The sequence below is a fragment of the Bufo gargarizans genome, chromosome 2, assembly GCF_014858855.1.
Source record: "Bufo gargarizans isolate SCDJY-AF-19 chromosome 2, ASM1485885v1, whole genome shotgun sequence".
Lineage (NCBI taxonomy): Eukaryota > Metazoa > Chordata > Amphibia > Anura > Bufonidae > Bufo > Bufo gargarizans.
This window is the reverse complement of record NC_058081.1, coordinates 475,573,851-475,703,212: the sequence shown is the minus strand read 5'-3', so window position 1 is coordinate 475,703,212 and position 129,362 is coordinate 475,573,851. Positions and strand designations below refer to the sequence as shown.

Sequence of the window (129,362 nt, the reverse complement as noted above, 5' to 3'; positions counted from 1 at the left end):
CCGCAGACCACGTGTGACCACACCAGCCCAGGACCTCCACATCCAGCATGTTCACCTCCATGATCGTCTGAGACCAGCCACCCGGACGGCTGCAGCAACAATCCAAAGAATTTCTGCACAAACTGTCAGAAACCGTCTCGGGGAAGCTCATCTGCTCGTCGTCCTCATCGGGGTCAGGACCTGACTGCAGTTCGTCGTTGTAACCGACTTGAGTGGGCGAATGCTCACATGCGATGGCGTCTGGCGCATTGGAGAGGCGTTCTGTTCACGGATGAGTCCCGGTTTTCACTGTTCAGGGCAGATGGCAGACAGCGTGTGTGGCGTCGTGTGGGTAAGCGGTTTGCTGATGTCAACGTTGTGGATCGAGTGAATGGTGGCGGTGGGGTATGGTATGGGCAGGCGTATGTTATGGACAACGAACACAGGTGCATTTTATTGATGGCATTTTGAATGCACAGAGATCCCGTGAGGAGGTCCTGGGGCCCATTGTTGTGCCATTCATCCACGACCACGACCATGATAATGCACGGCCGAATATTGCAGGATCTGTACACAATTCCTGGAAGCTGAAAACATCCCAGTTCCTGCATGGCCACCATACTCACCGGGCAGGTCACCCATTGAGCATGTTTGGGATGCTCTGGATCGGCGTATACGACAGCGTGTTCCAGTTCCTGCCAATAATCTGCTACTTTGCACAGATATTGGAGAGGAGCGGACCAACATTCCACAGGCCACAATCAACAACCTGATCAACTGTATGCCACGGAGATGTGCTGCACTGCGTGAGGCAAATGGTGGCAACACCGGATACTGACTGAGGCAAAACTGTGCACATTTCTGAGTGGTCTTTTATTGTGGGCAGTCTAAGGCACACCTGTGCAATATTCATGCTGTCTAATCAGCACCTTGATATGCCACACCTGTGAGGTGGGATGGAGTATCTCAGAAAAGGAGAAGTGCTCACTAACACAGATTCAGACAGATTTGTGAACAATATTTGAGAGTAACGGGTCTTTTGTGTATGCAGAAAATGTTTCAGATCTTTGAGTTCAACTCATGCAAAATGGGAGCAAAACCGAAAGTGTTGCGTTTATATTTTTGTGCAGTGTATCTATCTATTATTCATCTATTATCTATTTATTATGTATCCAATGCGATGACGTCATCCTTCTCGCTGTACATTAGATCACATGTAACAATGTATCAGCGGTGATTAATAGGCTATAATAGGTTTAGACCTCATCATCCTGACACATTGTTCCATCATCATCCTGAAGGCCCATTTACAATGTTTCAGTCACTTAACCCTTGCGTGACCTAAAGTGCTTGAGTCCGGGACTACAAGCCTCATCGTGCCCTGCGTCTCCCTCTACCCTGCTCAGATATCCCGTCACTGCAGCTTTGATTCTTTAAGTCACTTATTCATGTCTATCTAGTAATCTCCAGATGAGGCCGTAACACATCTCCCTTTACAGGGGGGTCTTTCTTCCCGTCTCCTTGTGATGAATGGCTTTGAGAAAAAAAATAAAAAAAATCCTAGACAGCAATTTGCCAGTTACAATGATGGCTGTCAATGGTATCGCCCAGGCACCCCCCCCCCCCCCCTTCCTTTCAGGAATGGTACAGACCCAGCCTCATCTGCTTATAGGAAGCGGCTGCATACATTAGTGAGTTCCCGGCTCTGCTCATTGTCCCCATATCACAATGTGGAGGAGCCGCCCTCCGCCGCTCACTTGTGTTCATTGAGCCAAGATCCCTCATTGTCTGCCGCGTCCCCCCTGCCCATCCAGCCGCTGCGATTGGCCCAGCGCGCGAGCCCATGTATTATAGCAGACAGATCCGCCAGCCTCTTCAATCTTAAGCAAGTGGTCAGCATATGCAAGACGGGAGATAAAACCAATAGCCATGGATCCCCTATTGAATACCATCCCGCGCGTTTTCAGCCATTGTTCTATGACGGCTCCATTAGTGTCATAATGGCAGCAATTTATTATCCGTCACCGTCCTGATATCCGCCAGACACCTCCGAGATTGGAAGTTTAGGGCCAAGTCTGAACTTTTAGCTGGGTGACGAGCAATATGGCTGCCGGCGTGGTTGTCACCCAGCTTTCCCAGAGTCCATAATGCCAAATTCGCCCAGTGACGCAGCGATACATATCCTGTTCACATTTAGGCCTCTTTCACACGACCGTATGGCTTTTTCAGTGTTTTGCGGTCCGTTTTAAACGGATCCGTTGTTCCATTTTTTGTTTCAGTTTCCCCGTATGGCATATACAGTATACAGTAATTTCATAGAAAAAATTGGGCTGGGCATAAAATTTTCAATAGATGGCTCCGCAAAAAACGGAATGGATATGGAAGACATACGGATGCATTTCCGTATGTGTTCCGTTTTTTTTGCAGACCCATTGACTTGAATGGAGCCACGGAACGTGATTTGCGGGCAATAATAGGACATGTTCTATCTGTTAGGGTCCATTCACACGTCCGTAATTTGGGTCCGCATTCGTTCCGCAATTTGCGGACCCATTCACTTTCAATGGGGCTGGAACGAATGCAAATCCACATTTCCTGGATCCGCATCCGTTTTTTCGGGATCCGCAATTTCATTCCTGAAAAAAATAGAACATGTCCTATTCTTGTCCGCAATTGCGGACCAGAAAAGGCATTTTCTATTATAGTGTCTGTGAATTGTAGTCCGCAAATTGCGGATCGCACATTGCAGGTGTCCGTGTTTTGCGGATCCGCAAAACTCTTACGGACATGTGAATGGACCCTTAGGCTCCATTCACACGTCCACAATTATCCTTCCGCATCTGTTCCGCAATTTTGCGGAATGGGTGCGGATCCATTCATTTCAATGGGGGAGTAATTGCTGTCCGCATCAGCACTTCTGTGATGCGGTTCCGCAAAAAAAAATGAAGCATGTCCTACTTTTGGCCACAAATTGCGGTCCGCGGCCCCATTGTACTCAATGGGTCCGCAAAAAAGCGGATGACATGCGGAAAGACACCAAATGTCTTCCGCATGTCATCCGCATATCATCCGTATTATGGTATGGTACCCTAGCAGCATGTATTCCTCCTTCCTTTTTTATTTCTACGGAAACACGGAACGGATATGGATGCACTTTTGTAAAAAAACTGAAGGTTTTTACGGAAACACGAATAAGGTTAATTGCGGACATGTGAATGGAGCCTTAACGGAACAGAAAAACGGAAATACGGAAACGGAATGCATTCGGAGTACATTCCGTTTTTTTTGCGGAACCATTGAAATGAATGTTTCCGTATACGGAATGCAAAAAACGGGGAAAAAAAACGGTCGTGTGAAAGAGGCCTTAGGGATCTTGGAAAGCTGGGTGACCAGTAATGGCAGATGTTCTGGTTGTCACTCTGCTTTCCTACTATTGAAGCATTGATATTTGACATCTGGAGGATCTCTGCCGTACAGGGCAGGTTTTATATTCTAGATTTCGGGAAAGTTGGGTGAAAAATCTCTGTGAGATCATATCGTGGACGACTCAGCTTTCCCAGAAACAGATATAACAGCTAAATAAAAATGCTAACTGAACAGAAATAAACTCCTAGATAATACCAAAAATGAAAGGGGTCGCCTCTCCGAGACCTCCTACAGTAAACTGCAATTGTCAAAGAGCATGGGGGGCAGTATCACATATGTAGGTATAAAAATACACAAAAGGGACGAGCATAGAAAATCCCTGAGTGTAATGACCCCCCCCCCCCCAAAAAAAAAACCGAACAAAACCCCCCCCCCCAAAAAACAAACAAACACCACAACCAAAAAGAAGTATGCTAGCAACGCAAACATATACAGAAAGCCACACAGGGGTAACTTTAAGGCTCCGTTCACACGTCCGCAAATGGGTCCGCATTCGTTCCGCAATTTTGCGGAACGGGTGCGGACCCATTCATTTTCTATGGGGACGGAATGGACCGCATTTGCGGAGCGCGTCCCCGATCTTGCGGGTCCGCAGCTCCGCAAAACATAGAACAAGTCCTATTCTTCTCCGCAGCTGTGGACAGGAATAGGCATTTCTATAGGGGTGCCGGGCGGGTGTGTTGCGGATCCGCAACACACCACGGACATGTGAATGGAGCCTAAACTGGACTGCTATATGTAACTGCTGGTTGGGGGCCTAACACATCGGCCGGGTCAGGGTCCATCAGTAGGGTTTCCTAATAACGGTGCATTATGTTTAAAAGTCCCCATCGCCCTCACTGTGATAACACCAACCCTTCGCCAATGTGTTCTGTAACAGACATTGGTATCCAGCTGAAGAGGACATTTGGCAGGTAAAATGTGAGGACAGGTTAACTTGCACTGTCAATCAGCTGCTCTCAGCCAATCAGTATTGCTCAGCACGTTCCAAGCTATGCTCATAAGCTAGTTTTACATCTTAAAACCTATTGGTCTATTGTTCAGCAACATCAGTGACAGAAGGGAATGTAAGGGGGGGGGGGGGTCTCAGCCTACAAAACCCAAGATATGTGGTGTATAGTTAACATTTTAAATACTCCAAAGCTGCAAGCAGTATTCCTCTGGTGGCTCGTGTACTGATCTTGAGTTACATCCTGTATTATACTCCAGAGCTGCACTCACTATTCTGCTGCTGCAGTCAATGTGTACATACATTACATTACTCATCCTGAGTTACATCCTGTATTATACTCCAGAGCTGAACTCACTATTCTGCTGGTGGAGTCACTGTGTACATACACTACATTACTTATCCTGTACTGATCCTGAGTTACATCCTGTATTATACTCCAGAGCTGCACTCACTATTCTGCTGGTGCAGTCACTGTGTACATACATTACTTATCCTGTACTGATCCTGAGTTACATCCAGTATTATACTCCAGAGCTGCACTCACTATTCTGCTGGTGGAGTCACTGTGTACATACATTACTTATCCTGTACTGATCCTGAGTTATATCCTGTATTACACTCCAGAGCTGCACTCACTATTCTGCTGGTGCAGTCACTGTGTACATACATTACTTATCCTGTACTGATCCTGAGTTACATCCTGTATTACACTCCAGAGCTGCACTCACTATTCTGCTGGTGCAGTCACTATGTACATACATTACATTACTTATCCTGTACTGATCCTGAGTTACATCCTGTGTTATACTCCAGAGCTGCACTCACTATTCTGCTGGTGCAGTCACTGTGTACATACATTATATGGTAGGTACGCCAATGTAAGTAGACAGACCACGCAGCTGCTATGGGGCCCGCAGTGGAGGAGAGTCCCCGCCCCCTCTATCTTCCTGTCTCCAGTCTGCTAGCCCCGCCTCCCGCCTGATTCCTCTGGATTGCCACAACCCCGCCAGTAATGAAGTAAGTGACCGTTTGTAGGTGAGGACAGTGCAGAGGTGTGTGTGTGTCACTCAGCTTTCCCAGGCTATTCCTCTGCACATATGCCAATCAGAACAGGAGGAAAGCTGGGTGCTATTATGTAATGTGACTCAGCTTTCCTGATGTCCTGCATGGCACAAGTGCAGAGGCCGGAGAAGATATGAGGGAAGGTGGGAGTTGTGTTACTCAGCTTTCTCATGTCTCTCCACATGTGCCATGCAGGACAGCAGACAAGCTGGGTGCTATTACATCATGCAATGTCACTCAGATTTCCTGCTATCCTGCAAGGCATAAATGCAGATAATAAGAACATGGAAAGGCGGGGGCGGTTCACCCAGCTTTCCCAGAGACTCCTGTCTCTGTACATGCGTCATGCAGGATAGCAAGTAATGTCACTGTCTCCCAGCTGTCCTGCATGACACAGAGGAAGGGGGGCACTCACTTCATCAAACTTTTCTCATGTGCCATGCTGGACAGCAGGAAAGTTGGGTGGTATTACATCATGTATCGCCCCAGATTCTTGTCAATATATGCTGAACACCGCCGGAATCTACCAGATCCCATTCACTATAATGGGTCTGTTGGGTTCCGGCATGAGTAATGCTGCACGAGGTGGGGCAGGGGAGAAGTTAGGGAGGGTAGTGAGAGGTGCCAGGGCGCATAGTGGGAGGGACTAGGAACGGGCATGGGGGCCCGATCTAAATTCTTGCTATGGGGCCCTATGATTTCTGTACTGATCCTGAGTTACATCCTGTATTATACTCCAGAGCTGCACTCACTATTCTGCTGGTGGAGTCACTATGTACATACATTACATTACTTATCCTGTACTGATCCTGAGTTACATCTTGTATTATACTCCAGAGCTGCACTCACTATTCTGCTGGTGGAGTCACTGTGTACATACATTACTTATCCTGTACTGATCCTGAGACATCCTGTATTATACTCCAGAGCTGCACTCACTATTCTGCTGGTGCAGTCACTGTGTACATACATTACTTATCCTGTACTGATCCTTAGTTACATCCTGTATTATACTCCAGAGCTGCACTCACTATTCTGCTGGTGCAGTCACTGTGTACATACATTACTTATCCTGTACTGATCCTGAGTTACATCCTGTATTATACTGCAGAGCTGCACTCACTATTCTGCTGGCGGAGTCACTGTGTACATACATTACTTATCCTGTACTGATCCTGAGTTACATCTTGTATTATACTCCAGAGCTGCACTCACTATTCTGCTGGTGCAGTCACTGTGTACATACATTACATTACTTATCCTGTACTGATCCTTAGTTACATCCTGTATTATACTCCAGAGCTGCACTCACTATTCTGCTGGTGCAGTCACTGTGTACATACATTACTTATCCTGTACTGATCCTGAGTTACATCCAGTATTATACTCCAGAGCTGCACTCACTATTCTGCTGGTGGAGTCACTATGTACATACATTACTTATCCTGTACTGATCCTGAGTTACATCCTGTATTATACTCCAGAGCTGCACTCACTATTCTGCTGCTCACAGTAGTGAACACAATCTCGCTTAGCTGGAAGGAAGGGCGGGGGGGGGGGGGGGGGGGGGGGGGGGGGGGGGGAGTATTTTCTACATCTGATTATTGAACATTGTGTGGTATACAGAGAAACATTTCCAGAATGCAGACACTGAACCAGCAGGGGACGATAGAAGAGTTCAGCTCTTACAGCACACGCTGTAACATAGTGGTCACCACTCCTAGTGTTGGGGTTTATCGTGGGCAAAGCTTTTTATTTGAGGGGAGCCCTCAGGATAAGATGATGGGACTCCTGACAATCCGCCGTAGTCCAAGTCACAGACGGGTCGGATCCTCAATAGACCCTCCATGTGTAGTACTGCTGTGATCAGGAGACCTAAACCAGGGACCCTACATTAACTCAAATGCCCTATTACAGAATCCTAGGGGTTCCCCTTACTTAGAGGACCCCTTTAACTGCAAATACTAAATTAAAGGGACACAGTCACGGCTGAAAGCTTAGGACCGTTATCGATTGATGTATCTGAACGTTCCTGTAAATAATCAATCGTCATTTTTCTTGTTGTTGGCTCCACAGGAAAGCAATAACGCTCTCACTCCACAACGCTTTATCCCGAGGAGGCTTTCTAAACGGAGGCTTAGCTACAGGATTAGGCTTCCGACCGTCCTAGAGAAGTCCTTCGATTTTTTATTTCAGCAAGAAAGATGTCGGACAACACTTCATAGAATTAACCTCCTAAAGACCGCCCATAGGGTTATACAGCGACCATGAAGTGGACCTTATTCTACAGCGGTGCCACCCTGGAACCGGCGAGCGGCTGCTAATGACAAAGTCCTGCTCTATTTTCAATAATATTTTTCATTGGTCTTTATTAAGATGTTCAGCTATTTCTAAGATACAAGAGTTAAAAAAAAAAAAATTAAAAATTAAAAATTAAAAAAAAAAATCGGTCTGTTTGCAAGCTGTCACTGAGTTTTCTTTAAATCCTGTTAGCTGACGGCTCAAGCGTGCCTCTTATCTCAAACATATTCTTATCAGTTTGATAAGAATTGAGCAATAATGAGTGTTTAGGAGGTCAGAGATAAGCGCTGTACATGAGCTGTCAGCTGATGGGATGACTCCTAAACTCTTCCTTTTAATTTGGTGGTCCTGGATTCTAATACTGATGGCCTATGCTCAGGATAGACCATCAACACCAGATCAGCGGGGGGGCTGACACCCCATACCTCCGCCGGTCAACTGGTTCAGAGTAGCTCCTTTGCTGGAACTCCACAGCTCCATCCCATTGTGTACTGGTCACTTCAATAAGAGCAGAGCTGCAGTTACCAGCTCCGTCCACTGCACAATGGATGGGGCTGTGGAGTTCCAGCGTTACGCTGAAACAGATTGGCAAAGGTGCGGGGTGTCGGACCCCCGCCGATCAGATATTGATGGCCTACCCGATTTTGATCCTGGACAATCCTTTGAACGTCCCCAATGAATATGTGGTGAAAGCAGTTGTGGAACAGGAGGTTGTTCAAAATGTACTGTCCCTTTAAGGGAAATAGCTGAGGGTCCCATACGGAATCGGTAATAAAGACGCCAGCCGCTTAGACATTTTAAATCCATTTATTTCAAGTACAGTAAGTGAGAAATAAAATGTAGATGAGCCGGGGTGGGCCAGGGGCCCTGTATGGATCTATATATATGGCGAGTTACATTGGCGGAGTGCAGATGATGCAGATTAGAAGATGCCAGGTTCATGCAGCGACTGCACATCACGAATGGACACAAACGACAAGAACGTTTAACCAAATGCAGCGGAGGAATACGTAAAAAGAAATGTTCATGAGTAATCCACAGACTGATGGGTAATGCAGCATAGAAGTAACACAACCTATGGATGACGGGGCGCAGCTAAACCGGCCGTCACCGCCATCCGTACATCCCAATGAGATGGGGGTGCAACATAATAGGAGGACCTAATGACTATAACAACACATACAGAGGGAGCGAAACAGAGTTCGTCAACCAATGACAACCTTAGCTCTGCTACACCTGCATAACGGGTACTCCAAATAACGATGACACTGGGCGTCCACCTGGTCATCAAAGGATATACCCAACTGATAACGCAAGCGAACTTTGCACATCTTTCCAGGTAGCTTACAGCAGATCGGATTCTGTAGGTTATTCTAGAACGTTTATGCAGCGAGCGGTTCCAGTGATAACGCTACATTAGAAAATCGCTCATAATGCAATTCCCTAGTATTTAAAGGGCATCTGTCAGCAGTTTTGTCCCTATGACACTGGCCGACCTGTTCCATGTGCGCTTGTCAGCTGAAGGCATCTGTGTTGGTCCCATGTTCCTATGTGTCCGCATTGCTGAGAAAAATAAGGTTTTAATATATGCAAATTAGCCTCTAGGGGCAACGGGGGCGTTACCATTACACCTAGAGGCTCTGCTCTCTCTGCAACTGCTGCGCCTTCTGCACTTTCAGGTGCGATTTCATTTATACTGCCAGGTCCTGTCAATCAAAGTAGAGAGGGCAGAGCCTCTAGGTGTAACGGTAACGCCCCCATTGCTCCTAGAGGCTCATTTGCATATATTAAAACATAATTTTTCTCAGCAATGTGGCCACATAGGAACATGGGACCAACACAGATGCCTTCAGCTGCCAAGTGCACATGTAACAGGTCAGCCAGTGTCATAGGTACAAAACTGCTGACAGATGCCCTTTAAGGCTAAATGCACACAATCAGGATTGCGTGCGGAAACTCCGCACCGTAGGTCATGTACATTGTATTCTATAAGAATTAGACAGACAGTCTCATGCACACAATGTAGATTTTTTTCCGTGCGGATTTTGCCATGTGGTGCGGATTTTTAAATCCGCAGCATGTCAATTTATTTTATTTTTCCTGACCGGATTTTCTCCTTTTACTTTAATGGGGAGAGTAAAATCCGCACCAAATCCACATGTAAATCCGCACCAATTGACTTCCCTGCGAATTTCAGTGCGGATCCTCCACACACAAATCCTGAACGTGCGCATTTACCCTAAGGCTGGGTTCACACCTGAGCGTTTTACAGCGCTGTTCCTACGCGCTGTAAAACGCTCAACAAGCAAGAACCAATGATTCCCTATGGGAATGGTTCACACCTGAGCGTTTTACAGCGCGCACGATCGCGCTGTAAAACGCCCGACGCCCAAAGAAGTACATGAGCTTCTTTGGGATGTCTTATCGCGCGTCCGGGTACATCGCTTGTCTCTGTATGCGCGATTGCAAAACGCCCGTACAATCGCGCATACAGAACGTACGTTCAAGTACGCTCAGGTCTGAACCCAGCATAAAGGAGCCTCAGCCTGGAGCGCACCTTCTATGAAGGAAATGCGAAGATACACAACATGGCGACCACAGGACAACGGATCCCTCTTGCTGCTGGCGAGCGTCGGGATAGTCAAGGCTTTTCCAGGGACGCCATTTTTTAATATATATATATATAAAACACAGGAGCTCAAAACTGCAAATCGAAGGCTTGTGATAAAATATCCTGATTAAAAAAATATCATCGTGCAGCTCGGTCAATAAAGCATCTGGTTAATAAAATAGAGAATTATATTTTCAGATTACCAATATCCAGTACAAAGACCCGCCAGACCCCCGCTAACCTGTATTATTCCACATGCTATTAAAATATCTCTGTTTTCATGTTATATGAACCTATAGACAATTCTGGTTACATACGTTTAAAGAATTCTGCATATATGTCACTCCGGGTGTCCGGCAGGCCGGGTGACAACTCCTGTGGGCACCGAAGTCTAAGAGAACTTGTGTATTAAAGGGGTTGTCCCACCATTAAATCTCACGTTCATTGTACAGATTGGGGATGGCCAACCTGAGGCTCTCCAGCTGTCGCAAAACTACAACTCCTAGCATGCCCAGACTGACTACAGCTATCAGCCTACAGCAGGGCATGGTGGGAGCTAGAGAGCCGAGGGGTCGCCATCCCTGGTATAGATCATATAAAATGAAGCATGTCTGCCATTTACATGCTGTTAAAAGAGGATCCAGTGAATATTTAGGGCATTTACTTACACAGAACGGCGCCACCTGGTGTTCATTCACTTATATAATATAGCGCCACTTAGGCCGCTTTCACACGGGCGTTGCGGGAAAATGTGAGGGTGCGTTGTGGGAACACGCGCAATTTTTCCGCGCGAGTGCAAAACATTGTAATGCGTTTTGCACTCGCGTGAGAAAAATCGCGCATGCTTGGTACCCAAACCCAAACTTCTTCACAGAAATTCGGGCTTGGGATCGGTGTTCTGTAGATTGTATTATTTTCCCTTATAACATGGTTATAAGGGAAAATAATAGCATTCTGAATACAGATAGCATAGTACAATAGCGCTGGAGGGGTTAAAAAAAAATAAAAAATAATTTAACTCGCCTTAGTCCACTTGATCGCGCAGCCGGGATCTCCTTCTGACTTAATCTTAGCTGTGTGCAGGAACAGAACCTGTGGTGACGTCACTCCGGTCATCACATGGTCCATCACCATGGTGATGGATCATGTGATGGATCATGTGATGGATCATGTGATGGATCATGTGATGGATCATGTGATGGATCATGTGATGACCGGAGTGACGTCACCACAGGTCCTGTTCCTGCACACAGCTAAGATGAAGACAGAAGAGATGCCGGCTGCGCGATCAAGTGGATTAAGGCGAGTTACTTTTTTTTTTAACCCCTCTAGCGCTTTTGTACTATGCATTCTGTATTCAGAATGCTATTATTTTCCCTTATAACCATGTTATAAGGGAAAATAATAATGATCGGGTCCCGATCATCTCCTAGCAACCGTGCGTGAAAATGGCGCCGCATCCACAGTTGCTTGCGATTTTCACGCAACCCCATTAATTTCTATGTGGCCTGCGTTACGTGAAAAACGCACAATAGAGCATGCTGCGATTTTCATGCAACGCACAAGTGATGCGTGAAAATCACTGCTCGTGTGCACAGCCCCATAGAAATTAATAGGTCGGGATTCAGTGCGGGTGCAATGCGTTCACCTCACGCATCGCATCCGCGCGGAATACTCGCCCGTGTGAAAGGGGCCTTAATGTTTATTCTCTTATGCAGCACCTTGGGTTGATTTAATCACGTAGTCAGGTGCCACCTGGTATTCTTTCACATACATACTATGGAGCAACCTGGTGTTCACTGTTAAGCAATGTGCATGTCCACCAAATGAGCTGCGTGCTGCTGGTCACACATGCTCAGTCACTCTCCCCACAGCCAGGTCTCTGCATAGTAATCCTCTGTTCACTGCACAGGAGCCAATAGAAACAGCTCAGCGCCCTGCTTGTCAGGAGAGGAGCAGAACCTCTGCAGTAAAATGGCAGTATAGGGTATAAGAGTCCTCTGCAGAGAGGTATGAAAGGACTATACAGTCAGCTGCCAGAGGGGGAAGGCGACTGATTCTGTCCAGTAGCACAAAAGGGAAAGGGAGCAATAATAAGCAATAAAAGGATGAAAGGGGTATTTTTTTAAAGCTGGAAAGCTGCAAACCACTTTAAAACAGCCATTTACAGCCTTTCGAGACTTTTGGCATGAAAAGGATTCATGGTATAACCCCTTTACAGAGGGCGTCTCATCTGAGACACTAGGATAAGCCACCAATGTCAGATAGGTGTGAGACCCAGAGGAACGGGACCCTTGAAGTCAGCGGAGAGCAGCCACGTGTGCGCAGCAGCCCTCCATTCGTGCCATTCGGCCATTTCTGCCAGTCCTATAGAAGTAAATGTAGCGGTGGCTGCGCTTGCGCAGTGCGCTCTTCATTTATTTATTTCTGTGAGACTCCTGAAAAATAGCTGAGTGCACTCGCTGGGCTTTTTTCTGGAAATCCCACAGAAATTAATGGAGGGCACGGTGCACTATCCGTCACTTTCGGGGACCCGTTTTAGAGATTGTTGCGGGTCTCAGAGGTGGGACCCGCACCTATCTGATGGCATATGCTAGCGATATGCCACCAATGTCTCAAGTGAGACACCCCCTTACTTACACTTACCAGGTCATTTACAAGTGAAATGCTATTCTGATGTTCTCATCATTACAACTCCCAGCATGCACTGGCGTCCAGAAGTGCGCGGATTAGCCTGAGCTGTTGCCTAGCGACAACCGCTTCCGTCAGCAGGTGACTACAATGAATGTCCTTGCTCCTATGAAGATCGGCATAGTCACCTACTTACCTGCAGAAGCGCGGGCCGCTGGAGAAAGTACTTGTGTGGTTAAGTAAAAGAAATTAAGGATAGGGAACGGGGTAGGGGCTTCTTGCCCTTTTCACCCTAATGTAGTGAATTTCCGAGCTATAAAATGTGTCAACCAAGGTAACAGAATCCCAGGATCTGGACGATCACAGACACGCGTACAGCGAAGACTGATCTCGGACCTCCACTGATTAGGCCTCTATAGAGAGATCAAACCCCTTTGGCACTGTTCAGAGATTTCGGTCACCGAAAGCCGGACTCAGCACTTTAAAGCAACAGAACAGACATCTCTAAGTCATGCCAAAGGGGTTTGGTCTCTGTATACATCCCATTTAGGAGATCAGAGCTGGTGTGAGATAACAGACTTCACCCATTTGACCTCACATGTACTGTATCTATGACAGATCAGAAGATTATTTTAAGTGCATTTCCCCTTTAAGCCCGCTAAGCATTTTCCTTTATAACCAGCGTCAGTAAGGGGCGAATAAAGCCCTGTAATAAAGCCAGTGCAGTTTTCTTCTGTGATGATCCTGCTTCATTTCATTATCTAAACCAGTGTCAAGGTAGACTCGGCGGTGGCGGGCGGTGCCAGGAACCTCCAGAGACGTATCCTGGTGCCGTTTTTTACCGTTACAAATATCTTAACCAATAGATTGAGCGTGTCCTCTGTGAAGCCAGGAGGATCAGAACGGAAAGGACACCTTCAGTTTCCAGTTAAAATTTCACGGACTCGTTATAGAAGGTTGCATTTAGGGTGAGGCCTGAAAAGCATTATGAGAAAAAAAAAAACCTCCAAAATGAATTTCCTTACTTTTCAGTAGCACAGACACCCTGCAGCTATAGCAAAATACCGCGCGCCGCCGGCGCTATGAAGAGGGCGGCTGTAATACCGTAAACAAGCCGAGGTCTCTGCAGACAGATGATCGGCGCAGCTTTGTAAACATTAGTCGCTCCCGGCCGGCGCCCTGTTCACACGCTCTCGGAGGAGATCTGCGGAAATTCCTTGTAGATTTGCTGGATGATCATTTTGTCCATCTGGCAGTGAGGCTCTTCCTCCTCTTCGTCTAGAATGCGCTGCATGATGCTGTGCAGGTCCTGCCGGCGATGCAGGTGCTGCATGTAATCAGTGGAGCGGATAATGGCGTGCATCAGGGAGAGGTACTCCATCCGGAGCTGCAGGGACAGGAGGGAGGTCGGAATAAAGACAGCACAAACTGGAGTCAATTTATTACTCAGCTATGAGGGGTGCGGACTCTGCTTGTGGAGATACAGCTGGTGGAGGGAGCCTTACTGGCAATGCTCACTGGGAAAAGTATGCAAAAATGAGCTCTCCTCCAGAATAAAGAAAACTGTCTCTCTAGTGCCACCTATAGGTAGGTATCCTGTAAGTCAATGTCTGACCCGATACACAGCTTCAGCCACCCAATGGAGGAACTAAATTCACTGAATTCATGGAGTCTCAAGGCCTTATTCTCGGCTTAACCAGCTAAGGCCGGGTTCATATCACGGTTTCATTTTCCATTTTGCGGACCCGATCCGCAAGATTGAGTCTGCACAGCAAAAAAATGTTTTTTTGCAGTGCAGAGCCACGGACCAAAATCCCACGGAAGCGGCCCATTGTGCTTCTGTGGACTTCCACTCCGTGCCTCCAGTCCGCATTTTGCGAATTGTGGACCCATTCAAGTGAATAGGTCCACACCTGTGATATGAAGTGCATACGGCCGGGGCCCATATACTGCGGGCTGCACGAATTTCCATCTGAGATCTGTTATTTTTTTTCCGTCTAAATAAACGGATCTCAGGCAGAAATGGCAAAAACGGATGCAAAATGTGCTTAATGGATGCTTAAAATACAGGATCAGTTTTTTTTTTTCGTGTTCTTCCGACGGACCAAAAGAACGGAAACTGAAACGGTGATATGACCGCCGACCTATGCCCACTTCAAGTCTAAAATTATGGTTCTGTCACTTTAAAATGGTTTTTCAGGATAGGTAATCAATATCAGATCGGTTGGGGATCCGACTTCCGCCAGTCCTGCCAACGAGCTCCGATGACAGCAGTGGCCTCTTCCTCAGCCTGCGATGTTACGTGACGTTTCTGCAGCTCAGTCCCATTCAAGGAAATGGAACGGAGCTGCAATACCAAGCACAGCCACTATACAAAGTACGGCGCTGTGCTTGGTGTACTAAAGTTAGGTCACAGCCCCTTTAAACGGCTGATTGTTGCGGGTACCAGAGGTTGAACCCCACCAATCTGATATTGATTTCCTATACTGAATACTGTGCATTAATATCCAAGTCACACAAAAAAAAAAAATATGTAAATGTAGACTGAGGCCTACCATTAAAATAAATGGAAATTGTAAGAGGAAGAGAGGCTTTCACTGTGCATGTGGGCGGTCACGCGAGCACTTCTACCTCGGTGAATGAGTGCACTTCTCTGAGGACTACGGGAGAAACATCTAGAAGACTGGTGAGAGTCTTCTCCAAAATGGACTGCAACTGCTAACCCCACAGGACGATCTGTTCCTGGACACTTTCAGTGGTCGAAGCCAATATTTAGGACGACTGCGGCACCAGACTGTTCCAGATGACTGATCCCGTTCCAGATGCTGGCACAAGACTCACCTTATCTCCGGGAGAAAGATCCGCGATCTGCCGCACGATGATATCGATCATGACCATCCTGTCCGTGTTGTAGAAGATATTCGCCGTGTCTGAGCTGGCAAACACGTCCTGCAGGATCTTCAGCACAGAGTGCGGGGGCTGGGGCTGATGCTTGAAGATACTGACTGGATCATCTGGTGAGGGGAGAAGAGATGGCGGTAAGTGATCTCTTCATTAAAAGCGCTGGAGGAGGGAAGGAGTCGCACACTTACCTCCTCTGTTGAGAAGCAGAAGCAGCTTTTCTGTAAAGATCTTGACATTGGGACGTTTACACAGAGTTTTCATAATCACATTGTTTGCTGGAACTACAAGAAATAGTGTTATAAAGATAAGCGTGACACAATAAGACGAGCTTATATCCTAGGGGGCAGTATTATAGTAGTTATATTATTGTACATGGGAGCAGTATTATAATAGTTATATTCTTGTACATAGGAGCAGTATTATAGTAGTTATATTATTGTACATAGGAGCAGTATTATAGTAGTTATATTCTTGTACATAGGAGCAGTATTATAGTAGTTATATTCTTGTACATAGGAGGCAGTATTATAGTAGTTATATTCTTGTACATAGGAGCAGAATTATAGGAGTTATATTCTTGTACATAGGAGCAGAATTATAGGAGTTATATTCTTTTACTTTATCTACCATCCAGGGCAACTTTTTTATACAAGTGACAAGTCCCCACCAAAAAACTCCCCATAGCTCCTCATTTCTGCATCATACAATATGACAGGAATGAGATTTGGGGTTAAGTGCAGTGACTCCTGAATGTCTGGGTCATGAGTGGAGTTAGTTCATACCTGCTATGTGCAAGTTAAAGGCCAGCAGCACATTGATGAACAGGTCAGGGAGCTGCTCGGTTGTGTCAGAAGGCAGACCATCCTCAATCACCTCCAGAAGGAATTGGAAAAACTGGGAGTTGAGATGCTCTGTTATAAAGAGAGATACAAGAACGCACTTATTTCCACAGCTGCTGCACATCATATGGCGTAATTCGTGTCTCAGATCATTGATTGTGAGCACCGCTGCTATGAACATATGTCCATGTATGAGGGTGTACAGAGGAAAAACAAATGAGAACCCATGCCAGATCATAAATATGCCTCAAGGAAACCTGACTGCTGATCCAAGGAACTAAATCCCTGCCAGAGGCTAAAGTTCACTGCAGACATCAGCCATCCCCTATCCCCTTAAAATCATCCTGGAAATATAGGGCCATGTTTTAACAGTTACATTCCGGTAACAAGCTTAAAGGAGTTGTCAGTAGGGGATGTCTCCATCCCACACGCCTCAGCCTGCCCGGTCTCCATCCTACACGCCTCAGCCTGCCCGGTCTCCATCCCACACGCCTCAGCCTGCCCGGTCTCCATCCCACACGCCTCAGCCTGCCCGGTCTCCATCCCACACGCCTCAGCCTGCCCGGTCTCCATCCCACACGCCTCAGCCTGCCCGGTCTCCATCCCACACGCCTCAGCCTGCCCGGTCTCCATCCCACACGCCTCAGCCTGCCCGGTCTCCATCCCACACGTCTCAGCCTGCCCGGTCTCCATCCCACACGTCTCAGCCTGCCCGGTCTCCATCCCACACGTCTCAGCCTGCCCGGTCTCCATCCCACACGTCTCAGCCTGCCCGGTCTCCATCCCACACGTCTCAGCCTGCCCGGTCTCCATCCCACACGCCTCAAGGAAACCTGACTGCTGAGCCAAGGAACTAAATCCCTGCCAGAGGCTAAAGTTCACTGCAGACATCAGCCATCCCCTTAAAATCATCCTGGAAATATAGGGCCATGTTTTAACAGTTACATTCCGGTAACAAGCTTAAAGGAGTTGTCAGTAGGGGGATGTCTCCATTCCCAGTGCCTCGGCCAGCCCGGTCTCCATTCCCAGTGCCTCGGCCAGCCCGGTCTCCATTCCCAGTGCCTCGGCCAGCCCGGTCTCCATTCCCAGTGCCTCGGCCAGCCCGGTCTCCATTCCCAGTGCCTCGGCCAGCCCGGTCTCCATTCCCAGTGCCTCGGCCAGCCCGGTCTCCATTCCCAGTGCCTCGGCCAGCCCGGTCTCCATTCCCATAGTCTTAGGCTGAGTTCACACTTCAGATATTTGGTCAGGTATAGATGCAGATCTCTACATTACACCTGATATCCGAGTAGGCTTCACTACTGGTTTTGGTTCACAATAACGGATAGAAATACCTGACAAAATAACTGAAGTGTGAACTTGCCTTTCGCCTGCATTGAATCCACTGCAGACAGAGCAATGAAGTAACCAAGAAATAAATATTTATACACAACTCCGTAGTAGATCACAGACCACGGCGGCGTCCTGAAAGCCACCAGCCGTCTGCTCAGTGATATAAACATGTCCCAGTTTCACACAACGCATGGAAATGTAGTATGACGGCTGCGCTACAGGCCTCCTGTGCAGAGGAGCATTAGTCAAACGCTTACCGTAATGATGGTAGGGAAGAGGCTCTCCCATGGAGAAGATCATAGACAAGACTAATGCAGAGTAACACATCTTCTGGTGCTCTGCAAGAGAAGAGAATGAGGATTTAGCACAGCACCTCCCGATTTATGGAGGGGCATAATAGTCAATTGATCCTGGGCTTATCGGTTATTTGGTTTGATTGACAACCTGTTCACTGTGCAACTAAGTCGCGCGTATGGAGAAAGACTGAACGCTGCAGCATCCCATGCGTTGGTCAGAAGATCTGGAAACGCCTATGACGGTTGTGATCATTAAAAATACTCCTGAGCATAGACCGACTCTCTAGGACTTCCATGAGCAAAGGGGTTGTCCAGATAGGACACCTCCTTTAAATAAATCTTAAAGAGGTGTTCCCATTTGTTGATGGGATATGACCTCTAGGAACCCCACAATGCTGAGAAGGGGGTTCCGTGTTAGTTTAGCGCTGTGCCCCTTGTACAGTCTTTCCCTGCACATGACCACTGCAAGTGAATGGGGTTGGCTGCAGCTTCCTGTACAGTCAGGTGTAAGCACTGATGCCCCCTTTATTCTCAGGATCGGTGGGCGTCCTCGGGGTCGGGCCCCCATTGATCATAAAGTGATGGCACCTCCTAGTCACACACCATCACTTCACAAGATTGAAATCTATACTAAAACACTTGGCAACTTATGGTTTCAGTTTCTCACTATGTAATAGAAACGCTTGCTATTAGTGAATGGAAACTTTCATTTTTTTTTTATAAGAAGCTGGACATGTCGTCTATAAGCTAAACTCGGCAGCGGCACCCGCCTCACTCCGGTCCATGATCTCAGCCCTCATCCAATATTTATACATGGAGGCTGAACTCAGTACCAACCTAGCCCTACGCACACAGCTGAGGATCCGTTACAAAGGCAGTTTCTAGTCACGGACACTGTACGAATGGTGAGGAACTGGAAGACAAAACCTATCGGAAAGTCGCTGTTCATTATACAGCGATTATTCCACAGAACTTCTCCGATGACTTTGTGTCGACCTCGGCCTCCTCTACCCGTAGCAGGAAAACGACTGTATTGGGAATCTGGTGTTTGCGAATCATAAGCCTGGCCCTGATCCAGAAAGCAAAGAATTTAGGGAATTCATTTTACGGATTAGTGTCAAAATATTCACACTCTAATGACGCCCAGATCAGACACAATTAAGATGGTGCCGTTACGGCTTCTCTTGCTTTCATGCACTCTGCCGACACCGCAGTCTTTTTCATCTTAGGACGGGGCGGGCGACGCGCTGCCAACCTGCATGACAATCCGTCCCAGTGGCGAATATCTCACACTTCAAAGACGTTTAACCAGTTGGCGTCAGTCAGATCCTAAGGAGCCCTCGCGGTAGATGTTATATTCCAGCACTGAAGAAGGGCACGGGCGGCTTTACCAAGCGTAAAGGGGATTAAAACCAACAATGCAGCAGCCGTCGGTCCCAAATTTCTAAGCCCCAAAACAGCTTACACTGTCTCCAATTCAAGGTTGTTTCAAGATCTGCACAAAATCGATCAACGTAATTTTATATATACACCAACTTGTGTCTGTAACGAGACGGGCATGGGCCACAGGGTTTAAATAATAAAATGCTAGATTTTTTATTTTATTTAATTTTTTTAAGAGCGAGACACAACATTCATCCATTTTCTGCAATAAGAGAAGCTTCTCTATAGCCCCCCCAGGACCTTTCATACAGTGATCTCACAGTTTAAGCAGTTGAATGTCTCAGGGGTGTAAAGCTGGCCATACACTTTAGATCGCAGACAGCCGAATGCTGGTCCAGCCGACAATTATCTCTCCTGATCAATCCATATACATGCACGCCCGGCCAAGAGTGCACGTGTTCTGAATGGCAGGCAAGGAAGCTGCAGCCAGGCACCTCTGAGATCAAAGCATCAGGCATGTTCAAATTCAACAGTTCAATCGTTTTCTTCCCCGACATCTGCCCTTGGGGAGATGGTTGTCTAGGATGTATAGCTGACATCTAAATTGAGTGGGAGGGTTGGGAGTACTAAGGGTCCAGCAGCCCCAGTCTGCTGTGTGAATGGCGTAGTAGTGCATGTCCGACCACAGCTCCTTTCACTTCACATAGACAGTGCCCCATCAGTCCCATAGAAGTGAATGGAGCGATGGACCGTGCACTACCACTCCCATTCATACACCAGACTCAGGGACCCCTCTTTCTCTGGGTCATTGGGGGTTCTGGTCGTCAACGTGGCCCAAGATCTGATATACATCGCCTATTCCTGAGGATAGGTGATCACTAACTAACTAACCAACCCCTTAAAATTATGGCTGGGGTGTTGTACTAGCTCTTCGGATACAATCAAATGACCCGGTCATGTGGTGTTTTCGGGATGTGGCCGTGCTGAGATCATGAACCACACGGCCATCCCGGGCCCTCATTAAACCACACTCCATAATTGACCATGCATCACTGCAGGGTCCACACAGCTCATTCATGATTCCAGCACAGCCGTGTCACCACCACCATGCGACTGTGCTGTAGAGTCGTAACCTTAGCACTCCCCCCTCTTAAAAAAAGGGGGTTCAGTGTTAGTTTAGCGCTGTGCCCCTTGTACAGTCTTTCCCTGCACATGACCACTGCAAGTGATATGTTCCGTGATGTATTTCCTAGCTCAGTCATGCCCAACCTGCGGCCCAACCTGTTGCAAAACTACAATTCCCAGCATGCCTGGACAGCTTCCAGCTATTAGGGCATGCTGGTAGTTGTCGTTTTGCAACAGCTGGAAGGCCGCAGGTTGAGCGTCCCTGCTCTCTAGCCGATTTCTTCCGTTCTGCGGCTCATTCTATAGTTGTTACATATATGTGGCTGCTTAATAAGAAAACATTAATAAAAACATTTCAATTAAAGAGCGACCCTTTCTTCAGATATGCCAATTTACTACCACCTAGTGGGTGCCCGTCTTCCTTTACATAATGGCATCCATACAATATTAGAACTAGAGAATGCAACGGAGCAAATTACCTTGTCCCCTAACAAACCAATTAGGTAGAAACAATCCCGTCTGCCCCCTACGCCCATCGGTCAGCCATACCGATTCCAGCACTGAATCACAGCCATGTCCTATAATACAGGATTTCTATACGCCATGAACTGACGGCGACCGTTATAAAAGACGACCTGCACACCGTATCGCTATAGGATGAGTGAACAGGTTTATTCCTTCTCATCTCATTTCTGCAGCCCGTCACCAGGAGCGGTTTGCACGCGCCAGGAGCTGCGGATTTGCAATCCTTTATTTCCACGCGGCGCATGTTCTTTTAACGTCTTGCCGTGATTTATAAATGGTTCTGCTTCTTAGCTTCAGCCGGCAAACGCGCGTCACCGAAATACCCTGCCATTCAGCCGGGCGCTTCTGTCGCTTGACTTGCTCCTCTGTTTCGCAGGTGCTTAACACAAAGCGACATTCATTTAGTGAATAATAAATACATAAAAGCAGACGGAGCGAGATCAGAAAGTGCAGGAAAATGACAAAGAGCGAGCAGGAAATAAAACCAGAGAGAAAAGGCCACCCGGGAGGCAGAGCCATTGTCCGGCTCCTCCGTCGATACGCGGCACAGTGCGATTAGCTAATCAGGCCTTACTTTTTATGTATTCAGAAATCCTGTATAGAGAATAAGCCGCCATTAGTCCCAAAAGGAGCCGCCATGGACAGAACTGTTTATGCAGAAATATCATAATGGCGTGGTGCATTAGCAGGGCCTGGTTTAGACGAGAACCTCAGATTATGGCCTACCTCTAGCACTAGTGCTGGTTTGTACTGACTAAACCAAGGCGCGGAGTCTAAGGAACTCCGTCTCCTGACAAATCCAATCACATTCCCAGGTTGTGGACCCCAGAACAGTCACATTGCAAAGGATGTCATTAAAGGGGCTGTTTCAGCATAGACGATCCCTTTCAGAATGCGGCGCCGGCCACGGGAAATATAGTATGAATAGGTTGTAGAGGACCGTCATATTGATGACCTACCCTCAATATCTGATCGGTAGGGGTCCGACTCCCAGCACTCCCTATGCTGCTTAAAGGGCATCTATCAGCAGTTTTGTCCCTATGACACCTGGCTGACCTGTTACATGTGCACTTGGCAGCTGAAGGCATCTGTGTTGGTCCCATGTTCATAAGTGCGGCATTGCTGAGAAAAGTGAGGTTTTATTATATGCAAATGAGCCTCTGGGAGCAACGGGGGCGTTACCATTACACCTAGAGGCTCTCAAGTCAGTGAAAAGGTCATCACAACTGGACCTATCAATCAAAGTGGGGAGTCTTCCAGGTCTAAATTTAGGATGGTAATATAATGAATCACCCCCCAATAAGTTTTTCTTAAAATTCAGGAACTACCTGGAAGGCCAGGAGCAGTCCAAATAGCCTACCTGTGAGGCCATCGGCTACATGGTGGCCAAAAGAGGACAGATGGCTGCTGGTGATTGCAGGTAGGAGAGCGTCAGCAGTGGCTGCCATGACGTGGTGCAGAGGTTTGGGGCTGAATGACCAATGAAAACCCACTGCAAATTGCTTATTTTCATTGCAGGTGTCCACAGCTTCCTGCAGAATATGGTCCATGCCTCTCCGCAATGAATAGAAATCTTGTTAGGCAGGCATACAACGGCGGCTATGCACTGCTGCAGTACCCGGCAGATTTGCTTTGCAGGTGTCTGGGAATTGTGGCTGACAACCCTATAGAACATGTACACATGGCCATATTGGTTGTCACCCAGTTTTCCCAGCAGCAGGTATAACGGAGGTCTTCACTACCAGTCGCATCTGTCGTTTCAGGTTTAATACAAAGTCCTCAGAGTAAAAAATAAAATAAAAATCGGCAACTTAACCCAATGAATAAGAAGTCCATTAAGTCCTGTGCAATTTATCGGCCACTTTGCTGAATACAGCGGAGACAACGCAGTGAACACGGCCGGATTACCCTGAGAATTTCTGCGCATAAATAAAGCAAGACTCAGTTAAACGGTTCATTCTATCAAAGCGTACACTGCTCGCAGGGAAACCTATTAGGCAGAAACCTTTTTAAGTCGGTATTTTGGCGGCTGGAGAACAGATGACATGACGATCATGGGCAAATTGTAATCAAAATGCAAGCAGTTAATGAAGGCAACTAAATGCGAGCGCAATCTTTGGTAAGAATAATTGAATCGGTCATCCTCATGCCGTAAGTACACGAACCAGCCATGACAGCTCCTAACAGATCCTGATGGATCCCAATGACTTATGTGGCTCTAAAGTGTATTCCATCATACTTCCCCGCCCATTTTGCATGTCCGCAATATACGGATTGCATACAGAAGCACATCTCTGTGCAATACGCATTTTCGCGGGACCGCAGACTTGAGTGGGTCTACGGACCGATATTTGCGGACATGTTCTATTTCAGGGGTAGGCAACTACACCGGCACTCCAGCTGTTGTGAAACTACAACTCTCAACATGCATGCCTGCTCTGCTGTTCTCAGAACTCTCATAGAAATGAATGGAGCATGATGGGAATTGTAGTGTCAACAGCTGGGGTGCCGAAGGTTGCTGAACCCTGTCCTATCTTATTACAGAACAGACATATGGAAGCGGATAGAAAACTGAGAGCTATCCGTTAATGTTTCGGCCCCATAGAGATGAACGGGTCCGCATCTTATCCGCAAAAATACGGTCGTCTGAACGGGCCCCAAGTCTGTGGTCGTCAGTACATGCTGGGATTTGTAGTTTTGCAACATCTGGAAAGCCACAACTGGGAGGTCTCTGCTGTAGACAGGTTTTTGGTGAGGGGAGGGGAGGAGGTTTGTGAACATCTGAACAGACTGGTGGAGGGGAAGGGGGGGGATAATATATCATACTGAAGGGTGAAAAAGCAGCCATATATCATTCTTTCACTTAGAACTCTGTTTTGTGCCATTCCCCTGTTATTCCTCCTGGAAAGGGAAATGGTAAGCCATAGCCATCAATTTACCTGAGCATTTCCAAGAGGAATAACAGAGGGATAACACAACACAGTTCTACAAAGAAATGCTCCAGAATTGTTACGCTAAAACAGATATGTCAAGAGAGCCGTTGAGGTGAAACGCGCGTCGAGGTCTTGCGCTTGGGGCTTCTTTACCTCTGCTGGTCAGATCATGTCTTCAGGTATGTCCCGGTTAGATGTGTCTATTAAGATACTGCAATGTCACAGTGTTCATATTAGACCTATCATATATACTTAGGCTGTGAGTCTATTAACTCTTACTTTATCAATATACACTGTTGTTCATGGTTACTGGGGGCTTATGCTGTGGATCTCACATTGTCTGGTGATTATCGTCTAATAAAACTGTGCCATACAAAATATTTCCCTATAGGGAGGGGGAGGGGGTGATATGTACTATCCCCATAGTTGTTGTGCATATACTCTTCTAATTAAGAGACGCATTACCAGTTATTGTGAGACACAGCGTATGGCCTGGAATCCGGAAAGTGCTATTATAGCCCTGCGGAGGTACATGGTTGTCCATTGAGGTGTTGCCCTTTGCTTCTCTGTATATCCTTTTCCAGCTTGCCTTTTTTTCTTCCATATTTTTTTTATATATATTATTACAATAAAGTTGATATTTTTGATAATTAGTTCCACTGGCTTTTTTGTTATGACAATGTCAAGAGAGTAGACAGGACCTCTGACATATATTAGGAAATGGCACAGCGATGTGAATGTCTAACATACTTCTGGTGTGAGACCTGCCATCTTTAAGCTCAGGAGTGACCCGATATCCGGTAATTGCTATAGAAAAGGATAAGAAGTGACAACTGCTCTAATCCCAGTGAGGTTGTCACTACCCCTCCCAAACAATGTGCAAGCGCCTTGATAAAGATGCGAGAATCAAAGTCAATCGGTCAGTGGCAGCTTCTCCACATCCTGACCTGGATTCTATTAGAGGACATGCGGTTCAGAAAACCTGATGCTTTTAACAGGATATCGGTACCATGTTTTGGGAGATGAAGGACACAGCACCTGCATCCTGCTGTAGGGGATCTGATCTCCCTGCAGCTGTTCTCACCGATTAACCCCCTCCGCTAAAGGAAGCGATTAGGGTAACAGAAATATACCAAGGAATTTCTGGGTATAGAGTTTCCTGATCTCACAGTCCAGAATACAGGGACTGCTAGTTTGTGAATGAATTCCTCCGGCATTAGAAGTTATAAAGAACTTACCTTGAGTGTGTGTCTGCATGTCACGGGCCAGCTCCATGGGAAGGACAGAGTTGACGAGAGAGGATATGATGGCGGCATCCAGGTTGCACATTGCTCCGAAACACTTGAGAAGTAACAAGCGCAGCGAGACTCGATGCTCCTAAGACACAAACCACAAGCACCAGTAAGGAACGTAGCATCTAAAAAGTTCCAGAAGCAAGACCCCCACCAATCAGGAGAATGGGTGCTGGAGACTAAGAGAGAGGTGGTTGCACTTGGCTGGAGAGCGCTGTGCACATACTGTATGTGGTCACCAATTCATTAAAGGGGTTGTCTCACCAATATCAGATGGTAGCAGGTCCCACCAATGAGACCTGCACCTATCTCCACAACGGGCACCTGAAAGTGAAGGAGAGTGCATCACGCATGGGCTCTCTATTCATTTCTATGGGAGTTACGAAAACAGCCAAGCGAGAGCATTCGGCTATTTTCAGAAGTCCCATAGAAGTGAATGGAGAGCGCACGGCGCAAGCGCGTCTGCTATCTTTTCATTTCATTACCGTTTTGGAAGGTAGTCGCAGGCCCCAAAGTGGGAGCCACACTTATCTGACACTGGTGACAGGTAACCAATGTCTAAGACGAGACAACCCCTTTAAGTCTCCTCCTGTATGCTGTTATACATTTCAGATGATATTTATGGCATATCACACAAATCTACCATGAATTGCCATCAGTTTATCAGAAGAGCATATCATGCACACAGACCTCTATGGAGGCGCCCTGTGTAGTGCTGTATGGTGCCTCCTTGAGGCGCTGTATGAAAGGGATAATCTCCCTTAGAAGATATACTGCATCTGATGGAGCAGGCCTCTGTCCGAAATCAGATGCCTACAAAGGAATGGTTTGGCCCAGTACACAACTCGAAGGTTATATGGAGCCTTATACAGTCATGCAAAAATTTGAGAGACTCGGAAGTGGCCCTCTCCTACAGCTCAGCCTGTGTAAACATTCCATTAGCGACCCATGATGCTCATGATCGGGGTGGACATATCACCTGTGCACAGGGGTCCCAAGGGGTGGGAGCCGGGCCCTTTCCACCACACCAGGACTATGAAGCAGAGACTAACTTAGTGAGGAGCAAGACTTTTGACAGGATCATGTAGAAAGCAATCTGAAGGAGGTGTGGCTTAAGCGTGGAGCGGGCAGGTGTAGCAATTTGAGGGACGTTCTTTGTTGCAGCCTGTAGGGGGTTAGCAATGGGGGGGGGGGGGGGGGGGGAGACACTCTGAAAATGTGCAACTGATGTGCAGTGCAAGTGGTCAGTGTGTGACGTGTGCGATGTCTGTGAGTGGCGCCTGAGAGTCATGCATGCCGTCTGCGAGGGGCGCCTGAGAGTCATGCATGCCGTCTGCGAGGGGCGCCTGAGAGTCATGCATGCCGTCTGCGAGGGGCGCCTGAGAGTCATGCATGCCGTCTGCGAGGGGCGCCTGAGAGTCATGCATGCCGTCTGCGAGGGGCGCCTGAGAGTCATGCATGCCGTCTGCGAGGGGCGCCTGAGAGTCATGCATGCCGTCTGCGAGGGGCGCCTGAGAGTCATGCATGCCGTCTGTGAGTGGCGCCTGAGAGTCATGCATGCCGTCTGTGAGTGGCGCCTGAGAGTCATGCATGATGTCTGTGAATGGCGCCTGAGAGTCATGCATGCTGTCTGTGAATGGCGCCTGAGAGTCATGCATGCTGTCGGTGAATGGCGCCTGAGAGTCATGCATGCTGTCGGTGAATGGCGCCTGAGAGTCATGCATGCTGTCGGTGAATGGCGCCTGAGAGTCATGCATGCTGTCGGTGAATGGCGCCTGAGAGTCATGCATGCTGTCTGTGAATGGCGTCTGAGAGGCATGCATGCTGTAGTTGGAGTGTCCACGAGTGGCGCCTGTGTTCAGTGCGCATCCAGCATATAGGAGGCATGCATGCAGCATGTAGGTGGTGCTTTTGAGTCACCTGTGCTATCTGAGTGATGCATATGCAGCATATGTCCTGGTTATGTGCGGCACAAGTTTGTCATTGGTCTCGGATACAGGTGGCACTTGTGCTGGGGATGCATGTGCAAAGTCTAGCATGAGTGTTGCATGTGTCCAGGGCATGTACATCTACAGAATAGTACAGCTCATCATTGGTGCATGTTTGGGGTGTGTCCAGCATATGGGCACGTGAGCGGCGCATGTGCGGTTTTGTTGGCAGGGATCGGTGGCCCATACACACTCTTTGCACGGGCGCCCTGCCCTGTTAATGTCCGCCCCTGATCAGCAGGAACAGCTCTATACCTAGTTCAGTTATTCAAGACAGAAAATGAAAAACAAAAAAATTAGTGGCAATTCTGGAGGAGCTGCTCAGCCCATGACACTGTAGCGTGTCTTTAGTTAGGGGAGCAGCCCGACCGCATGTGGACCGCAGTAATCGACTAACCCCAGCAAAATATGCATACAATGGAGGATATCGACGCGGTCCACATGCACCACAAGAGCAAACTACACAGAATGTAGCAATCATAGAGAACACACAGAGAGAATGCACCAAACAGATATAACACTGACTATGCTGGCAAGACATAAGTAAAGGTATTAAAAGCTGAGACTTTCGCCAATATGTTCCAGTCATGGAGATATCGGAGCCCACATGCACCACGTCACGGCTCTCAGCATGGCAAGGGGTCCTAACCACTGCTCTGACTATGGTGTGAACACGGTCTGGGGATGATATAATTCAGCTCACAGCCAAGCTCCCCACAATTGCCCAGCATAAATGCTGTGGTCACGGCCTGGCTTCATCCACATTGTACAACCACAGCATTTATGCTGGGCAATTGTGGGGAGCTTGGCTGTGAGCTGAATTATATCATCCCCAGACCGTGTTCACACCATAGTCAGAGCAGTGGTTAGGACCCCTTGCCATGCTGAGAGCCGTGACGTGGTGCATGTGGGCTCCGATATCTCCATGACTGGAACATATTGGCGAAAGTCTCAGCTTTTAATACCTTTACTTATGTCTTGCCAGCATAGTCAGTGTTATATCTGTTTGGTGCATTCTCTCTGTGTGTTCTCTAGTTCAGTTATTGTGGAGGATAAATTTACCATGTTGCTGCTCATCATCAGTCTAAACACAGTGCTGAACACCAAGGCACCAGCAGATGGAGGAGATCCAGAGGATATTGCTCTTTTCTGGTACCTGCCAGATGCTCATCTTTCACACACACCAATAGGTTTGTGGAATTCACTGCCAGGAATTATGGGAAAGTACTACTTACCATCTGATAATAAGCCACCAGGGACAGGACGGCCTCAAACTGGTTCCTCTTGCACATCTTCTTGCACACCTCGGGATCTGCATCTGTCTGAATGAAAATCGGGGCACGTTACGACGACTTTAGGGGGAGAGAAAGTCGTAGAATATATTTAGGCGGCGTACAAGTCGTAATTAATTTAATGAATTTGAGCCAAGAATCCTCAGTGGATACAAATGCAAAATGCATAAATAAGAGGAGTTACCAGAGACTAAAAGATAGCCTGCTGGGCTGCGTAAAGCTAGCACTACAGGACGTGGACTGGGCAGGGACCCTGGTTATCGAGTGGAGTGCCCCTTTATAGGGGTTGTCCCACCTAAGGCATTAGTGGCATATCGCTAGGCCACCAATGTCAGACATGTGCGGTTCCCACCATTTGGACCTGCACCTCTCTCTAGAACGGAGACCCAAAGTGAAGGAGAGCACACTGCGCATGCGCGGCCACCCTCCCATTTACATCTATGGGAGCTCTGAAAAATAGCCAGCTCAGCTATTTCCAGCAGCCCCATAGAAGGAAATTGAGCGGTGGCCACGCTTGCGTGGTGCTCTTTCCATTCATTTCTGTGGAACGCTCGGCTATTTTCAGAACTCCCATAGAAGGGAATGAAGAGCATGAGCGGTGCGCTCTCGTTCACTGTGAGGACCCCATTCAACCAGAGGTGGGACGCACACCTGACATTGGTGGCATATCCTAGCAATATGCCACCAATAGTGAGAGGCGACACAACCCCTTTAAAAAGCTAATGGTCCTGGTAAGAATGACTCTCAGACATCAATAGAAAGACATTTTACAAATACAGGCATCAGCAGCATCTAGGGGCATTGGCTACCTGGGTATTAAAGTAGATCTGCCCATGCCCGGGGCACTTATTATTAAGAAGGTGGGTAAGTCACGTATTCATGAACGCACCAGAATTAAGAGGAGTTCCTCCAAGTAGCACAGGATGACATTTTCATCTTCGTAGAGGGCCCAGCTGCGCTGCTGAGCATCATCTTTGTGCCGGGCCAGGTCCGTGAAGATGACCTCCAGCCGCTGCTCGTCGTGACAGATCTGTCCAGAAGGTAATCCGGCGCTGGAGTCCTGCCAATCAGACAAGAGACGCACTTTAACATCATGAGACAAGCCTTTAGAGCTACTTCGTGGGGAGGAAATAAAACGGCACGTCCAGAGGTGGACTGAGGCGCGCACATGGGGTGCAGGGCTAACGCAATGCGGCTGTAATGGTGAAATAATCCTATGAACAGGAAAGCAGGGGGCTGCGGATTATAATCATTTATAGCGCATCGGTCGCTACGTAATCCCTTAAATCGCCTCGGAATAGGTTATTTTCTGATTGTATTTTCCGGTCATAATTACGAGGAGGCCATCTTGCCCGAGCAGCTGTTAACAGCATTCAGAGATTTGCTTTACAGCAGTCACATTGACCACAGGGACCTGCAATCTGAAGATGACTCAGTGACCTCTATGACTCTTGTGGGCATGCCCTTTGACCCGCACAGAGGTCATTATGCAGTGGTGGGGGGGAGCTGTGACATCACCCAATTAGGAATGGTGGATCCTGTGTTAGCTATATGTAGGTGTTACCTGTCATTGTAATACTGTCTGTGATGATCAGATGATTGCGAAGAAGTGATCTTTGCAGAAGAGGAAGTGTCAGCCTACTGTGAGGGTCGCAGTAGGGTCATTTTGTAGGGAGGGGGAGGAGGTGACCTGTGACATCACCTATTGTGAATGGTGGATCCTGTGCTATATATTGGCGATACGTGTCATTGTAATCCTGTCTGTGATGATAATGAGATGACTGTAGAGAAGTAATCTCTACAGAACAAGAAGTAGAATGTCTCAGCCTATTGTGATGCCCAATTGCCGGCGTGCGGGGGGGGGAAGTTACGTGAGAGTTATGACATCATGTACTGTGAATGGTAGATCCTAAGCTATCTATATATATATATAGGTGATACTGGTCATAGGAATCCTACATGTGATAGTAATTAGATGACTGCAGAGAAGTGATCTATACAGAACAGGAAGAGTTGGCCTATTCTGAGCGTCAATAGTCATTGTGCAGGGAGGGGGAGGAGGAGAGCTATAACAGCATCTATTTTGAATGATGGATCCTGTGTTATCTATATATGTGTGTTACTTATCAGTGTAATGCTACCTGTGATGATAATGAGTTGACCGAAGAGAAATTCTCTCTACAGAACAAGAAGCATTGGCCTAGTATAAAAGTTCAATGGTCATTGTGCAGGGAGGGGGGTGAGGCGAGCTGTGAAATCTATTGTAAATGGTGGATCCATCTATCTATCTCACCTGTCATTGTCATCCTGCCTTTGCGGATAATGAGATGACTGCTGAGATGTGATCTCTACAAAACAGGAAGTGCCTCTTACTTTGTTAGTATCCCATTGAGCACTATGTCCGCAAATTCTATATGGCTGTGAATCAGTCCATGGGGATTGCCATTCTCGGAGCTGGTAGACGTGGTCAGCGAGGTCTTTCACTGGTTATACTCAGCGTTTTTCGGGAGGCTCTTAGGGAGATCCTGGAGGATCACAATGTCGGGAGTCCAATGCAGAATCACAATAAGAGGAGCAATTCTGCAGTTTTTGCTTTTTTAACCCAGAGAAGTAAAAAATTACGCCCGTACATCAAGCGAAAGAAAAATGTCGCTCATCGCCCGCATCGAACAGGGGAAATAATTTAAAAGGGCTAATGACAACTAGCAGCCATCTCTTGTGCAGTAATTTCACCCATGATTGCTGCACTATTAGCAGTTTTCATTTTAACTGGGGAAGGAACTCGTCCAAGCAAATGAACATATGAGTAAAAGTGTAATCAGACAATCTAATTAGCCGCGTGTGCAAAGTGGTACAAAAATGTCATAATCCGGATTCTAATGTCACGTGCCGAGATGCCTCATGAGCGAAGCTGGACAGAGACATTAGACATTCAGAGAGACCAATGGAGATGAGCGCAGAGCTCCGCCATCTCCGTCAGTCCCCTGGAGAACGAATGGGGCGGCAGTGCGAAAGCTTGACCAGCCGATCCCTTGATTTAAAGGCGTTGTGTCATCTTGGACTTTGATGGCATATCGCGAGGACATGCCACCACACCTATCTCCAAAACGAGCCCCTGAAAGTGAAGGAGCGCTCACGGCGCACGTGCGATATGATCTACATTCATTTCAATGGGAGTTCCGGAAAAAGATTGGCCATTTTCAGACATCCTATAGAAACGAATGGAGAGAGCACCTTGCAAGCATGTCCACCACTCCATTCAATTCTATGGGACTGCCGGAAATGGCCAGGCCAGCACTCCCAAAGAAATAAATGAAGGGGTGGCCACTCATCCACGGCTGCTCTCCACTCAATTCTGGCGTCCCACCTATAGGACATTGGTGGCATATCCTAGCGATATGCCACCAATGTCTCAGTTGAGACAACCCCTGTTCTCGTGATCGTTAGGGGGCACAATGGTTGGACGCCCACCATTCTTATAGTAATCCCCCATCTAGTGGGTAAGGGAAAACCTGGAAAACCCATTTAAGAGCTGATCACATACTGGTTTACAACGTATATATTTGCATGCAGGAGGCTCCCCCTAGTGGTGGCTGCAAGCATGATATCTTCTTATATCTATGTTTAGGAAGGGCATTGGGAGATTTGTACAAAGATATATTAGGAAAATGAACCGGCACATAAATATGGGCCTAAAAACGACAGAATGATAAAAGGCAGAGACGCGCATTAAACAGTGGGTCCCCCCTAACTGGTGCAGACCTAAATGGGCCAAACTTGGACATAGAATGACATTACGATTGTAAAAGAACTCCCGTTATAGAGCCACTTGAAGATCAGAATAATTAACCAGGTCTTAAGTCCAAGACATGTAAAGCGCAGTGAAGACTTCCCCAGGAGACCCGCATTAGGAAGCGGATGTCTGCATTACAGAAAAGAACGTTCATTTATTGAATTGCAATCTCTGGAGACCTCAGCCTCGTATACTGGCGAGTTATACAATTACGGAGGTGGAGGCTAGCCTCCTGTCCTGAAATGGTGGGAGTATAGGGGAGGGTAGGATTACCAATTACCTGGCTTTTATCAAATATACAGAAAGGCCCCCCCCCTCATGGCTTCAGATACAACGGCTCCGAGCTGGGATACTTAGATTAAATAGATTTGTATTTCCGGTAGCATCTAAGGCAAAACACGGAGAGGCCGAATGCAGTAAAGTGCTGTATTCTGGATTACTGGAGAGTCATACAGTACCTTGTATCCCACTGTACGGGAGGTTCGAAGCAGGGGTCTCCCCATCAGAGGCTTTTCAGTCATAATCCATGGATCTGCATTGGCTCAATAAAGATATGGTCTCCCTTGCAGATTACTTTTTCCATTGAAATCTATGGGTTTTAGGGTAAGAGCCTTGCTTGGCCGATTTTGTAACTCCCATACACGTCAACATGGCTGCAATCAGCCAATGAAACAAACGACCGCTCTGCATTTGCAACCCCCCCCCCCCTTAAAGGGGTTCTCCAAGAGTATAAAATGTCCCCTCATGTGCCAGGCACCCCATATGGAATATACTTACCCTGGTCCCGCACCGCCTTGCTGCTTCTCCATGCACATGGATGAAAATATCCGGTGTTTGGGGGGGGAGCAGCCAATGGCAGGCAGGGACGGGACGAGTGCCCCCCAGCATCGAGGGCGACGCTACGGAAGCTCCCCCCGCCTGCCATTGGCTGCTTCCCCCCCCCCCCGACAACGGATGTTTTCATCCATGTGCAGGGAGAAGCAGCAGCGGTGGCGGTGCGGGGACCCGGAGCGGCGCCGGGATAAGTATATTCCACGTGGAGTGCCCAGAACATGAGGGGACATTTTATACTCTTGGAGAACCACTTTAAATACTCCAGGTGGTAATAACCCTTTAATTTCCAATCAAGGCATACAGCCTAGATATTCCATTCGGAGGGCATTTGGGTGAGGGTGAGGTGTGATGACATTTTTACTGCCCGGTCCTTTAAATCAAAGTATAGAGGGCGCGGAAGTTGCAGAGAGAGAGCGGAGCCTCTAGGTGTAATGGTAACGCCCCCGTTGCTCCTAGAGGCTCATTTGCATATATTAAAACATCCTTTTTCTCGGCAATGCGGGCACATGGCACATAGGAACATGGGACCAACACAGATGCCTTCAGCTGCCAAGCGCACATGTAACAGGTCAGCCAGTTCATAGGGACAAAACTGCTGACAGATGCCCTTTAAATTGCTTAGTTGAAACCAACATTTTTTGGGGGAAAAGCAGTGTGAAGACCATTGCAGTCACCATGGACTCTGGCAGAGGTCGTCCATCTTCGTTCCCAGGACTCTGAAAGGTGACAACCTGCCTACACATGAGAGGATTAATGTGTGGTTGTCAGGAGGCTGGGTGACAAACCTTGGGGGGGGGGGGGGTTTTCAGTAGGACGACCGGAGGCCATTCTTTACCTGTGGATTCCATGCACCACCTCCACAATAAAGACAATTCACACTGATCTAAGAGGACGGACAACTTCACAAATCAATAGGGACAAGTGGCGTAATCTCAAGTTTTCCTTTTTCCGTTGTATAATTAGTTTTACGATTATGACAAATCATAAAACAAATGATCGTGGACATTTTCCTTCCGCAGAGGCGGCCGGGGATGGTCAGAATCATGCGATGTCGGGTCATCGCTGATAAAGGGACATATCCAGAGTCGTCAAAAATCAAGTGTCAGCATCAAACCCGACAGGCGGTGTAATTGCAGGCAGCGTTAAAACGTAATTAATGCGACAACAGTATCCAGCGGAGCAATTAAATAATAACGGTAATTATCCGCAACTAGATGAGGAATCGGAAAACTCATTGCAGTATCAATGTATGGAACAAAGTGGCAGACGGGGACTCGTTAAGCGTCCGGTTAGCGGTGACACATCTATACGGAACACAATCACATTATCACTAACCTATGGTGTCTACTGACAAGCAGATGCTGCGGGGGCTGGAAACACGGGGCGTATCAATTTGTACCCAGGAATAGATGTCGCCCTGCTAATTTTACAGCAGACAAACATCCAGAGACCCCGGGTGGGGGTGGGGGGTGGGGAGTGGGGATACAGTCAATTATGAGTCTCTCACTAAATAGGACGAGAAAAACTGAAAATTATGCAGATGAGATATTTAATATCTACAGACGTGGACAAAATTGTTGGTACCCTTTGGTCAATGAAAGAAAAAGTCACAATGGTCACAGAAATAACTTTAATCTGACAAAAGTAATAATAAATTAAAATTCTATAAATGTTAACCAATGAAAGTCAGACATTGTTTTTCAACCATGCTTCAACAGAATTATGTAAAAAAATAAACTCATGAAACAGGCATGGACAAAAATGATGGTACCCCTAACTTAATATTTTGTTGCGCAACCTTTTGAGGCAATCACTGCAATCAAACGCTTCCTGTAACTGTCAATGAGACATCTGCACCTCTCAGCAGGTATTTTGGCCCACTCCTCATGAGCAAACTGCTCCAGTTGTGTCCGGTTTGAAGGGTGCCTTTTCCAGACTGCATGTTTCAGCTCCTTCCAAAGATGCTCAATAGGATTGAGGTCAGGGCTCATAGAAGGCCACTTTAGAATAGTCCAATTTTTTCCTCTTAGCCATTCTTGGGTGTTTTTAGCGGTGTGTTTTGGGTCATTGTCCTGTTGCAAGACCCATGACCTGCGACTGAGACCAAGCTTTCTGACACTGGCTAGTACATTTCTCTCTAGAATTCCTTGATAGTCTTGAGATTTCATTGTACCCTGCACAGATTCAAGACACCCTGTGCCAGACGCAGCAAAGCAGCCCCAGAACATAACAGAGCCTCCTCCATGTTTCACAGTAGGGACAGTGTTCTTTTCTTGATATGCTTCATTTTTTCGTCTGTGAACATACAGCTGATGTGCCTTGGCAAAAACTTCGATTTTTGTCTCATCTGTCCACAGGACATTCTCCCAGAAGCTTTGTGGCTTGTCAACATGTAGTTTGGCATATTCCAGTCTTGCTTTTTTATGATTCGTTTTCAACAATGGTGTCCTCCTTGGTCGTCTCCCATGTAGTCCACTTTGGCTCAAACAACGACGGATGGTGCGATCTGACACTGATGTTCCTTGAGCATGAAGTTCACCTTGAATCTCTTTAGAAGTCTTTCTAGGCTCTTTTGTTACCATTCGGATTATCCGTCTCTTAGATTTGTCATCAATTTTCCTCCTGCGGCCACGTCCAGGGAGGTTGGCTACAGTCCCATGGATCTTAAACTTATGAATAATATGTGCAACTGTACTCACAGGAACATCTAGTTGCTTGGAGATGGTCTTATAGCCTTTACCTTTAACATGCTTGTCTATAATTTTCTTTCTGATCTCTTGAGACAGCTCTTTCCTTTGCTTCCTCTGGTCCATGTCGAGTGTGGTACACACCATATCACCAAACAACACAGTGATTACCTGGAGCCATATATATAGGCCCAATGGCTGATTACAAGGTTGTAGACACCTGTGATGCTAATTAGTGGACACACCTTGAATTAACATGTCCCTTTGGTCACATTATGTTCTGTGTTTTCTAGGGGTACCATCATTTTTGTCCATGCCTGTTTCATGAGTTTATTTTTTTACATAATTCTGTTGAAGCATGGTTGAAAAACAATGTCTGACTTTCATTGGTTAACATTTATAGAATTTTAATTTATTATTACTTTTGTCAGATTAAAGTTATTTCTGTGACCATTGTGACTTTTTCTTTCATTGACCAAAGGGTACCAACAATTTTGTCCACGTCTGTATAATCACGGCTCTGCAGGTCCCATTTACCAATGATGCTCCTACAGCAGCTCCTTGTATACATCACACAGTTATAGTGAAATGTTTTCGGTGCACTTAGGACAGTGCATATGGTTTTTCATATCATCAAGTCCCCAGCACAGAAAGAGTTAAATGATAAAACACCGTCTACCTGCAGTCACCACTAGAGGGAGCTCACTGGACACCATGTCATTGAAATAACTGTAAAGAACGCAGTAAGCTCCCTCTAGTGGCGGCTACAGGAAGCCTAAACGTTATGTTTCCTCTATATGTCGGTGCAAGGGATTTGCAGACCTGTATTAGAAAAGAGCTCTGCAAAGATATTTTAGGAAACTAATTAGTCCAAAAAAACAAAATGGTGTCCTGGGGTCGACATTCATTTCAAAGGGGTTATCAGGGAATTTGATACGGATTACCTATCCTCAGGAAAAGTCATCGATATCAAAATCGGTGGAGATCAGACTCCCAAGACCCCTGCCTGAAGAGGTTGCAGTGCTCACCGGACCTCCGCTGAGCACTGCAGTCTCTTCACAGCGCCATACATTGTATAGTGGCTGTGCTTGGTACCGCAGTTCTCTTGAACGGGAATAAGCTGTGTCTAGGCCATGTGACGGTGACATCACTGGCCTAGGAAGAGCAATTGTGGACAAGAATAGGACATGTTCTATTTTTTTTTCCGGAGCCGTGGACCGGAAGATCAGGGGCGCTCTTTGGAAATGCGGATAGCACACTGTGTGCTGTCCGCATCCATTCCTGCCCCACGGAGAATGAATGGGTCCGCACCTGTTCCGCAATTTGTGCAACGGATGCTGACCCATTCTACGGACGTGTGAATGGACCCTAAAACAGACCTGTCAGGAGAGCGGAGGTCTCTTTAAGCCATGTTTTCTTTCTAATGAAAAGAGCATAGGAGGTAAAAGGATTTCATTTTTCTCATCGTCTTCCATCAAACTGGAAACCAGGTCGGCATCAATATTTATGCAACACTTTTAATAAATCATCATCAATATTTATGCGCCGGCTTCCAATACAATATCATCAATAAATAATGCAGAACAAATGATCCACGAGGCAGGACGTCCATGATTGGTGTCTGTCTGCGTTCAACTCGACTGTAAATGTATGAGTCTGTACTGACAATGTTGGAGTCTGAACAGTTATTTTTTTTAAATCCTTAAAGGGAAACAACAGTAAAAACATGAATTACACCCAAAATCCCAAACTGCTTTCCCTGTTTTACATGCGCCCCTTTAAACTTTCAGTGCTATAGAATATCTGCTAATCTGGTCTAAACTGATGCCGAACTAACAGATTCCTCATAATCATCAAGACCAGCCGGACACCAGCTGCCTGGACCCACGCAGACCCGCCACCATAGATTGGAGGGGGGCAGCATCTCTTCCAACGCCCCTATGACGGCAGGATTGCCCATCAGGATCAGAACTACCACCAATGTCTAGCACATAAGCTCCTGGTGTTGGGACAATGTCAGGAAGTGAAATGGACCCAGAAGCGATGAGTAGGCGTTTGTATATATTTTTAATTTTTTTTTGTCTAGCCAGGGGCCTGATTTATTTTAGGGGTCTTGCATGAGATCTGGTTAATTTAAGTGATCTTTTCTGGGGTCTGGGGAATTTTAACAGTCTGGGGTCTAATTTTAGGGATTTAGTCTGAGATCTGCTGAATATTAGGTGCCCGACTGAATTTCTTTTTAGCAGTCTAGAATGTGATTGCTTTTAGGAGTCTGATATGGGGTCTGAAATGTGCTTAGGGGTCAGATTTGAATTAGTTTAGGGATTCAGCCTGGATTTGACACCAAGAATAATACATTCTGATGTACAGCCAGGTCCATAAATATTGGGACATCGACACACTTGTAACATTTTTGGCTCTATACACCACCACAATGGATTTGAAATGAAACAAACAAGATGTGCTTTACCTGCAGACTGTCAGCTGTAATTTGAGGGCATTTACATCCAAATCATGTGAACGGTGCAGGAATTACAGCAGTTTGCATCTGTGCCTCCCACTTGTTAAGGGACCAAAAGTAATGGGACAATTGGCTTCTCGGCTGTTCCATGGCCGGTGTGTGTTATTCCCTCATTATCCCAATTACAATGAGCAGATAAAAGGTCCAGAGGTCATTTCCAGTCTGCTATCTGCATTTGGAATCTGTTGCTGTCAACTCTCAAGATGAGATCCAGAGAGCTGTCACTATCAGTGAAGCCATCATTAGGCTGAAAAAAACCCAACAAACCCAGCAGAGAGATGGCAAAAACATTAGGCGCAGCCAAAACAACTGTTTGGAACATTCTTAAAAAGAAGGAACGCACCGGTGAGCTCAGCAACACCAAAAGACCCGGAAGACCACGGAAAACAACTGTAGTGGATGACCGAAGAATTCTTTCCCTGGTGAAGAAAACGCCCGTCACAACAGTTGGCCAGATCAAGAACACTCTCCAGGAGGTAGGTGGATGTGTGTCAAAGTCAACCATCAGGAGAAGACTTCACCAGAGTGAATACAGAGGGTTCACCACAAGATGGAAACCATTGGTGAGCCTCAAAAACAGGAAGGCCAGATTAGAGTTTGCCAAACGACATCTAAAAAAGCCTTCACAGTTCTGGAACAACATCCTATGGACAGATGAGACCAAGATCAACTTGTACCAGAGTGATGGGAAGAGAAGAGTATGAAGAAGGAAAGGAACTGCTCATGATCCTAAGCATACCACCTCATCAGTGAAGCATGGTGGTGGTAGTGTCATGGCGTGGGCATGTATGGCTGCCAATGGAACTGCTTCTCTTGTATTTATTGATGATGTGACAAAAGCAGCAGGATGAATTCTGAAGTGTTTCGGGCAATATTATCTGCTCATATTCAGCCAAATGCTTCAGACCTCATTGGACGGCGCTTCACAGTGCAGATGGACAATGACCCAAAGCATACTGCAAAAGCAACCAAAGAGGTTTTTAAGGAAAAGAAGTGGAATGTTCTGTAATGGCCGAGTCAATCACCGGACCTGGATCCGATTGAGCATTTCACTTGCTGAAGACAAAACTGAAGGGAAAATGCCCCAAGAACAAGCAGGAACTGGAGACAGTAGCAGTAGAGGCCGGGCAGAGCATCACCAGGGATGAGACCCAGCGTCTGGTGATGTCGATGCGTTCCAGACTTCAGGCTGTAATTGACTGCAAAGGATTTGCAACCAAGTATTAAAAAGTGAAAGTTTGATGATTATTATTCTGTCCTATTACTTTTGGTCCCTTAACAAGTGGGAGGCACAGATGCAAACTGCTGTAATTCCTGCACCGTTCACCTGATTTGGATGTAAATCCCTCAGATTAAAGATGACGGTCTGCAGGTAAAGCACAACTTGTTTGTTTCATTCCAGATCCATTGTGGTGGTGTATAGAGCCAAAAATGTTAGAATTGGGTCAATGTCCCAATATTTATGGACCTGACTGTATATAATTCTACAACGTCGCAAATGTTTACTGCTGACACTCAGAACGAGGTAAGCAGATCCTTCCTAAAATATCAAACAGAACACATTCTCCATTCCTTTGAATAACTATAGTGCCTGGGTACAAGGTTAAAGGGGTTTACTGGATATTTTATATTGATGACCTGTCCTCAGAATAGGACATCAATATTAGATCGGCTGGGGTCTGACACCCAGCACCCCCGCCGATCAGCCTCCTCGCAGCTTACCAAGCACAGCTCCATCCATTGTATAGTGGATGTGTGGGTTACTGCAGCTCAGTCCCATTCAGTCTAGGCCATGTGATCAATGAAAGTGACGTCACTGGACTAGGCTCTTCAAACAGCTGATGGCCTGAGAGTCGGATATTGATGACCTATCCTGAGGATAGGCCATCAATATCAAAATCTCAGACAAGCCCTTGTGAAGACTAAAGCGTTACCTTGCTTTCCACTAGAGAGATGAGAATCTTCTCCATCACAGGACCTGTAGACGGGACCGATGTCTGAATGTGACCGACGATTACACCAATGGCCACACGAGACAGTTCATAGCTGAGATTTGTGTTCTTTCTAACCAGTTCAATTAACTCGACACCGATGGTTTTCGGAACAGTTGCAGCAGAGTTTTCCGTGGCCATGGACTTTGACGGTGACTTCGTTTTGCTCTCCTGGCTGACCGTGTTGAAGGCTTTTATGCAGGGAGGGGCCGGGGCATTTCTCTTGATTTGTGGGTTCTTGTCAATTTCAGCAGTGCCCTCCTTGTCGGGGGGTGCGGGGGCTGTTTGTTTACTATGGGAATTTAGAGTTCCAGGGACTGAGGTGCAGGCGTCCAGACTCTGGGACACTGTGGTGTGTATACTTCTGCTGGGGACTGGTGGAGGAGTGTGACTGGGACTGGAGGCTCCGGTGAGATGATAAGAGTCTGTAGAAGTGGTGCACAGGGTGTCGAGAGAGGACATGCTGGTAGTGGACATGTTTAATATAGATCTTGAGGTTTTATCGACACCATCTAGGAAAATAGGAAAAACTGAATAAATACACAGACCTTTAAAGGGATCATAAAAAAAAAAAAACAACATCCAAGCAATGTCTGATCAGCCATCCCTCCCCTTTCCTTCTGATACACCTCAATGTCTGTGCCTGGCTGTAAAGCAGCTGGCTGCAGCAGGAGCCCTCCTCCCCTACTCTGCATTCAAAAGGAGACGAGAAACATTTAGTACCCAATTTATGAGGCGGCAAATGTTGGATCGTTGGAGGGGGATCTGACTGACCCTCATGGATAACAAGAACGGCAATACACCAGTCCCCTAAATGAACATAGAGGAACGGTAGTGCGCATGCATGGTCATTGCTCCATTCACTTCTGTGGGATTGCCAAGCACAGCACTCGGCTATCACCGGCAGCCCGACAGAGGTGAATGGAGATGTGGTCACACATGCTCACTACTGCTCCATTCACACAGGGACACCATTCTTGTGATCGGTGGAGGGGTCCCCAGCAAATCAGACCCCTACAAATCATATATTTATCACCTCCCCTGTGGATAGGTGACAAATATTGTTCATGGGCCGATCCCTTTAATCACTGCAAAGGGAAAAACAGATGGACAGACAAGACAACAGACCATCTACATACAAGAATCGATTCTATTTCCAGAGACCAGGGAATTTGTTTCTTCTCGGCTCAACTACATTCATACATTTTTCCAGCCCTTGCATTATGGGCAGAGATTTTTGTGCCTTATCTAGCGGAGCAGAAGTGCAGTGAAACAGTAAGCTCATAAAACCCCCTGACTTGTACGGCCCATCTATCATATCACTTGTGTCTGATGTGCGCATAATCTCCAGTGTATTTCTATAAGAAACGGCTTCACACTGCTCTTCTCGCCTCCTGCCTATAAGAGCTGACAGGGAAAACCCTATCACAAGCAGGAGGCAGGGGAGAGAGGCTGAAGCACAATAGATGCAGAGTCTCATTGTATCCCATCACTGGCTGCCCTTAGCAGAGACAGTGCAGTGTGATCCATCCCTTCATCTCTGCAAAGCCCGAGGCATGATTGGAAATGACAACCATATTAGAGGGGAAGAAGGGAGGGATAGAGAGAAATAAAAAGCTTTTCCACAGGCCCCTTTGGCTTTTATCAAACAGCATTGCCCACCACCAAACAGAACCCCATTCAGCTGTATGGGTCTGCACTGCATCTGGTCAGGAGTGGCGGTGTGAAAGAACACTCAAAATGGGCCACACTGCTTTAGCAAGCAATGTGGCCCCTAGGTTCTCATGGACCTAGCTGGTGACAGCAGAGAATATTCAGAGGACTCACTTTTAGAAGTCTGTGACAGCTGGGCATTTTTCAGTTTTTCCGGAGGAGGAGGTGTAATCGGGGCAGCACGTCGGGGCTGAGGTGGAACCTAAAAAACAGCAGACGTATAAAACAGTAACACATCTCCTCTACCTATTGCCATACAAATCGCACACATTGCTGGTACCTGATACTGGCCGTCCTCCTCAGACTGAATCTCTGAGCTCGGCAAGCTCATGTGCCGATCCAGACCAGTTCTGCACACGCCGTTGGGCTGTCGCCCAGTATCTAAGTGGTAATCACTGGCAGAGGCCGACATGGTATTTGAGCGGCCAGTCGGTGAGTGAGTTTTTCGGGATTGTGTTTCTTTCCTATGATGGATAAGTTTTCTGTATATAAAGAAAGAAGAATGTAAAGGAAGGGGGGGAGGGGAAGACCATCAAGAAAAAAAAAATAATAATAATAATATGACGTGACACACAGGAGGGAGTCTGCAGACCACCATCACAGGAAAAACTATGGGGGAGCTTTATCATGCCCAGCACTCCGGAATTATGGCTTTAATACAATTTAGGCACAAAAGCTTTGCAAATTTTAGTATTTGTACACCACTCACTCCCGTTTTGTACAGTGAGTGAGGAAAGTGGACGTGGTTAGCCTGTCAAGCGGAGTGGAAAGTGTGTATGGTTAGCCTGTCAAGCGGTGTGGAAAGTGGATGTGGTTAGCCTGTCGAGCGGAGGAGAAAGTGGGCGTGGTTAGCCTGTCGAGCGGAGGAGAAAGTGGACGTGGTTAGCCTGTCGAGCGTGGAGAAAGTGGACGTGGTTAGCCTGTCGAGCAGTGGAGAAAGTGGACGTGGTTAGCCTGTCGAGCAGGTGGAGAAAGTGGACGTGGTGCGCCTGTCGAGCGTGGAGAATGGACGTTAGCCTGTCGAGCGGAGGAGAAAGTGGTGGTTAGCCTGTAGCGGAGGAGAAAGTGGACGTGGTTAGCCTGTCGAGCGGAGGAGAAAGTGGACGTGGTTAGCCTGTCGAGCAGTGGAGAAAGTGGACGTGGTTAGCCTGTCGAGCAGTGGAGAAAGTGGACGTAATTAGCCTGTCGAGCAGTGGAGAAAGTGGACGTGGTTAGCCTGTCGAGCAGTGGAGAAAGTGGACGTGGTTAGCCTGTCGAGCAGTGGAGAAAGTGGACGTGGTTAGCCTGTCGAGCAGTGGAGAAAGTGGACGTGGTTAGCCTGTCGAGCAGTGGAGAAAGTGGACGTGGTTAGCCTGTCGAGCGGAGGAGAAAGTGGACGTGGTTAGCCTGTCGAGCGGAGGAGAAAGTGGACGTGGTTAGCCTGTCGAGCGGAGGAGAAAGTGGACGTGGTTAGCCTGTCGAGTGGAGGAAAAAGTGGACGTGGCTATCCTGTCGAGCGGAGTGGAAAGTAGATATGGTTAGCCTGTTGAGTGAAGGGGATAGTGGATGTAGTTAGCCTGTCAAGCTCATTTAAGCCAGATTTATTAACTGCGACTCTTTAAAAGCTTGCAAAAATTGTCTCAATTCCACTCCAGTAAAAGGATGGAAGAGAAAGTGTAGTAATGTCTCAGGCAGAAGAGTTCGACTTAAAGATGCACCAAATTTATCAAACATTGTCCGATTTAATAAATGCTGCACAAAATACGTCAAGGCAGACTCCTTCAAAGCGAGCTTTACCAATCCCCTCACGATCAATCTCCCGCTGCGACTACTTACTGCAGGACGTCTCTCTGCTCCAGGTTGTATTTACCCCCGTTCGTCATGGCTGCGTTGTGAATGGCTTCAATGGCTCGATCAATCGACTGGAGTACAACGTCTTGTTCTTGCACCTGGAAGAAGAGGAGACAATGGAGGCATGAGAGGTTTTCTAGGAGGAGTAAATGATACAACCGCCTTAGGCTTCGTTCACATCTCTAGTTTGAGATCCGGAAAGCCTGTCCCGGTGCAGAGCAGTCCGTCTGATCCTCTACTTCCCTGCCGGATCTCCACTGACTGCAATGAGGTCCGGCGGTGATCCAGCCAATTTCCGGCATAAATGCCGCGTTTTGTTTCCTTTTTTTTTCCAGCCGACAGCCAGTATGTCGGATCAGGCAGCCGGATCTCCGAAATAGAGATGTGAGTGCAGCCTTACATAAAGTATTCATTCGCAACCGCACAATTCAAGTGATACGCACTCTCCTAACTGGACTGGACCTAGCCATGCTCATGAATAGACTGACACAAGCAGAGCAGCAGAAAGGAGCGGCAGAGGAAGACGTCTCTGTACGGAAGTGCTTTTTATGCGCCATTCAGGGTGAGCGGAGAGCAGAGTGGTGCACGCTAAGGGCAAAGCATTGTTCATTTCCGACTAGAATGGCAAAGGTGATGCAGCTTTTGCAGAGCAAAATCCATGCTTGGATGTTGAAACCTTAGTACAATGTCCCGTGTAACCATGGTAACAAGTCACTTTCAAAGCATTTCTCGTGCTGAAGTTGTCCTAAATAATCTAATTACCTCCCCCCTCTTACCGCCACATCCCATTTAATAAAAAACAGTATTTCTAGGGCAGGTAATCGCTCCCCGCCTGATGACACGCAATCATGTCACTTCATTACCTTCCACTTTAAGGCGATGTTACAGCCCGCCGCCCGTGACATTGTTTCCAGTCTGTGTAATCCGCTTGGACATTTTTGGAAGGACAAACGTAGATGAAATGTGAATATATTTAGACGCCATGTGAAAATAAACCCGGTAAAAATAACGGGGGCGAGCGGTCCCAGTGCTGCTGACAGCGAGGAGATTGGTGATAAATGGGGGGGGGGGGGGGGGCTGGAGGGGAATAAGGCTGCACAAATAATCGGATCACCGTGCAAGACACAGGGAACACAGCCGAGGGGCAAACCTCTCCTCTTATACGTTTGCTGCGCTATACGACTATGTTCATATTTAGTTTTTCTTACGGTACGTGTAGGCAAAGCTCCTGGCGCCCATGTCAGACGCAACCACAGGACCTCAATTATTAAGAGAGTGTCCTTTATGGGTCCGGAACCATCACGCGGACGTCTGAATGGACCTTAAAAAGGCCCTTCCAGTGAAATCCTGCTTCTATTATTCTTCAAGGGGCTGTCCAGGATTAGAAAAACAAGGCTGTTTTCTTCCACAAAAAAAAAACAAAAAATTAAAAAAAACACACCACCCCTGCTGTGTTCATGGTATCGCAGCTGTCCCCATTGACACAGATGAAGCACAGCTACAATAATACCAGACACAACCCGTGGACAGGGCTGGTGCTGGAAGAAAGCAGCCATGTTTTTCTAAGGGTACTTTCACACTTGCGGCAGAGGCGATCTAGCAGCCCATGTCCTCCGCTCTATAACCAAAATCCAGGTGACAGGTTCCCTTTAATGGTAACGTTCAGGTGCATCTGTGTAGCCTGCGTTGCTTAAGCCAGTGATAGGTGGGACACGCAGCCTCCTCCCACCATATGTGTGATTTCACGCTGGAGGTAGCTGGGAGTTTTTGACTGCGAGTCGGACTCTATGCCCCTATCCGTATCTGCTCATATGTCACAGATAGGTTAGCGTTAAGTTCTGTGCCACTTTGAGAGACCTTGACAGGGGTGCACGGGCTACGGTATGTTCTTGATATTAAAATGAGACTTTTGCCAATATATTCTTATATCAGTGTGAGGGTTTAGCCATATTTTGTCAATTGCATATTCCATTGTAGTGCACTATATTTTTTTTCTCTGTAAATGTTTGTGCTTTATATAGCCAATTACATCCACACATTTGACCATCTAGTGTAGGATGTCTCTGTGGTACATGTAGTCCGCTGCCGGCATCCTCCACCGTATGCATTTTTGCTGGGGATTGCCGTTGGCAACAGACCACATGTGCAGGACTTGCTTCCTAGATGATAGATATATATAGATGTATAGATATATATAGATGTATAGATATATATAGATGTATATATGCACTACAGCATATGGGGTTTTGAGCACTTCTCTGCCTTTTATGACCATGTTATTTTGTTATTATGGATGACAAATTGCCTTATTTAAAGGACAACTCCGCACCGCCCTGCTGTGTAGGTATCCAGGCTCCAGTAGTGCGGGAAGGAGCGAAAGTGAGTGACGTACGCTACTTGGACGGCATATTCAGACCATGGCTTAGATCTGGCAGCGGCATCCTCCCTGAGAACAAAGAGATCTGGCATGTTGAAATCCGCATCCGGATCAGTTTACAAATGCTATCCGTTTGTGCACGGATTTCCGGATCCGGCAGGCAGTTCAGGCAACGGAACTGCCTGCCGGAATCCAACAACGCAGGTGTGAAAGTACCCTTAGTGAGAGCCAACAAATAATATGACAAAGTGAACCTGATAACTATGAGGAAAGAAAACGCGTGGACACAAACATTTTAAATGCCGAAATAAAAGATGCAAATCGTCGACTAAAGGGCGTCTGAGTGTGTACACGGGCAGTGATCGGGCTGAGAATGAAGGGGCTAAAGCAGAAGCCAGCCATGTGCTTGAATGGAGCTTGTGCTGCAGTTCATCTGCATCGTGGGTGACCGGGTGCCACCGGGCAGGGAAAAACAGCAAAGCGTTTTACTTCTCAGGCACGTTGGGGGTCCCCGAGGTATGACCCCTACCGATTATACACTGATGGAATATCAGTGGCAACATGCCATAAGATTACAAGATGGGAATACCCCTTTAAATCTGAGGAGGGGGGGGGGGTGGGGGAGAGCAGAGGACAGACCAGGCTCTTCTCATCTTTGGGGGATTGGTAAAGAGCAGGGATGCTCAACCAGCTGTTGTAAAACTACAACTCCCATCAAGCCCTGCTGTAGGCTGTCCGGGCATGCTGGGAGTTGTAGTTTTGCAACAGCTGGAGGGCCGCAGGTTGGGCATCCCTGGTGAAGAGAATGTGACCTACTCCTAAGCGTCTAGGGAGGGTAGACGTCCGCTCTCCTGACATGCCTGTTTTAGTAGATCATTTCCCCACAGGATAGGGGATAAGGGTCTAATCAAAGGTTGGGACCCCTCCAATCCCTCCAGGAGGGGTCCTGTGCCCCCCATATGAATGGAGCAGGAGAGGAGCACTTCGGCTGCTGCTCCATTCATCTCTCTGGGATTGCTGGAAGTGGCTTCTTTCAGGCAGGTCCATAGAGATGAATGGAGCGGCCGTGTGCAAACTGGACCGCAGCTCCGTTCATACTGGGCAGGGGCAGCAGGGCTGCAAGGCTTGAACTGGGGGGCAGATCATATAGATAGAAACCAATGTAGTAGTAAGAAGCATACGAGACTCAACGCGATCGGAGATGATCAACGTCAACGGCGGAAACCTTTCATACCGTTTTAAATTTGCATAATCTAATTAGCATCCAGTCCGTCTGTGTAACACGGGGGGGGGGGGGCGCGCTCCCCTTGCCCGGATCCCCCCCCAGCGCTGCCCCTGACCCAAAGCACCATCTAACATTGTGCAAACAACCTGCTGAAGCATGGCGGAGCAGAACTCTGCGATTAATCTCATTAATTAGCATCTCACTTCGGAGGAACATTACATCCATTTCTGCAGGAAGCAAACGCCGCTGAATTAATGGAATATGTGAGGTCCGCTGCTTACAGAAAGCAAAGCAATAAAGATTTCATCGTAATTACCATTAGTACAGGTGGCGCCTAATGTGGGGACGGCAGGAGATCTGCGAGGACGTGATTTAGATCTGGTGCGAGAAGTGTTACAGGACTTTGTCCACAGAGGAGGAAGCCATGTTTTATAAAAGGTGTTGTCTGGGTGTTTAATACCGATCGGATCGCTTATCAGTTGGCGCTCTTCCCAGTCCAGTGTCATCACATTCATCGGTCTGGGGGCCTTGGTGCAGCTCAGACCCATTCAAGTGAATGGCCTGCAATACCAAGCACAGCCACTATACAATGGACGGCGCTGTTCTTAGTAAGCGCCGGGTGTTAGACCCTCACCAATCAGAAATTGATGGCCTATCCCGAGTATAGGTCATAAATATTAAACACCTTTAGTTAAAGGGCTGGTCCATATTTAATGATTCCTACTTGTTGGAAGGGTCCCTTGAAAATAAGCGGCTTATAAAGTGTCCTCCTGCTGAAACCCGCAGCGAGTGTCCAGATTCCCTGCCTGGAACGTTCTCCGCTTCTCGCATTTTCTCTTCTTCTCGCTTTCCGGCCTCGCTCCGGATGAACAGTAACGCTGACCACACAGGCCGTGGATCACCGGACAAAGACGAGCAATGTTCACAATCGCTGACTGGACGGATTTATAAAGACGATGATTGTACTTTGATGACAATGGTGGTCGGCGGAGGGTGACACGAGCAACGGGGGGCGTCTCTGTTCATTCCCGACGTCGTGGGGCGTCTCCTTCCACATGCACATGATTATTTGGTCTTCTGAGCTCATCTCCATCTGCTAGACCGCGTCTCCACACCAGCCTCAATATCAAGAGGATTGGTCCATCAAAGTGACATTTTCAGGAGGAATAATAGAAGAACGATGCAACGTAGAGTTCCAACTAAAAAGAGGCTCCAGGATAGTTAGCTCAAGGGAAAGGCAAGGGCTTATGAAATCGGACAGGTCCTTGGATTTCACGCCTGCGCAGCGGACAGGCCTAGATGTAATAGTGACCTGCGGCCTACTTTACAGGGGTTGTCCAGGATCAGACAAATATGGCTGCTCCCCCCCCCCCCCCCCAAAAAAAACCAAAACAAACAGCGCCACCCCCCGTCCCCAGGGTGCGTGTGGTCCTGCGGCTCAGCCACATTTACTTCAGTAAAGTCGAGCAGCAATACAAGACCTAACCCGTGGACAGGTGTGGCGCCCTTTCTGCGAATAAAGCAGCCATGTTTTTCTAGTCCTGGAAACCCCTTTAAGTCAATTCTGCAAGAAATAAACTGATTCTGAAGAGCATTTATGTTGTAGAGTTTTGTCTTGTCCTGTTCCTCTGTTATTTCCCTTGAAAATGTATGAATAAACTGACAAGCGTTTTAGAACCTGTTCACATAACGTCTGAGGTAACCCCCTTCAGTATCCCCCTCCCCAACGTATGCCACCACATAGCCATACAGCAGCTAGCATTGCCCGTCGGCCACAATGTCCAAAAATGCTGCATGCTACGTGTTTTTTTTGGTGGAGAACCGCTATATACAAACAAATCCCCTTGTCGGCTGGCAGCGTCCCTACATTATATGTCATTGTGGAGTGAGGGAATGGCAACCCCCAGTTGTTGATTCAGCCATACATTTCCTGGAGGATTAACAGAGGAATGACAGGTCCGCTTTAAACAGTCATTAGGAGAATACATTTATCCTAGAAGGAGTTAGCAGCTCTGCTCACTATGGGCACGCGGCATGTAATAGGCCTGAAGTGCAGACAGATGGCGGATGAGGAGGACAGTAGTTGGGGCTGAGAAGGGACGTGACGAGCCTCTAATCACCGAGACCTAAAGAGACGCCCCAGCAACTGAGAGGAGACATGACACCCACAATTCCTCACCTACTTCAACTCAAAGGGGCGCTAAATAAGAAGCGCCAGTAGACGGCGGATTGTAATAGGATACGGCCCGTGAGCGCGCCGGATGGGAACAGCTGCCGTCTTTTTACAGACCTCCCGTGTTTTTGGAATCTGCGAGGAGGACGGCTGGACCATTAAACCCCGCTCAGGGCTCTCTGCAGCTACGTGATAAATGACCGCTGCTTCCATATAAAACACCAACCAAGCGGCAACAGCTTCCGTCAGGGGCTTATAGGTGATCAGCCAGGAAAATGAACATCTACCTATTGTACATCAGCGCAACATCACACGTCTGTCAGCGCAAGTCTTTACTTAGTCTTAGTATAACGCGTTTCAGGAAAGAGGATGAAGGTCCCGTTCTTTAGCCTGCAATGCAATAGTCTGCAGGGCTTGTGTAGTAAGTATGCAAACCACCTGCAGCTGTGTACTGCCATAGGGTGCAATGCTCCTAGAGAACCACCGCTTTAGCACATGTTGTGCCATTGCTCTATTATTCCTGCTAGCAGTTTGGAATGAAGATCCAGATGGACGTTACCAGTTGGGGTGTGTGTGTGTGTGTCCCCAACTGGTAACACCCATCAGGACCCTCATTCCAAACTGCTAGCAATTCATTCATTACTTCTAGCAGGAATAATAATGAATGGAACAACAGAGTCATAAGAATAGATGCCCCAGAACTGTTACTACAAGGCACGTAGTTATTAAAACAGACATGTCAGGAGAGGGGAGGGGTCCTCTTTAATTGGGGGGGAGACCGCTGCTGCAGACCGTCATCTCTTGGTCAGAGTACACAGGGGTTAGAATGGGCGTAGGAGGACCTGTCCTGGATTAACCCATTGACGTAAACTGGCTAATGTGCGATGCTTAAAGTCACCTGTGGTGGCGCTGCAGGGAAATCAAACACTTACGGCCGGGTTTCCCCACAGATGATCATGGGTGATCCCACAATTTTGGGGGTTGAGAGCCATCTACGAGCGGCTGTTTTGGCTTCCACATGTGCAGTATGAGGTAGGTAGACCTTTAATACCTACATTCGACAGCTTTCAAAAAGCTTTTTCCTTGATAAAGCTCCGCAGGTTTCTTCTGTACGACTTCTCTCCTCTCTGGGGTATCAGATATGAGGATACGAGGCATCAGTTATTGCAGGACTATAACCCAGGTAACCCTAATCATCTGGAGCTACCACCCCCCACCTCCACGTCCCAGAATCCCCCCCGTCACCCAATTCCCTTGTACTACCAGGTAGTATGTGACATTTCATTTTTCTTCCCGTGGCCTACAACGTGATTTATTACGTGAAACCACAGCGGCGCTCCCCCTCTAAGTGATTAGCTTTGTTTAGCCGCGCCGTATTATCTGGGGGGGGGGTTCGCTTAGGTTATATGCCGCCTGTCAAGGAGCTGAACATCATTATATCACAGCAAATTCAACACGTACTTCAGGGTTACAATAATTGACTACAATAGCAATCGTCCTCGGGTGCACCGGGGAGAGGGGGAAGAAGCAGCAAAAAATGTCACATTGCACCGTAGACGACAACTAAAAATAGTGGCAGCTGTTCCCCAGACGCGACGCATCAAAGCGGACGGCGCCGTCCGCCTGACAGGTTAGCTCAATGCAATTCCAAGGTAAAGGGCAGGAAAATCTCTTTAATTCAATGGCGTGTCGTCTCGCTTTATGAGGAGCGCGGGCTTCCAGCTGCCATGTTCCTCATTGATTCTTCTACTACTCTTTACGAGAAGAATACAGTAAAAATAATAATGGATAAAAGGCAGACGCATCAGTCACCGAATATGAAAATCAGCGAGCGTGAAAACCCTCTGGAGGCATGACGGCTCTTAACGTGGGGCTCAATATGGAATATATCCACACACAACGCAAGAGGACGGCAGCAGTCCGATAGAATAAAAAAATAAAAAATTGGGGTGTTGGCGCCAGCCCCTTCCATTACCTTCTACACCAGTCAATTATCAGCCACGCTGTACCCAAAATTACAGATAATGGTGGGTTCACACTAGCGTTAGGGATTCCATTATGGCTTTCCGTTATAACGGAAAATAACAGAATCCATAAGACTGAAGGACGGATCCGCTATGCTGCCCATAGACTTGTATTATGACGGAATGCAAAATGGAAGCCTTCAAAAGGCATTCAGTTTGCTTTCCGTCCTAATAAAAGTCTGAGGGGAAAGCGTAACGGATCCGTCTGGGTCCTGTCAACAGGACTCTGTTTTCCATCTTGAATAACGGGACCCAGACGGATCTGTTTTGATTCCCATAGACTTCTATTAGGACGGAAAGAAAACGGAATGCCTTTTGAAAGGCTTCCATTTTGCATTCCGTCATAATACAAGTCTATCGGGCAGCATAGCGGATCCGTCCTTCCGTCTTATGGATTCTGTTATAACCATGTTTTAACGGAAAGCCATAACGGAATCCCTAATGCTAGTGTGAACCCACCCTAATCTTGTGATTATGCATTACGTACTTAGACATCTTGAGGGTAGGTCATCAGTATCAGATCAGTGGGTGTGCAGAATGCCCCGACCCCCACTGATCAGCCGTTTCATGCAGCCGCCAGCGTCGGAAAACACACATTGAACCATACAGTGTAGGTGGAAATGCACCTCACTTATATGCTGCTGCATTCCGGTACGACCGCTACGCAGCGTGCAGAGCCTTTCTGCTTCCACCTCCATCCAATATAGAGTTTTTAGTGCTGATCGATTTGATATTGATTACTTATCCTGAGGGCAGTCCATCAATATCGAAGTACCGGAAAACCCCTTTAATGGGGCCGCCTCAGGAAAGTCATACAGGGATCAAATTAACGCCAAAAAGTTGGTTTCTGCAAAGCTGTGCAGCTGGCTGAACTCTTCCCCCAGATGAGAGCATCGGGTTGGGCGTTTTTTTTTTTTTTTAAACTAGACCCCTCAGGAGTTCCGAGAGGATCGTCCAAAAGTCAGTCTCTCTGTGCAAGCCTGTGGTACACCCATTGTGCGTCTCATAAGTTTGTACAGAGAGACTGACTTCCGATGCACGCAGCAGAATCTGTAGGACTTTGGGGAGGGAAGGGGGGGGTAGGACCAGACTGTGGGTCATGTGACATATCGGTGCACCTGAATCGGAGCTGATAATTCTGCAATAGAGATGACTGCGTTACCCTATCCCTCATGTAGTTTACAAAGAGGAAGCAATGATAAAAAAAAAAAAAATTCTGATTCTTCAATACAAGTGACCCAGTAAATGGAGTTTTACAGTTTGGATAGTAATGTAATTTGAACACTGTGATAAAATTGCATCTCCTTTAACCCTATGCAGTAACCCCCATGTTCTCTGCTGGGTCTGCTAAATAAGAAAAAACCTGTGCCATAAATTTTGTATATTTTTTTTAATAAGGACCCGCCCCTGAGGAGTAGAAAAGTGTAGCCTAAATAGCATTTATTCAAATTTTCCAACTCATGATTTTTAGGCCCAGAAGTAGCAGTCACTTTTTTTTTTTTTTTTTTAAACCGCAAAGAAAGTTTACAGCAAACGAGCGCACTTTTCAAATTTTTCAAGGGAATTTAATACATCCTACTAAAACGTGTGCTAGTGAGCCGAGTCTAACGCTGCGGTTCGCATATCGATAAGTGCCCTCAAACCGCAGAAATTAGCCTTTTATTAATATGCAAATGAGCCCCTAAACGCAACGAGAAGCTCACATGCTGATGTATTCTGTCCTGCGCCTGCGCCAAACACAGCACAGTAAGGCGTTAATTGGCCAATGAGCTTTTTTACTGTACGGCGCGCAAAGGTGCAGGTGTGAGACTTTGGAGCCACGCGTGACTATTTCTTCACAGCATGGCCCCGTCATTCAAAGAGGTGGGGGGGCTGCCTGTGTAGGAGCGGAGCCTTTGGGTGCAACAGCACTACCCTTGTTGCACTTAGGGTGTCATTTGCATTTTAATAAAATGGCTAATTTCTACAGATTGCAGGCACTTATCGACATGGGAACAACTGCAATAGACTCAGCTGACTAGCAGCCATGTCCCACGTCAGCTGTATTTGGTAACGGATTCTTTTTAGGCTCCATACACATGTCCATCTGTTTTGCGGTTGGCAAATCGCAGATCCACTAAACACAGATACCAACCATGTGGGTCCTTCATTTTACCTTTCCGCGTGCTCCACTCTATGTAAAAAATGCCTATTCTTGTCCACAAAATGGACAAAAATAGGACATGTTCCATCTTATTTACAGGAGAGCGGAACAGAGATACGGATGCGGAGAGCACATGGTGGGCTGTCCGCATTTTTTTGAAGCCTCATTGAAATGAATGGGTCCGCATCTGATCCGCAAAAAAGTGGCCATTTACCTGCTAAACAGTCCAATTATCTTGAAAACAGAGTTAATTTACAGGAAAAACCCCCCGTGCTGACACAGGCTGTGACCGCTATGGCTGAACCCACCCTAAGAGAATTTTCACATAATGCAGTAAGGCTACATGCACACGACTGTGTATTGCGGTCTGCAAAAAAACGGATGACATCCTTATGGCAGTTTTTTATTTGCAGATCCATCGTAGCAATGCCTAAAACGGACAAGAATAGGACATTTTTTTTTTCTACGGAAGGGACATACTGGTGCGGACAGCACATTTTTTGCGGACTTATTGAAATGAACGGCTCCGCATCCTATCCGCAAAAAAAATGGAACGGACACAGAAACAAACAACGTTTGTTCCAACTCTATCCGAGGAATCTGAGAAAAGGAAGGTTTTCTGCTGCCGGTACTGCTGCACACTGCCATTTCATTTTAGCAGAAACACTAAGAAAAAAAATGCAACTGGATCCAAGCATCTGCAGTCCGTTAAGAGGACATCCCCAAACCATCAGGACATGGAAGCCGCACATAGTAATAACAGAGAGCACGAAACATACAAAACCGCAACATCACAAACAAATGCAATCATTAGCAGAATTTCCAGAAAGGAAGTGTGAAAAGAGATCTGTACTTTTCATTTTGACAAATCGAATCAATTCCAAGGATGAAAGAAGCAGCGAGCACATTCCAAAGAAGGAAAAATAAAAAATAAAATAAAAAGTGGACGGTTGTCACCGCGCACGGAAAAAAAAAAAATCCTCCGTGCCAAGTGCAAATCACAGCAAAGTTACCAAAGGCGTGTGTAATTCTACAAGCAGCCAGCAGGCGGAGTAGTGAGGAATTAACGGCAAGTCAATTCATCATTACAAGGCTATGTAGGAGTGCAAGCTGATTTAAAGGGGATGTCGTTTTTACAGGGAGTCTCTTATTTCAGATCTTCATCAATTTGCTGGAATGGAGAGCAGATACGAAGAGCAGGCACGCTCAACCTGTGGCCCTCCAGCTGTTGCAAAACTACAACTCCCAGCATGCCCGAACAGCCTACAGCTATCAGCCCACAGCAGGGCATTGTGGGAGTTGTAGTTTTATCATTCTGGAGGAATAATCTTTAAAACATAACATTTAATGTCTTTGCTAATAAAAAATCCTTGATACAATGTGCGAAAAAAGAAGAAAAGATGAATATAGTGAGATGAACACGGTGTAGGACCATTAATGGCTAAGGCCCATGGTCATCTCAGTATATTGATATTAAACTTGAGTGCGCGGCGGCACTGAGAGGGTAACCAGTGTGTCCTACCGGTACCCAGGGAAGGATGTAGGCTGCTTCACCACACGATATTCCGGTAGTCGTTCTTCCTGTATGGATGGTCGGATGAATCTGTTAGGGAGATAGCAACCGGCTGACAGTCTAACACATGTGTGTAGGGTCCCTAAGGAAATCCTATGGCTGTCTAACCGATACCCTAATGACTAGAAGTGTGGTAGCAGCCTGACCACAGGGCACTCGTCCTTGAAAGGACGACCCTGTCTGGAACCTTTCCCTACCTCTAGTAACTATATGTCCCTAACTATGCATGAGCATTGTCCCTACAAGCATGTTTTACTGCCAGGACATTAGGCAGTTCATCAGGGGAGATGATATAAAGCAGGTCAATCCCAAATGAAATGGTAATACCTGATGACCAAAAATGACACAGTCAGTCAAAGTGGTCAGTAGGTGCACGAGGATGGTCGGCTCCTGTGTGGGCTACCCCATAGATAAGGGGTTAGGAATAATGCAGTAAACCGATATGTGTAGCTGCATATGGGACGCCAACTAACCTGGCGTTCGTTCCTGATTTAAATAGCCCAGTTCCCGCTTCTGATGACGTCAGTACCAGACGTCAGGTGGCGCAGCGCTCGCCCGCACGTAGGCGTCGCGCATGCGCACAACACAGAGTTGGAACGAGGCTTGGGGCGCAGAACCAGTGCCTGATGCGAGATGCACTTCTGCGCATGCGCGAATTCGCATAAGATATCGCGAGATCGCGGAAGCTGATGCCAACAACGAGAGAAGTTGGAGGCGACTCGGGTATTTGATGCTTCAAAGTCTGCATATGTCGTACCCACGATCGGACAATCATAGGTACAGCTACGCATATTAAACCACAATCGGCTCTTATTTATAGATATTTGGGGCTATTCTTCCCAAGTGGGGTCGAAACCGCTGACGGACAGTAAAAAAACTGACTGTCATTTTTGGTCATCAGGTATTACCATTTCATTTGGGATTGACCTGCTTTATATCATCTCCCCTGATGAACTGCCTAATGTCCTGGCAGTGAAACATGCTTGTAGGGACAATGCTCATGCATAGTTAGGGACATATAGTTACTAGAGGTAGGGAAAGGTTCCAGACAGGGTCGTCCTTTCAAGGACGAGTGCCCTGTGGTCAGGCTGCTACCACACTTCTAGTCATTAGGGTATCGGTTAGACAGCCATAGGATTTCCTTAGGGACCCTACACACATGTGTTAGACTGTCAGCCGGTTGCTATCTCCCTAACAGATTCATCCGACCATCCATACAGGAAGAACGACTACCGGAATATCGTGTGGTGAAGCAGCCTACATCCTTCCCTGGGTACCGGTAGGACACACTGGTTACCCTCTCAGTGCCGCCGCGCACTCAAGTTTAATATCAATATACTGAGATGACCATGGGCCTTAGCCATTAATGGTCCTACACCGTGTTCATCTCACTATATTCATCTTTTCTTCTTTTTTTGCACATTGTATCAAGGATTTTTTATTAGCAAAGACATTAAATGTTATGTTTTAAAGATTATTCCTCCAGAATGATAATTGAATCCCGGATAATCTAGAAGGCAGATACTTCACGATCTGACCTCCTTAACCATTGATGAATTATTGATCATACTGTACTTTTGATATGGCAGGCTTTCTGGACAGTGGCATAAATACAGAGACATGGTTTGAAGAGGCCAAAGAGGTCTTTTCTGATAAATCTTATCAGCAAAAAAAAAAAAGAGTATACCCTCCTTTAAGATTGCCTTCAAGGAATTAAATCGTCTTTATAAAGAACATTTGGCCAGTTGGTGGGAGGTACAGAGCCTTGATAATTATATCAGGCAGGGCATCGTACCCCGAGGACTCCGCATTTCTGTCACTCCAGTACAGAAACAGCGGAGCCCTGGTTTCACCACACGTTGGGAGCAACTGGCCACAAAAAGCTCACTCCAATTGATGACACTTCTATTGGAGGAGGAAAGACTAAACTTAACTAGCCTAACTGAAAAACTGAAAACTCAGATTGAAGTGACAAAAACTTTCGTAGGTGATCCTGAATTTCAAAATAAAGAAAAACAACTCCAAGTTACAGTTGAGAAATATCAGTATTACCTACGAGAACGAAAACATAGGCAGTTCAATAAGGATTTAGCCGAATTCAAAGAGAATAAGGCCTACTCTGTCCTGAAGGAAGTGATCCCTAAAGAAATAACTTCAGAGATCTCCACCACTGACACCGAACTCTCGGACAGTGAGAGAGAATCTGGGGGCAATCCTAACCGGAATAAATCAAAAAATTTCAATAAAAGAGGGAGAGGTAGGGGAAGAGGCAGAGGTACAACTGGTCCAAATAAAACCGGTTTTTTAGATCAGGGTGTGAGTTACCCACTAAGGAACCGCCCCATCACACGGGATCTATCGGGCCAGAAATAATCAATCTTTCTAGCCATACCCTTACCCATAGCGAAATGGCAATATTATCAAAGGGGTTGTCATTTGTCCCCACTCGTCATTACGACATGTTTACTTGGGTTAAGGACCTCCATTTGTTTATAAGAAAGCTCAGGTGGCATAAACATTTTAAGAACGTTGAAAAGAAGAGATCTCAGATCTTAGGCATACCAGCAGACATTCTGAAGGATGTCGAGTTGCTACACAGTTTAGCAGAAGACGAACATACGTCGCAGGGTGTTGGCCCATTCACCCCTTTGCGTAACAAAAGCAATAAAATGCCGCCTACTGGTGACGTTTCATGTGTAGACGTCTTTCTACAACTTGTCAGTGCTGATTTGATGGCTAAGGAGTATCCTCCACAGTACAATAATTGTTCATCTGAAGAACATCGTGCTATTAAGTCTTTGAAAGAAGACAAGGATATAGTCATCAAACCATCCGATAAGGGTGGAAACACGGTTATCATGAATCGACCTGATTATCAATCCATGTGTGAACATATCCTGAAAGATAGCAATAGTTATCAGTTGTTGACGCACAATCCTACAGCATCATACGTGGTTGAATTACGGGAGATTCTCTTAGCCGGGAGAGCGGAGAATCTTATCTCACAAGAGGAGCTGGACTTCATGTATCCCAGGCACCCCGTTATGGCCACGTTTTACAGTCTCCCCAAGGTCCATAAAGGCCTTAGACCACTCAAGGGGAGACCAATCGTCGCCGGCATTGGGAGTATCTGCCAAAATATAGGGATATATGTAGACCAGATCCTTATGCCCTTTGTGACTGCACTCCCCTCGTACACCCGTGATACGATGGACCTTCTGAAACGGGTGGAAGGGATCTATATTGAGGACCATTCCTTGCTTACCAGCATAGATGTGGAGGCGTTGTATTCCTCCATACCACACGAAGCTGGCCTTACGGCTGTCAGTTACTACCTCAGCATGCGAGGACGGCAGTATCAGGCGCATAATGCTTTTGTCCTACGGTTACTCAGATTTCTGTTGGTGCATAACTTCTTCACCTTCGACGGTCGCATCTACCACCAGCTCAGGGGCACGGCCATGGGTTGTTCCTGTGCGCCGTCCTATGCCAATCTGCTCCTGGGCTGGTGGGAGGCGACCGTCGTTTTTGGGGAAGGTGAATCGATGACCGGGCCCATCACCTTATGGGCCCGGTACATTGATGACATTTTAATTGTCTGGAATGCGGGCACCAAGGATTTCAAAAAGTTTGTGGACTCTCTTAATTCTAACAGTATTGGCCTCCGTTTCACCTACGAGATTGGCGAGAGTTCTCTACCTTTTCTTGATATCCGTATTTCTAAGACCCCTGGAGGTGAGCTCTCTACCACCGTTTTTCGCAAAACAACTGCTACAAATTCAGTCCTACACTGGCAGAGTAGCCATCCTCTGCCACTAAAGAGAGGGATACCTTACGGACAGCATCTGCGCTTGCGCAGAAACTGTTCTGAAGAACAAGAGTTCTTACGACAGGCAGCAGACCTCCGGCAAAGATTTAGGGCCAGGGGTTACCCTGACAAGGTACTGAAAGGAGCATTTCAGAGGGCGAAAAATACCCCAAGAGAGACACTACTTACCCCAAAGCCTAAGCAAGAAAGTGACAGAAAAGTGAGGTTCATTACAACTTTTGACGGTTCCGCAAAGGAATCAAAGAGATCTTAAAACGACACTGGCCCATTTTACTTATGGACCCAGATGTCAGGGAAGTCCTGCATGAACACCCACAGGTGACCTTTAGAAAGGGACATAGTCTCAAAGATCTACTGGTGCATAGCCATCTTGCACCACCAACCAAGCCCAATATGTGGCTTGGACGTCGACCTGTGGGCTGTTTCAGATGCAGCGGGTGTGTGGCCTGCGGTAGTATCAGCCCAGGAAAAACTTTTTACAGTACAAACCTGAAGCGTAACTTTGAGATTAAAGACTTCATCTCATGCAGAACTGTTGGGGTAATATATAAAATCACCTGTGTTTGCCACATGGAGTATATTGGGAAAACCAAGCGCGAGTTGCGTAGACGCATTGGTGAGCATCTCCTAGATATTGATAAGCGTCGCGATACTCCAGTGGCACGACACGTCTGCGAACTACACCAAGGCAATCCCAAGGTCATTAGGGTTATGGGCATTGAGACCGTCAGCCCCCCCAAAAGAGGCGGGGATTTGGATAAAATCCTTTTACAGCGTGAGACACGGTGGATATTTCTCTTAAAGACTGTCACACCTAATGGTCTCAATGAACAGTTGAATTACAGCTGCTTTTTGTAGACTGACATTCTTTGAGGATCTATGCCACCGTCATCACCGCCTTCTTGACAGCAGTTGTACTAGCCACCGTCCACTTTTTCTTACCACTTTTTCTTACCACTTTTTCTTACCATCTTTTGTTATCTTTGAAGTACCTGAGACAATACTTTCTAACTTATGGGTGAGTTTGAACACCCACTTGATAACAACCAACTGTACCATAACCTTGCAATATCAGGTTATAGGTTATGTACTCATGTTGATCAAGAACCTATATGAGATATTATCTTATCTCCTATGACCACCTTCTATGACCTGTCGCTGTGTTTTTTTTACTGTCCGTCAGCGGTTTCGACCCCACTTGGGAAGAATAGCCCCAAATATCTATAAATAAGAGCCGATTGTGGTTTAATATGCGTAGCTGTACCTATGATTGTCCGATCGTGGGTACGACATATGCAGACTTTGAAGCATCAAATACCCGAGTCGCCTCCAACTTCTCTCGTTGTTGGCATCAGCTTCCGCGATCTCGCGATATCTTATGCGAATTCGCGCATGCGCAGAAGTGCATCTCGCATCAGGCACTGGTTCTGCGCCCCAAGCCTCGTTCCAACTCTGTGTTGTGCGCATGCGCGACGCCTACGTGCGGGCGAGCGCTGCGCCACCTGACGTCTGGTACTGACGTCATCAGAAGCGGGAACTGGGCTATTTAAATCAGGAACGAACGCCAGGTTAGTTGGCGTCCCATATGCAGCTACACATATCGGTTTACTGCATTATTCCTAACCCCTTATCTATGGGGTAGCCCACACAGGAGCCGACCATCCTCGTGCACCTACTGACCACTTTGACTGACTGTGTCATTTTTGGTCATCAGGTATTACCATTTCATTTGGGATTGACCTGCTTTATATCATCTCCCCTGATGAACTGCCTAATGTCCTGGCAGTGAAACATGCTTGTAGGGACAATGCTCATGCATAGTTAGGGACATATAGTTACTAGAGGTAGGGAAAGGTTCCAGACAGGGTCGTCCTTTCAAGGACGAGTGCCCTGTGGTCAGGCTGCTACCACACTTCTAGTCATTAGGGTATCGGTTAGACAGCCATAGGATTTCCTTAGGGACCCTACACACATGTTAGACTGTCAGCCGGTTGCTATCTCCCTAACAGATTCATCCGACCATCCATACAGGAAGAACGACTACCAGAATATCGTGTGGTGAAGCAGCCTACATCCTTCCCTGGGTACCGGTAGGACACACTGGTTACCCTCTCAGTGCCGCCGCGCACTCAAGTTTAATATCAATATACTGAGATGACCATGGGCCTTAGCCATTAATGGTCCTACACCGTGTTCATCTCACTATATTCATCTTTTCTTCTTTTTTCGCACATTGTATCAAGGATTTTTTATTAGCAAAGACATTAAATGTTATGTTTTAAAGATTATTCCTCCAGAATGATAATTGAATCCCGGATAATCTAGAAGGCAGATACTTCACGATCTGACCTCCTTAACCATTGATGAATTATGGAGTTGTAGTTTTACAACAGCTGGGAGGGCCGCAGGTTGAGAATGAGCATGCCTGCGAAGAGCATCTCTCTCTGGAGGACCTAGGCTGCTCAAGCAATTCAGAGGCACAATGCAATGTTGCATTTCTCCTGTGGAGGCGCTGTGGTGCAACTGAATAGTTACCTCCAGGTTCCCCTGCAGATTACAGCAGATTGCTGTGGGGGATAAACAATGAGAATAACCCTTTTAAAAAGGGGTTTTGCAGGACATGACTATCAATATCAGAATGGTGCAGGTCTGACTCCAGACACTCTTGCTAATTAGCTGTTTTCAGGAGCTGGAGTGCCAGTACCAGGCAGTGACACCCCACATCTCCGTACAGTGTGCAGCAGCTGTGCCCTGTTACTGCAGTGCTGATCCAGTGAATGAGGGTGGCGCTGCAGTAACCAGTTCTGCCCGCTTTGTGGTTACGATGCCAGAGCTCCTTAAAACAGCTGATTGGCAGGGGTGCCGATCCCCCACTGATCTGATATTGATAGGCCATCAATAGAGAACCCCTTTAAATGCAGCACCATAGCTTGGTCCTAAACCCTACAACTTGCATACAAACTGGTTTGTGGACCCGCTCGTAGATCAGCCCCATTGAATCTGACATGTGTCACTTTATGTGGTAATAGCTTTGAAACACTTTTACTTATCCAAGCCATTCTGAGATTGTTTTCTCGTGACACACTGTACTTTATGATAGTCATAAATTTGACTCAATATATTTCACGTTTATTTATGAAAAAATCCCAAATTTACAAAAAAAAAAAATGAAAAATTAGCCATTTTTAAAATTTCAATTTCTCTCCTTTTAAAACAAAGTGATACCTCATAAAATATGTATTACTTAACATTCCCCATATGTCTACTTTATGTTGGCATAAATTTGTAAAGGTCATTTTATTTTTAGAAGGCTTAGAAGCTATTCTTAAAATTTTTACGAAAATTTCCAAAACCCACTTTTTAACCGCCTCCGGACCGCCTAACGCAGATGTGCGGTCCGGAGGCGGCAGCCCTGCGCATGACGACGCATATACGCGTCATCTCGCGAGGGCCGGGATTTCCTGTGAACGCGCGCACACAGGCGCGCGCGCGCTTACAGGAGCGGAAGGTAAGCGAGTGGATCTCCAGCATGCCAGCGGCGATCGCTCGCTGGCAGGCTGGAGATCTGATTTTTTTAACCCCTAACAGGTATATTAGACGTTGTTTTGATAACAGCGTCTAATATACCTGCTACCTGGTCCTCTGGTGGTCCCTTTTGTTAGGATCGACCACCAGAGGACACAGGTAGGTCAGTAAAGTCGCACCAAACACCACACTACACCCCCCCCCCCCCCCGTTATTTATTAACCCCTTATTAACCCCTGATCACCCCATATAAACTCCCTAATCACCCCCCTGTCATTGATCACCCCCCTGTCATTGATCACCCCCCTGTCATTGATCACCCCCCTGTCATTGATCACCCCCCTGTCATTGATCACCCCCCTGTCAGGCTCCGTTCAGACGTCCGTATGATTTTTACGGATCCACGGATACATGGATCGGATCCGCAAAACACATGCGGACGTCTGAATGGAGCCTTACAGGGGGGTGATCAATGACAGGCGGGTGATCACCCATATACACTCCCTGATCACCCCCCTGTCATTGATCACCCCCTGTCATTGATCACCCCCCTGTAAGGCTCCATTCAGACGTCCGCATGTGTTTTGCGGATCCGATCCATGTATCCATGGATCCGTAAAAATCATACGGACGTCTGAATGGAGCCTTACAGGGGGGTGATCAATGACAGGGGGGTGATCACCCATATACACTCCCTGATCACCCCCTGTCATTGATCACCCCCCTGTAAGGCTCCATTCAGACGCACGCATGTGTTTTGCGGATCCGATCCATGGATCCGTAAAAATCATACGGACGTCTGAATGGAGCCTTACCAGGGGGGTGATCAATGACAGGGGGGTGATCAGGGAGTCTATATGGGTGATCACCCCCCTGTCATTGATCACCCCCCTGTCATTGATCACCCCCCTGTCATTGATCACCCCCCCCCCCCCCCCTGTAAGGCTCCATTCAGACATTTTTTTGGCCCAAGTTAGCGGAAATATATATATTTTTTTTGTTTGTTTTTTCTTACAAAGTCTCATATTCCACTAACTTGTGTCAAAAAATAAAATCTCACATGAACTCACCATACCCCTCACGGAATCCAAATGCATAAACATTTTTAGACATTTATATTCCAGACTTCTTCTCACGCTTTAGGGCCCCTAAAAAGCCAGGGCAGTATAAATACCCCACATGTGACCCCATTTCGGAAAGAAGACACCCCAAGGTATTCCGTGAGGGGCATATTGAGTCCATGAAAGATTGAAATTTTTGTCCTAAGTTAGCGGAAAGTGAGACTTTGTGAGAAAAAAACAAAATAAAATCTATTTCCGCTAACTTATGCAAAAAAAAAAAAATTTCTATGAACTCGCCAGGCCCCTCATTGAATACCTCGGGGTGTCTTCTTTCCAAAGTGGGGTCACATGTGGGGTATTTATACTGCCCTGGCTTTTTAGGGGCCCGAAAGTGTGAGAAGAAGTCTGGGATCCAAATGTCTAAAAATGCCCTCCTAAAAGGAATTTGGGCACCTTTGCGCATCTAGGCTGCAAAAAAGTGTCACACATCTGGTATCGCCGTACTCAGGAGAAGTTGGGGAATGTGTTTTGGGGTGTCATTTTACATATACCCATGCTGGGTGAGAGAAATATCTTGGTCGAATGCCAACTTTGTATAAAAAAAATGGGAAAAGTTATCTTTTGCCAAGATATTTCTCTCACCCACCATGGTTATATGTGAAATGACCCCCCAAAACACATTCCCCAACTTCTCCTGAGTACGGCGATACCAGATGTGTCACACTTTTTTGATGCCTAGGTGGGCAAAGGGGCACACATTCCAAAGTGCACCTTTCGGATTTTGCAGGCCATTTTTTACACATTTTGATTGCAAAGTACTTCTCACACATTTGGGCCCCTAAATTGCCAGGGCAGTATAACTACGCCACAAGTGACCCCATTTTGGAAAGAAGACACCCCAAGGTATTCCGTGAGGGGCACGGCGAGTTCCTAGAATTTTTTATTTTTTGTCACAAGTTAGCGGAAAATGATGATTTTTCTTTTTTTTTCTTTTTTCCTTACAAAGTCTCATACTCCACTAACTTGCGACAAAAAATAAAAAATTCTAGGAACTCGCCATGCCCCTCACGGAATACCTTGGGGTGTCTTCTTTCCAAAATGGGGTCACTTGTGGCGTAGTTATACTGCCCTGGCAATTTAGGGGCCCAAAATGTGTGAGAAGAACTTTGCAATCAAAATGTGTAAAAAATGGCCGGCGAAATCCGAAAGGTGCACTTTGGAATATGTGCCCCTTTGCCCACCTTGGCTGCAAAAAAGTGTCACACATGTGGTATCGCCGTACTCAGGAGAAGTTGGGGAATGTGTTTTGTGGTGTCATTTTACATATACCCATGCTGGGTGAGAAAAATATCTTGGTCAAATGCCAACTTTGTATAAAAAAATTGGAAAAGTTGTCTTTTGCCAAGATATTTCTCTCACCCAGCATGGGTATATGTAAAATGACACCCCAAAACACATTCCCCAACTTCTCCTGAGTACGGCGATACCAGATGTGTCACACTTTTTTGCAGCCAAGGTGGGCAAAGGGGCACATATTCCAAAGTGCACCTTTCGGATTTCGCAGGCCATTTTTTACACATTTTGATTGCAAAGTACTTCTCACACATTTGGGCCCCTAAATTGCCAGGGCAGTATAACTACGCCACAAGTGACCCCATTTTGGAAAGAAGACACCCCAAGGTATTCCGTGAGGGGCATGGCGAGTTCCTAGAATTTTTAATTTTTTGTCGCAAGTTAGTGGAATATGAGACTTTGTAAGAAAAAAAATTTTTTTTAATAAAATCATCATTTTCTGCTAACTTGTGACAAAAAATAAAAAGTTCTATGAACTCACTATGCCCATCAGCGAATACCTTAGGCTGGGTTCAGACCTGAGCGTTCTGAAACGAGCGCTCTGTATGCGCGATTGTACGGGCGTTTACAATCGCGCATACAGAGACAGGCGTGCGCACATTGTCGCGCGTTCCCGAATATCTATGTGCGGGAACGCGCGACAAACGCCCAAAAAAAAGCTCAAGCACTTGTTTGAGCGTCGGGCGTTTTACAGCGCGATCGTACACGCTGTAAAACGCTCAGGTGTGAACCCAGCCTTAGGGTGTCTACTTTCCGAAATGGGGTCATTTGTGGGGTTTTTCTACTGTCTGGGCATTGTAGAACCTCAGGAAACATGACAGGTGCTCAGAAAGTCAGAGCTGTTTCAAAAAGCGGAAATTCACATTTTTGTACCATAGTTTGTAAACGCTATAACTTTTACCCAAACCATTTTTTTTTTTGGCCCAAACATTTTTTTTTTATCAGACATGTAGAACAATAAATTTAGCGAAAAATGTATATATGGATGTCGTTTTTTTTGCAAAATTTTACAGCTGAAAGTGAAAAATTTCATTTTTTTGCAAAAAAATCGTTACATTTCGATTAATAACAAAAAAAGTAAAAATGTCAGCAGCAATGAAATACCACCAAATGAAAGCTCTATTAGTGAGAAGTAAATGAGGTAAAATTCATTTGGGTGGTAAGTTGCATGACCGAGCGATAAACGGTGAAAGTAGTGTAGTGCCGAAGTGTTAATAGTGGCCTGGTCATGAAGGGGGTTTTAGCTAGCGGGGCTGAAGTGGTTAAAGGACCAGTTCAAGTCTAAAGTCACTTTGTGGGGCTTACATAGTGGAAACCCCCTATAAATGAACCCGTTGAAGAAACTACACCCCTCAAGTTACACAAAACTGATTTTACAAACAAGAATTAAAAGGAAAATGGAGATCAAATTTCAAAATTTCACTTTTTGGGCAGATTTTCCATTTTTATCAATTTTTTTTTTTTTTTTTTTTTTTTTTAAAGATCTTTTTATTGAAATGAGAATCCACAAGTACATTCATGAACAAAGCACATCATGTACAAAAATAGCATCAGAGCACATTTATACAGGCAGTTTGTTAACGTTGGATTCCTCAAATCACAATTTTACAATTTAAGCCCCCCCCACCCCATCCCCCTCATTTGTGACCCCATCCCGAACCCCCCTCCCAACTCCCCACCCCTGAACGCCAGTCCAGGACCACAGGACTAGAAGCGGTATCAGCACTGAGCCACTCCTCCTACCCCCCCAAGAAAGTCTTCCCCAAGTGCCACGTTACACCTCCAGCTTCCCTAAACTATTTGCAAGTTGGGCCTTTAGATACCAGCCAGTCAGTTTAAACGGAGCTATAAGTTCTTGTATTTCAACATCGGATAACCGTTTCTCTACGAACTTCCTCCACTTTTTGATGAACCTTTCCACTAGGCGCTCCTTGTCCTGCTCCACCTCCAATCTCTCCAGGTAAAGAACCTTCTTCATTGTCCCAATGACCTCCTCCCACACCGGACCCTCCCTCTCTAGCCAGTGCCGCAAAAGAGACTTCTTTACCGACATCAATAGAAGGTGCACACCAGGCTTAGCAATCACCGATCCCAATTCCTCTTCCTGGTTCAAAGGTACATAGTGGAATATGCACTGTTGTGGCGTGGGGCCTACTATCTCTCCCCAAATGTCCTCTATCGAGTCAATGGCCTGCTTCCACAATGGCTGCACCATTGGACATTCCCAAATGGCATGTAGTAGTCCTGCCTTCGGGAGATTACACTTAGGGCACTCACGCAGATAATGAGCAGGGGCATCATGGTAGGATAAATTAAAAGCGTACGTTGCTCTATGCATCAGCCTCAGTTGCGTCTCCCTCCACTGCTCATTGTACATTGCTCGCCTAACCATTTCCATTCCCATCCTCATTTTTTTCGCTATATTTAGGTCAGATAACTCCCTTTCCCAAGCTTTTTTATCAATTTACTTCTTTAACACAGCAAGGTTTAACAGCCAAACAAAACTCAATATTTATTACCCCGATTATGCGGTTTACAGAAACACCCCACATGTGGTCAAAAACTGATGTAAGGGCACACGGCAGGGCGCAGAAGAAAAGGAGCGCCATATGGTTTTTGGAATGCAGATTTTGCTGGACTGGCTTTTAGATGCCATGTCCCATTTAAAGCCCCCATGATGCACCCCTGTGAAGAATATGGATCATCATTTACTGGCAGCCCTGATTTTCATTTGTTCTCACCCCCCAACCATCTGCTGTCAAATAGAAAGGGAGAAAACCCCCCAGGGGTCCAGGCTTCAAGGAGGCCCCAGGTGGATAAAGTCACACCTCTTCCAGCTGACCGGTACTAGGAGGATGTAGCAGGAAAACTCCCGGCAGGAGACCTCAGCCCTGGACCAGATCTATCACTTTCCCACAGACATGATGGCACCGACATTTCATAAGGAATTATAAATCGTCCGTCCATCCCAGGCATAATTCGGCTATCTTTTTGCGATCCTGGGGCAAAGCCAAACATCCACGTGGTCCTGGACTGATGCTAGGATGCCCGGGAGGGGAGATATACATAACTCCCCACAGAAACCACTTATATCTGTCACCACTCCTGACAGGCCTGTTTTCATAGCTTCATGCATTCCCCATGTAATAACAATTCTGGATCGTACATTCTTATGGCTCTATGTTGTGCCATTCCTTTATTATTTCTACTAGAAGTTATGAATGAATTGCTAGCAGTCTGCAGTAAGGGTACAGAGGGGAGGTAACCTGCACAGTCTGAAAATGGCAGCACTGATTGGATAGAGTGAGTCTGTGCAGGGACACACCCCAAACTGGTTGCCACCCCTCTGTACTGTTACTGCAGACTGCTGATCAAATCCCCTCCACTTGGCGGCTACCATAACATGCTCTGGACTTTCTGCAAATCGGGACTGAAAACCCACAGCATATCCGCCCAGTGTGAACAGCTGTCGAGCTGCTATGTACAATAACTATAAGGCCTTATGCGGTCCACAAAAAACACGGATGACATCCGTGTGCATTCTGCATTTTGTGGAACGGAACAGCTGGCCCCTAATCGAACAGTCCTATACTTGTCCATAATGTGGACAATAATAGGACATGTTTTATTTTTTTGTGAAATGGAAATACGAACATACGGAAATGGAATGCACACGGAGTAACTTAGTTTTTGTGCGGACCCATTGAAATTAATGGTTCCGTATACGGTCCGCAAAAAAAAAAAAAAAAAAAAACATGGAACGGACACAGAAAGAAAATACATTTGTGTGCATGAGGCCTAACACTCACTCCTCTGACAGCGAGACCCCATTAATACCTCGAATGAGCTAAAAATATTTCCCCCAAAAAAAGCGAAAAACAAAGCAGTAAAACAGCGATATTACAGCTGCCAGGATGGAGCCGTAGGAAATCACATAATAACGGCCATCAATATTCGCCCGCAAAGACGTTTAATCTAATTTGTACTATTAATTTTATGCAGGGAAGGTTGATTCGATTCTCCTCGCGTTGGACGAGAAGTGACTGCTAATCAGAGGGAGAAAAACTCATAGGAAAAGAGCGCAAAAAAAAAACAAACAATCAGCGCAGCAAAGGTCGTAGGGGAAGTCATTGGGAGCGGCACAGGGGAGCGCGGCGGGAATCACATGGAAGACAACCACCATGATCCGATTAATTAATTAACCCTACAGCTGTTGGGAGTTCACTCCGGGGGGGGTCACCATAAAATCTACAAGCAGCAACAGACGTAAGAGGGGAGCACAGCTTCATTCAATATATCAAAATGAACGTCAATATACTACTCACCACCACGAGGTACTTTTAAACTGCCGTCAATTCTTTATTCAGTCCTCCAACTTCAAGTCATACTTCATCAGATCTGTGGGGGGGTCCACCAGGACCCCCCCCCCCCCCCCCCCCCAACCCATCAGCTCTGAAGGGGCTGCAGTGGTCTGGTGATTGCTGCAGCCTCCTTATAGTCTACCAAGTACAGCGCCATACATTGTATAGTGGTTGTACCAGGTATTACAGCTCAGTCCGAGGGACCGAGTTCCACAAAGGTCATGTGATTAAATGGCCTTTTCAGACAGAGCATCGCGGCCTTTTCAGACAGCTGATCGGCAGGGGTGCCAAAAGTCAGATCCCCACCAATCAGATACTGGTCACCTATCTTCAAGACAGGTCATCAATCCTTAACTCATAGAAAACCACTTAAAACTAGGCAGAAAAGTTGGGCGACAATCCTAGCGATATGCCCCCATTGTCTGTGATGAGACAACCCCTTTGAGGACAGTTTTATTGGTTGTTACCAAGCGTTCCCCGAATCTGACTCATCATGAAACTGAGTGACGTCAGGCAACAACTAAAGGACTTAAAGGGATATTCCAATCTTATAAACACGATTGCTTCATGATCTGCGGGGGTCCGACCTCTGGCCGCGCTGTGATTCCCAGCAAAATGTGTGGCGGGGGCATAGTGGCATGGGGGACCCTTCACTCCCGGGATCACAGGGGTTCCTCCTACTGATATACCATACATTTTATATGGGGTGTTCCTATCAAACTGGTGTAAATTAGAACTGGCTTTAGTTGCCCATAGCAACCAAACAGATTCCACCTTGCATTCTTGACAGCTCCTTGGGAAAATGAAAGGTGGAATCTGATTGGTTGCTATGGGCGACTAAGCCAGTTCTACTTTACACCAGTTTGATAAATGACCCCATAAGTCTTTTGGTTGTCTTCTTGTGTTAAATTATATTATTTCTTGGTTAATAAGATTGTAGGGAGACAACCGATATGACCACCCTTCACCCCACTACATTTATAGGAGGTTTTCTTCCGGTCTCTACGTGTATTTAGTGGAGAGACAAGAAGCCAAATGAATGTTCATCCCACAGATGAGGGAAGGAAGAAGCATCCATCGCTTACACACCACAGCAGCCTTAATGAGCCCTCGGGGAATGAGCGCAGCTCCTGGATGTTAATAATGCATGCCTGCGGGCCACTGGGGCCCGACCCCTGCGATATCAACACCATAACACACTAAATTATGCATGCAACATGGCGGTGTAAATTAAAAGTAAACATTTCCTATACGAGCGCTGATTTGCAGACGTCACTGAAACAGTCCAAGGAAGGATCTGAGAGAAGAGCAGGACCCGTCAGAACCAGAGGCACCCGGGTTAAAGAGGGCATCTTCTGACTTTCACATCATTGGAGGGCATTTAGACGCGCGTGGAAATGACACACGTCCCACCGCGTCCATCCTCAGCTAATCGCCAAGTAATCCTCCCTCCGTGTCTCCTATTGACAGATGATGTTAATCTGATCGACATCTGCCACTAAATAAGAAACAGCTGGAGAAATAAGTTATATGTAACTGTTTTGGCGTAAAATATCACATCAGGTTGTAGACAAGTTCATGAAGGACAAGCCCAAAAAACAGAATAATCCACTGAACCTCACTCAATGCATCGTACAGCTGGGGCTCCTTAGAAGATTGTGTGCATCTTTAGATTGCTGTGAAGGAAAGAAAGGGAAGGACAGAAAATTTGGCGCAACTTTAGACTATGGAGAGAAAAAGGGAAAGAGAAAAGAAAAAGAGGAGAAAGGGAAAGAGAAAAGAAAAAGAGGAGAAAGGAAGAGAAAGAGAGGGAGAAAGGGAAGAGAAAGAAAACAGGGAGAAAGGGAAGAGAAAAGAAAAAGAGAGAAAGGGAAGAGAAAAGAAAAGAGGGAAAAGGGAAAGAGAAAAAGAAAAAGAGGAGAAAGGGAAAGAGAAAAGAAAAAGAGGAGAAAGGGAAAGAGAAAAGAAAAAGAGGAGAAAGGGAAAGAGAAAAGAAAAAGAGGAGAAAGGGAAAGAGAAAAGAAAAAGAGGAGAAAGGAAAGAGAAAAGAAAAAGAGGAGAAAGGGAAAGAGAAAAGAAAAAGAGGAGAAAGGAAAGAGAAAAGAAAAAGAGGAGAAAGGGGAAAGAGAAAGAAAAAGAGGGAGAAAAGGGGAAAGAGGAAAAGAAAAAGGAGAAAGGAAAGAGAAAGAAAAGAGGAGAAAGGGAAAGAAAGAGAGAAGAGGAAGAAAGGGAAAAGAAAGAGGGAAAGGGAAAGAAAGAAAAAAGAGGGGAGGAGAAAGGGAAAGAAAGAAAAAAAGAGGAGAAAGGGAAAGAAAGAAAAAAAGAGGAGAAAGGGAAAGAAAGAAAAAAGAGGAGAAAGGGAAAGAAAGAAAAAAAGAGGAGAAAGGGAAAGAAAGAAAAAAAGAGGAGAAAGGGAAGAAAGGGAAAGAAAGAAAGAAAAAAGAGGAGAAAGGGAAAGAAAGAAAAAAAGAGGAGAAAGGGAAAGAAAGAAAAAAAAGGAGAAAGGGAAAGAAAGAAAAAAAAAGGAGAAAGGGAAAGAAAGAAAAAAAAAAAGAGAAAGGGAAAGAAAGAAAAAAAAAAAGAGAAAGGGAAAGAAAGAAAAAAAAAAGAGAAAGGGAAAGAAAGAAAAAAAAAAGAGAAAGGGAAAGAAAAAGAGAAAGGGAAAGAAAAAGAGAAAGGGAAAGAAAAAGAGAAAGGGAAAGAAAAAGAGAAAGGGAAAGAAAAAGAGAAAGGGAAAGAAAAAGAGAAAGGGAAAGAAAAAGAGAAAGGGAAAGAAAAAGAGAAAGGGAAAGGGAAAGGGAAAGAAAGAAAAAAGAGAAAGGGAAAGAAAGAAAAAAAAGAGAAAGGGAAAGAAAGAGAAAGGCCTCAAGCACACGACCGTATGTGTTTTGCGGTCCGCAAATTGCGGATCCGCAAAAAAAACGGATAACGTTCCGTATGGCATCCTTTTTTTTGCGGATCCATTGTAATAATGCCTATCCTTGTCCGCAAACTAGAAAAAAATAGGACATACACAATTTTTTTTGCGGAGCAACGGAACGGACATACTGATGCGGACAGCACACGGTGTGCGGTCCGCGTTTTTTGCGGACCCATTGAAATAAATGGGTCCGCATCCTATCCGCAAAAAAAAAAAAAACTGATCGGACAGGGAAACAAAATACGGTCGTGTGCATGAGGCCAAAGGGAAAGGAAAGGGAAAAAAAAGGAAAGGAAAGGAAAGAAAAAAGAAAAAGGAAAGGAAAGAAAAAAGAAAAAGGAAAGGAAAGAAAAAGGAAAAAGGAAAGGAAAGAAAAAAGAAAAAAAGGGAGAGAAAGGGAAAGAACGAAGGAACGAAAAAAAAAATTTGTGCAACTTTAGACTACTATGGAGAGAGGAAGGAAGCTAGGAAAAAAGGGAGAAATAAAAGAAAGGGAGGAAGGAAAAGGAAGAGAAAGAAAATGATAGAGATATTAGAAAGAAAGATGAGATAGATAGTTTGTACAGTGTTTGGTTTCCATCTTATTTACAGGCTTTGATACACTTTGTCAGTTTCCTTCCTTGTGGTTGTTTAGCCGCTTTGTCCTCTTGCTGGCACAGACAAGGTTTCCGGATCAGTCTACAGCTGATGTGACCTGCATGCTCTATGACTCTGTGCACTGATACAGTGCTCCAGTCCACACCACACATGATCCTCCCGCGGTCTCGGCTCCTCATTCTCCACTACGGACTGTGGAGGTGAAGCACACCAGTATTCCCGCCTGCGGCCTGCACTGGAGGTCCGCACATTGTAAAGTAGAGAATAACCAGGGGACAATTCCTAATCACTACATCTAATTCTCCTCAGTCCCATGTGAAGACCTACGTTGCAGCATTGTGTATTCTGCATTTCCCTTCCTAAGCTACTTGTAACACCAGATTAATACTGGAGGGACCTGCCGAGTACAGGGGCCGCCCAACTGTCCACAAATAGCAGATGCTGTGGGAGACAAGGACTGGCTGTGTTGGATTTCAGCTCGCTTGTTGTGGAGGGAGTTAAGCCGCTACCAGAGGTGCCCGACAGCTGCTCGTCTCCTCTCCACCGAAATATAAAGGGTCGAGAGAAATATGCATGCTTAAAAGAGGTCAGGGGCAATGGCCGTCATAAATAAACCAAGCCAAGCTTAGGGCATGACTGCACTTATGATGATGTCTCAGCAAAAGCTGCATCTCCACTGCACAAATCTGCTGCACCTAGAATAGATGGAAGGCCTATGCAGGGCGTTAGCGATCACCTAAAAAAAGATGGAAAAACTCTGCAAATTGCCAGCTAGTACCTAGAATAGAAGGCCTCTGCAAATTGCCAGCTAGTACCTAGAATAGAAGGGAGGCCTCTGCAGATCACTAGCTAGTACCTGGAATAGAAGGGAGGCCTCTGCAGGTCACTAGCTAGTACCTGGAATAGAAGGGAGGCCTCTGCAGGTCACTAGCTAGTACCTGGAATAGAAGGGAGGCCTCTGCAGGTCACTAGCTAGTACCTGGAATAGAAGGGAGGCCTCTGCAGGTCACTAGCTAGTACCTGGAATAGAAGGGGGGCCTCTACAGGTCACTAGCTAGTACCTGGAATAGAAGGGGGGCCTCTACAGGTCACTAGCTAGTACCTGGAATAGAAGGGGGGCCTCTGCAGGTCACCAGCAGCTAGTACCTGGAATAGAAGGGAAGCCTCTGCAGGTCACTAGCTAGTACCTGGAATCAGTGGCGTAAGGATCGCCATAGCAACCATAGCAGTTGCTATGGGGCCCTACGCCACTGGGGGCCCGCCCGTCCTGACCGCATAATTTTTTTTTTTATTACACTCAGGCAGCCAGCAGCCAGGCCCGACCGCCCGCCCAGTGTAGCGGGCGGGGCGCGGGCGGTCCGCGGCTCGGGCCTGGCTGGGGGGGGGGGGGGGGGGAGGCGGAAGCTGGAGTCACACAACAGGCAGCCAGCAGCCAGGCCCGGGACCGCCCGCCCAGTGTAGTGGGCGGGGCGCGGGCGGTCCGCGGCTCTGGCCTGGCTGGGGCCCGGGGAAGGAAGGCGGAAGCCGGAAGGAGGAGAGGAGGACAGGACGGCAACTAGTCAGAAGTGAACTGTAGCCTACCAGACCAGTACCACCACTCTGGAGAACATGAGGTAGGGGTACTAGGCTGGCGGTCGGCGGACGCGGTGGAGGGGGCCGGAACGGGGGGCGTAACTGAGGCGGAGCCAGGCTGGCACCAGCGCCGCAGACCCAGTGTAGGAAAGGAATGAATTTCCTCCGGCTCCGCCTCCTACTAACTAGAGGGACTGAGTGGGAGGACTCAGGCGGTGGAGGGGGCGGGGCCAGGTCGGAGGGGGCGGGGCCAGAATGGGGGGGGTTGTTGGGTGGGTTATGAACTTATGACCTACCTGACCTGTCCTGCTGTGGAGTGAGTGGGACTATTAGGCGCTATCTAAATCTGATATCCTGGCTGCCCAAAACCAGTCTGAACTAGTCTGAGGGGCAGGGCCAGAGTCCAGAGAGGAACCGGCTCACAATCAGTCACTACACTAGACTCCTCTAGAGTCCTCAGTGGAGTCAGTGCCTGCCTGGTCTTCTCCCCACTCCAGTCCAGTGACTGACTCCTGCCGTGTGCCGTTGGTCGTGCCAGCCACTCCAGTCTGTGCGACTACTACAGTCAGTGACTCTAAAAGTAAGTGATCACTGATGTGAATATGTATTGTGATTCATTTGAATGTCAGTCACCGGGATTTTGTGCATGGAGGTGGGGACATGGGCTGCTAGATGGCCGTTAGCACATCCGCAATAGCAATACCCAGTCCCCATAGCTCTGTGTGCTTTTATTGTGTAAAAAAAAAACGTTTTGATCAATATGCAAATGAACCTGACTGATATGTGTCCTGTATCCGGAGATGAGTCCAGCGGAAAGGAGCCCAGCACCGCCCCGCGTCCTCCGAATCTCCTCCTTGCTGGCTGACGTCACAGAGCTGGAGCGCCGAAATCTCGCGATGCGCGAGCTAGCGCATGCGCAGTGTCGGCATCATGTTCATTCCTTCGCTCCCTGTGCTGATGCCAGCACAGGGAATGAACATGATGCCGACACTGCGCATGCGCTAGCTCGCGCATCGCGAGATTTCGGCGCTCCAGCTCTGTGACGTCAGCCAGCAAGGAGGAGATTCGGAGGACGCAGGGCGGTGCTGGGCTCCTTTCCGCTGGACTCATCTCCGGATACAGGACACATATCAGGTCATTTGCATATGGATCAAAACTGTATTTTAACACAATAAAAGCGCAGAGAGCTCTGGGGACTGGGTATTGCGGATGTGCTAGAAGCCATCTAGCAGCCCATGTCCCCAGCTCTATGCGCAAAATCCTGGTGACCGTGACAGGTTCCCTTTAAGGAAGTGAGATTATTGAGAATTTATGATTTCTGAGATAATCTAAATTCTTAAGTTAAAAAGAGCTGCCTGCAGACTAAGAGTGGGGCCCAAGAGAAGCAAGGGGCGCCCTCCTTATCCTTGCAGGTCTGCTGGCATCTCTTTAGATATGTGAGGGGGGGGGGGCCCATAATTTTTTTTTGCTATGGGGCCCATGCATTTCTAGCTACGCCCCTGCGGCTGGAATAGAAGGGAGGCCTCTGCAGGTCACTAGCTAGTACCTGGAATCCTGGAATAGAAGGGAGGCCTCTGCAGGTCACTAGCTAGTACCTGGAATAGAAGGGAGGCCTCTGCAGGTCACTAGCTAGTACCTGGAATAGAAGGGAGGCCTCTGCAGGTCACTAGCTAGTACCTGGAATAGAAGGGAAGCCTCTGCAGGTCACTAGCTAGTACCTGGAATAGAAGGGAAGCCTCTGCAGGTCACTAGCTAGTACCTGGAATAGAAGGGAAGCCTCTGCAGGTCACTAGCTAGTACCTGGAATAGAAGGGAGGCCTCTGCAGGTCACTAGCTAGTACCTGGAATAGAAGGGAGGCCTCTGCAGGTCACTAGCTAGTACCTGGAATAAAAGGGAGGCCTCTGCAGGTCACTAGCTAGTACCTGGAATAAAAGGGAGGCCTCTGCAGGTCACTAGCAAGTACCTGGAATAGAAGGGGGGCCTCTGCAGGTCACTAGATAGTACCTGGAATAGAAGGGATGCCTCTGCAGGTCGCTAGCTAGTACCTGGAATAGAAGGGATGCCTCTGCAGGTCGCTAGCTAGTACTTGGTATAACTGGATCGGAATTAATTTCTCCAGGGGGCACCTCTGGTTGAGCCTGTGTTCCCCATGAAGCTGTGCCTCTCATTCCCCTCTAAGGAATTTGGGTTGGGGGTGCATGCTGCCCATGCCTGAAGGAAAACTGCCCTAGAAAGAGGCAGAAGATACAGCATTGTGTCAGGCAACAGTCATTCTTCTGATCCATCACCATGAAGCCTTTGTCTTTTACAGAGATTCGGCAGCAGGAGGAGGACCTAATACAAAGATAATGAATGCTAGAAGTCTGTGACCTGCAGGAAGCCCTCTGCGACTCCTCGCAGCCTTGTACCCCGGCTGTCCGTTATATGGCATTATAGGATGTGGACATCCGACATCATTTAGATCATTTTAATTACATTTCAGAACTATAAAGGCGACTTAACAATCCAGCGCTGTCCCGCTGTAATGGATTCACTGTGAACAGGACACCATTTCCCGCTATAATGTACAATCACTTCTTCCATTTTCCCAGTCACATTTGTTCACCGGAGGAGGATTTATAATAGTTCACTGAATGCGGCTCGGAGATGCTAACGTGCGATTATAAAGCACGGAAATGGCTTCACGTTGGATTAGGCTGACATTTGCTGATGGATGTCGGACGGACACAGGTCACAAAGCATGTATATAGTGCAGAGATCTTTAATACCCATAATATAAAGGGCTACTTCAAGAGTGGAGTCCCAAAACTCTCTCCCCCCCCCCCACCCACCGATTGGCTGTTATCTTGTAGCTCTGGCGCCGACTTCACTTCAATGGTCCTGGCCGTGCCAACCGCATTTCTGGGTACTAATAGCCAAAGGGGTTGAAGACAACATATCCCCTTCTACAGGACAAGGAACAAGTGCCTGATCGGCAGGGCCCAACCACTGGGGTCGCCACCAATCACAAGAATGTAGGGGCCCCAGCAGTCAATCCCTTGCTTATCCCCTATCCTCTGAAAGGGGCATATGTCGTCTTAAAGGGACAACCCATTCAAAAGAGTTTTCCGAGATTTTTATACTGATGGCCTTTCCTCAGGATAAGGTCATCGGTATCTGATCGGTGGGGTCCGACACCCGGGACTCCCGCCGATCAGCTGTTCACGAAGGCAGCGGCGTTCCTGTGAGCGTTGCAGCGCTCTCTCAGCTCACCAAGCACAGCGCCGTCCATTGGTATCGCAGCTCAGCCCCATTCACTTCTATGGGGCTGAGCAGCAGCTAGGCCGTGTGACTGAAACAGCTGATCAGCGGGGGTCCTGGGTGTCAGACCCCCCACAGATCAGATACTGATGACTAGAGAACAGGTCATCAGTAAAAAAAAAAAAACTCTCAGAAAACCCCTTTGTCTTCAAAGTATCAGAAGCGGGCTGTGTGGAGGGGTCATGCACACAAACGTATTCTCTTTCCGTTTTTTTTGCAGACCGTATATGGAACCATTCATTTCAACGGGTCCGCAAAAAAACGGAAGGTACTCCGTGTGCATTCCGTATGTCCGAATTTCTGTTCCGCAAAAAAAATAGAACATGTCCTATTATTGTCTGCATTAAGGACATGGATAAAACTGTTCTATTAGGGGCCAGATGTTCCGTTCTGTAAAATACGGAATGCACACGGATGTCATCCGTATTTTTTGCGGATCAGTTTTTTTCGGACCGCAAAATACATACGGCCATGTGCATGAGGCCTAAAGCAGTGTTAGGGTAGGGCAGGGATCGTCAAGATATTTGCAGTTTATTTTGCTGCTACTGTAAATGGAGAGGATTTTCTGCTCGTCATTCTGCTTCCGAAAATCCACAGCATATACATCATCGGTGACGACAACTCTGTATCCCCATCTTGTGAAGTGACGACATCACTAGGATTGTCCTTTACCCTATGATCCCTCCTGATCCCAACAATGAAGATGCTGCTGTGTTGATTCAGTGCTGAATTCACATAATAGGTCCACACTCTGCCGCTGATAATGGGGGGGGGGGGGGGGGGGTAACTGTCACGACTGTCACGTGGTATTTGCCAGCTGTCCCAACATACAGAAATAATACAGAGTGCACTGACCTTCAGGACCCAGGTGGCCTCTCAACTGCTAGACTCCCCCGGGGCCACAGGAAGAGGGTGAAACAGACTATTTTTAGGGACTGTACCCCCCTACTTTCTCCAGGTAAACAAACCCAGGGGCGCTTATCAGTGTCATGACGTCCTGTCTGCACCTCAATAAAGTTTATTAATGGGGTTATCTGAGATTTTGACATTGATGGCGTATCGTCAGGATAGGTCATCGGTACCAGGTCTGCGGGGGTCTGACACCCGGAACCCCCGCCAATCAGCTGTTTGAAGAAGCCAGTGATGTCACGCTCTTTAGTCACATGGCCTTAAGGGAACGGTCCTGGGCTGCAATACCAAGCACAGCCACTACACAACGGACAGCGCCGTGTTTGGACAACTGTGCTCTGGACCCCGGGTGTCGGACCCTCACCGATCCGATCGCCTATCCTAAGGGTCAATATCAGAATCTCGGAAAACCCCTTTAATAACAATTACCTCTTAAAACATGAGTATCCAGCACCCATGCAGACCCATGCAGAATCCCTCCTCTTCTAACTTCTGCCTGTAGGCTGCCAACAAAAGACGGAGGGGAGTACACAAGGGGCGGAGCCAGACTACACACAGGATTCGTTTGTAGTCTGTAACCATGGAGACACATAGGCCTACCTAGGAGCTGTGTAGCAAAAGCAGTAGATTTTTAATCAAGACTATTGGGAGAGTTGCACCATTTTGCACTTTAGGTGCACTGGAGAAATAAAGGAGGGGGGGGGGTTGCAAAAGTCTACACCCCCGGCAGTGAAATATGTGGTGTCAGGGGGTTAGAGCAGGGGATACATAGTATAATAACCTGGTGTGAACGCGGCACCACAATACCCACCATCCAATAGGAAGTCAGTGTCAGCCTCCAGTAACTGCCCAGCCCCCTACATCAACCTCTCTAAGCACTGCTGCTGTGACGTCACAAGCTCAGGAGATGACGCCATAATGACGTCACCTACAGACTAACCTATGGGCGTCCACACCTCTCACACGCCCTCCGGCCGCTCACCTTGATCCTCTCCAGGTAGGAGGCCGGTACGTAGCCCGTGTCCCCGCTGCTGCAGCGACTGGCCAGCCACCAGTGCTGGTTACACCGCTCCAGGATCAGGAAGTTCTCCCCGGCCCCGAACTGAAGCGAATTTGGCTCCGGAGAGCGGAAAGCGTACAAGGCTCGGTACATGGCGGAACCGTCCTCACCGGGCCGGACCCTGACTAACTGACTGAGCGCGTCCCCGCCGCCGAAGCTCCCGTCAGTCATGTGACCCCCGCCGCGGCGCGCGCACGACGCACAGCTCGGACACTGGTGACGTGAGCGCGCTTGATGTGCTTTTTTTTTTTCTTTTTTAAATTAAACAAACTTTATTTAAACATCATCCTGTTCCATTTTTTAGTCCAAAATTTGAGTCTTAGGGATGCTTTATAGAGTAACCAATAACTTGCAGATTTTCTGAGAATGCTATAATGGATGTGATACATCAATTAACTTTTTATCGGATATGAATTATACATTTCCTATAATTTTGTGTCTACAGCTCATGTGACAACCTGTGCGTCTCCGTGGTAACAGACAGCAAAACAAACCTCTCATGTCCTCTGGATGCCCCACTTTGTGCTAATGTACATTTCGTAGGTTAACAAGAAGTAACGGACAGAAGGGAGGATCAGACGACACTGGGTTTGTTTGCTGTCTGTTACCATGGAGACACATAGTTCTCTATAGGAGCTGTAGACACAGAACGGTAGATTATTGCAATATACAACCTACTGCAAAGTTTCAGGTCTCATTTTCGATGCTTTGGGGCAATGTAATGTTGTGAAGGTGGACATAAGCCATAGCTGTGATGGCTAACCTCCGGCACACCAGCTGTCGTAAAACTACAACCCCCAAGATGCACACTTGCTTGGCTGTTCTCAGACCAGGCAACCATTGGAGACCAACTCAAGAGCTCCATCAGGTACTTGGGGCCGTTTAAGAGGCAAAAAGCATGTGAGGTTCCATTTAAATGGTTAAAGGCGTTTTCCGAGTGTTCAATATGGATGACGTATCCTCAGGATAAGTCGTCAATATCAGATCACACACTGCACCCCCGCCGATCAGCTCCGTGAGCACAGCCGTCTCTTCACAGCTCTCCACGCACAGCGCCGTCCATTGGGTGGTGGTTGTGCTCGGTATTGCTGCTCAGCCTCATTCACTTGAAAGGGACTGAGCAGCGCCTAGGCCATGTGACCGATAATCACGACGTCATTGGCTTAAGTGCCGCGGCCTGCTGAAACAGCCAGGAGTCAGACCCCTTGACGATCTGATATTGATGACCTGCCCTGAGGATAGGCCATCAATATTAAAATGTTGGACAACCCCTTTAAGAGGAGCATTTACTGTCGCTGTAATGTAAATCCTTCCGCAGGAACTGCCTCCGATCCGTCATATGCATTTGCAGGTCGGTGTGTGGAGCGGTAAATAAATAAAAGAAAAATAAAACAAATAAATAAATACAAAAATAAATAAACACTTCCTGCAATAAGGCCTCTTGCACATGAATGTTTTTTTTTTCCGTTTACGTTCCGTTATTTGCGTTTCGTATACGGTCCGTATACGGAACCGTTCATTTCAATGGATCCGCAAAAAAAACTGAAGGTACTCCGTATGCCTTCCGTTTCCGTATTTCCGTTTTTCCCTTCCGTTCAAAGATAGAACATGTCCTATTATTGTCCGCATAACTGACAAGGATAGGACTGTTCTATCAGGGGCCAGCTGTTCCGTTCCACAAAATACTGAAAAAGCCATCCGGTCGTGTGCAAGAGACCTAAGGCTACTTTCACACCTGCGTTCGATCGGATCCGTTCTGAACGGATCCGCTCATATTAATGCAGACGGTGGCTCAGTTCAGAACGGATCCGTCTGCATTAGAACTTAGAAAAAATTTCTAAGTCTGAAAGTAGCCTGAGCGGATCCGTTCCGACTTTACATTGAAAGTCAATGGGGGACGGATCCGCTTGAAGATTGAGCCATATGGTGTCATCTTCAAGCGGATCCGTCCCCATTGACTTACATTGTAAGTCGGAACGGATCTGTTCAGGCTACTTTCAGACTTAGAAAATTTTTCTAAGTTCTAATGCAGACGGATCCGTTCTGAACGGAGCCACCGTCTGCATTAATATGAGCGGATCCGTTCAGAACGGATCCGATCGAACGCAGGTGTGAAAGTAGCCTTAGGTCTCTTGCACACGACCGGATGGCTTTTTCAGTATTTTGTGGAACGGAACAGCCGGCCCCTGATAGAACAGTCCTATCCTTGTCAGTTATGCGGACAATAATAGGACATGTTCTATCTGCTTGCAGCGTTCAGGTGTCCGCTCACTGAGAATGCATTAGGGCCAGACGGCTGCGTTCAGGGCCGCTTGTGAGCCCCTTCAAACGGAGCTCACGAGCGGACACCTGAACGCAGGTGTGAAAGGAGCCTAACACAGATGAGACTTCCTTTGCTGTCATGACGGCTCCATTAGGAGTTTCTGTCGCAGATCTTATTGAAAATGCCAGACAAAATAACAGTAAAATTAAGAGGTTGTCTCACATCAGCAAATGGAGTAAAGAAAGTTAATACAAGGCACTTACTAATGTATTGTGATTGTCCATATTGCCTCCTTTGCTGGCTGGATTCATTTTTCCATCACATTATACACTGGTCGTTTCCATGGTTACGACCACCCTGCAATCCATCAGTGTTGGTCTTGTTTGCACACTATAGAAAAAAGCTTCCACTGTCCTAGCCACCAGATAGAGGCCGGAGCTTTATCCTACAGTGTGCAAGCACAACCACCGCTGTTGGATTACTGGGTGGTCATAACCATGGAAACGATCAGTGTATAATGTGATGGAAAAATGAATCCAGCCAACGAAGGAAGCAATATGGATAATAACAATACATTAGTAAGTGCCTTGTATTAACTTTCTCTACATGATTCCATTTGCTGAAGTGAGAGAAAACCCCTTAATTTTACTGGTATTTTGTCTGGCATTTTTAATAGGATCTGCAACAGAAAATCCTAATGGAGCTATCATGACAGCAAAGGAAGCAATATGGAGAATAACAATACATTAGTAAGTGCCTCTACATTATAAATGCCCCTTGCTGAAGTGAGACGACCCCTTTAATGTAAATTGACCGACCTCATTACAGCCAATGGTGTCTGTCAGGCGCTGTTGTCATGCATTGTGTTACTGATCTAGCACCTTTGTTATTGTTCATCACTCTGCTCCTATGACGAAGCCTAAAAACAGAAATAACAAAGGTGTGAACGTGTTCATATAGAATGCTGTGCCGAGAATGTACCACCAGTGGAACATGGGAGAAAAAAACAATGGCGTATTCTACCACACGCTATAATATGGAGGTATGCCAGTGCCCACAGGTCTATAATATGGACCCATTAGGACTGAGCGTGTAACAGTACAGGTTCTGTGCCCGGCATGGTGGCACTCTGCTGCCACATCCTGTAATACGCATCGGATGGGACGTGCAACGACCTCCGTGTGATTCCAGTTTCTCTGCACATCATGGATCCGTGTGCATGCGATGTGATTATATTAGAAAATTCTGCCCGGGCCTTCCAACATGCCCTGCCGGAGGATGTATCAAAACCACCACCCACAATTACCATCCATTTTTTCTCAGAATCGTTTTGCTGGCGTACAAATAATTAAAGCAATAATGCAAAATCTACGTGGTTCATGTGTAAATCTGTGGAATCACATTCCTAACGTCCTGGGAAAATGTTGGAGCTGATCAGCAGTCTATTTGTGCAGCGACAGCGCCACCATCTGGTTATCTTGTGAAGAACAACTAATATTTACATTCATTTATTTATTTTATGCACTAATATAGCGCTACTATATTCCGCAGCGCTTTTACAGACATCAGCATGAAGGCTGTCCCTATCAGTATGTCTGATTTGGAGCTATTGGAGGATATATGTTAAAGGGGTTCTCCGGCCATCATGAAAATTAAAAGAGTTCCGCAAACCCGTGAAAGAAAGATGGTTTCATTAATACCTGTACCCCGCTCCGCCTATGCCGCCGTCCATACTGCATTTCCAGAGGTTGCGGGTTTAGTAGAAAATGCAACTGAACAGGAAAAGACACAAACAGATCCGGTGGGGACCTGAGCGGACGAGCTTGCAGCCAGTGGGACGGCAGGGTCGCGGATGGTTGTGCGTTACCAAAACCATCTTTCTTCCACAGGTCCGCAGAACGCTTGTATTTTTAATAAATCCCTTTAAACACATCTGACGAAAGGGCTTGTTCAACGCTTTACTATTGATGGCTTATCCTCAGAACAGGCAGTCATCATCTGATCGGCGGGGGTCTGAAACCGGAAACCCGCGCAAATCGTCTGTCCGACACAGCTCGGTCCAGTGTGTAGTGGACGTAGATGGCAACCATTCACTTCAACGGAGTAGATGGAGCTGCGTCATTCCGGTGCCAAATTGTCAATCAGATAGTGATGGCCTATCCTCTGGCCAGGAAGGGGGTTAGCCAAAACCCCATCCCAAAAGGTGGTCTGCCCCTTTAAAATTAAAGTGTTGTCCAACCCTGAGGATAGGCCATTACTATGGAATCGATAGTTTGATGCCGGGACCACACAGCTCCGTCCGTTGTATGAAGCTGTGAAAGGGGTTGTCCGGGTTCAGAGCTGAACCCGGAGATACCCTTATTTTCTCCCAGGCAGCCCCCCTGAGGCTAGCATCAGGGCATCTCATGCTCCGATGCGCTCCCTTGCCCTGCGCTAAATTGCGCAGGGCAAGGTCTCTTTTGTTTTCAATAGCACACTGCCAGGCGGAAACTTCCGCCCGGCAGTGTGTTCGGTGACGTCACCAGCTCTGATGGGGGCGGTCTTTAGCGCTGCCCTAGCCGTTTTACTGGCTAGGGCAGCACTAAATCCTGCCCATCAGTGCCGGTGACGTCACCGGGCTTCCTGGCAGCCCGATGAACTGCTCCGAGGCTGCCGGGGTGAAAATGGAGGTATGTCCAGGTTCAGCGTTGAACCCGGACAACCCCTTTAACTGCGGCGCTGCCCCCATTGAAGTGAATGGTAACCAGCCACACCCACTTTGACGCCGCTGCAGCGCTAACCTGACCACCTTGTGTCACGTGACCAATATAAGTGAGCAAAATAAATAAATAATGTCACATTTACCAAAACCCCTCCCCCAAGTGGTGGCCAAGCCCTTTAAAAGTAGTATTTAGAGTATACTAATTGATACTACCACCTTTGTGTCAATCATTTTAACATGATCATTTATATCTTACTGGAATCACTTGAATGTAAAAACAACAAATGGAAAGCCCCTTAAAAAAAAAAAAACTACTTTAATAAATAAAACCTAGCGTCCCTGGGTGGGCTTGAACCACCAACCTTTCGGTTAACAGCCGAACGCGCTAACCGATTGCGCCACAGAGACCGCTGAGGAACAGCCTGAGAGTTTGTGTTTTGATCTTCAAATCTATGAATCTTGCAAGAGGTTATTTTGTTTCCATGGAGATAAGTCCAACAAAGAGCATTGCCTGTTACATTGTGATATTTACAGATACAGCTGCATTGATCTTGTTTTCTCCTGACAGGATAATAGGATTTACAGAGATAGCATAATTTGTATAATTCATCCCAATACATAGGGATATCTCACATAATGGAGGTGTATTATACAAAGGGTTAAAATACAATCCAGGATCAGAGCACATGCTCCTCCTTCCTTTGGACAAGAGAGTGAGATGCAGACCTCCGTCATCAGCTGCCGAAATAGCTCAGTTGGGAGAGCGTTAGACTGAAGATCTAAAGGTCCCTGGTTCGATCCCGGGTTTCGGCAGAAGATGGGAGAATATTTTTTTATTTTTAATGTACTATATGTTCACTATTTTAATCATTTAAATAAAAATATAGAGGCATGATGTCATAATGTATTTATACATCTTTTCTGAGGGAACTGAGATGAATCTTTGCTGGTATTACTATTGTACAGATGAGATTTTTAGTATTTCCATTTTATGGTAGGGGCACTGAGATATCTCCATAAAACAGGAACTATATTATAGCTAGAAATAAAATACAAATGACACTTATACATTTCAGGCTATGCTAGGGCAGCCCAAAAAGGGGGTTATTTGCAGTTCATTCTTCACTACAATAAAGTTCCTGATTTATGGAAATATTTCTCTATTGGGCTTATCGTTTATACTTGCTGTCAAGCCCTGTGTGGCACTACTATATTCAGGGTACAGTATGTAGCATTATAATATTCAAGTTACAGTGTGTGACATTATACTGTATTTGGGGGTACAGTAAGTGGTGCTGTTATATTCAAGGAGATAAGTGTGTGGCTCTACTATATTCAGGGTACAGTGTGTGGCATTATTATATTCAGGGTACAGTATGTGGCCTTATTATATTCAGGGTACAGTGTGTGGCTCTACTATATTCAGGGTACAGTGTGTGGCATTATTATATTCAGGGTACAGTATGTGGCATTATTATATTCAGGGGTACAGTATGTGGCATTATTATATTCAGGGGTACAGTATGTGGCATTATTATATTCAGGGTACAGTGTGTGGCATTATTATATTCAGGGTACAGTGTGTGGCATTATTATATTCAGGGGTACAGTGTGTGGAATTATTATATTCAGGGGTACAGTGTGTGGCATTATTATATTCAGGGGTACAGTATGTGGCATTATTATATTCAGGGGTACAGTATGTGGCATTATTATATGCAGGGTACAGTGTGTGGCATTATTATATTCAGGGTACAGTGTGTGGCATTATTATATTCAGGGGTACAGTGTGTGGAATTATTATATTCAGGGTACAGTGTGTGGAATTATTATATTCAGGGTACAGCATGTGGCATTATTATATTCAGGGTACAGCATGTGGCATTATTATATTCAGGGTACAGCATGTGGCATTATTATATTCAGGGTACAGCATGTGGCATTATTATATTCAGGGTACAGCATGTGGCATTATTATATTCAGGGCACAGTATGTGGAATTATTATATTCAGGGCACAGTATGTGGCATTATTATATTCAGGGCACAGTATGTGGCATTATTATATTCAGGGCACAGTATGTGGCATTATTATATTCAGGGCACAGTGTGTGGAATTATTATATTCAGGGCACAGTATGTGGAATTATTATATTCAGGGTACAGTATGTGGCATTATTATATTCAGGGCACAGTATGTGGCATTATTATATTCAGGGCACAGTATGTGGAATTATTATATTCAGGGCACAGTATGTGGAATTATTATATTCAGGGTACAGTATGTGGCATTATTATATTCAGGGCACAGTATGTGGAATTATTATATTCAGGGTACAGTGTGTGGCATTATTATATTCAGGGTACAGCGTGTGGCATTATTATATTCAGGGTACAGTATGTGGAATTATTATATTCAGGGCACAGTATGTGGAATTATTATATTCAGGGTACAGTGTGTGGCATTATTATATTCAGGGCACAGTATGTGGCATTATTATATTCAGGGCACAGTATGTGGAATTATTATATTCAGGGTACAGTATGTGGCATTATTATATTCAGGGCACAGTATGTGGAATTATTATATTCAGGGTACAGTGTGTGGCATTATTATATTCAGGGGTACAGCGTGTGGCATTATTATATTCAGGGTACAGCGTGTGGCATTATTATATTCAGGGGTACAGTGTGTGGCATTATTATATGCAGGGGTACAGTGTGTGGCATTATTATATGCAGGGTACAGTGTGTGGCATTATTATATTCAGGGGTACAATGTGTGGCATTATTATATTCAGGGTACAGCGTGTGGCATTATTATATGCAGGGTACAGTGTGTGGAATTATTATATTCAGGGTACAGCGTGTGGCATTATTATATTCAGGGTACAGCGTGTGGCATTATTATATTCAGGGTACAGTATGTGGCATTATTATATTCAGGGTACAGTATGTGGAATTATTATATTCAGGGTACAGTGTGTGGCATTATTATATTCAGGGCACAGTATGTGGCATTATTATATTCAGGGCACAGTATGTGGAATTATTATATTCAGGGGTACAGTATGTGGCATTATTATATTCAGGGCACAGTATGTGGAATTATTATATTCAGGGTACAGTATGTGGCATTATTATATTCAGGGTACAGTGTGTGGCATTATTATATTCAGGGCACAGTATGTGGAATTATTATATTCAGGGTACAGTGTGTGGCATTATTATATTCAGGGCACAGTATGTGGCATTATTATATTCAGGGCACAGTATGTGGCCTTATTATATTCAGGGGTACAGTATGTGGCATTATTATATTCAGGGTACAGTATGTGGCATTATTATATTCAGGGGTACAGTATGTGGCCTTATTATATTCAGGGGTACAGTATGTGGCATTATTATATGCAGGGTACAGTGTGTGGCACTATTATATTCAGGGTACAGTGTGTGGCATTATTATATTCAGGGTACAGTGTGTGGCCTTATTATATTCAGGGGTACAGTATGTGGCATTATTATATTCAGGGTACAGTATGTGGCATTATTATATTCAGGGGTACAGTATGTGGCATTATTATATTCAGGGTACAGTGTGTGGAATTATTATATTCAGGGGTACAGTATGTGGCATTATTATATTCAGGGCACAGTATGTGGAATTATTATATTCAGGGCACAGTATGTGGAATTATTATATTCAGGGTACAGTGTGTGGCATTATTATATTCAGGGCACAGTATGTGGCATTATTATATTCAGGGGTACAGTATGTGGCATTATTATATTCAGGGCACAGTATGTGGAATTATTATATTCAGGGCACAGTATGTGGCCTTATTATATTCAGGGGTACAGTATGTGGCATTATTATATTCAGGGCACAGTATGTGGCCTTATTATATTCAGGGGTACAGTATGTGGCATTATTATATTCAGGGTACAGTATGTGGCATTATTATATTCAGGGGTACAGTATGTGGCCTTATTATATTCAGGGGTACAGTATGTGGCATTATTATATGCAGGGTACAGTGTGTGGCACTATTATATTCAGGGTACAGTATGTGGCATTATTATATTCAGGGGTACATTATGTGGCCTTATTATATTCAGGGGTACAGTATGTGGCATTATTATATTCAGGGTACAGCGTGTGGCACTATTATTTTCCAAGGGCACAATGTGAGGCAAGAGGGGCCCCACGTGGGTGACGGACACGTTCACCTGTGTATATATCTGATGGTTCGGAAGGTCACACGACTCCATTGGAGATGCTGATGCAGTAAACAGGGGCGATAACAATAATGGCACCCGCCTGGAACTAAAATAATCCACAGATATCACAAGCTGGTAATCCTTAAAGGTGACATTGCCCCTTTAAGACGTGGAGGAAGGTGATCTGACTTTTATTTCCCCTGACATGCTGGGGCAGCAGACGAGACAGCGCTATGTGCCAGGAGGAGACATCATGGCAGCAGAAGGAATTCTTTGAGAGTGACACATAAGTGAAGGGTCCAGCTTTATATCGTCTCATCTCCTTCTGCGCCATCTGATTACCAGTTGTCCTGAGAGCTGGAGGCAAGTGACGGCTCTTTGGCACTGGTTCCATCTCTTCTTGGCTCTGGACAGCGGGCACAAGGACGCACACTGGCCATTCTGTGCCCTTGACAGGATCTTAGGAAAGAAAAACCCATCCAGACATAGGTGTAATTCTTTCCTCCTCCGATCAGCGGCGCCTTCCAAGGGACCCTCTATGCTTCTCTGGACATGGGCAGTATCTTAGGATTGTCTGCACTGGTCTCTGCCTAATAGCTTTCCACAGAAATAAAGGTTGTCAGAAAGATTTCCCCCATGAAAAGTCACCCACCTCCACATCATGTACATTCACTAATAAAGTCATTGTAGTATTACCGCCATCTAGAAATGTATTTCAGTATTTAGATAATATTATAGTAATTATATGTTTGCACACAGGGGGGCAGTATAATAAAAGTTATATTCTACATAAGGGCAGTATTATACTAGTTATATCCTTGTACATAGGAGCAGTATTATAGTAGTTATATTCTTGTACATAGGAGGCAGTATTATACTAGTTATATTCTTGTACATAGGAGCAGTATTATAGTAGTTATATTCTTGTACATAGGAGGCAGTATTATAGTAGTTATATTCTTATACATAGGAGAAGTATTATAGTAGTTATATTCTTGTACATAGGAGCAGTATTATAGTAGTTATATTCTTGTACATAGGAGAAGTATTATAGTAGTTATATTCTTGTACATAAGAGGCAGTATTATAGTAGTTATATTCTTGTACATAGGAGCAGTATTATAGTAGTTATATTCTTGTACATAGGAGGCAGTATTATAGTAGTTATATTCTTGTACATAGGAGGCAGTATTATAGTAGTTATATTCTTGTACATAGGAGGCAGTATTATAGTAGTTATATTCTTGTACATAGGAGCGGTATTATAGTAGTTATATTCTTGTACATAGGAGCAGTATTATAGTAGTTATATTCTTGTACATAGGAGGCAGTATTATAGTAGTTATATTCTTGTACATAGGAGGCAGTATTATAGTAGTTATATTCTTGTACATAGGAGCAGTATTATAGTAGTTATATTCTTGTACATAGGAGCAGTATTATAGTAGTAATATTCTTGTACATAGGAGCAGTATTATAGTAGTTATATTCTTGTACATAGGAGCAGTATTATAGTAGTTATATTCTTGTACATAGGAGCGGTATTATAGCAGTTATATTCTTGTACACAGGAGCAGTATTATAGTAGTTATATCCTTGTACATAGGAGCAGTATTATAGTAGTTATATTCTTGTACATAGGAGGCAGTATTATAGTAGTTATAGTCTTGTACATAGGAGGCAGTATTATAGTAGTTATATTCTTGTACATAGGAGCAGTATTATAGTAGTTATATTCTTATACATAGGAGGAGCAGTATTATAGTAGTTATATTCCTGTACATAGGAGGCAGTATTATAGTAGTTATATTCTTGTACATAGGAGCAGTATTATAGTAGTTATATTCTTGTACATAGGAGCAGTATTATAGTAGTTATATTCTTGTACATAGGAGGCAGTATTATAGTAGTTATATTCTTGTACATAGGGGGCAGTATTATAGTAGTTATATTCTTGTACATAGGAGCAGTATTATAGTAGTTATATTCTTGTACATAGGGGGCAGTATTATAGGAGTTATATTCTTGTACATAGGAGGCAGTATTATAGTAGTTATATTCTTGTACATAGGAGCAGTATTATAGCAGTTATATTCTTGTACATAGGAGCAGTATTATAGTAGTTATACTCTTGTACATAGGAGGCAGTATTATAGTAGTTATATTCTTGTACATAGGAGCAGTATTATAGTAGTAATATTCTTGTACATAGGAGCAGTATTATAGTAGTTATATTCTTGTACATAGGAGCAGTATTATAGTAGTTATATTCTTGTACATAGACGGCAGTATTATAGTAGTTATATTATTGTACATAGGAGCAGTATTATAGAAGTTATATTCTTGTACATAGGAGCAGTATTATAGAAGTTATATTCTTGTACATAGGGGCAGTATTATAGTAGTTATATTCTTGTACATAGGAGCAGTATTATAGTAGTTATATTCTTGTACATAGGAGGCAGTATTATAGTAGTTATATTCTTGTACATAGGGGCAGTATTATAGTAGTTCTATTCTTGTTCATAGAAGGCAGTATTATAGTAGTCTTATTCTTGTACATAGGAGGCAGTATTATAGCAGTTATATTCTTGTACATAGGAGCAGTATTATAGTAGTTATATTCTTGTATATAGGAGCAGTATTATAGTAGTTATATTCTTTTTTGGAGTCATTAATAATGCAGTTATATAGTTGAGTGGCCATGTGATTTAACAACATCTGGCGGTATAATGATAGTATCACTATGACAATCCATTGTCAGCAAATTACAATTGTGCCTCACTAATCAGCCTATAATCAGATCTCATTACTGAGAAGAGCTTTGTTTCAGTTCGACTTCAGCCTGATCAATATCTGTGGGCGATCTGTAATTAAATAATTGCCCTAAAAGAGCCATAAATTATGCCGTACGTCTCTTTCTTTTCTATAATTAAATCTATTCATTTTCCAAATGACTTTAACAAGGGGAGAAACATGTCACATTAAAATAAAATTGGGGAAAAAAAGACTAATAATATAATTAATATGTTAGGGGAAGCTGAGGGGCAACCAATATGACTGCCATTATTGCTCCCAGATGGACTGTTACTCCATTTTTCCTAAATCCTGAAAGGGTATGTCCTTTCTGTATCTCCATAAACACTTTGCCATGGAATTGTATGGAGAATTTTCCCAATGGCTGAGGCATTTATGGCATATCCTATAGACAAGGGGTTGCCTCACTTCAACAGATGACATTTATCATTTATCAGTTAATACAAGGCACTTACTACTGTATTGTGATTCTCCATATTGCATCCTTTGCTGGCTGGATTCATTTTTCCATCGCATTATCATACATATTTCATATTTCCATTGCAATCCAGCAGCAGCGGTTGTGCTCTGGTGGTCAGGACAGTGGGACCGCACATAGGCACGCACATGCAGCAGCTCCTGTCCCAGCCACTGCTGCAGCGCAGATATGAGGTGGCCAGGACAGAAGCTGCTGCGCATGCGTGCCTATGTGCGCTCCCACTGCAAACGGGCACTGTAAATGCAATGCAATATAAAAATGAATCCAGCCAGCAAAGGAGGCAATATGGGCAATCACAATACATTAGTAAGCGCCTTGTATTTCATATATTGTCTACATGATGAATGCCATTTGCTGAAGTAAGACATCCCCTTTAAGGAAGCACTGGCCATTATTGTGCCAGCGCAGGGGCGTAGCTATAGGGGGTGCAGATGTAGCAGTCGCTACCAGTCCCAGAAGTCTGAGGGGCCCCAAAGACCCCTGTGCCGCATAAGAAGACACCGGTATAATAGAAAGTGCATGCTGGTCAAGTTACACCTCTGGCTGGAGGGAAGGGGTTAGGTCCAGAATTTGGCATTTCAATTTTTGTCTCAGACATCACGATGGCTATGTGCTTCCCTGCCCCCGGCCACAAAGCACTGAGGGAAGGGGGGCCCGAGCTGAACTCTTGCAGCGGGGCCCATGAGCCTTTAGCTAAGCCCTGTGCCAGCGTGAAGGAAGTCGTCTTGAAGCTGCATCATCCTAAAGAAATATAAAGACATTTTCCCATCTCCTACATGGACAAGTCTGCGGCAGTGACACCAAACCTAGGTGCGGCGCGTTGTAATAGACCTACGTCATAAACATGTCAGTTACTGGTTCTATAGTTCACTAGGACCTGAAAGATTTGAGATCATTCAAAGATGTGCGTTTAAAAAAAAATAGATTTTCCAGAATCGTGGACAATATCTATGCATGTAACTTTACTGAGCAGGTGTCACGGCCTATGGTGAGCGCTGTGACACTGTTGCCACACTTGCGGTTGCCCGCGGCAACGTGTTGATGTTAGAGCATGCGGTGGCAGTGTCTTGGCCTTCTGGGTGATTGCCGTGACATGGTTGCCACGTATGCTGTTGCCGGTGATAACGTGTGGCTTAGTTTGCTTGTGTGTGCACTTCCCATTTAAGTGGCTTCCTTCCTCTGTCTGGTGTTGGAAGGGTTAACTCCCTTCCTAGTGTTTAGTGAACCCTGGGTTTATGTGTGTGCGGGGGCGGCTGCGTTGGCTATTTAGCCTCTGCTGGATGCCTGAAGCTGGGGGTTCCTCCAGCCTTGGTGTGTGCTGGTGGTTCACTGTTCCTGGCTTTTACCATCTGTCCAGTGAGGGCCACCCTTGTGGTCATCAATGTTATCCCGGTGTCTCCTTCCCTTCCTGTCCCTATTTGTATGGAGTGGGTTATGTTCAGGGTGTTTATGTCTAGTTTGGTGTTACATGTCTGGTGGTGTTTGGTGTCCAGCTTGTTTACTAGACATTCCCTCTGTCTCATGTTATAGCAGATATGGTGTCCTGGGTTCCTGTGTGGTTTGTGCTGTGTCCTTTTATGTTGGTGTGGACACTAGCACTAGTGCACGTGTTCCAGTCAGTGTGTCTGTGGCAGGTAAGTGTGTTATTGGTTTCACTTACCTGCCGTCTCCATATGCTGTATGTGTTTCCCCCTCCTTGCAGCCTGGCCTCAGATAGAGACTCCTGTTCCTCCATGACTGGGATGAATAGGTCGTCTCTTCCTGGCTCCTTGGTGAGGGATTACCAGGGCGACTTAGGGTCTCTAGGAATCCTGAGTATGAGTCTTCCTACCATCGGGGTCCGCTCATACGGTGAGGAGTCAGGGAGAGGATTAGGTGACCTGCTCCCTTATTACTCCTTTTGACCAGGCTGATCCCCTTTTGACCCTTTGACACCGCACAGTGGGCAGTCCCCCCCACTCCCCGCCGTGACAGCAGGGTTACAATGGCAAAAAGAGTGCTACATTGTTATATTATCTATTATCTACAGGGGAAACTAAAAAAATGAGAATATCGTGCAAAGCTAATTTATTTCAGTAATGCAAATTAGAATGTGAAACTAACACATGAGACTCATTACAGGCAAAGCGAGATATCTCAAGCCTTTATTTGTTATAATTTGGATGATTATGGCTTACAGTTTATGACACCCCAAAGTCACAATCTCAGGTCCCCTTTGCTCAGGGGGTACGGATTAATTAGCTGAATAGAGTCTGACACTTTGAGCCTAGAATATTGAACCTTTTCACAAAATTCTAATTTTAAGCTGCATTACTGAAATAAATGGACTTTTGCAGGATATTCAATTTTTTTTTTCGAGTTTCACCTGTAGATTCTACCCATTAAATATTATTATTGTCAATATGAATATTAAATATTATTTATTCATATTTTCAAAGTTGTCATCCAAATTAACAAAAACATTGCACACCACCGATTGCCACCCATCAAATCCTGAAACCATCCACCACTAGATGGCAGTACGTACAGCAAATAATTACGAAATTCTTAACTGGAAATCTCACTTAGATCTCTAATTGGAACAAAACAAATCAGTTCCAGGAAAGTAACTAAAAATATTGTTCCCAAAAACTGTTACCATCAGTTAGTGTAATCTCCAAACATAGTACCTATGATTATAGGAACACCAGAAGTAGGAAGGTAGGAAGTACCTCTGAAAAGTGCTATTAAGTGCACACAGGAGCACGACGGACACCTTTGTGACTTGCTGAAATGTTTACAGGAGAAAAGATTAACTCTCAATGAGAAAAAGTGCAAATTTCAAATGGATAAGATGACGTTTGAGGACTATGTACCGTCAGACAAGGGTATTGGTCCAGAAGACAGTAAAATCAAGGCTGTGTCTGACGCCAGAAATCCTGACGCAGTTTTTTTTGGCTTAGTAAATTACTGTGCACCGTCTATTCCAGATATGGCGACTGTCAGTGAACCCCTGAGACGGTCAACTCGCAAATCAGTTTCATGGCGGTGGGGTCCGACTCAACAATGTGCATTTAATAAACTTTCCCTGTTCCACAACTCTAGCCTATTTCAATGACCAACTCAAAGTTTTGTTGATGCCAGTCCTGTAGGGATCAGTGCCATCTGATTTCAGAGGCAACGCGCAGGTGACTACAGACCAGTTGAATGTGCCAGCAGATCCCTAAGGCTACTTTCCCACTTGCGTTGTTAATTGCGGTATCCAGCAGATCTAAATACTGCAATTAAACTGATCCATTTTGATTTTGCACATCACGATGCATCCGTTCCGTTAGGGTGCAGTTGTGTGAAATCAAAACGGAAAAAAAAACTGATCCGTCGCTAAATACATTGAAAGTCAATGGGTGACGGATCCGTTTTTTTAAGACTCCCTAAAAATGGATCAGTCACCATTGACTTTATTGTTTTCAGTGCCGAATCTGTTTTTGTTTCCGTTTTTATGACCAGACACAAACCGGCAGCTTGCATCACATGAGGGTGAAGGATCGTCACGATTCGTCAGCAGTAGATGCAGAGATCTTACGGCTGAGAAGATGTATAAGACAGGAGACATGGCCTAGTTGGGATCCAGCCTACTAAAGAGTTAAACATGAGTTGAGTATGGAAGGACAATTACTTCTGCGTGGAAATCGAATCTTGAGGCTGAAAGAACTAAACTCTGAAAGTTGCCCATGAGGGACATTGCGGTATTGTGCTCACCAAACAACGGTTACCTGAGAAGGTCTGGTCATTGACAAGGATGGGTAACGTGTGGTCTCCTCTTGTCGAGCCCGTCAGCTGGTAGGCAGCAAACCAAAACCAGTACATGTTCTGTTTTACCCAATGGGCCATGGGAAGATCTGGCCATTGACCTGTGTGATAGCCTATCTGGACACCACCTTCTAGGAGTTGTGGATTATCATTCAAGATGGCGGGAGGTAGTCATTCTTACTAAAGCTACTTCCTCAGCTGCAATTGATGGGTTGGTAGCTTTAATTAAGCTGATTGTGAGTGATAACAGTTCTCAGATGAATTCCCGAGAATTTCAGGCTTATCAAAGTCGAATGCCATTGAACATCGTCATACAAACCCTTATTGGCCACAAGCTAACAGGGAAGCGGAGCGCCAGAGTCGGACTCTATTGAAGCTCTTACAAATTGCTCATTTAGCGGGAAGAGACTGGAAACAGATACTGTGGCGGTTTCTTTTGGTTTATCGTAAATCCTGCTCAACTTCTTTGTGGTCACATATTCAGGACAAAACTACCAGATCCTGGAGGTCCAGCTCCTACAGGTCTAGAACATTTTAGGGAAATCGATGACAAAATAACAAAAGATCTGTAGTGAACAATATGCAAATCGCCAACGTCATTGTCGGAACAGTGGTCCTAAAAAAGGAGATAATGTGTTTCTTCTGGAAAAAAAACTGTTTAACGAACTGTGTCCTTTGAGCCTGAACCATATATATTAAAGGAAAAAAGGCACACAAGGGGTTATAGAGGATGTAGATGGAAACTCAAAAGTGCGAAATTCGACTTTTGTAAACAAAAATTTGTTGAGACAGAAAGTCAATTGTTGGAAGACTTTGAACAAGCAGAAAGTAACAGTGCCAGACCCGGTGATCTGGACACCAGTCCACAAATGTCCACTTCAGAACCACCAAAAGTGTGGGGTGGGCGGGGAAAAGGGAGGGTAGGCAGCTCAGGAGGCGTGTCCATGCTCTTCCTATCACAGGTCCGGAGGCAGTTGAAGGATTAAACTGAGCATGTGCGGCCTTCTCAGTGAGCAGGACAAAGAAATAAGAAAAAAACAAACAGCAGATGGCGCTGTACAGATACATTTTATTGAATATTTCAGTGGCTATGCTACATTTTTTATTACATGCAATTACAAAAGTATTCAGATCCAGAAGCTGGTTTGAAAACTGCAGAATATTTTTCATGGGACAACAGATGTGACTCAAATATAATAGTAACCCTCTAGCAATCCTTGGTGAAGCCTGATCTTGAGTATGTGGTCAAGTTTTGGGCTCTACACTGGCAGGAGTTTCAGGCTGTAACACTGAGTTTATTAAAGGCTAGGAACACCTTTGGGGGCAGTTTTGTTAATAGTTAAATTTTACTAATTTTGGGTCAAAAATCTTTTTTTCACATTTTTTTTTCCAAATCTTTTTTAAACATGAAAAATGTTCGGCAGTTTTTGTCCTATGGGGTTAAAGTGGTTTTCCAAGACTTTTCTACTAATGACCTAATCAGTATCTTATCAGTGGGGGTCTGACACCCGGGACCCCCTCCCATAAGCTGCTTGAGAAGGCACCTATACTTGCAGTAGCGTCGCAGCCTTCTCGCAGTTTTCCCTAAGCCATGTGATATCATGTTCATCGGTCACGTGGTCTAGGTGCAGCTCAATGAAGTTAAAAGGGACTGACCTGCAATACCAAGCACAGCCACTATACAATGTATGGCACTGTGCTTGGTGAGCTGAGAGAAGGCTGCGGCGCTACACCTGATCAGTGGTGGTCCCGGGTGTCGGACCCCTACCATTCAGATCCTGATGATCTATCTTGAAAATATGTCATCAGATAAAATATCATGGAAAACCCCTTTAAGTTTCAGCCCAGATGCAGAGTATCTTAGTATCTGAGTCCCATCACGTTGCTGTTACCCTTATCTCTGAATTCCTGACAGCTCAAAAACACTTTTTATAGCCAAATCCTTATAAAACTGGTAATAATATGGCTTAGGCTACTTTCACACTAGCATTAATATTTTCCGGTATTGAGATCCATCATAGGGTCTCAATACCGGAGAAAAACTCTTCCGTTTTGTCCCCATTCATTGTCAATGGGGACAAAACGTAACTGAACAGAACGGAGTGCTCCAAAATGCATTCCATTCCGTTTGGTTGCGTTCTCATACCGGAAAGCAAAACGCAGCATGCTGCGGTTTTCTTTCCGTCATGGGATGCGGAGCAAGACGGATCCGTCATGACCCACAATGTAAGTCAATGGGGACGGATTAACTCTGACACAATAGAAAACGGATCTGTCCCCCATTGACCGTTCATAACGGATGCAGACGGTTGTATTATCAGTAACGGAAGCGTTTTTTGCTGAACCCTGCCTGGACAGGGAAAAACGCTAGTGTGAAAGTAGCCTTAAATGGGTGTTTAGGAGCTGTCAGGAGTTCAGCCCTCAGTACAGCAACATGACTGAAACCAAAATACTCTGCAGCTAAGCCGAAACGACACTCCACAGGACAAAAACTGCAGAAAATTTTGCAATAAAGACCAACTGAAAAACTAAATATATTTTTTAGCTTTAAATTGCCTTCAATCCCAGAGGGCCGTGCGGGTTATAGATTTCAGTCTGGCCTTGGATTCAAGGAAGGAAGGATTGCCTGTTCCAGCTCAGATAAGTTTGATTTCTGTTTGTGTTGTTTGCGGTCTAGGATATTTGTGTGTCTTCTGCCCCTTCTCCCCTTTCACCATCTCAGGGATTCTAGGGTGTTTGCAGTCCAGGCACGAGGACACTTCATTCCTACCATCAAGGTCTGAATGTGGGCTTAGCAGCATAGGGAGAGAAGTCAGGGATGTGCTAGGAGGTGACCTGTCCCCAGCATATAGCCTAGACACTTGTGTATTTGGTTGTCTGTGTATCTGAGATCCTGTCCGCCGTGACACCCAGGCATGCTGGGAGTTGTAGTTTTGCAACAGCTGGAGGGCCGCAGGTTGGGCATTTCATACAATTATTTACTATATATATATCCCATAGCCCTATATGGCTCTGATCGAAGACCCAAAAAGTAACTGTATTGTCCCATAGTTTGCAATTAAAAAGGAACCGGGACCCTCCAGTTGGTATAACGTCCCCTGATGAGCAGGAGTTCCCCCCCCCCCCCCCCCCGGCCCTCATTCAGCATAAGACCCACTGCAGCTACCTCTATGACCTTGGTCCCCCGCTTCCTCCAATTCTTTTTCTTATAGTATCCGCCATTTTTTTCCGTGACTGGTAGGAAGACCCCACTTCATGTGCAGGATAAACATTTCTGCAAGGCTAAGTGAATAAATCACAGGAAGGAGCAGTAAGCAGCCTGGGCCCTCAGACAACACACTGTTTTCTCCTAAGAAGGTGAATTTGAGGCCAGAGGGTCAAAATCCACATTCCGCCTCTGTATTAATATCTACCTGCCGTAACCTTTGCTTAAAGGAAAGAAAAGGTCTCAGCAGAATGCAAAGCACAGATCAGCAGGATCATCAGGCGACCCCCAGGGGACCGTGTTTTAGGGATCATTCACCTGCTAGTCAGTACTGTCCATGCCAAGCTCCATCGCACTATGGACTGACCGTTAGTACGGAGACCGGGTAGGGTTCATTCTGCACAGAGGTGGTTGACCAGGGTTTTGTAACCAGCAGAGTCCACATTCCAGAGGTAGCAGAGTTAAATTCAACTCTTTGGGGTTCGCATCGTGAATATGGCGACTGTCAGATTACAGATGTAGCAGTGCTGAATGGCACCCATAAGTACTTACTAATCAGGAAACATGTCTATTTTATGAAATACTTGCATTCCACGTGAAGAAACAATTCTGGAGCATTGTTTGTGTTTGTTTCTTCAAAAACTCAACATCCTCTGTTACTCCTCCTGGAAATGTATCACTAAATTGACAAGTGGGTGTCACCATTCCCCTCGATAATGGGGCTTGCCGGAGATAGTCCCATCAGTGCTGACTGTATTGGGGCACACCCAGTCAACAAGGAAGAATGGTAACACCTACTTTTCGTTTTATTGATAGAACTTCAGGAGGAATAACAGAGGAACGGTACACAGAATGCTAATAAGAGATGATCAACAATGGTTACTATATGGCGAATGGAAGTACTAAAACAGGTATGTCAAGAGGGCGGACGGGTCCACTTTAAGATAAGCCTTATGTAAAACCACAGATCTTGAAGACCCTCTGTTACTCCTCCTGGATATGTATGACTAAATTAACTAGTAGGTGTTACCATTCACCTTGATAATGGGGCCTGTCCCTACACAGTCACACATAGTCCAATCAGTGCTAACAGTATAGGGGCACCCTAATCAACAAGGGGAATGGCAATGCTAGTTTTCAATTTATTTATAGGTTTCCAGGAGGAATAATAGACGACTAGTGCACAGAATGGTTATTACATGGGGAATGCAAGTAGTTACTACTGGAGGGCGGAGGAGTCCACTTTAAGATAACATAAGCCTTATGTAAAACCACAGATCACAATGAAACAATTCTGGAGCGTCTCCTCTGTTACTCCTCCAGGAAATTTATGACTATATTGACTAGTACAGCCGTGTGAATGTAGCCTTAGACTCTACCCCTAAAATGTAACCCCAACCTAGGACTTGGACCATCTTGTTCTAGACACTGGAATCCTGGGACATCACTAGTCCTAGGTACCCCACCTGCATCCTCGGCCTTACTTGGCTTGCCCTTACACAATCACTAGAATGCACAATTGTTTTGTTGGACTCATTTGGGCTTTACACCAAGGAGAAGTCAAGATCCTTTCAGCTGAAATGTCCCAAGAAATTTCCCGACAAGTCACACCGAGCTCATGTAGGATGGAAAGTAAAACACTGGCTTACGCAAAAAAGAAATCTAAATCAAACAATGACTTTTGATAAAAGCTCAAAGACTTTACTTATCTAGACTGGCATTGTGCACACAGGTTATACTGGACACACCTACACAGTGATAAGGCACTCTGCGCTGAGCAAATCCTGCAATCCTGCTAGATACACGGCAATATTACATAGATTTCAAAATAATGGAAATTTTTATTGTATATCTTTTGTTGAGAGAGTATTTACGAACCGGAAAATGCCCAGGTTATACCAGCATGGTCCATATCACTATATACAAGAAGATGTATAACTTATACCAGCTGTACATATATAATTATATACAGGAGATGCCCAGGTTATACCAGCTGTACATATATAATTACATACAGGAGATGCCCAGGTTATACCAGCGTGCTCCATATCACTATATACAAGAAGATGTATAACTTATACCAGCTGTACATATATAATTATATACAGGAAATACCCAGGTTATACCAGCATGCTCCATATCACTGTATATAAGAAGATGTATAACTTATACCGGCTGTACATATATTATATATACAGGAGATACCCAGGTTATACCAGCATGCTCCATATCACTATGTACAAGAAGATGTATAACTTATACCAGCTGTACATATATAATTATATACAGGAGATGCCCAGGTTATACCAGCATGCTCCATATCACTATATACAAGAAGATGTATAACTTATACCGGCTGTACATATATAATATATACAGGAGATGCCCAAGTTATACCAGCTGTACATATATAATTATATACAGGAGATACCCAGGTTATACCAGCTGTACATATATAATTATATACAGGAGATGCCCAGGTTATACCAGCTGTACATATATAATAATATACAGGAGATGCCCAGGTTATACCAGCATGGTCCATATCACTATATACAAGAAGATGTATAACTTATACCAGCTGTACATATATAATTATATACAGGAGATGCCCAGGTTATACCAGCATGCTCCATATCACTATATACAAGAAGATGTATAACTTATACCGGCTGTACATATATAATATATACAGGAGATGCCCAGGTTATACCAGCATGGTCCATATCACTATGTACAAGAAGATGTATAACTTATACCGGCTGTACATATATAATTATATACAGGAGATGCCCAGGTTATACCAGCATGGCCCATATCACTATATACAAGAAGATGTATAACTTATACCAGCTGTACATATATAATTATATACAGGAGATGCCCAGGTTATACCAGCATGGTCCATATCACTATATACAGGAAGATGTATAACTTATACCGGCTGTACATATATAATTATATACAGGAGATGCCCAGGTTATACCAGCATGGTCCATATCACTATATACAAGAAGATGTATAACTTATACCAGCCATACATATATAATTATATACAGGAGATGCCCAGGTTATACCAGCTGTACATAAATAATTATATACAGGAGATACCCAGGTTATACCAGCATGCTCCATATCACTATATACAAGAAGATGTATAACTTATACCAGCTGTACATATATAATTATATACAGGAGATACCCAGGTTATATCAGCTTGGTCCATATCACTATATACAGAAGATGTATAACTTATACCAGCTGTACATATATAATTATATACAGGAGATACCCAGGTTATATCAGCTTGGTCCATATCACTATATACAGAAGATGTATAACTTATACCAGCTGTACATATATAATTATATACAGGAGATACCCAGGTTATACCGGCTGTACATATATAATTATATACAGGAGATGCCCAGGTTATACCAGATGTACATATATAATTATATACAGGAGATACCCAGGTTATACCAGCTGTACATATATAATTATATACAGGAGATGCCCAGGTTATACCAGCTGTACATACAATCATGTGAAAAAATTAGGACACCCTTTGAAAGCATGTGGTTTTTTGTAACATTTTTAATAAAAGGTTATTTCATCTCCGTTTCAACAATACAGAGAGATTAAAGTAATCCGACTAAACAAAGAAAACTGAAGAAAAGTCTTTTCAAGATCTTCTGTAAATGTCATTCTACAAAAATGCCTATTCTAACTGAGGAAAAAGATAGGACACCCTCACATGTATTCCCTCTTAAATTGGCTCAGATCTCACACAGGTATATCACACCAGGTGCACATAATTAGTAGATCGTTACTCTGCATGTTGAATGAGGCTTGCCCTATTTAAACCTCAGACATTTAGTTTGGTGTGCTCCTGACTGTTGAAGTGAGAGTGAGCACCATGGTGAGAGCAAAAGAGCTGTCAGAGGACTTCAGAAAAAAGATTGTAGCAGCCTATAAGTCTGGGAAGGGATTTAAAAAGATCTCAAAAGATTTTGAAATCAGCCATTCCACTGTCCGGAAGATAGTCTACAAGTGGAGGGCTTTCAAAACAACTGCCAACATGCCCAGGACTGGTCGCCCCAGCAAGTTCACCCCAAGAGCAGACCGCAAGATGCTAAAAGAGGTCTCCAAAAACCCTAAAGTGTCATCTCGAGAACTACAGCAGGCTCTGGCTACTGTTGATGTAGAAGTACATGCCTCTACAATCAGAAAGAGACGGTACAAGTTTAACTTGCATGGGAGGTGTGCAAGGAGGAAACCTTTGCTTTCCAAGAGAAACATCGAGGCCAGACTGACATTTGCCAGAGATAAAGTTGACAAAGACCAGGACTTCTGGAATAATGTTCTTTGGACAGATGAGTCCAAAATTGAATTATTTGGACACAACAGCAGAGGACATGTTTGGCGTAAACCAAACACAGCATTCCAAGAAAAGAACCTCATACCAACTGTGAAGCATGGAGGTGGAAGTGTCATGGTTTGGGGCTGCTTTGCTGCAGCAGGACCTGGTCAGCTCACCATCATAGAATCCACGATGAATTCTACTGTGTATCAGAAGGTGCTTGAAGAACATGTGAGACCATCAGTTAGAAAATTAAAGCTGAAGCGGATCTGGACCATGCAACATGACAATGACCCAAAACATACTAGTAAATCAACCAAAGATTGGCTGAAAAAGAAGAAATGGAGAGTCCTGGAATGGCCAAGTCAAAGTCCAGATTTGAATCCCATTGAGATGCTGTGGGGTGACTTGAAAAGGGCTGTACGTGCAAGAAACCCCTCAAACATCTCACAGCTGAAAAAGTTCTGCATTGAGGAGTGGGGTAAAATTTCCTCAGACCGATGTCGAAGACTGGTAGATGGCTACAAGAACCGTCTCACTGCAGTTATTTCAGCCAAAGGAGGTAACACTCGCTATTAGGGGCAAGGGTGTCCTATCTTTTTCCTCAGTTAGAATAGGCATTTTTGTAGAATGACATTTACAGAAGATCTTGAAAAGACTTTTCTTCAGTTTTCTTTGTTTAGTCGGATTACTTTAATCTCTCTGTATTGTTGAAACGGAGATGAAATAACCTTTTATTAAAAATGTTACAAAAAACCACATGCTTTCAAAGGGTGTCCTAATTTTTTCACATGACTGTATATAATTATATACTGGAGATACCCAGGTTATACCAGCTGTACATATATAATTATATACAGGAGATGCCCAGGTTATACCAGCATGCTCCATATCACTATATACAAGAAGATGTATAACTTATACCGGCTGTACATATATAATTATATACAGGAGATGCCCAGGTTATACCGGCATGTTTTGGAGCTACTTTAGCTGAGTCTGAGTATTGTGTTTCCTTGTCAAACAAGACACGATTTCGCCTCCTTGTTACTAAACATCACATTCTTGATCGTCTGCTCCAAGTTCTTACTGAATGTTTGTTCTGGAGATTTGCAGGTACTCGGCCCAGAAACCTTGATAGGGATTATCAGGCTCTCATGGTTTACCGAGTCCAGTCTGACGCAGATTCTTTTGTTGTTTTCACCTTATATCTGTATGGTGCCAACCGTAGGGCGTCCCTAACACACAGGGCGTCAAAAGATATGCAATTACGGTAAACACTGCGCCATTTGCAATTCTTACTAATAATAAGTAATGTTTAATAAGTGACAAATGCGCCCACACTGCCAGTGGAATTTCAGGTGTGTGCCATCGCCAGCAGGTCACCCTTACCTGAAGGTGCCCCACGAATATATGCGTATATACTATGACCCTATGGCAAAATAAATAATAGTGCCCCCCATCTACCATGTGCCATTTATAATACTGGGGCGTTGTGCTGTTTATTGCCACATTGTTGCTATCATGTGACGCGTTTCGGCTCTATGACCCTTCCTCTGACATGTCTTTGCCGAAACACGTCACATGACAACAACAATGTTGCAATAAACCAGTCTTTTCTTAACATGTATGCGGAGTGCCTCTCCTAGATGCGAGCACCACATCAAGAAATACCGGAGTGCCGACTTACACAGGGGTGCCACTGCTACTTCTCCACCCCTTACCTGACTGTAAAGCGCTGCGGAATATGTTGGCGCTATATAAATAAAGATTATTATTACTATCACCCACCCCTGTCACTATCCTCTTGAGCTTGGCTGATATAGGTGTAATTCTCTCCATGACTGCTAGGTGGCAGAATTGCGCAGAGTGCCAACATTTCAGGTACGCTGATGGGCTAACCGCTGGATATCAGACGTCCCAGTATCGTATTGTACAAAGCACCGCGCTCAGTTATTACACGGTTACATTTTCAGTTCTGAAATCCTCGGCTAAATAGATGTAGATGAATGTGGGCCTAATCCTTGCTTCATGCGGCTTTAAAGTGCCATTTTCTTAAATAAAAAAAGTTACATTGTTTCTTTTTATATTTACTCATAATAAAAGAGAAGCGTGGGCGAGGACTGAGGGCGCCGTGTATCCGATCCACTCTGTAGGGCACTTGTTATATAACGCATCTAAAGAAAGACTCGGCAGCGGGAGCACAAGAATGCCTGATACTTTATATTCCTTTCGTAAGATTTATGTAATATTATATCCAGGTATAGAAACTGTTTATGGATTTATTTATTTTTTAAATACAGTTTTTCACAATGTTTTTAAACTAATTGGAATAAAGTGTCCAGTGGCCTCAACAACCCGTCACATAGTCAAACCTGTGAATCCCCTGAAAAGAGAATGATCCCAGGGTATCCCACTCAGCTGGGGAATCTAAAAGTAGTTGTTTTGTTTCCCTGCAGCGCCCCCAGAGGAGAAATGAAGTATTGCACAAAATCTTAAAGCAGGTGCTCTATTTCCCTACAGTGCCTCCAGAGGAGAAAAGATGAATGACATAATTTGAAAGCAGGTGCTCTATTTCCCTACAGTGCCTCCAGAGGAGAAATTAAGTATTATATAGAATCGGAAATCAGGTGGGCTATTTCCCTGCAATCAGAGGCATATGGGAGGGTGTAAAGGTTGTTGTTATACCCAGGATCTGAAGCCTGAGCAGGCCCAAAAATAAAGAATGATACTTTGGGATTCATTTAAAATTTTTATTCGGGCCCCCGCTGTCACGAATGGTGTAACAGAAAACAAGAAGTTACAAATAAGGATCAGACTGGCTTAATCCAAAACTAAGGAACAAAAGGGTGACCCCTATTAAAGCCCTGAAGCTCTCCCTGTCTTCTCAGCCCATGCAAAGATCTCAGTGATAGAAGGTTGCATGTCCACGTACCTAGACTGAATGACACCTGCAAACCCTATAATAGTGAGGGGACACGACCACCAGCTCCCTGCACTTAATACGGAGGGAGTCAGGGTCACCTAGAACCAAGCCAACAGGAAAACAACAAATACAGAAATAGACTTATCTGAAAACCCAGCTGTGGCAACTTCTAGCAGAGAACACAATCCAGGATGTAATATAAACCGCAAGGTAAGGCAGTATGGGGAGGAGATATATAGGGAGGCAATCACTGCTAATAGATGACAGCTGGGAGAGGGAGGAGAGATGTCAAAATGAAAGCAAAACAAAAGAAGATCATGCAGGAGGTACTGAAGAACGTCTATCAGAACTTCTCAAAGATCTGGTGGTTACACCCGCCCAGGAATGTCAGGTTACATCTCTGCCTGCAGTGCCTCCAGAGGAGAAAAGAAGTATAACACAGAATTTGAAGCCAGGTGCTCTATTTCCCTACAGTGCCCCCGGAGGAGAAATTAAGTATTGCTCAGATTCTGACTGAAAGCAGGTGCTCAATTTTTCTACAACGCTCTCAGAGGAGAAAAGAAGTATTGCATAGCATCTGAAATCAGGTGGGCTATTTCCCTGCAGTCCAGTGCATAACTATAAGGGTTGCATAGGCCCCGGAGCCTGATGGGGCCCAGATGGTCCCTCTGTGCCATATAGGTAAACCTGTGCTATATATAACAAATGATAGTTCAGGGGCCCTTTTAACATTTTTCATCGGGACCCAGGAGCGTCAAGTTACAACTGTGCCTGCAGTGTCTCCAGAGGAGAAAATAAGTGAAAAAGCAAGGTCTCTATTTCCCCACAGATCCCCCAGAGGAGAAATGCAGTATTACACATTTTCCATTTACATCAATAGGCTGATGGGTCCTCCAGAGAGTAACTGCGGATGTGCGGCCTGATGTCCCATTGTGAGCACTCAAACTGTCCACTACTAGGATAGATTGGGATCCCAACAATCAGGATCCAATGTGAGAAAACCCCTTTAACATGAGTCTCCTGACATCATCCACAACACCAGGGGGATGGGCATACCATGCATTCATACAACTGGAAACCATCATTCATTTCTGTCAGCGACTATATTTATACTCGACCTGGGATGACTGCAGGAGGTCGAGGAACAGCATAAGATGAATACACTGCCGCCTATTCCTCCAAGTGGTCATCCATCCCCAGTGATCACCGTTACAGCGGGTCCCCGGTATTGAGGATCATTTCTTACCCTGCTTTCACACTCATAGATTACCTGCTTCTTGGTAATAATCATTCTGTTCTTACTGAAGACCTTTTTGCACATTTTTTTCTGCAAAGCAGCTGATTTGAACAAGAAAAGCTGCAGTGTAAAGTACAGGGGAAATGGAGAACAGCAGTGTGAGGCTCCGGGGAGGCAGATTTCAGACTACCTAAGGATCCAATAGGCAATGCCGCTAAGCTGGAGCCACTGATGGAGCGGAATTAAAACAAAGCCTATAGAATAGAATAAATGAAAATAAAATCGATGGCAGATATTATCTGCTTTCAATCAATCATTTGCTTGCTTCCCCAGCTTTACCCACATCCGACAGGTTCTATATATGTGACATGTTTGTATTATTCCCATGGGACCCCCGCTAAGCCCCTGAGACAATAGTGTCCTACCGGCCATACATCAATTGGACTTCAAGGTAGAATGGGTGAAATCTGCAAAAATTTTGACAGTGGGAAAAAAAAGTGTCATGGCGAAGTCTGCAAACTGCTGCAATGTAGAAACCAGACTGTAACAGGAAAAAAACTATGGATGCAAAACCTTAATAAATACTGTCCAGGATTTTATTTTTTCAATCCCTGACCCCTAGCAGGAAGCTGCACCTCCCTGCTCTCCATCATGGCTCCATTTCACCAGACTTCCAAACCTCACATGCAAATTTCCTGCATGGACAGGGTCACATGCTCCACTGCAGCCAATGACTGGCTGTGTGACGTGTCATGTGACCCAGCAGCGCTGTGCCGCTTGGTGCATGTGACCCTGTCCGTGCAGGAAGTTTACACGCGGGGCCTGGAAGTCCAGTAAAGACAAAGACTCCTCACAGGTCCTGATGGAGGAAGGGGGAAATAAAAAAAAACTAAAAAAACTTAATAACACTAGATAACGGTGAGGGTGGAGTTTCCCTTTAAATCCAAGCTGCATTCCAGAACTATCTCTTGTTTATGTGCTGTGGTTCCATATCTGGGTCCTGAGCTCCCCGACACCTTGTCCTGCCATCCCCGCCTGCATTGCATTCTTATCAGCTGTCTTCTGTGTCTCACTGTCAGCTACGAGCCGGTAAACAATGAGCTGGAGCCGCTCCATCCTGACCACACACGGCCCGGTGCACTGGACCTAGAAAAGACGGTCTGAACCTGACTACAAGACGACCCACGGAGGGGCTGTAGGGGGCGCCGGGCCATGTTCCACCTATTGTACCATCAGTCTAGGGCAGGCATGCTCAACCTGCGGCCCTCCAGCTGTTGTAAAACTACAACTCCCACAATTCACTGCTGTAGGCTGATAGCTGTAGGCTGTTCGGGCATGCTGGGAGTTGTAGTTTTGCAACAGCTGAGCATGCCTGGTCTATGGGAAAGCTGGGTGACAACAAATATAGCTGCCATTATAGCTACGGCAGGGTATGTTACACATTCCCCGGTGATATTTAGCGGCATGTCCATTCGTCCCCATCCCGATGCTGTGAGCGATGGTCAATCATGCTCCATTCATCTCTATGGGACTGTACGGTACTCGGCTTCCGTCCCATAAAGACTGAATGGGGCATTATATTACTTCATTTTTACCCATTTATGTGGTCGTACACCAATACTGCAGCCTAATCAGGCAGGTGTGTCATTCTGGAACCTGGGAAAGCTGGGTGACAACCCCAGGTGGAGCAGTAATGGCCGCCAAATAGATTGTTACTGTCCCCACACTTTCTGTGTGTACGATATTGTATTTCTCTATAGATGTTTAATTTATTAACCAAATCAGATCCCGTTCCACGGCAGAGGGGGCGTGAACCCGGCGATAGAGGCGTCCGCACTTGTTTTTGAAGTAAAGGGTATTAGGCTTCATGCAAACGGCGGTAAAACGGTGGCAAATTTTTGTATCTGTGCTATGTAAGGACCCAGCCTCCCAAAAGACCACCCCCCCATGCTTACCCACATTTTTGTCGGCAAATTTGGGGCATTTAAGCCCCACCGAGGGAGTGCACCAAACCCGTTTGGGAATGCCCGCTCCTAGGCGTGGTTTACAGATGCACCGCCCATTTTTGGTCAAGGACAGGCCAAATTTGAGACAGTACCTGCAAATTTGACCATAAATAAATCACCATAAGATTATCGCAGCCGCAATACGGCCGCTAAAATTTGGCCATGTGATGGCAGTCCGGATGGGGCGTCATCCTGAATTCCTTAGCGATAAGTAAATATTTTCTCCATGAAACACACAATGCGAGATAACAACCACTTCACTGAACTGGCGGCTGACACCCTGAGGATAGGAGAAACCTCACGTATATATGTGATGTGGAAGTGCCAGTTTAGTCCATTACTACAGCTCTCATATGGGTAGTCACCCAACTTTCCCAGTCTCCTGACTGGCCCATACATGCCCTGTTCCCACATCACTGCCTTACCTAGTTTGATTTGGCCGTTCAGGACTGGGAGCTGGTGGAGATGTCGGTAGGGAAGGTAGGAAACAGTTTAGGTCCCGTGCACTTATCTAGGTTAGGGACCGTCACCCAGTTGGAGGCCACCTTTAACAGCAGATCATCCAGATAGGTAGGGAACAGTGCAGCCCTAAACTCCACCTGCACCACTGTCCCCACCTATATGGATGATCTGCTGTTAAAGGTGGCCTCCAACTGGGTGACGGTCCCTAACCTAGATAAGTGCACAGGACCTAAACTAGTGGGGAAATAGAAGTTAGGCAGGCCAGGTCGGAACCAGAATGAGAAACAAACTCAGAGTCCAGACAAGGAGTCACGTCAGGAGTCAAATTGGCAGGAAAAGACGAAGTCCAGAGGTATAAACAGTAGAGCCAAACAATATTGCGTGGCAATTAAGACCAATCACAGGCAACTGTGGCCAGCAGCTTCCTGGTTAAATACCCTGCCAACAGGAAGCACATGATCCCTTCACTGAGCCTGATTTGCCCGGCTTCCCTGCTCCCTGATAGGCCGACCGACCCCAGCGTCACCAAGGTTGGTTGCCACAGTAACCGAACTATGCCGGTGGAGCAGCCATAGTGGGGCCGGGAGGTAAGTACATGAGAGGAGGTATGGTGGTTTTGCCTGAGCACAGTATGGCACTATATGAGCATGGTATGGTCCAAGGTTATTGCCCACATCTCTCCCTTCAGGAAAAGGCGTACAGTCTGCCACCAAATATTTTGCCCAGGGACCTCCTTAGATCTTAATGTAGCCCTGTATGGAGGGCTTTACCATCCCAATGGAGCCTATGGTGGAGGACGTAGAATAAACCTAAATCTGTCGCAGGACAGTCATTGCCATAATATTACCAGGACTGGGGCATTATTTAAATTTTGCAAAGGGAAATTGACAGCCAGAGGACTAGCACAGAGGCCATTCATATTGTCCTTGGATCTGGATGCATTTTGTGTGAAGGATGTTTAACACCGTAATAATTCCTTTGATGATCCGCAGAATTTATTCCTGTTACCAAGGAAACTGAGCGCAGTTTCGTTGTTGTATCAGTGTCATCAGTATGTGATTGTACAAAAATATCTCTTTTCACTATGTTGTTTTAGTGAAAGGAAACTGATAACAAAAATTGGATCATAGCCAAGATCTGAAAGTACCATCACGTACAGCGCTGAACGATATTCAGTTACTGTAGTTATTTGTCAGTAAATTTCCACACAATATTATTTAATGAACACATTGACTGTAAGGATACTAAATAATACCATAATACTGCCTCCAATGTACAAGAATATAACTACTATAATACTGCTCCTATGTACAGGAATATAACTACTATAATACTGCCTCCTATGTACAAGAATATAACTACTATAATACTGCTCCTATGTACAAGAATGTAACTACTATAATACTGCCTCCTATGTACAGGAATATAACTACTATAATACTGCCTCCTATGTACAAGAATATAACTACTATAATACTGCCTCCTATGTACAAGAATATAACTACTATAATACTGCCTCCTATGTACAAGAATATAACTACTATAATACTGCTCCTATGTACAAGAATATAACTGCTATAACTACTATGGGGGGGCGGAGTCTGACTGCCAACCTGGACAGTCGCATGTAGGAGAGCTCCTCTCACAGTAACCCTGCAACCTGGTTAATTTTGCACTCTAACCCAGCAAAGTATGGTGAAAATCGGCAGATACAACCCCAGAGACAAAGCAGACTTCCCAAAAGCTGACCGAGGGGCTGCAGAAATGGAGCGGTACCTGAATAAGAAGCCGGCCAGCGGCACCAGCGGCGGGGCTAAGATGGCGCCGCCTGCTCCGGATGAATGGTCTGTGGATTCGGAAGGGGCCACAGGGGTGCACCCTGACCTGGAAGACGAGTCTCTGCAGCCGGGTACAGCTCCCATATCGAGGAAGTTCCTCCAGAAGGCCCTCTCTATGGCCATAGCTCCTGTGATGCAGGATTTGCAAGAGATTAAGTCGGATATAAAGCAGATCGGCCACAGAGTGGAGACGCTAGAAGGCAATCAGGCGGCCATTTTATCACATGCACATACCCTGGGTGCTAACGCCGCAGCCTGTATGGTCTCCTTGGACACTGCCTTCTCTTTAATTGAAGACCAGGAGAACCGCAGCAGGCGGAAGAACATTCGTCTGCGCGGCCTCCCTGAACAGATTACACACGAGGAGTTGCCTGAAGTGGCGGCCGCCATCTTTGACAGCCTCGTGGGAGCGGAGAGTGCTGGCAGCATAGAAATTGAGCGCATCCACCGGTCGCTCCGGCCAAAGCCGAAAGATAATGAAAATCCAAGAGACGTGGTGTGCGGTCTCCTGAAATATACAGATACAGCTGCGATCCTGAGAGCTGCAAGAGAACAGCAGGAACTCACCTACAAAGAATCCAGGATCCTCTTGTTTCAGGATTTGGCGCCAACGACGTTGAACAAGCGGAGGGCCCTCCGACCCCTCACTGATCATCTGCGGCACATTAAGACCCCTTACAAGTGGCTATTTCCTTTTGGCTTAACGTTTGCCATAGGGGGCAGAAGATGTACCATCAGAGTGCCAGGGGACCTTGCAGCAGCATGGGAGCTACTCCAGACCTCTCCCATGGACATCCCGTCATGGCTGCCCTCGGCGGAGACCGGAGTTCCGCTACCAGAGTTACCGGGAGTGCAGAGGTGGAACACAGCAGCGCCAAGGAGGAAGACAGGTTCCAGATTTCGGGACACTTGAGCACCTTCGGTTGTAAGGTTATCAGTTATTGAGCCGGGGCCTCTGGTTGTGTATTCATGTCACCCCGTTATTTCATTGCTTCACCTAAGCATTGATTTAGGTTGGCTTATAACATGCCGATTTCCCGTTATTTATATATTTTGCGACCTGGCCCAGTCCTGGGCTGTCTAGTGTTATGCTGGGAGTCCCATGCCGGGTTATGATATTTATCAACTTATATATGTTGCACCAGGTTAGCAGGTTCTGCGGGTAACTTAGGATCTATATAAGACCTTAGATCCCCCCCCACATGTCTTACATCAGGGGTACACTAGCGCAGTCCTGGTGTCAGCGCATTAACTGGGTGGACGGCATACTGACTGTATGCTCCTTATCGGGAGTTGTCAGATGTATCCCCCCTAAGTTTGGTTACGTGGCCATGTTCCCAAGTTCTGCAAGGAACAATGGTTACACTCCAGTTATATATGGTTTTAGATCTCTTTTGCACAAGATGATAGATGGCCGCTGGTGGGTCTATATGTACATGCGAGATGGCACAGATTAAATGCACATCTTTTAATGTAAGAGGGTTTAATACTCCACAAAAGAGATCGCAAGTCTTACGTTTACTGAAGAAATCTCGCACGGACATATGCTTTTTTCAGGAGCTGCATTTCAGATCCGAGAATGTCCCTACCTTACAGAAGGGATATTATAACAATTGGTTCCTCAGCACCTATGTGAAGGCCAAAAGAGGGGTCGGTATCGCCATTGCCAAAAGGGTGCCGTTTACAATGTCAGCCACACAGTCAGACGCAGAGGGCAGATTTGTTTTTGTAAAAGGAACAATAGGCACCCAACCTGTAACCCTAGCGAGCCTCTACAGCCCCAACAGGGGTCAGAAAGCTTGGATCTCGCAGACGTTGCAAGCTCTTAAAGCCTTTGCCGAGGGTGTTTGTGTTGTTGGCGGGGACCTCAATGTAGCTCTTAACCCTAGTATTGACACCTCAGACGGTTCCACCCAGCAAACGCAGAAAACCTTGGGCTGTATTAATTCGTGCATTTCTGACGCTAACCTGACTGATGCTTGGCGCTTAGTACATCCCACAGGCAGGGATTACACTTTTTTCTCTGCCCCCCATAATGTTTACAAAAGATTGGATTACCTCCTGATTTCGAATTCATGTATTGACATGGTAAAGCAGGCAGAGATTGATCCCATTACAGTTTCGGATCATGCTCCGGTGTCAGTAGTTATACATATCTCTAGTCTACCCTCCACTAGTAAACAATGGAGACTTAACGAGACGTTGCTAGATAAAAAGGAGGTAGTGGAGGCACTGTCTCGGAGGCTGTCGTGGTTTTTTGAGGAGAACTTAACCCCAGATGTTCCTTTACCGACTGTGTGGGAAGCACATAAATCTGTTATGAGGGGGGAATTCATAGCTCTGGGTTGCAAAATTAAAAGGGAAAGGCAGCAAACAATACAGTCCCTACTTAATCGGATTACTGAGATTGAGAGTCTCCATAAAAGATCTAGGGCCTTACAGGCTCAGCAGGAGCTCCTCCTCACGAGAGCGAAACTGAAAGACCACCTGAATATATGCCATGCCAGAGCATATCAATATGCGCAGTTCCGGTTTTTCTCTCATGGGGACCGAGGCTCAAAGTTGATGTCTGCTCTTGTCAAGCAAAGGAAAGATTCTATGTATATTTCTAGCATAAAATCCGATGATGGTAAATCTCTGCACAGAACGATAGACATAGCTAAAGAGTTCCAGAAATTTTACCAAAACCTATACGGCCTAGATGATAGTACTAACCGCTCAGACTTAACTACAGATTCTGTGCTAGATGATTTTCTGTCTCAACTAAATTTGCCTCACCTTAGCAGGGAAGAGGGATCCTTGCTGACTGCTCCGGTTACTGTGGAGGAGGTGGAGAAGGTCCTGAGATCAATGCCTGTGGGGAAATGCCCGGGACCGGACGGTTTTCCAGTGGGGTATTACAGGAAATTTACTAATATTTTATGCCCGCAACTCACGACTTGGTGTAATTCTCTTCTCACAGATGGACGCCTTCCCACCCAATCTCTAGAAGCTACAGTGACTATCTTGCCTAAACCTGGGAAGGACCACACGCTCTGCGGGAGTTACAGGCCCATATCTCTCCTGAATGTCGATATAAAGATCTGGGCCAAAATCTTGGCCTCCCGTCTTAGCTCCTTTCTCCCTAAATTGATCCACCCTGACCAAGCGGGTTTTGTGCCGGGAAGAGAGGGGAACCATAACTCCTGCAGAGTCGTTACGGCCATTCAGTGGGCAAAGAAGCAAGGTACACCTCTGACTTTTCTGAGTGTTGATGCGGAGAAGGCCTTTGACCGGGTGAACTGGAAGTTCATGGTGAAGACATTGCAGAGGTTTGGCATCCCTGAGCAATTTCAAAGGGCTGTCATGACCCTTTACACCAATCCGAGTGCTAAAATTAGAGTAAATGGCACCTTATCGCCTTCTTTCCCCATACATAATGGCACCCGACAGGGATGCCCACTATCCCCCGCCCTATATATATTAGTGATGGAGACCCTCCTACAAGCCATTAGAGACCATCCAGGTATAAGGGGGGTTAGGGCCAAGAATGATACAATTGAATATACCAATGTTGCGTATGCTGACGACCTTTTAGTAATGGTCTCCAACCCGGTCGAGGCCTTCCCGCATCTCCTATCTCTATTTGAAGTTTTTGGTAGGGTCTCTAACTACAAGGTGAATTACACCAAGTCGGAGGCCATGAATATTACAGCCCCATCGAAAAGTGTGTCCTCCCTTAAAACCACGACACCCTTCCTATGGCAGACCTCCCACATTACGTACCTGGGGGTTAAGATCCCGTCGGATCCGAAAAATATTTTTCAACTGAATTATACACCCCTCTTGTCTGAAGTGCAGCGCTTGCTGGGCTCTCTCCGCATACCATACACCTCTTGGATGGGGAGAAAGAACCTGCTGAAGGCCTTTGTATTGCCTAAAATACTTTATGTCATGCAGATGCTGCCTGTCTTCCTTCCCTCCTCATTTTTTACACAGATAAGGAGGTTGTTTTCTACTTACCTATGGGGGGGGAGGGGAGCCAGGATAGCGCATAGCAGATTAATCTTGAGGAAGACTCAGGGAGGGTTTGCTCTGCCAGACGTACAGTTATATTACCAGGCTATCCATCTTAGACGGTGGATGCAGCTCCACGTTCCTAGCTACTCTACGTTGGGCACTGACTTGGAGATACTCCAACTTTCTCAACTACAGAGAGCCGCGTTGTGGGGTCTGACCTCCACTTCCCTACACAGCCATACGCTGCTTAAAGGCACAAGCCTGGTGATTAGGCAACTTAACAAAGATGGAAAGTTATTAGGCAATCCCTCGCTAGTCATGCCTGCATGATTTGGCTCCCTATGCTGCAAGATCTAAGTTAACAGGCGCATCACCGGCGTGGCGTACTCTTAGAGATTTCACTGTTAAAACGCTCCTAGATGAAGCCTTGGGTGAATTGTCTGCTGAACACCCTCTGCGTCTGGCTGTGCGATCCTGCAACTTCTTAGGCTTAGCCGACTTTAAACTAGTCAGCAAGATTTTACTGGGGAATCTAGCCCACAAACAGGAGTTGACGTGGTTTGAAAAAATCTTGTCATCCAGCTCACCACACAGAAGAGTGATCTCTTTATTCTATCTGGGGCTAAATGTCCCCAATACTACAGATGTCCCCCTATTCGTGAGAACCTGGGAGTCAGAACTAGATAGGACCTTCTCGGAGACAGACGTTCTCCGCCTTTATGCACACTCGCATGGCTTCTCCAGGTGTGTCAAAATCCAGGAGCATTCCTTTAAGGTACTCACCCAATGGTATATGACACCAAAACAACTGTTCCTTAGAGGCCTTAGTCCTAGTGACCGTTGTTGGAGATGTGAGACCGGGGAGGGCACTCTCTCACATATTTTCTGGTCCTGCCCTAAGATTCAGCCTTTCTGGGCTGCAGTATCCAAAACCATTAACTTGATTACGCACAAGGTGATACCTTTGTCTCCAGAGTTGGTCCTACTATGGCTGCCCACTACAGAGCTATCCCCTTCCAAAAGCAATTTAGCCACACAACTGATCCAGGCTGCGAGACTAATAATCCCTCAGAGATGGCTCAGTACCGAACCGCCTACTCTCTTACATTGGGTAAATAAGGTTGAACACATACAACGTCTAGAAGAACTGGCTAGCTGGGAGTCCAGAACTCATGAGAAACATGTCGAAGTGTGGAAACCTTGGTTACACTACCGTCTATCATTCCCAGTGACAGCTAAATAAAGGTCATTTGACCCTATCTTTCTGAACTGCTACGTTCTACCCTAACACTGTGTTCTCGCATTTTCCCACAAGCTGTGCTTTGAGATCTAGTTTATGGTTTGATTTGTTGGTAAGGTCGTTGCCTTGCTGTTCACCATCAAGTTAAAATGTCCCCGCAGACTAAGTGACGTGCGCAAGCACATTCTTATATACTCAAGGTGTACATCTGCAAAGATACGCAAGGGCCTATAGGTTTATATGACACGTTGTATTGTATGCATCCTGTTGGGTCCCTGTCTTGACGCAATTTTTTGTCCATGCTGCTTGTATATGCTTATGGGATGTGTCTATCCCTTATGTGGCTTTTATTGATGTACTTGGAATTATTGCTCTGAGTATGTATGGTCACTATGTACATGCTGTCTGCTTCTTTTCAATAAAAAGAAAATTGACAAGAATATAACTACTATAATACTGCTCCTTATGTACAAGGATATAACTACTATAATACTGCTCCTTATGTACAAGGATATAACTACTATAATACTACCTCCTATGTACAAGAATATAACTACTATAATAATACCTCCTATGTACAACAATATAACTACTATAATACTGATTCTATGTACAAAAATATAACTACTATAATACTGCCTCCTATGTACAAGAATATAACTACTATAATACTGCTCCTATGTACAAGAATATAACTACTATAATACTGCTCCTTATGTACAAGGATATAACTACTATAATACTGCTCCTTATGTACAAGGATATAACTACTATAATACTACCTCCTATGTACAAGAATATAACTACTATAATACTGCTACTATGTATAAGAATATAACTACTATAATACTGCCTCCTATGTACAAGAATATAACTACTATAATACTACCTCCTATGTACAAGAATATAACTATTATAATACTGCTCCTATGTACAAGAATATAACTACTATAATACTGCTCCTATATGCAGGAATATAACTACTATAATACTGCTCCTATGTACAAGAATATAACTACTATAATACTGCTCCTATGTATAAGAATATAACTACTATAGGGGGCGGGGCTTGACCGGCGTCCTGAACGGCCGCATGTGAAGAGAGCTCCCTTCTCCAAAACCCTATAAAGTGGTTTATCTCGCACCCTACTTGATTTAAGATGGGGAAAATCGGCAAATACCTGCCTAAAGATAAGACTGAACCTCTCAAGCAAGACAGAGGATCCTCCGACATGGAGAAATACTTCAACAAGCGATCTGCAGCTTCGGCGCCTGAGCGGCCTAAGATGGCGCCTGCAGACCCCGAGGAGGGCATTGAGGATGCTGAGAGTGCTGACAGCCCCTGCACGGAGGAGTCCTTGAGCTCGCAAGCAGAAGCACTGGAGCCTATCTCAAAGACATTCCTACAGCAGGCGCTTACATCGGCATTGTACCCGGTGATGCAGGAACTAAATGAGATCAAAGGGGACGTGAAACATATCGGCCATAGAGTCGAGAGATTGGAACAGACGCAGGGAGCCATAATAGAACATGCCCGCACGCTGGGAGATAACTCCTCCGCATACTTGTCTTCCCTGGATCACGCGTACGCCCTGATAGAGGATCAGGAAAATAGGAGCCGACGGAAAAACGTGCGGTTTAGAGGCTTACCGGAGACGGTGTCTCACGAGCAGTTGCCCGAGGCGGCGGCCGCCATCTTTGAACTCCTGTTAGGCCCAGAGTGCGCTTCTCAGATTGCGATAGAGCGCATTCACCGAGCACTACGCCCAAAGCCTAAAGAAAGTGATCCTCCTAGAGATGTCGTTTGTGGCCTCCTGAGATACACGGACACAGCAGCCTTGTTCAAAGCAGCAAGAGAAAAGGGGGACATTAAGTATGACAGCTCTAAAATCTTATTGTTCCAGGATCTGGCGCCTACTACTTTAAGCAAGAGGAGAGCCCTGCGCCCGGTTACGGAAATCCTGAAGCGGAATAAAATCCCGTTCAAATGGCTCTTCCCTTTTGGCCTTACATTTTCTGCGGACGGAAGGAGGTGCACTATACGGACCCCAAGTGACCTGCCGGCGGTGTGGGAGCTGCTGAATACCTCGCCACAAGATATACCGTCATGGCTACCCTCGGCGGACACTGGAGTCCCACTCCCAGAACTTCCAGAATGCTCCAGATGGTCCAAAGTTCCCTCAAGAAAAGGTCTGGGAGCCAAGCAAAGAATCACCTGAACTGTCGCTACAGGTTGTATGTTCCCTTCGCATACAAGAGTCTCCTAGGTTCGGTTTTATATAGGAGCACCTTGAGACTTACGGGATAGTGGCATCTTATCTAGATGAGTGGTTGTGAGGGTCGGAAGAGATTGCCACTATGGAAGTCACAATGCTCGGTGCTTCCCTGATAATATGCGGGACGTTTTGCATTACCACATTAGGTTTGATCCCAATGCAAATGTTTGGTTCAGTCGGAGCTTGCACACTAGTTAGGGGATAATGTTAACATGTATGTACTACAATGCACACTTTATAGGGTAGGGGTTCCAGATTGTGGTACTGGGTGCAGTGCTGACGATGTCTTACACGTGGGCCTGCGCTCAATTGACCGCTAGAGGCCCCTATTTCATGTTCTGGTGTTTTCCCGCCTCAGCCGGGATCCTCCTACGCAGCGCTCTGCACATTCTGTTCATACTGGCGATGGGGCCGCGGAGGGTCTCGTCTGTTCCGGGGAAACGCCTGAGATCCATCTTATGTTCGTTGTTATGTTTTATTTACCCGGTTTACCTATCCATGACCAAGAGTGGAGGCGCATATGTGTTTTCATGTAAATCGAATTGCTGATGGCTGCTGTGAATTGCACCACGTTCAATGTACGGGGTTTTAACACCCCTCAAAAACGCTCACAAGTGATAAGGCTCCTGAAGAAACAACACACTAATATTTGCTTCTTTCAGGAAGTGCATTTTAAATTGGGCCATATCCCTAAACTCTCTCAATCCTATTTCCAGCACTGGTTCATCAGCGCTCATGCCAAGGCTTCCAGGGGTGCGGGGATCGCCATATCTAAAGGGACTCCCTTTTCCCTTACTGCATCTTTAGCTGATCGGGAAGGCCGGTACATGTTTGTCAAAGGTAAGCTGGGGACGGTCTCGGTGACACTTGCAAGTTTATATAGTCCTAACAGGGGGCAAGGCCAATGGCTTAAAGCAACCTTAAAGACACTGACTTCCTTTGCAGAGGGCGTGTGGCTGGTGGGGGGCGATCTGAATGTGGCTCTAAACCCTTTAGTGGACGCGTCAGACCATTCTTCGCAACTGACCCATGTAGCTCTTAGCAGAATTAATAAACACTTAACAGGGGCGCAGTTATTAGACACGTGGAGACTGATACATCCCACTGACCTGGACTACACATTTTTCTCGTCCCCACATAAGGTCTATAGCAGGTTGGACTACATTTTTATCTCCACTAATCATGCAGGACTAGTGAGTGACTCCACCATCAACCCTATGACGGTGTCTGACCATGCGCCGGTGACGACATCAGTGGTGTTCTCGGAACTACCTCAGCGCTCACGGCAATGGAGACTTAATGAGACTCTGTTGGATGATATTGAGGAGGTGAGGAGTATAGAGGTTAAGCTGCAACAGTTTTTTCGGGAGAACACCACGGATGACGTCTCCATAGTTACAGTGTGGGAAACACACAAGGCTGTCCTTAGAGGAGAGTTGATAGCCCTTGGCAGCAGGAAGAAGAAGGAAAGGATGGCTACCTTTCATTCTTTGATAGAGAAAATCTCATCCCTGGAGTCGCTTCATAAAAAATCCAAGTCCATAGAGGCCCAAAAAGAGCTTAAACTGACAAGAATAAAGCTGAAGGATCACCTCAATTATCACCATGCTAGGTCATACCAATATGCCCAATTCCGCTTTTACGCTCACGGTGATAAAGGCACTAGGCTAATGGCCTCGTTGCTTAAACAGAAGAAAGATGCGTCCTATATTCATGGGATACGGGACAACTTGGGGCAATTGAAGCATGAGACCTCGGAGATTGCAACGGAATTTAAAAACTTCTACAGCGAACTGTACGGGCTAAAATGTGCGGATAATGACTCGGAGGCAGAGGTGGCTCAGGCAGCAGACGCGTTTCTAGCTAACCTTACACTACCCGCACTCACACCTGAGGAGAAGGAGCAGCTCCTTACACCAGTTACGGAGAAGGAATTGGCTGGCATTTTGGGCTCTATGCCGTTAGGGAAGAGCCCAGGCCCTGATGGGTTCTCCGTGGGATACTACAAAACGCTGTCGGCTACATTATTACCACATATGACCAACTGGTGTAACGCTCTGCTGGGGGGTTCTATTTTACATAAGCAAGCATTAGAAGCGACGGTTACGATCCTGCCAAAACCGGGGAAAGATCCCAACCAATGCGGCAGCTATAGACCAATATCGCTCCTTAATGTAGATATCAAAATATGGGCCAAAGTCTTAGCCTCGCGCCTTGCCACATTGTTACCACGGTTAATCCATCCTGACCAGTCAGGGTTCGTACCTGGGCGGGAGGGTTGTCAGAATTCATGCAGAGTTTTATCGGCGATGCAACTGGCCAAAAAAAGAGGGGTACCACTGGTACTGCTGGGTGTGGATGCGGAAAAGGCCTTCGACAGGGTGAGTTGGAGCTATATGAGAAAAACATTGCACAAATTTGGAATCCCTGAGAAGTTCCAAGATGCTATCCTGTCCCTATATAGTGACCCTAGTGCCCGCATCCGGGTTAATGGTACTCTGTCGCAGTCATTCCCAATTACGAACGGGACTCGTCAGGGTTGCCCTCTATCTCCTACTCTGTATATTATGGTAATGGAGACGTTGTTGCAAGCAATTAGAGAACACCCCAACATAAAAGGAGTTAAGGCCCATGAGAGTTCCCCCGAGTTCGTCACTGCTGCGTACGCAGACGACCTGTTAGTGATGCTAGCCAACCCTGTCGAGGCCTTTCCGCATCTTCTATCCCTTTTTAACAACTATGGGAGGATCTCCAATTTTAAAGCCAATTATACGAAATCGGAGGCTATGAATGTTTCGGCGCCGAAACCTATGGTTTCTGTGTTGAAAGAGTCGACACCGTTCATATGGCAGTCCTCTCACCTTTCTTATCTAGGGGTCAAACTCCCAGCTGGTTTGGATCAGATTTTCTCTCTGAATTATAGCCCTCTACTTAAAGAGATACAGACGCAGCTCCACTCGCTCAAAATCCCGTATGTGTCGTGGATGGGGAGGAAAAATCTTTTAAAAGCCTTTATAATGCCTAGGCTCCTGTATGTCCTTCAGATGCTACCCATATTTATCCCCATGTCCTTTTTTAACAATGTTAGGAGGCTGTTTAGAGCATTCTTGTGGGGAGGAAAGACTGCTAGGATAGCCCATAGTAGGCTGATACAGAGGAGGAACACGGGGGGATTTGGGCTGCCGGATGCGCATCTTTACTACCAGGCTATACACTTGAAAAGGTGGATTCAATTGCATGCACCTAAATATCGCATTTGGGGAAGTGAGATGGAGCTTACGCAACTTACAGCAGTACAGAGGGCGGGTCTCTGGGGCCTGAATACCTCCAACCTTAGGTCACAAGTGTTACTTGGGGGAACGGCATCGGTAATACAACAGCTGAACAAAACGCATAATCTCCTGAATAATCCTTCCCCTTCCATGCCAGCAGATCTGCTCCCTTTCGCCACACGCCCAAAAGCGAGGCAAGTTGCACCGGTATGGCTTAAACTTTGTAAATATAGGGCGGAGGAATTTCTGTCCATGGCGTCTGGAGACCTAGAGGAAGATCACCCGCTTCATTCCCTTAAGCGGTCATGCAACTTCCTGGAGCTGATTGAGCTTAACTCTGTCTCTAAACTGATTATAGGGAGCAATAGCAATAGTACGACACAGACATGGTTTGAGAAATTGCTGGTGGCCGAGACCGTCCCTCGCAAACTGATATCCTTGTGTTACTTGGCCTTGGTTAGTCCCCGCACTCCTGGAATACCGCAATATGCGAGGCACTGGGCGACTGAGCTGAATTTAGAATTGAGTGAAACGGACATCATGCGTATGCACGCACATTCACATGGGTTCTCTAACTGCACCAGGATTCAGGAACATTCCTACAAGGTTATGACCCAATGGTACCAAACTCCGAAACAGCTATATGTCAGAGGTATGAGACAGGATGACCGGTGTTGGAGGTGTCTGGAGGACACAGGCACATTGTCACATATCTTCTGGTTCTGCCCGAAGATTCGCCCATATTGGGAGGGAGTTCTGTCCAACATACGGAAGATTACGGGGAGCACGGTTGAGGCCCCTCCTACCCTGGTACTTCTCTGGCTCCCAACTCCTTCGTTTTCGCCCTCGAGGAGATGTTTGACCACTCAACTGCTCCAAGCGGCCAGAGTGATTATCCCACAACAGTGGCTAAGCACCGAGCCTCCTACAGTAGAGGCATGGCTGACAAAAGTGGATCACATATGCCGCATGGAGGAGCTGGCGAGTTGGGAGGCTAGGAGCCACGCCAAATACATGAAACTGTGGACCCCTTGGTTCATGTTTAGGGGAGTCAAGTAGCATGCTTTGGGTTCACAGGGCAGCTGTGGAGGTATGTAGATGACTTGCCCGGTGACCCGACTCGGCTGCGAGCGGACTTTACACTTACCGCGTGCTTACCTGCAAGTAGCGATCAGCATAGTGTCAGCGATCTTTGTCAGAGGTATTGCGATTGTGTAACACATGAAAATTTCAGTTGTCTATACTTCGTGGATAGGTTCTTGTTCTTGTTGTTCTCCTTATGGTTTCCTCCCTGCCCTTTTCCCTTATTCCTTCTCCCCTAGCCCTGACCCTACTTTTCCTTTTCTTTCCACCCCCCCTCGTTCTCTTCTATTCTACTGCTTCTACTGCAGATCATCGCGCTGCAACTTTTGGAGCGTCAAGAGCCATGTGTGTATCTGTTTCAAGGCTGCAGCTCCAGTTTAGGAGCATACTGATTGTATGTAATAAAGTATCTCATGATGTATATTTACAGGTGTTGGTCAACACTGCGATATACGCCTTAGTGTGGTTAAGCATATGAGACTGTGCAGGTTATCAGGTGTATGATGTAAGCTGATGTATGTACTGCTTATTCAGTGATGGTATGCTTTTGCTGCTTTTGTTCTTTAATAAAAAGAAAATTGTCAAAGAATATAACTACTATAATACTGTCTCCTATGTACAAGAATATAACTACTATAATACTGCCCCCTATGTACAGGAATATAACTACTATAGTACTGCCTCCTATGTACAGGAATATAACTACTATAATACTGCCTCCTATGTACAAGAATATAACTACTATAATACTACTTCCTATGTACAAGAATATAACTATTATAATACTGCTCCTATGTACAGAAATATAACTACTATAATACTACCTCCTATGTACAAGAATATAACTTTTATAATACTGCTCCTATGTACAAGGATATAACTACTATAATACTACCTCCTATGTACAAGAATATAACTATTATAATACTGCTCCTATGTACAAGAATATAACTACTATAATACTGCTCCTATATGCAGGAATATAACTACTATAATACTGCTCCTATGTACAAGAATATAACTACTATAATACTGCTCCTATGTATAAGAATATAACTACTATAATACTGTCTCCTATATACAGGAATATAACTACTATAATTCTGCCTCCTATGTACAAGAATATAACTACTATAATACTGCTCCTATGTACAAGAATATAACTACTATAATACTGCTCCTATGTACAAGAATATAACTACTATAATACTGCCTCCTATGTACAAGAATATAACTACTATAATACTGCCTCCTATGTACAAGAATATAACTACTATAATACTGCCTCCTATGTACAAGAATATAACTACTATAATACTGCCTCCTATGTACAAGAATATAACTACTATAATACTGCTCCTATGTACAAGAATATAACTACTATAATACTGCTCCTATGTACAAGAATATAACTACTATAATACTGCTCCTATGTACAAGAATATAACTACTATAATACTGCTCCTATGTACAGAATATAACTACTATAATACTGCTCCTATGTACAAGAATATAACTACTATAATACTGCTCCTATGTACAAGAATATAACTACTATAATACTGCTCCTATGTACAAGAATATAACTACTATAATACTGCTCCTATGTACAAGAATATAACTACTATAATACTGCTCCTATGTACAAGAATATAACTACTATAATACTGCTCCTATGTACAAGAATATAACTACTATAATACTGCCTCCTATGTACAAGAATATAACTACTATAATACTGCTCCTATGTACAAGAATATAACTACTATAATACTGCTCCTATGTACAAGAATATAACTACTATAATACTGCCTCCTATGTACAAGAATATAACTACTATAATACTGCTCCTATGTACAAGAATATAACTACTATAATACTGCTCCTATGTACAAGAATATAACTACTATAATACTGCTCCTATGTACAAGAATATAACTACTATAATACTGCTCCTATGTACAAGGAATATAACTACTATAATACTGCCTCCTATGTACAAGAATATAACTACTATAATACTGCTCCTATGTACAAGAATATAACTACTATAATACTGCCTCCTATGTACAAGAATATAACTACTATAATACTGCTCCTATGTACAAGAATATAACTACTATAATACTGCTCCTATGTACAAGAATATAACTACTATAATACTGCTCCTATGTACAAGAATATAACTACTATAATACTGCCTCCTATGTACAAGAATATAACTACTATAATACTGCTCCTATGTACAAGAATATAACTACTATAATACTGCTCCTATGTACAAGAATATAACTACTATAATACTGCTCCTATGTACAAGAATATAACTACTATAATACTGCTCCTATGTACAAGAATATAACTACTATAATACTGCTCCTATGTACAAGAATATAACTACTATAATACTGCTCCTATGTACAAGAATATAACTACTATAATACTGCCTCCTATGTACAAGAATATAACTACTATAATACTGCTCCTATGTACAAGAATATAACTACTATAATACTGCCTCCTATGTACAAGAATATAACTACTATAATACTGCTCCTATGTACAAGAATATAACTACTATAATACTGCCTCCTATGTACAAGAATATAACTACTATAATACTGCTCCTATGTACAAGAATATAACTACTATAATACTGCTCCTATGTACAAGAATATAACTACTATAATACTGCTCCTATGTACAAGAATATAACTACTATAATACTGCTCCTATGTACAAGAATATAACTACTATAATACTGCTCCTATGTACAAGAATATAACTACTATAATACTGCTCCTATGTACAAGAATATAACTACTATAATACTGCCTCCTATGTACAAGAATATAACTACTATAATACTGCTCCTATGTACAAGAATATAACTACTATAATACTGCCTCCTATGTACAAGAATATAACTACTATAATACTGCTCCTATGTACAAGAATATAACTACTATAATACTGCTCCTATGTACAAGAATATAACTACTATAATACTGCCTCCTATGTACAAGAATATAACTACTATAATACTGCTCCTATGTACAAGAATATAACTACTATAATACTGCTCCTATGTACAAGAATATAACTACTATAATACTGCCTCCTATGTACAAGAATATAACTACTATAATACTGCTCCTATGTACAAGAATATAACTACTATAATACTGCTCCTATGTACAAGAATAACTACTATATACTGCTCCTATGTACAAGAATATAACTACTATAATACTGCCTCCTATGTACAAGAATATAACTACTATAATGATCTTTTTATTTAAAAACAGGCAACAAAATATTACAATACACTTACTATAAAATCATAGAAAAGAATAATATAAAGTGACATCACAACGCATTATACAATTGCTGACACATGGATGTTCCTCCAGTACACTGTTATTGCGGTTATTTTTCATGTCCTTCTTATATATCATCTTCAGACTTTCCAGGATATTATATAAGATGTTATCACAGGTCAGGAGCTCTCTGTTGATGACCAGGCAGCACCGCGCACACCACAGATGGTACATGGTCACCACATTCACTACATACAGGGAACTTCTGCTGTATTGTCTGAGATCTGGGGGGAAGTCTCCATACAAGAGCTGATTATACGGCTGCCCCACTAGATGTGGTAACTGAAGGGACCGTGACACGGCCTCCCATACCTGGACACTGAACGGACAGTCCAGCAGAAGATGCTCCATGGTCTCCAGTACCTGACGGCATTGCTCTCTAGGGCAGGATCTATCTGGCACATTTCTACACTTTAGATTGTCCCTGACATACATTTTACCATGAAATGCCAGCCATGACACATCCTTCATGTGAGCGGGGACTCTGGGGTCCTCCAGGATTTTCACAGCCTGTTTTACATCCAGGTTCGGGGCGTTCCTCAGCTGAATATGGGCACTAAACTGAGATATCAGCAGGTTCTTATACATCTCTTTCCTACTGAGCTGCTTTACTTCACCATATAAGATTTTCCATTTAATAATCTTGCTAATTGCTTGTACCGCATACCAGGAAACGTTATTCTTAATGCGCCCCGAGATCCTCTTAATGGGGTCACCTACCGACCACACAGACACAAACTGCTGGATCTGGTTCTTAAACAGACGACTCCACAGCTTCAACTCTAAACTCTTACAAAATGAGAAATTCCTCATCAGAAACATTAAGTTAAAGAAGAGCTCTGGGCAGGGCATGGACAGGCCGCCCTCCTTCTGGGGGAGATAGACAATGTTCCTCCTGACTATATTCACCCTATTACCCCACAAGAAGTGGAAGAAGATATTGGTCAGTCTGGTGAAGTAACTTATCGGGCACTGGGAACACCACACTGACATAGAGGAATAGCGGGAGCAGGAAGCTTTTCAGCAGGCGGATCTTCTCCTGATAGGTCAGCTTCCAGTGCCTCCAGCACTGCACCTTCTGCTCACACACCGCCAGCTTCTCCTCCCAGTTCACCTTCCCATCATCTACAGTTCCAAACTGAATCCCCAAAATCTTTATCTTGTCCTGCACTGTTCTAAAGGGCACTGAGAAGACCCCACGGTCACCCCCCAGCCACAACGCCTCGCTCTTATCCATATTCACAGCAGAATTCGACACTCGAGAGAAAGCTGCTATCTCCTGTTGTAGGGCCGCACAGTCCTCACTAGACGAGACCAGAACCGTCACATCGTCCGCATAAGCACAGAACTTTATGTCCACTCTTTTACTCTGTAGGTGACATTCTAACCCCAAGAGATTTCTATTATCCTGCAACTTTCTTAAAAAAGGATCCAGACTGAAGACGTACAATAATGGGCTTAGAGGGCAGCCCTGCCTTACACCAGACATGATCCTAAAGGGTTCTGCCAAGTGACCATTAATCAGAGGCTGGCTTACCGCCTCCATATAGAGAACCTGCAGCCATTG

General features: G+C 45.5%; 1 protein-coding gene and 2 non-coding genes across 3 annotated transcripts; 1 reads left to right on the top strand and 2 right to left on the bottom strand.

The window, feature by feature from the left end:
• Positions 1–12,815: 12,815 nt before the first annotated feature.
• Positions 12,816–80,445, bottom strand: NCKIPSD (NCK interacting protein with SH3 domain). The gene is made up of 13 exons (XM_044281105.1): positions 80,163–80,445; positions 44,223–44,335; positions 42,688–42,889; positions 42,522–42,609; positions 40,638–41,206; positions 29,758–29,928; positions 28,812–28,898; positions 25,535–25,673; positions 18,292–18,372; positions 16,649–16,777; positions 16,055–16,147; positions 15,804–15,976; positions 12,816–14,349 (listed from the first exon to the last, which is right to left on the bottom strand). The coding sequence occupies exons 1-13, from the start codon at positions 80,409–80,411 to the stop codon at positions 14,146–14,148; spliced, it is 2,298 nt and encodes a 765-aa protein (XP_044137040.1). The 5' UTR covers positions 80,412–80,445; the 3' UTR covers positions 12,816–14,145.
• A 5,093-nt stretch (positions 80,446–85,538) lies between these two features.
• On the bottom strand, positions 85,539–85,612 carry TRNAN-GUU. Its single transcript has one exon. It is a non-coding gene; the product is annotated as a tRNA-Asn (tRNA).
• A 332-nt stretch (positions 85,613–85,944) lies between these two features.
• On the top strand, positions 85,945–86,017 carry TRNAF-GAA. The gene has a single exon. It is a non-coding gene; the product is annotated as a tRNA-Phe (tRNA).
• The last annotated feature ends 43,345 nt before the right edge of the window (positions 86,018–129,362 follow it).

Excerpts from the sequence above, each read along its gene's own strand:
- NCKIPSD (XM_044281105.1), bottom strand. The coding sequence starts at position 80,411 with ATGACTGACGGGAGCTTCGGCGGCGGGGACGCGCTCAGTCAGTTAGTC. Across the intron at positions 42,610-42,687 it reads AGGAGGACGGCCAGTATCAG|GTTCCACCTCAGCCCCGACG; the intron begins GTACCAGCAATG and ends GCTGTTTTTTAG. Across the intron at positions 14,350-15,803 it reads ATCTTTCTCCCGGAGATAAG|CTCCGGATGGAGTACCTCTC; the intron begins GTGAGTCTTGTG and ends CTGTCCCTGCAG.